Here is a 103,858-nt window from a genome sequence, read left to right on the forward strand (position 1 = left end):
ATAGCTCTGGTCCTCGAGAACTTGAGTACTTCAATTATTTGCTCTGCTATAGTCTATCGTAGTGTGGGAAACTGCAGCACTGACAAATAATAACTAGCCCCAGAAAACTGCCTTTTCCAAACCAGGCAGGATATAAGTCACTATGTAAGCACCTTATTGGTTGGTAGTCTATCTGTTCCTTATGTCGCTTGATTTAGCAATCAACAAATGAACCTTACATTGCGTACACTGTGGGTACATCTACACTGCAACAAAAAGCCCTCGGTGCTGAGTCTCACAGCCCGGATCAAGTGACTCAGGTTTGCAGGGCTAAAAATTGCAGTGTAGACATTTGGGCTTGGGCTGGAGCTGTGAAACCCTGCGAGGTGGAGGGTCCCAGAGCCCAGGTACCAGCCAGAGACCAAATGTCTACTCTGCAATTTTTAGCCTTGCTACCCTGAGCCCTGTGAACTGTGTCAACTGACCCAGGCCAGCCATGGCCATGCCACAGGTCTTTTATTGCAGTGTAGAGATACCCTGTGGGTCCTGAGGATAAGAAGGACACAGACTACAGCAGTATTATCAATCATCTCAGCAAGGTTATTTTCTAAATGGGAATAGCTTTGCTTAGGAACCAACTCATGACTTCTACAGTAACTAAGCCAATACTGCTGATCATTTTAAAGTTCAAAAAAAGAGATGCTACAGCTGCAGAAAGTAATAGCTCTCCACATTTTAAGAAAGTGTTTCCAGGGACAAGACTCTAAATAAGACAGGGGTGTAAGAACCTCCAGCTCTACAGCCACCAGTTTTGTTTCAGGTTATTTTTAATCTCAATAATTAAATTATCCAGGCCTCAAACACTGACACAGCATCAGGCTACTCTTTTAAAGATCAGCACTCTTTAAGTGCCCCCTGTGCTGCATCCTGATTTTGCATTAATACAAAGACACATAGAAGCATATACAAAAGATGCAGCAACAAGATAAAAGTTTACATTCAACCAGTTGTTTGGAGAAGCATTCTTATCCGGACCTGTGGAGATCCCAGCAGGCCCCAGGAACCCCTCACCTATAGTCTCTGTGAGGGAAAAGGCAGCCTGCCATCCATCTCTGGTACAACCGGGGATAGCTAGGAGCACATTCTCCTCTCTTCTACATCTTCAGAGAGTGGAGAGCAGCCCTGCTCCCCGATCCAGCATCTTGGTGGACTATATCACCCCTTCAGTTTCTCCCACCCTCTCTCTCAATCAGTAATTGCATTGTCTTGCGTCTCATATTTTCCTTCCATTCCCCGTCAAGATGTCTCATCCCTTTCGTGCCCCCCAGAGCCACATCTCCTTCCACCCTTCATATTCTTGCCTCCCTAGGGAGGCTGAAACTGCACCTGCTGGGGAGTGTCAGTTGTTAGAAGAGTGGGGAAAGAGGGACGTGTGGGTGAGGCTGGCTACCCCTTTACTTGCTGTGAAGCACTTGGGGTAGGGAGACAAGAAGTCAAGCAGGAGGCGGAATAGAAGACTGAGGAAGAACAGCAAGAGAAGCAACTTCTGACAGTCATGGCAGCTTCTGGAGAGCTGCAAGTAGTGCACAGTAAGGAGAACTGCAGGAAAAGAAAAAAGCTAACTAGTTTTTTCCTCACTCCCAGCTAGCCAGGAGAATGAGCACAAGCTAAGCCTGTCTCCTGTGAATTGCATTGCTGGCAACTAGAGGGGCTGGTTTAGTGTGGGATTTTTTGTTTGTTTGTTTGTTTTTTAGGGCCATATGAAGTTCATAGATCTGCCTGTGAGTCTCCTGCCCCTCTCCACAGCAGGCTTCTGGGGGAACAGAAATGCACCATAATATAATAGCGCTTCTAGGCCATAGCTTTTTACTGCCTCATGCAGATAGATTGAATAGTATGCAGGGCTAAACAGTGACCATCTGCAGCTTTTTGACTGTGTCAGAGTGGGAGCTAGAAGTAGGGATGATGTTACAGCGAAGTCTTCCCAAGGCTAGGGAGTTTTGTCCTTTTCCTACCTGTGTGAATTAAGATTCTTCAGGAAATTCAGTGGGTTCTGCCTGACCTCAGTGCTATGTGGTAAGGTCAGGATGAGGGAGAAATTTTCTCCTAAACCAGGGAAATTTGAAATAATTGGGCTACAGAATGCTGACTTGAACCAAGATAGGCTGTGAGAAGCCAAGAGATCCAGCGGGCAGAGACCATGATTTCAACAGTCTACTCAATAAAGGAGCTGTAAGACTGAAGTGTATAAGTAAATTTGGCCTCCAAAATCACCATTTTATGTTTCAAATGTAATTTGAAATCACTGAAAAAAAACTATAGCATTTTGTCTGCATTCCACACTTCCACATGGAAACAGAGCCAGAACAGTGAACAGAGCTTTCAGAGAGAGAGAGAAGAAAACAATCACAGTTGCATCATTCCTTCTGCAAGATCAAACACTGACATCTTGTGGTTGATGTTTATGCCACACTTTTAAGTTCTATCTACAAAGAACTGCCCACCAAACAATTGCAGTTTGCTAAAATGAACATTGCAATGAAGCTGTCATGCAGAAAAATCTGATGGAGGGGCAGAAAATGGAGGTGATAAACCGCTGAAAAACTATACAAGTTGCTTCAGAAAGGATTAATCTACAGCACTTGTAACAAAATAAAAAGGGACTGGATCAATCAAGGGCTTTCTGCTACTGCCACAAGTTCAAATCCAACTCAGTGTATAGGGGACAGCAGCTGTTCATTTCTGATGGATATTAGGTACCCTGGTTAGAATAAGTGTGGTGGCCTCACCTCAGTTTGTAGTGAACAGCTGATCACAAAACCGCCACAACAGGACTCTTCGAGTCTGCACTGAGACAGCAGAGAAGCCAAGTCAGCAAGCACAGTCTTTTCTAGCCCACTCACTCTAGTCTAGAGGTGATCTCTCTCCCGGTGCAGGGAGGACACGTTGGCAGGGTAACAAGAAAGAACAAGCAATGATAGCACAGGCTATCCCCATGCTGTGGATAGAGGGCTTCTAGTCACCGTTTAACACTTTTCAAGAGCACTAAATGCATTTAAACATTTTAGCAAAACTAAAAACTAAACTAAACTATAGTGCTGTTATACATGCCATATATATAGCATGTATAACAGCACCATTCAGAACATGGTCCATGGGCTGATTACTTCCCCACAGATTGTTTGAGCTCTTCCACCATATCATGCATTTCTCACCCCATACTATGGACCACATTTCTCCTTGCTGTTCTCTCTGCTTTACTTTAGGGAAGTCAATTCCAGCAGAAGGCAGAAACAGGTGTTATTTCCTCTTGTGAAGATAAAAATTGTTCCAGAAAATAGAGACTATTTTTATTTTTATTTAATTTCAATCGGAATGCTTTCCCTCCCCATCTCCCCTTCCTTCCCATCCACCTCTATTACTCCAAGAAGCTATTTGAAACAACTTGTGCTCATATGCACAATCTTGCTTTTAGTCATTCCTCAGTTGTGGCTTAGTAGTTAATTCTATACAACTATGACTGTGGGACACTTTTCCAGGAGATAGAAAAACAGATTCACTGAAGCTTATATCAATATTCTTCCCTGTGGCAGCCCTGGAGAAAAGAGATTTACAGAAAGAATTGTCAAATAAAAAGAAAGGGATAGGAGAACTGCATATCCCACCTTCCTCCTGCCTCCACCCCAGGAACATAGCATAGTACCTAAAGTTCATGTGTCAGGAACTGGATATTGAGGGTTAAGTGAATTCCCACTCCCTGATCTTCCAGCTGGTGCAAGCTTGCTAGTTTTAGACATTTTACATTGTGCCACAAAAACTCTTTTCAAGAGAAATTTCTCATTTTTATATGCTTACTAGAATACCTATTTCAGCAACATTTTCTGAAAGCTATTTTAATGACTGTTTACCTGCAACTAAGCACCTACTTAAATATTTGAAAATGTACCAATAAAAAAGCCTTAGTCATACATGTAAATTTTTATTTACGTACACACACACACACACACACACAGAAAAAGGAGTCTTTCCGTATCACTTTCTTCATGACAAAAATATTATGTTCCACTATCTCAGAACCACTGGCAAAAATGAACATTCCAGTGTTGACAGAGTGGGAAACCCAAACTCACTCCATTTGATTAAAAGCTGGAAGACAAACAGCAGAACGGCCCACTCAGGGTTTCTCCCAAGAGATACTAAGTACCCACAACTCCAATTTAGCTTACTGGAAATTGCAGGTGTTTAGCATCACCCGGTTTAAGGCTAAAAGCAGCAAAGGATCACTGCACCCTTGCTGATGATGCTAAGCTCTTATCCTTTGTCAAGTCATTTGTGAATATTCTTCCCCATTCTATCTATGGTATCTTTAAAGCTCATGATTCTTAAATTTATTTTTTAAATCAGAGCTTGTGCATTTGATAGTTGTTTGCTATTGATGGCTTTGTTTACCATTTACATTTGGAAAATTATGGAAAAAAGTAAAACCTGTGTGTAAGAAACAGCCTGAGGATGAGAACATAGTGAGCAGTTAGAAATATTCCTTAGAAACCTTAACTGAATCCAAATGTGAGAATCATTTTATTCTGGGTTGTTTTGCGTTCACAACAGCAGTGCCAATGTTTGAGAATGAAGCAGCAGTAGAACCTTCCTCTCAGGCCACTTCTGCAGAATCCCACTGCCTCCCAAGATGCCCCCATCACACTTCCATAGATCTGCACTTTTAAGTGACAGTAAATTTGTACAATAGTTGCCAGGGTATTGCCAATTTAACAGCAGAATCCAGGAGATGCCTCCACTAGCTGAGAATAACATGTGAAACACTGAGTAATGAAACTAATGAGTTCAAAAGACTAGCAGAAGCACATTCAGTGTTATCACCCCAATACTCTCCTATACAACATATACTATTCAAGGATAAGCAGGAAAAACACAGTAGGTTTTGAACCCCTACTATACTGAAATGAAAAGTAAATGCCTGAATTACAATACTAACCCCTTTTAAAGGCTTTAGAAAAGGAAATTTAGTTTTTCCTACAGTTAAGGACACTTCCCCACACCCCCTCCACCTTTTTCTACGTGAGACACACTGATTTGTGTTCTTGCAGTCTTCCCCGGGTAAGGCCAGCACCGGTGCTGAGCCTTCTTTACTCCTGTGGCATATTCATTGCAGCACTACTTGGAGAAGCTGATTGGTAAACTTGTACTCCCTCTGCTGGCTACTCCATTAGAGATCAGGCAGAAGGTTGTTTTGTTTTGTAAACCAGACTTTCACGGTGAGAGAATAGGACAACGGAATGGATAAAAACAGATTTTTTATTAAATCAAGTTAGATTTAAATGGAATTATGTAAATTTTCTTAAAAAAACAAAATTAAATCTGAATTTAATACAAAATCTATTATAATCTCTTAAAACATGTAAATAAATATGCTCAGTCCATGAGCTTCTATCAAAAAAACTTTGCATTAAAGGCTGCTCTTCTATGTAAAGAATGAGATGGTTTTCCCCTAACTGTCGAGCTCAAGCTTTATAAATAAAGCACAACACATCATACACTGTATCAAGGGCTTGATCCAGTGGGGGACCCAGAGGCTGTGCTCCTGGGTGCAAGAGACTGGAAAACTCATCACAGGTCTTTGGACCTGGTCTTTGACTCCAGGAGATATCAGCAGGATCATGCACTGAGGCCACCGGGGTGCTCTAATATTAATATTTTATAGTTTCTCCCTGCCTGACCTCTGATTTACTCAGTTCTCAAATTATGACTGACAGTTTATGTTTCCACTCACCATGCAAACTTACTCTCCATTTCATGGAAACACAGTGACCTGCCTAGTAACTTCCAGACCTTGCTTCTGGATGATATGGGCACTTCAAGCAAATGGCCTTGCTCTGTCTCCTTTCATGTGTACACAGAGATTAAGATACAAACAACCAAACTCATTAATTTCTCAACTGCCTCCTTTTTTGTCTCTGAACAAATAAGCTCTATAGTAGAAAAGACGTGGGGTTTTATGAGCAGAAGTCTTGGATTGTTGTTAGTTCATTTTTAAGGGAACAGGGAAATTATGTAACAAGGGAGAAGGATCAGAGTGTACAACCAGAAAGGAGCAACGCTGGTATCAAAGCAACACTATGTGAAGAAGGGACAATATTCTTCAAAGTGCTGCCTCTAGTGTTGATTTCATACCTGGGGATTGGAGGAAAAAATTGCCATGATGGCAGGTTTTAGAAGAGACCCTCTTTGGGAATATTTTCAAGAAATTCTTGTACCTCTGGCTAAAAAGGAACGTGCTATATATAAACAGTGCAACAAAGAAATGTATGGCCAGGTTGTCAGAGTGACACAACTACATTATGAAAAATGCTCCTCAGAAGGTAATGACTGAAGATGATGTAGACATCTTAACAAGCTTGATCAACTGGTACTTATTTTTTGCACCATTCTTATGGACTGCCTACCAATCATGCCTTACTATGCTTGTATGTAACTTAGATTTTCATAAGTGTGTTTTTTGGGTGGACTACTTACATAGGTGCTGGAATTAGGGGTGTTGCTACACCCCCTACCTTGAAGTGGTTTCCATCATGTATAGGGTTTACAGTTTGCTTCCATGGCTCTCAGCACCTCCACTATACAAATTGTTCCAGCACCCCTGATTACTTATGAATTTCAAAGTGTGTATGTTCAAAATATAACTAGTATGTCAGTTTGTTGTGGGGGTGTTTATCAATTATATTTACTTCTACAAATTTTTATTGCTCAATATAATCAAACATCCTAGGTGAAGATTTCCTCTTCAAGAGTAAAGTTTTATTAGGCATTTGTAAGTTAAAAATTTTTAAGGTGGGGTTTTTTCAACTTGTTTGGTATGTTGCTAGACATAGGGATTATTTAACCCCAATGAAGTATTATTTTCCCCTATAAAATTGTATTTAGAATAAAATCATATCATTTAAACAGTGGTATAAACATCTGAAGTAGGAGGAATCTTGCATTTACAATCTCTTTTTCAAGGCAGTGCAATGAGTAATATTCAGAGAGTGAGCTTTTTGTTGTTGTTGTTGTTTAAAACACCATTATGTTTCAGGCTCTAGCTTAGGCTACAGAGTAATGTACATCCATCAGCTGTAAGGTCCACCACTTCAGACTCTTGCTACCACCACCCCCACTGGCAGTGATGTTATTAAACTATGATTGCAGAGGTGTTAACAGGCCACTCTGCTTTGAATGGTCCCTTAGTACGTATTCTAACTATTTATTCTAAACAAGCTGTTACACCTTGCGCTTCAGGTGTGACAAGTACTTTTCCTAGACCTGAAGAAGAGCTCTGTGTAGCTCAAAAGCTTCTCTCTCTCTCTCTCTCTCTCTCTCTCACACCAACAGAAGTTTTTCCAATAAAAGATATTACCTCACCCACCCAGCCTCTCTAAATGATGGTAAGTTACCTGTATCAAAAACAAAAAAAGTTTCATCATCCAGTAAAACCATGGATGAGTTGGTAATTAGGACCAGCCAATTCCAGAACAACTCCATAGATTAAAAAATTATTGAATAAATGAATCAAGCGGTCTCCCTTTCATCTTATTCAAAACAAACATTTCATTGACATGAATCAATCATTATGACCAGGCTACACTCCATACAGCAAAGCAGACATTGTTCCACCCATCAAAACTCAGATTGCAAAAAATTGAGGGAAAATTTGTTAAAGTACTCAATTTCCATTTCATACATGGTATCCAGCAATAAACATAATGATCCAGTAATATGTGCCTGTATGATAATACAAGATGTCTTTTACAGGAATAGGTAGATACATGAAGAAATGCCTATACACCAGAATAGCAGTAAGATCTGTAACAAACTGAGCAAAAATTAAAGCGTCAAGTGCGTACTGTGACAGGGTTGGGCCAGATGGCTATAGGAGAGTAAAAGAAGGCAGATATATTAGCCCCAGGCTAAATAGGTCCCTTTTCCCTGGGTAAGGGAACAGGGAAGGTTCCAGAACAATCAGGAACCTTCTAGAGACAATTAAGACAAGCTGATTAGAACACCTGCAGCCAATCAAGAAGCTGCTAGAATCAATTAAGGAAGGCTAATCAGAGCACCTGGGTTTTAAAAAGGAGCTCACTTCAGTTTGTGGTGTGTGTGTGAGGAGCTGGGAGCAAGAGGCACTAGGAGCTGAGAGACTGAGAACGTGGACTGTTGGAGGACTGAGGTGTACAAGCATTATCAGACACCAGGAGGAAGGTCCTATGGTGAGGATAAAGAAGGGGTTGGGAAGAGGCGCTGGGGAAGTAGCCCAGGGAGTTGTAGCTGTCGCACAGCTGTTCCAGGATGCACTCTAGACAGCTGCATTCCACGGGGCCCTGGGCTGGAACCCGGAGTAGAAGGCGGGCCCGGGTTCCCCCCAAACCTCCCAACTCCTGGTCAGACACAGGAGGAGTCGACCTGGACTATGGGTTCAGAAAAATGGCCAAGCTGAGGGCTGCCGTGAAGCTCCAATGCGAGCAAATCCGCCAATAAGCGCAAGACCCACCAAGATAGAACATGAACTTTGTCACAGTAGCTTTGTCACAGACAATGTTGCAAACACAGCAAAAATGAGAAAAATCTAGAAGATAATGAAGGGAACTTGAAACTTAGAGTGCAGTGCTCATTTGACTCCTCTTTTAACCAAAGACTTGATTCCTGGAGTTGTACTTGTTGAAGGAAAAAGTATTTTGCAATTTAATAGTTACTTTGCTTCAGCTTTACTGAAGACAACAGAAGGATCCAAACTTAATTCTCCCTCAAGATGTACAATGGAATTCACTGGTTGGCTATTTTGAGCTATTTGTTAAGAACTGGCCAATTCTAAGGACAATTTGTGAAGAAAATCATGACAATAGATAGAACTATTACAGCTAAAGGCTATGTCTACACTAGAAACCTTACAATGGCACAGCTGTATCGATGCAACTGCACTGCTGTAAAATCTCCTGTGCGGCCGTTTCATGCTGAGAGGAGAGAACTCACCCCAACATAATTAAACCCATCCCCAACAAGAGGCAGTAACTATGATGGCAGGAATGACACAGTGCTGTCCATACTGGCACATCCGTTGGTGTAACTTATGTTGGATGGGGGGGTGTTTTTTTCATACCCTTGAGCAACATAAGTTTTGCAGATAGTGATAGCATAGACTGACTTAAGAGGAACTATTCAAGCACTACATGTTTGTTGACAGTGTTTTAAAGAAAGTCACACCACCGAACTGGTGGAAGTCACTAGCTGAGCACCTGGAACCAGAATTTGTTGAAGTGCTAAACCAGCTTTTGACAGCAATAGCCTCTTCTGCAGACAAAGAATATTTTCTTTATTTGGACGAATTCATTCAAAGTTGAGAAACTGCTTGGGAGTTGAAAAAAGCAGGAAAACTTGTCTTTCTTTTCCAGTCTAAGAATAAAAATGGAAGAGGAAGAGAATGAGATCTACTAGTTTTAAAAACCTGAAGGACAGCCTACATAACTTAGGAGACTCATTTTCAAGAGACCTAGGCAAGTAGAAACTTAAGCTCCAGTCACTTTCACTTAGGCATATCTGAAAATTGTCCCAGGCTGACCTGAAGTCATCAGTTTAACTCCATGACTAGCTAATTCCTCTATTTAAATACATCATTTAGTTGTGAATGTGAAACATGTTTTGATAAGAGAAGTTTATATACACAAAAACATTTAAGGCTGTTTTAATAAAAAAATATGTTTAATTAAATTCCAGTTACCATTCTAATGCAGCTTGACACAAATCATGAGCAAGTTAATTTACTAAATAAGCAGTTTAATATTGACCATTTTCTAACATATTAAAAATGTATAATTAATAAGAATTTGAAAATAATTAACTATACACATTAAAGCAATGATATAGCTTTAGTTTACCCTCCCAGGTAACAAAAAGTGTACCAAGTCTAGTGTAAAGGTTCTATTTAGTTGTAAATCAACATGTTTTTAATGGTTATAAATAACCAATGAGAATGCATCTTTGTTTAGAAAGTAACTGAAGTTCAAATGGAAAAGTTGATTAAAAGTTATGATTCAAATCAAGGCTTTCCACTTGATTTAAATTGCTGATTTTAAAATCACCTTGATTTAAATCAATCCACCCTGTAGTATAAACATTCATTTGCACTGTTTAGAGGACCATTTTCAGATTAATTAGAAACTTTTATTACATGGCATCAGATGTTTTCAAAAATCAGTTCTTGGAACTATTTTCTAATTTTCCTGCCTCCCCATTAAAGAAAATGCAACACCAGCAGAAATTTAGAACTTTCAAGTAGATAAGTAAGGTTCAATTAAATATACCCAGGAAAGTTAACTGATTCTAACCTTCACATTCAGCAACCCAGAAGACTGGATGATGACACCAGCAGAGGTGGTGTTTTGATCATGGCCTCACTGTAGAGGTCAGTACACTAACACCCACCTTAGGGCCCCCCAGACAAATAAAGTGGCATTTTGAAATCAGTTTCACACAAGTGTAGGATGCATATTTTTATTTACAAAATATTAATTCACTTCAATCTTTACAAAAGTTAGAAAAAACAAACCGTATGAAGCTTTGAAAATTTAAATACAAATAAGTCACTGTAAGGAGAGAGAGAAAAGCATTCTTACACCAAACACTCAACAAACAAAACCAAATATTTGTGCATAATATAAATAAGTTCCAAAATTATGCCCAAAAGTTATAGCTCAAATGCAAATTAAAGTTAGGTTTACATAAACACATTTCCTTGGAAGGGATGAGTACCTACACCAGTGTTTCAACTAAGATTATTTTATTTAGATTTAAGAGGCACATTAGGTGTGCAAAAAAACAAGTTCCATAGGCAATAGGTAGTTTTATTATTACCTCTTGACTTGATCTTATAAAAATACTGTTAAAGTGAAAAATGTTTAATCTCCAGGCATAAAGTTGACTCAAACTAAGCCAATTAAACTGTCAGTAAAGCTACAGTAGCTATTTAGGACACAGCAAGGTTTACACAGCTAAACTTAACTACCAAGTTATCCTGTGTGATATGATCAACATATTAACTTCATTTAAATTGGTTTAGCACTGAAGCATGTTGCCACAATATTAAAGCACTGCATACTGTACACATTAATGCCTATTAAACATGTTTATGCAGTTATAAAGATAAGTTATGACCACATTCTGACTGAAGTTGATGGAAGTTTTGCTATCAACTTAATCACCAACAGGAATTGGCCACCATTGGTTTCCAACAAAATGCAAGAGTGTGTGCAGCTAAACACCATTATTTGCCAGTAAACTGAATGATCAGCACTTGCTGGTTTAATGTTACCATTTTCCAAGGAACAATAATTACAGTGGTACAAGTTAAATCAGGCACAGACTGGCATGAAATTAGAGCTAGTACCATTTCTATTGTCAGATGTGACTGCAATCCCCAAAATAATAATCACCAATTTGCTAACAAACAACAACAACAAGACGACGTTATATTTGCATATGTAGCAGTAACACATTAGATCATTTGGGACACTCGTTGCACACACAGCTCAATTTTTGCACAACAAAACCCCTGACCACATGAATTATATAATATTCACAAAATTAAAGACTACGTCATTTTAACTATACCTTAAAAGTACTTAGATTTGCAACACTGTACTTTAACAGATAAAGGCTTGCATTTCCTCTAAGTATTTTACTGAGCATATTGATTGCTTTTATATATGTATATAAAGTTTTGATTTTATCTACTCTACCAAAGTCTAGCACCTTTGTTCTCTTAGCCACATGACTAATGAGATAGTGCCCTTATCTAATAAGAGGTAGTCTAGATATACACTCCTTTACAGCACTATTTTTATGGTTACAGTTGGACTGACGTAAACAACGAAACCATACAGCTGCTCATTTATAGACACTTACAAAAAACCAAGTGTAGGCATATGGGAAAAGATATCCCACTTAAACAATTCAGAGAGATTAAGGCTAAATAGGAACTAGAGGTTTGGGGAGGGCTCTCAAAATATTTGCTTCAAGACTAGTCTCCTCCTTAGCTTTGCAGCCTACAATTCCTCCTCCACAGCCTTTCTCCTCTTCTTCCAATGAGAGATGTCAGTGAGCCCAATGCCACCTGAGCAGGTAGGGATGGATTAAGACTAAATAAGACTATGAGACACCAAAACTTCAACACCCCCTATAACAGTCCCCTAAACCCGACACACACATACTTTTCCTTCAGCCTCCACCACCAATCCAAGACACAAATCTTCTTCCTTCAGCCACCCTTTCTGCTGTATATATCAAGCACAGAAATGCCACATTTGACTAGCAATACGGAAAAAATGCCAGCTGCCTTAAAGTTAAATTGCCTTTTCTGCTCCAATATGTGCTTAACAAAATACTTTAAGGTATGTTTCTTTTATGGTGCTAGGATCCTGATTCAGAAAAGCATCCCTTATTATGCAAAGCAGTTAAGCATGGGCTTAAAGTTACACATATGCTTAAGTGCTTTCAGGTACTTGGACCCATAAATCAAGACAGTCCAATCTGAGGGAAAAGAACATTTAGATAATATGGAGAGAAAGCTGTTACAGTTGCAACCAGGAATGCAATAATTGTTAGCATAACATCAAAATACATACACTTGATTGTCCCAAATCTGCCTAAGATTAATCATCCATATTAGTATTTTTAACAATTTGTACAGTTTCCTATGTAGCTTTAATGTGGAATCTTATTTAAATGCTCTACAAACCGTTAATAACAGTTTATACTGATGAATAAATGAATTGTTTTTTGGAAAAGCCACATGACACAAATGCTACTAATTTAGACCCAAGACTATCTACTTTACAGTTACTAGGAGGAGAAATATCCTCTGAACTGTAGATATCTTTAACACTCTAACATGCAAGAAAATTAAGAAAAAAAGCCACCCTTTTGTTAAAAATAGAGCACAAGGCAGGGTGGGGAGGGAGGAGGTGAAGTGGAGCTCCACATATTACTAACTCTGCAGCGCACACCCAGGTACTTTCCTGGCAGCAACCACAGTAAAACTGAGGCCTCTGTTCCCAGAACTACAGTATATACATTCCTGAAGGCAGCAATTATGCCAATGCATAACAAAAAAAGTCACAATGTAGACCAGATTTTTAAAAAGGAAAGCTAGTTTCAAGCTTTAAATACGGTATTCTAGAAGGTGGAGTATAAAAGAAAGCTATACAATGTTGATTCTTTTAGTACAACTTAAACATGAATGTTTTTAAATGTAAAAAAAAATATTCACCAAGGAAATAAGGATCTGAATAGTAATCAAGAGCATTTAAAGAGCATTGTACACATGGACATAAGCCGTTCATGTCCCAAAAGCAGGGGGAACAGAAAAAACAAGAACGAAGTTATCTTTGCTGAAATGCCAGTATGGTTGTCAATTCTATTTTTTTTTAAAGAAAAAGTAAATGCAGTATTGTTTCTAACTGCTACATTTAAGTTTCAGATGCACTTATTAATTGCAAATACATAGATGGACAATATCTAAGTTACACTTTCACAGATTGATCTATGAAATATTGTGCACTAAAGCAGCAGTTTCTAATATAAAATGGATTTTTAGTAAGTCAAACAATATTCATAAGAAAATACTCCAATCAAGTACTGTTGGAGTGGTAAAAGTACTCATTAAATTAGAAATATACAATATTCCTAAAAACAAGATTGTAAACGATTTTAAAGTGTGCTAGAGCTATGGATTGTTACACATGTATGTATTCGCACACATGCTGTTTCTATTCAGTTTCACACTTTAAAGTCAGCCAGTCTTGAAAAAAGTATGGTTTGTTTCCTTACAGTAGGCATAAATTATTATTAGCAATTAGTCAATTTCAAGTATCTGATACAATACAGTGTCCATTCCTAGTGTACAGTCCTAAATTTTGACTACTATGCTTTGAGAGGAGGCCACACTATCTTACATGAGGCCTTTGAACAATGGCTCCTTTTTGCTCTTGGTTCTGTTACAAGTACTATCCTTCACTGACAAGTTATAGTAGTTTAGATCAATTTGTATGCTTTTTGTTCATTTCAGAAGTTTTGCCATTGGTGTCAATGGGACCAGGAGTAGGTTCACTGTCTTTCATTCCTGCCTCCACTTACATTTTACTGAACTGCTAGCAGTACGTTTTACTTCAATCAGCACAAAACTGGGAGCCCAGAGAAGTCTTACAAATTAGTTGTTCTAGAAAATTATTTCCAAAAGAGCTCATGGTTACTCAGTATTAAAAAACAGGGGACTTGCAGGCAATAGCATTTGTAACGGCTTGACTATTAGTAGAAGTAAACATTAATGGTCCCCAGTATCAGAGTTGGCCATTCCATGGTACAATATTAATGCAACCCCTATTAATTTTCTTTGTAGTAGCTGTCAATTGTATCTGAATTAAAATATACCACAGTAACAGTGATGTCATCTCTATACATCCTTGCTAGATCTTCAGGTAAAGTCAACATTGCAGCAAGTTTCTCTTGGTCTATCTCTCCATTTTCATTATCTCCAATTGCATGCCTTATTAGGTGAGTGGCTATATTCTGGTCATATGAGCCAACACCCCTGGCTTTTCTATGACGCAGCAGACTTTGCATGTAACCCAACCTGGCTGGTTTCTGAAAAGTCATCCTTGGTTTCTGCACATTAGCTTGTGCTAGGTGTTCTGCAACAAGTTTTATGACATCCTCATTGTTCAGCATGTCCCACAGTCCATCTGAAGCAATAACTAGAAATTTATCTTGACACCTTAGTTTATGGTAGGTGACTTCAGGCTCTGCAATTAAATAGGGAGGTGTATAGTAATTGGGAGGAGCATACTGATAAATATTTAAAGCCTCAACATCACACCCATTCTCCAGAATATTGTGTTGCAGTTCTTTACTCCATTTGAATCTGACATCTCCGAAAGCTCTAGAGGGCATGAGAATCCCTAGTAGCCTGTTGTTTATGATTACAGTTTCCGCCTCAGATTTAGGATGTTCTCCCTTTAACCTTCTGCTTTCTGCTTCATTAAAAGCACTGTGATCTTGAGTAAGTGAGAGTGCAGACCATGTTCCATCATCTTCTTGAACCCCTAAGACTGCCCTGCAATCCCCAGCATTTGCAATGTGTAAGTGAACACTGTCAATGTGAGCCACACAGGCTGTTGCACCAGAGAAAGCCACTTGAAGGGCAGTGTTTTTCATCATTTCATTTTCTAGGGAAGCCTGAGCTTCCAGTGATATATCTGAATCTAACCTTTTGAATGCATATATCAAGGCTTCTTCTACACTGAATCCCAGTTCTATGTCTAGGTTCAATAGTTCCTGCCAAAAAACTCTGAGGTGATCCAAATACAGCGAGGCTACTTCTTGGTACATGTCATTTGGATACTTGTACCACTGCAGAATTGGCAGAACTGGTTTCATGCGTTCCATGGCAAACTCAATCTCTTCCAGCGTTTGTTGAGACATGAGAGAGACAGCTATATAATAGAATAGTCTCTGACTTACCGACTGAGCACATGCATAACCTGCATGACCATCAAAGACCCCAAACATCATGCCTTTGGTCTGCAAGCATGTGGCTGCACTTCTACGATCTTCATTAGGTGTGTTGGCAGCCAGCTGGTTACTCTCAAATTTCAGCACAGAATTTGTGTTTTTACCATCAAATTCATGAATTTTATGAGAGAATTCACCTGCTCTTAGTATATCATTTATCTGTGATGGTGTCAACTGAAGACTGGAGTAGTCTTCTTCAGTTGAAGTATGTCTGAATGCTTTTTTTAAGGTGAAGACATTGTCGATGCTCCAGCTCAGCACAAAAGGGGAAAGAGGCCCTTTGGCAAATCCACACTTCCATTTAATCTTGTTTATGTTTGGGATGTATCTTGAGTACAAACATCCTTTTCCTTGCAAAACAATGATACTGTTTCTTGCAGAACTTAAAATCCTGGAGGATACACTACTGGACATCATAAGATGAACTCTTTGTAGAGTGAGTCCTTCAGCAAAGGAAATTTTTTCAAGACCTAGGAGTTAAAAATAAGGCAGATGTAAAAAATTAGAAGCCACGCACAAATGTTCCACATGTAGTCCCTAGAGCTTGAAAAAACAGCTGAATTTTTAACATGCTATTGAAGGACAAGAGAGTGTTATACAAGCACCGGCTCTTCCATCACTTACTTGTAAGTTCACGGAATATAAGAGTCTAAGTGTGTCTCTTTTATAATTATCTCACTGGAACAGGTAGGGTAAGTTTATCACACTTCAAATAGTCAAAAATTTTTCGCATTAATCACAGCAAGATTAAAGTAAGAAACTGCAGTAGTGGTGAGAAATGCAAGCTTCAATAGCTCATTGTGATAGACTACAGGTGAAAATAAGCAGAACAAGCAGTTAAGCATGTGTCTAACTTTAAGCCCATGCGTCAGTGCGTTCATGTATTGGGACTCATAAATCAAGATAGTGGTATCTGAGCGAAAGGAACATTGAGACAATACAGAGAGAAAGTTATCTGATGGTTGCAGTATGTTAGCTATCCCAGGCAAGAACTAGAAATAATTATCTCCTGCTGGTCACCAGTGCTGACCCTATAAGAAAAACCAAACATCAGAATGATGACTATGCTACTAAGTATACATTATGTATTATTTAGTCCTAGACACCCAATCACCACATAGTAAATGCCCAGAGAAAACAAGTCCTGCCAAACAGTCATTTAGCGTAGCTCCTATAACAGAAAGCTGCTGAGGATAGGCATATCTAGTTCTAAATTGCTTATATCCAGACAGTGAGTTCTGCTCCCTCTTGTCAAATAATTTCACAATGGCATGTCATAATATGTATGCACTCCCACAAAAAACAAAACAAAACAAAAAAAAAACCCCAAACCACCGCACACTGCCTGGGGGTTAGTGAGCTTCTGAATCTTGTCGGTCTCCAGAAACCAATCTAAAAATGCTACAGGCAGAGACCCCAGTCTTAATGCCTGGATGCAAAACCACCGAAGGTTACTCAAACCAATTAGTGTTCATCTGTAAGTGGATCTGTAACCAAGAGGAGAGGAAGCACTGGGCCTGACAGCAGCAGACATCTGGAGGCGTTCATGACAATCTAGATAAGCTGCCACCATCTCACTACAGGTGTTAGATATCTGTAGTTGCAAATGGCGAGAAAACTTTAAGCAGCTCACAGGCTAAATGACCCAGAATCAACCTTTACAGACATGTTAGAAAAGTATGTAAATGGTAATTAGGGCCATTCCATGTTAGGGAGCCTAGAACTAAGTTTGAAATGCAAACTTCTATTGTTAGAGAATTAGAGATAATACAACTTGTATGTGTTTAGTTATATCTTGTTAGATGTTAGCCATGTAAACAAACAGTTCTTGTCTATTACTATAGCTATTGATTCAAAGATCAAAGGGGAATATTAACATTTAGATGAATCTTGGGTGAAATAATGTCATTTGTCTACATGTCTCTTTTCAACTTTGTGGTAAACTGACTGGTGACATTTGGGAAACAGAAGGTTACATCAAAAGCCTATTGTTCCCCCAGGACTATATGGTTAAGAGGCTGCTAGAAAACTGTATAAAAGATTCTTGGGACCTGATCCTTTCATCTCAGATCTGATTGATGCTTTATGCAGAGGAATTTTCCGTCATAAAACTGAGATCTCCAGCCCCATCTAGATCACCCTGAATATGAACATTGATTATAACCTATGGACTAATTCTGAAAGAACTCTTTGCAACTACAAAGCTCACCATTTCACCATCACACTGTAAGAGAGCACTTGTCTGCCATTCAGAAACAGAGGGAAAAATTTAGCCTGAAAGTAGATAAGCATATAGTTGTACACTTCTTACTCCCGGGCTAAGTTTTGTTCTCTACTTACGTGTAGCAGATTGAACACAATGGTAGTTGCACTTGCTTAATCAGAGCTGGGTTTAACCCCTGGGGCATGGAGAACAAAATAATACCATAGCACTATGACAGTGAAGTTGGTCCAATAAAAGATATCACCTCACCCACCTTGTCTCTTTAAATTGAAGGAACATTCAAGCACTTTCAGTTACACTACTGATATTCCCACACAGAGTTGAGAGTATTTTTTAAAACAATGTGTGACACTGATATATGCCACTAAGGCAGATCACCTGCGAGGACCATCCCATCTTCCAAGTAGTCATTAAGAGAGGTTGGGATTTCACAATGTATTGGCTTCTCTGGCAGAGAAGTCAGCAACAGAGATGCAGGATAATCCTGCTAGTAATATCTTTTGATGAATGGCAGCAAATCCCAAACATCAAGAACAGAAGATGAGAAAACAGCAAAGCCCTTTTCTACACTGGTGATATTTACTTAAAGATTCCCACCAAAGCCAACAATGTCTTCCAGCAAGGGGAGCATTAGTTCATTCAAGGCTTCCCCAAACGGATCCATTTTTAAAACAGTGTTTTTACTGGACTTGCTTTCAGCAGGTTTAATTAAAATAGTAGTTAAAAAAAAACTCACATGTCCATCTATCCCAGTTCAACAGCTCCAAGAGTTGATTGACTGTTGTAGATTTCACATAGGCATTTCTACCTCCAGCACTCCAACCAAGACTTGTAACTCAGGCCGTTAGCAGCTTTGTCTATTTTCAGCATTGTGACTCATCGGTGGTGGGTATCGTAGGCAGGGGAAGGCTGTGCCTCCCCAAACAGGCTGGCGTGAAGACTGTGCCTCCCCAAACTACCTGGCGTGGCCTCACCCATGCTCTACTCTCAGGCGCCCTCCTGCCGGCTGTTCCCTTCTGTGGCCGAGAAGCTGGGGCAGGCAGACTGGGGGCTGCAGTGTGCGCAAGACCCCCAGGCTGGGGCCATGATGCACTGAACCACCCATCTTTCCGATGCTGGGACCATGCCACCCACCCAGCGCGGTGGGGCTGGGTTCACGCGGGGGGCTGGCAGCTGTGGAGGGGGGTGTTCCGGGTTCCAATGGGGAAGGGGGGGACAGAAGGGGCGAGGCCTTGGGCAGAGAGGCTAGCCTCCTCCAAGGGCACATTCACCCACTGCCCATGCCTGCATGCCTTAGCATCACACCCCTCCCCATCACACCAATAGACACTTTTACAATTCGTTGTGTGTCTATCCTGTTAGTAAATTTACAATTGAGTAGAGTAAATTAATTAGGCCAATTTGTCTGGAGTTGTCTTACCAAAGAGAAACCTATTTGAATTCAATAATCCTCCTTGCTTTGCAAAGCTATAGTAGGCATTAGAGCAGTTCTTACCTATTTGATGCTTAAGTACTCACACTCAAACGCTATTAAACATTGGGTAGATCCCTGCAACAGTTCGCAAGTTCGGCTGATGGTTTCATATCAAGTTTGCATTCAATAAAAATGTGTTTCTTTACTGTAAGAAGGGCTTTATGGTATATGTGAGATGGAATGCTTATGAAGCATCCCTTCTACTGAATATCTATTGTGTTAGATCAGAGCCTACTGTACTACTCAACCAATACTCATTTTACCTTAGCCAAACTTTTTGCCTCAGGTTCAAAACTGGAGATGGAATGCCCAAACAGTTATAGTGGCATTGTTAATCTGAAAACATCCTGGTTCAGAAAAGAACAGCAAAGTCCTGAGGTTTGCATGGCTATGTGTTGTCATCCACAGATGAATCCATGCTGAAATGGAGGTCTTTGCTCAAGGTGCCATGATGAACAGAACCATGTTCTGAACATCATAATACAGAGATTGTTGGAGCAGCCATCTCTGGATTTGGGATTCTTATCCATTGTCTTCAGTGCCTCACCTTCAGCCCCTTTATCTTCTCCTTGCACTGCTGTCAGTCCATATGATCCTTTGATCAGACTTCAGCTGCTGAGATATACCTTTGTACAGTTCGACATTCCTCTTTGAAGAGCTAAAACAGTGCTTTTTGCTTGCTTTGGCCTACAGCTGCACGCTACTATCTGGGTTTACCAAGTACTCTGATGCTATATCCAATAATCGGAGCCGGGTGAGGCTGGAGAAACTGAACGCAGACAGGCCATGTGGGACTGAGGATGTTTAGCAGAGGCATATAAGCAACTTCCAGTCAGGAGTCAGAGCACAGGTAGATGGCAAGATAGTAACGCAGGAATTGGTTCTGGGGCGGGAGGTGGGTGGTTTGTGGGAAAGGAGTGGAGGACCATCAGGTCTTGATTTTTGTGATTGGCCATGGCTGCACATTTTCACTGTAACTACCTTGGGTTAGTAATATGTAGGATAACCAAACTCCAGTTGTGCCTTATACCTCAGGACATGGTGGTTGCATGAGCACACAGATAGGTGAACACAGAGCACGTTCTAGGGAAAACCGTGGTTGAACCCAAGTCTGCAGTGAAGACAAGTTGCAGTAGTGTAAACCCTGATTTACATCAGCGCATGCATCAATATTACGGGTCTATAGAAGTGTAATTATATTGATTTAGTTACACTGGTGACCCTCCCCCCCCCCCCCCGCTTTTTTTTTTTAAATGTGAACAGGACCAAACATCAACATATATGTTGATTCCTGCTTTGACAACAGCTTGTGTTGCTCAGTGGTAATTTGTCATCCTGTGTCATCTGCCACATCGCTGTTGCCATCACCCTCTCTGTACTTTCCTTGGGGTACAAAATGCAAGCTTCGGCTCTGCTCAGGGCACGGCAGAGTTGTGAAAGTAGGGGAAAGCCATATGCCCAGGCAAATTCCATTTTGCAGCATCCTAGCAAAGGCCTCAGATAGAGCCAACCATTATTTAGGCTCCTGACTGTTAGGCCATTTCTACACTAGAGAGCTTACTTACAGTGGCACAGATGTACTGATGCAGCTGCGGCGCTGTAAGATCTCAAATGTAGCCACTCCATGCCAATGGGAGAGAGCTCTTCCATTGATATAAATAAACCACCCCCAACAAGCAGCAGTATCTATGTCAGCAGGAGAGTGCCTCCCGCCAACATAGCACCATCCACACCAGCACTTCTGTTAGTGTAACTTAGGCTGGTCGGGGTGTATGTTTTTCACACCTCTGAGTGACATAAGTTATCCCAACAACAGTGCTAACACAGACATAGTCTTAGTGTGAACACCTTTTTGTGAATTTCTTTAAAGACCTAGCAAGTCATTTGCTTAAATTTACCACTTAGAGCTGGACGGAGGACAACAATTCCGTTTTGCAACAACTTCTGAGGTTTCAAATTTGTTTTCATTCCACATGAAGTGAAAATAAAACCTTTCAAATATTTTTTGTGAAAGGGATTTGTGTCAAAGTGTCTGTTTTCCAATCAAAACGGTCAGGGTTTCAATTAATCTCTATGTCCGGATTTATCTAGAGTTCACAGTGGACTTCAGAAACCTTCCTGGTGAGAACTTCAATGAATTGAGTCTCTCTCTGGAAAACATTTCAGTTTTAACAACCCAGCATATTTTGACAAAAAGTTATCTAAAGCAGTGGTTCTCAAAGCCGGTCTGCTGCTTGTTCAGGGAAAGCCCCTGGAGCGCCAGACTGGTTTGTTTACTAGCTGTGTCCGCAAGTTCGGCCGATCGCGGCTCCCACTGGCTGCGGTTCACCGCTCCAGGCCAATGGGGGCTGCGGGAAGGGCGGCCAGCACATCCCTTGGCCCACACTTATTCCCGCAGCCCCCATTGGCCTGGAGCAGCAAACTGTGGCGAGTGGGAGCCGTGATCGGCCGAACCTGCGGACGCGGCAGGTAAACAAACCAGTCCGGCCTGCTGGGGGGCTTCCCCTGAACAAGCGGCAGACCAGCTTTGAGAACCACTGATCTAAAGTGTTCCAAACAACTCTAATACTACTCTTCCTACATTAACAGGAGCGGCCTATTGCCATGAAGCAATACGAACCCTATAAATAACTCATATTTTTAATTTAGTGAAGGATGGTTGTTAGATCATTTGAGAGAGACCCCACTTGTTCATTTATCTACTTTTTGCATTCTCTACTGCCCCTACCTGCATGACTCCTCTTAAGGGCACGTGGTGCTATCAGACCTGACACTGAAGCTTTCTACGCAGAACTTGCCTTGAGCACCTCAGTAATTCTAAACACTCCCTTTGAAAAGTAAAGCTACAGTCTGGTTCTGTACCGTATGACTACACAACAGGGTGAGGGCTCTGGCTGATGATATGGGCTCCAGGATCGGGTCAGAAATGATGGGTTCAGGGTATGGGAGGGAACTCCCAGTTGGGAAAGGGGCTTGGGGTGCAGGGTCCGGATGGGAGTTTGGGTGCAAGAGGGGACTGGGGCAGGGGATTGGGGTGCGGGAGGCAAGTTGGGATGCAAGCTCCTCCGGACAGCGCTTACTTCAAACGGCTCAGGGGAACTTGCCACCCATTTGGCTCCCAGGCAGAAGCGCGGCCAGGCGGTTCCCCACGCTGGCGCCGCCCCCCCATAGCTCCCACTGACCACGGTCCCTGGCCAAGGGGAGCTGCGGAGCCGGCGCTCAGGGTAAGGGGCGCGTGCGGAGTCCCCGCGGCTGCCCCTACGCCTAGGAGCCAGAGGGACATGCCGGCTGCTTCCCAGGAGCCGCGCAGAGCCAGGTAGGGAGCCTGCAAGCTCTGCGCCAACCGGACTTTTAAGGGCCCAGCGGTGCTGACCGGAGCCGCCAGGGTCCCTTTTCGGCAGGGCGCTCGGATCGAAAACCGGCCACCCGGCAACCCTATCGGAGGCACCTCCCGTCCCCCCAAGGGGAGAAGCGTAACAGCCGCCCGCCCTCGGCGCTGTGCGCTCGCGGGACCAGCCCACGCCACCCGGGCCGGGGCTCGCCTGGCCCTTCCCTGGAGCCCTCCCCCTGGCGGCGAGCCAGCGGGCGGCCGGCCCAGCGCAGACACACGGGCGCGGCCGAGAGCCGCCCGGCCCCTCCCCAGCGGAGCGTGCCTGGCTCGCACTCGCCGCCTAAGCGGCTGGGGTAGGGCTCAGCGGCGCCGCAGGCGGGAAGGGGCCGCACCAGAGGCCGCGGCTTCGCGCCCTGCAGCGGCTCCGGCCTCAGCATCGCCACAGCGCCGGGGGGAGCCGCTCCGGCTCCGGCTCCGGCCCCCGCCCAGCGATGCGCTTCGGCCCCGCAGGCGCCCTTACCCGGCTGCAGGGACGCCGCTCTCGGGCTGCCGCCGCGCTGGCCCAGACGCTAGTCCGCGGTGCCGGTTGCGAGCCCGGGGCTCCAGGGCGGAGGGGCCCTGACGCGCAGAGCCGGCAGCCAACCGGCTGCTCCGCTTGGGGAGCCTCCCACACGCCCCGCCCGGGGCGGCGGCGGCCGCTTCCTCCCCGTGTGAGGGGAGCGCGGGGCGGGGAGAGGAGCGGCAGAGCGGGGCCGTAGGGGAGACGCTCTAGGGGCTGGGCTCGGGGCTCTAGCGCCAGGGCAGCGGCCCCTCCACGCCGTGGCTCGGACTCCGTGCTCAGGAGCGGTGCTGCAGGCCGCATGTGGGGTCCCCCGAAACCTTTCCACAGCCAGGCCTGGTGGGACGTGCTTCTGGGCCCAGCGTACCCCGTTACCCGCCAGAGCCGGGGAAAGCCCAGCTCAATCTTGGTCCGTGGTGTGTGTTTGAGTCTAGCAGGAGCTATTACTGTAGTTAACAGACAGCCATTCTCTCCGTGCAACAAGACAACGTGCCATCTACCCCTGCAGAGACACTTGCTTGTCACCATGGAAGGTTTTCCTCCTTTCCCCCCCCCTGCTGCTGGTGATGGCTTATCTTAAGTGATCACTCTCCTTACAGTGTGTATGATAAACCCATTGTTTCATGTTCTCTGTGTGTGTGTATCAATCTCCCCTCTCTTTTTTCCACCAAATGCATCCGATGAAGTGAGCTGTAGCTCACGAAAGCTTATGCTCTAATAAATTCGTTAGTCTCTAAGGTGCCACAAGTCCTCCTTTTCTTTTTGCGAATACAGACTAACACGGCTGCTACTCTGAAACCTGTCACTAAGGATAAATGTAATATTATGTAATAAATGTATAAAGCAGGTGCCCTTTGTTCCCTCCTTGTCCACTACCCACTAAGCTATCTACCCTAGACTTATTTTAACTGTCTGACTCCCTAAGCAGCTACAAATAGCAGGCATGATTTTAAAAAAAAGCAAAGTGATGTTTTCTCCTTTTCCAGCCATTATTATCATGGCCGGAGGCACATGGAATTTCAGGCTTACATCCTCAGTAACAGTTTTCCTAGATATAACAGTCTCGTATGCCACACCTGTGCAGAGCTAGATATAGGAGCTCTTTACCTTTTCCAGTAGGACCCAGTACCTGTTTCTAACCCTTTATCTCAACAGAACTGATGGAAATCCATCTGAGATACCTGTAAGGTCAAGGAGCTGGGTGGGAGTGTTAGGGGAGAGCTAGAAGCTGATGTTCTTACAGCATTGCTCCTTGATACCCCAAAGTGAGAGAGCAGAAGGGAAGAGAAGAAAAGTACATTTGGGGACTAATTTTAAAAACGGCGTGCATATGTGCCACAAATATTTGCAGGTCACAAGTACAAATTGTGTGCCATAACACAAGAACTAGGGGGTCACCAAATGAAATTAATAGGCAGCAGGTTTAAAACAAGCAAAAGGGAGTATTTCTTCACACAACGCATGGTCAATCTGTGGAACTCTTTGCCAGAGGATGTTGTGAAGACCAAGACTATAACGGTTCAAAAAAGAACTAGGTAAATTCATGAAAGGTTGATCCTTCAATGGCTATTAGCCAAGATGGGCAGGGATAGAATCCCTAGCTTTTGTTTGCCAGAAGTTGAGAAAGGGTGATGGGATGGATCACTTGATTACCTGTTCTGTTCATTCCCTCTGAAGCACCTGGCATTGGCCACTGTTGGAAGACAGGATACTGGGCTAGATGGACTGTTGGGCTGGCCCACTATGGCCATTCTATATTCTTATGGCAACTATAAATGCCAAATGGGTAACAGCGCACAAATGGCCAGTTATATGAATAGTTGGACTTTGTGAGGAAAACTTTATTTGTATGTACAATCTTGGCAACTACCTTAGCAAGGTAGATGCATCTATGTGTTCATACAATTTTAAACGTCAGTATTTTAAGTCAAGAAGGTACTAACCTGCACTCCTCATTTTTAACAATTTTTACCAACTGGCTAGCTCTGCCTATTTAGAATCTGATTTATGGATAGCTTTACAGAATCAGAAAAATTAGAAACGGAAGTCAGCTATATAGATTATAAGCTCTTTGTGGCAGGGAACATCCTTGTGTTCTCTTTGTATAGTGCCTACCAGGAAAGAGTCGGGCTCTTTGATTCAGGCTCCTAGGTACTACCATAACAATACAAATACAATTGGCCATTCCAAGCCAATTGTTTCTTGGAGAGTTGTTCCTATGGTACATTTTCTTTAGCTTTATTCAACCTTATTTTACACATTCCAAATGGTGGTGGATTTTACAGTTTCGTAAATAATCTTCCCTAATAGTTTAACGTAATTTCAAGTACCTAGATTGCGCTTTCCTGAGATGGTAGTTTAAATGTTTGATTTTAAATCATTGGTTTACTGTATTCCAAGTAATGAACAACAAAAGGTTTCTAATGAGCGCCCATAGGATAAAAGCTCCTTTTCTTTTGCCCCTACTGAGTATACTTGAGGGTTTTTCTTTTGGTTTATTTGTTAAATTTTCGTAATACTGACTCATGATGTCAGGTGGACATATGGATACTCAGCACTTCTGACAAACAAACCAACCCCAAGGACTCTTAAGTTGTTGAGCACCCAGAACTGTGGCAACCAAAAGTTACAGGCCATTTTTGAAAATGGCATGCATTTGAGGCCTGATCTGATACCCTTAAAACCCATGGGAATCTGTTGACTGATTTTAATAGGTTTTCAGCAGGCCCTGAAAGCACAGGCCTGGATTGGTGGGGTGCAGCTGTATCACCTCAGTAGCAGCTTTGAGACACCAGGGAAACTTTGCTAGTTGCTATACCCCTTAAGATAAGTGCAGCACATGCTCATTTCCACAACCAGCTAGCCAGTTATGAAAGAGACTGTGCTCAAGGACTATGCTTGTGATCAGTCTTTGGGGGAAGGGGAGGACAAGGCTATGGTGGCCCTCGTGTAACTCCATGCCCCGCTCCCCCCCCCCCCAGCACCATTACCATGGAGAGGCCAGCCACAGCCAAGCCCTTAAACTGAATCCTGTAATCCTGTGGGTGCAGTGGCCCACGGGTGCAGAGTTCATTGAAAAATCAAGGTCTAAGATTGTAAACTCAAAAGGCAGGGATCTGTCTTCTGTATCTGTAAAGTTCCCAGCTTATGTTGGGGCTGCATAAATAAAACTACTGTCTTACTATATAGCTGCTTATGATGTAAAGTGCATGAATATACAGGCTTTCAGTAGGGCAGGTTAGTTATTTTAGATTCTTCAGTGTTCTGACTAATTTTAATCATGTAACCTTAACATAGAATGCAAAAACTTCCATTAATGCAATCTCGATATAATACTAAAAGTGATTTTCATTAGTCATAATCCAGGCCAGCTCAAGATTATAGCAAAAGATTAAGCTGGCATTATTTTTGGAATGAATTGCTGCCTCTGATTACAGTCTGAGGGGGTAACCAGCTCGGTGTTAGTTACCGTTACACCGGGCTGGAGAGAGAAATGCTGACAAAAACAATGACATTTGTAATAGTTCCGCTTCAGCAATGCATAAATCCTGATGCTGCACTCTGCACAGGCAAGACTCAGTGACTTTATGCAGCCTCTGCATCAGTCATATTTCAGAGGCCTGGTCTGAATTGGATATCCTTTGCAAATGGTGTCAAATATACTGGAAAGTGAGCAATCATTCATACTGGAAGTAATCCTAGGAAAGACCTACAGAACAATCTTGATTATTCAGCAGTAACTAGAATACTTCTGGGACTAGAAGTCTGCAAAGTTTGCGTTTAAAGATCTTAAAACTCTACTTAAGGACTTCAGTGTCTAAAGGACTCTACATAAAAATATATAGTTGCTGAATTCAAGTCTTGGAGACTATTCAACTTGTTGATAAAATAATTTCAGTTAACGGAGTTCAGATAATCAAGATTCCACTGTAACTGGATTCATAGCAACTCTGTTAGACTCATTTTAAAAACTCAATAACTACCTAGCAACAAAGGTGCCAAAAACTTAGGAAGAGACAAAGAGGTCATATATCTTTAGGGAAGAAGTAGTAAGTGTTAGCGAATTAAAATGATTTTGATGTAGCAGTGACATTTCTGGATATTTGAGATTGAGCAATTGAGCTCAATTGAGCAAGACACTTCACCAAATGTAAGTGATTCTAAAGGCAAGAAGCAAGGAATGAGTTCGAGATGGAGCTTCAAGCATGGAAACTACCTTTTCATATTTGCTTACCAAACAACTGTTTAGAATACTTACCTTAAAGGCTTGGAAAATATTTGAATCTAGAGTAGCTTTTTCTATTAAATATTTCTGTTCTTTATGTGATGAAATTCCCTCCTTCTCCTCTCCCCCCCCCCGAGATAATAGTGGAATGGAAAAAATGTTAAACACCAGAAATTGAAGTTAGACATTTTTTAAATCAGCAGCTCCAGATAACTTGCAAAGAGCTTTAAGAGAGCTGGTTGAGAAGCTCACACAACCATTAATGTTGATTTTTCAGTAAGTCTTGGAGCACTGTTGAAATTCCAGAAGACTAGAACCGTGGCAAATGGGAAATGGGGGGTGGTGCCTGCAGGTGAGAGCAGTGAGTGGAGCCTCCTGGCCCCCCCGCCTCGAAGCTGGACCTGCTGGCCACATCCGGGGCGCAGCGTGGTGCCAGGACATACAGGGAGCCTGCCTTAGCCTCGCAGCACCACTGACTGGGAGCCACCCAAGGTAAGCCTGCACCCCAACCCCCTGCCCCAGCCCTGAGCCACCCCAGACCCCTCATCCCCAGCCCAGAGCCCACACCTCCAGCTGGAGCCCTCACCCCCCTCCACACCAACTCCCTGCCCCAGCCCAGAGTTCCCTTCCACACCCTGAACCCCACATTTCTGGCCCCACCCTACAGCCCACACCCCCAGTTAGAACCCTCACCCCCAACACACTGCCCCAGCCCAGTGAAATTGAGTGAGGATGGGGGAGAGTAAGCCACAGAGGGAGGGGGAATGTAGTGAGTGGGGGCGGGGCTTGGGGAAGGGGCAGGGCTAGGGTGTTCAGTTTTGTGTGATTAGGAAGTTGGCAACCCTAAGCAGAGCACACAGACTGAGCTAGGCCTCGCCCACACGCGCAGTGGGCCAGTAGAACTACATAGGTTTTTGAAAGGCAAAATGGCCTTGCCTTATCCCACATGGACTTTTGAACCTCCATGCAGAGGGCATGCACTGAGCCACATGTTTATGGTAGGTATTGTGCGGAGCACACACTTCACTAGGCTACACCATCATCTTCTGAAGTTCCAAAGGTGGGCATGAATAACTAGCATGTTAATAGACACCAGCACGTTAATAGACACAGATCTAATTTTAGAGATGAGACAAATAAAAACAAAGCTGGGACAAACAAGTTTGTTCAAGAACTTCAGTCAGAGCAATAACATTCCTTTAGTTTCTTTAGGGCAAACTCCAAGCTTGGAACACCTGTTAGGTAAATAACCGAAAACAAATACCCCAATTCCAGAAACGCAAACAAACTGAACACACTGCAGCACACAGGATAAGCACAGACATTAGCAAAATGTCATTCCAGTCCCAACCTCATCCAACCCCTGCTGTTACCGCACTGACCAAGGCCTTGTCTACAGACAGAGTTGACCTAGTTTAACTGAAGATGGGATTTTTAAACACTGATTTAGTTAAACTGGTGCAAAAGGCTGGGTGGACACTTATTTTGGTTTGAACACGGCATATTTTGGTTTATCTTATTTGGCAAGTTGATTAGGCATCTGTTTAAGATTAACTGGAAAAAACCCACTAATAAGGTGAAATAAGAGTGCCTACACAGGGATTTGTATCAATTTAACACCTGATTTAAATTAAACTGGCATAACCTCTCAATTTACACCAGGCCTCTGGCTCTAGCTACGTTAAGGAAAATCAGGCTAATGTAAAGATGTTGACGTAGGTTCATCAGTATAAATTCCTAATGCACTGTATTGGTGCAAAACAGAGCTTGCACCAGTGCAACTTAATCCAGCATACGAAAAAAAAGTGCATTAGTGAAAGCCCCACTTCACACCAGTGCAGCACATCAATACTAGGGGTTTATACCAGTGTAACTTCATCAGTGTTATTACACTGGTGTAAAATGTAGATGGATCAGAGTTGTTATAGAATCTAGATCTTATTTACTATAGCATATCCCTACATACGTGTGGGCTGCTCTACTATGTTGTGATCACCAAGGGGGAACCCTCAAGGCAAGCCAGGTCAAATTTAGACCTGGCATACATAGGTGCAGTTTTCACTGAAATTCAGTGCTGTAGATAGCACATTAGAGGTCTGATTCCATTCTGCTTTACATCAGTGTAAATTAAGAGTAATTCTGTTGACATCAGTAAGTGTGAAACTTGTGTAAGTTGTTTTGCAGTATAAACAAACTTCCCAAATAAATCTTCTGTAACAAGAGTAGAATCTACTCTGTAGCGCTGCAGCTATCTCTGCCAACTGTAGAACTGCCAACTGTGCCCAGGATAAAATATTTAAAAAAAACCAAAACAACCCTCACATTTCTTTGTGTTCAGTTTCAGATTGGCAGCCTTCAGCTTCTCAGGGACCACCTGTAAATGTTTCAGTTCTGGTTCAAAAAAGTTTTTAGTATGCACCAGTTCATCATCCAGGCATAACAAACAAGCTGAGAGGCATGTCATGTGATACTCTTACCACTAGCCTTTCATGCGTGGCTGTCATTTTAAATTGCCATAGGCTTTGTTCGGCTGCCAAAAAAAGTTCTCCTTGTCCTTTGGATTCACTTCCATCTGCCAATACCCACTTTTAAGATCCAGTGTGGAAAACTAGATTTAATCTGCTACAGCATCCAGGGAATTGTCTATTCATGACAATTGATAAGAATCCTTTAAAGAGATTTAGTTTTATTTTCTATAGTCCACGCTGAATCTGATGCTGCCATCCATTTTCTTAATCAAAACTATCGGTAAGGCCTAAGGAGCTTAATGGCTACTTTATATATATTATAGATGAAAGGCAGCTGTTACACCCATCTACTTCAGTTAGGTTTGACCCAACCGATAACGTATCTAAATATTTGGGAATTGTTAATATATCTAAATGTATTTAGTAGCCCTTGCAAAGGAAGGCCGGTCTAAGAATGGGCTGAGCTGCCCTCAGCAAACCATACAGACTGAGCTAGGCCTTCCCTGCACACTAGAAGTGCACCAATAGAGTTAAATTAAAAAAAAACACATACACAAGCTAAACACAAAATGATTCTGTCTCACACAACAGACTTTTGGGCCTCCATGTGGAGGGCATCCACTGAACCAGGAGTTTACAGTAGACATTGTTCTGCTTGGATAATGGGACATCACCAGGAACCCTTTACAAGAAGGTTAGATCTGTGTGTTTAATAAAGACACCAATAAATAAGATAAATAGCTGGAGCAAAACAAACATGCTCAAAACTTCAGTCAGAGCAATAACATTCCTTTAGGTTCATTAAGGCAAACTCCAAACTTTGAGCCTATTACATAAATAACCTAACAAATATCCAAATCCCAGAAATGCAAACAAACTGAAAATAGTAAATGCACATGGGATAAGCACAATCAGCCACTAGAAAAATGTCATTCCAGTCTCCCTGACCTCATTCCACACCCACTGGTGCAGCAGAGACCAGTCTGGTTCTATCTACATTAAGAGAAGTTGTGCTGGTGACATAGATGTAGCCTCACGAGTGCAAGTGACTAATGCAAATACATTGTCCTGGTGCAGAATGGGTCATATGCCAATCAATTTAATCCAGTAATATACCAAAGTAAACTGCAGCGCATATATCCTGTCTTAGGCTATCCGTTAATACACATGGGCTACTCTACTATGTTCAAAAAGAAAAGGAGTACTTGTGGCACCTTAGAGACTAATAAATGTATTAGAGCAAAAGCTTTCATGAGTTACAGCTCATTTCATCAGATGCATCACGAAAAAAAGCTCATGAAAGCTTTTGCTCTAATAAATTTGTTAGTCTCTAAGGTGCCACAAGTACTCCTTTTCTTTTTGCGGATACAGACTAACACGGCTGCTACTCTGAAACCTCTACTATGTTCAACAGTGCTGAGACCAAGAGGAAACTCAACACGTACTGGACCAAGTTGAGATCTGGCCTAAGCATAAGCAGGTTTTTTAAAAAAAAAGAAACAAACACTGAAATTAAATGGTGATACAAACAGTGTATTAAGTTTCAGAGTAGCAGCCGTGTTAGTCTGTATCTGCAAAAAGAAAAGGAGGACTTGTGGCACCTTAGAGACTAACAAATTTATTTGAGCATAAGCTTTCGTGAGCTACAGCTCACTTCATTGGATGCTTATGCTCAAATAAATTTGTTAGTCTCTAAGGTGCCATAAGTCCTCCGTTTCTTTTAGTGTGTTAAGTGTCACAGCAGGGGTTTAATTTCCCTTCTGCCTTACACTAGTGAAAGTCAGGAGTAACTCTATTGAAGCCAGAATTTCATAAGTAAAACTGATGTAAATAAGGAAAATCAGGGCCCAACTGTTAACTTGTGAGAAGCCATGTATTAGTGGCAAAATAGTACCATTTGCTGATCTGATATTGGGTGGCTGTGCAGAAGGACCTCACATGCCCAAAGAGTGGGAGGTGCAGTGTAGCATGAAAAGCAACTAATAGGAGATGCAAGATAAGTTACCTTATTTTACATAGACTATCCTTGTTGCTTTTCCTGATATGCTCCCTTTCTGCCTCCTTAGCCTTTGCACACCATTTAATGCCCAGTCAGCACAAGTCACCCTATAGTACTTTGCCATTTATACCCATTTTCTGGTCAATTTACACCTAGAGTGAAGCTTATGTTCATGTCACCACTGAACTAACATCTCCTTGAAAGTACCCAAAAGTTTTTGTCTTTAGAAGATAGAAAAATTCAAAGTCAAATTGGAACTATTACTGACGAAAAGTTAGTAGGGCTATCAATTAATCACAGTTAATTCACGTGACTAATTCAAAAACATTTATTGTGATTAAAAAATCAATTGCAATTGCGATTAAAAAATTAATTGCAAGTAATCGCACTTATAACGATAGAATACCAATTGAAATTTGTTAAATATTTTTGGATGTTTTTCTATATTTTCAATATTGATTTCAATTACAACACAAAAAGAAAAGGAGGACTTGTGGCACCTTAGAGACTAACAAATTTATTTGAGCATAAGCTTTCATGAGCTACAGCTCACTTCTTCGGATGCATTCAGTGGAAAATACAGTGGGGAGATTTCTATACATAGAGAACATGAAACAATAGATGTTACCATATACACTGTAACGAGAAAAGGAGTACTTGTGACACTTTAGAGACTAACAAATTTGTTAGTCTCTAAAGTGTCAGAAGTACTCCTTTTCTTTTTGCGAATAGAGACTAACACGGCTGCTACTGTGAAACTGTAACAAGAGTGATCACTTAAGATGAGCTATTACCAGCAGGAGAGCGGGGGGGGGGAGGTGTGGGGCGACCTTTTGTAGTGATAATCAAGGGGGCCATTTCTAGCAGTTGACAAGAACGTCTGAGGGGCGGGGGGGGGGAATAAACATGGGGAAATAATTTTACTTTGCGTAATGACCCATCCACTCCCAGTCTCTATTCAAGCCTAAGTTAATTGTATCCCATTTGCAAATTAATTTGCAAACGGGATACAATTAACTTAGGCTTGAATAGAGACTGGGAGTGGATGGGTCATTACGCAAAGTAAAACTATTTCCCCATGTTTATCTCCCTCCCCTTCATTCCTCAGACGTTCTTGTCAACTGCTGGAAATGCCCCACCTTGATTATCACTACAAAAGGTTTCCCCCCCCCCCGCTCTCCTGCTGGTAATAGCTCATCTTAAGTGATCACGCTCGTTACAGTGTGTATGGTAATACCCATTGTTTCATGTTCTCTATGTACAGAAATCTCCCCACTGTATTTTCCACTGAATGCATCCAATGAAGTGAGCTGTAGCTCACGAAAGCTTATGTTCATAAATTTGTTAGTCTCTAAGGTGCCACAAGTTCTCCTTTTCTTTTTTGCGAATACAGACTAACATGGCTGCTACTCTGAAACTTGTCAATTACAACACAGAATACGAAGTGCACAGTGCTCACTTTATATTATTATTTTTTATTACAAACTGTAAAAATGAATAACAAAAGATATAGTATTTTTCAGTTCACCTCATACAAGTACTGAAGTGCAATCTCTTTATCGTGAAAGTGTAACTTACAAATGCAGATTTTTTTTTGGTTACATAACTGCACTCAAAAACAAAATAGTGTAAAATTTTAGAGCCTATAAGTCCACTCAGTCCTACTTCTTATTCTGCTAATCACTAAGACAAACAAGTTTGTTTACATTTACGGGCGATACTGCTGCCTGCTTCTTATTTACAATGTCACCTGAAAGTGAGAACAGGCGTTCGCATGGCACTTTTGTAGCTGGCTCTGCAAGGTATTTACATGCCAGATACGCTAAACATTCATGTGCCCCTTCATGCTTTGGCCACCATTCCAGAGGGCATGCTTCCATGCTGATGATGCTCATGAAAAAAATAATGCATCAATTAAATTTGTGACTAAACTCCTTGGTCCTGCATCTTCTGCTCTGTTTTACCTGCATTCTGCAAAAGTTTCATGTTACAGCAGTCTTGGATGATGACCCAGCACATGTTCGTTTTAAGAACACTTTCACAGTAGATTTGACAAAACGCAAAGCAGGTACTGATGTCAGATTTCTAAAAATAGCTACAGCACTCAACCCAAGGTATAAGAATCTGAAATGCCTTCCAAAATCTGAGAGTGATGAGGTGTTGAGCATGCTTTTAGAAGTCTTAAAACAGCAACACTCTGATGCGGAAACTGCAGAACGCAAACCACCAAAAAAGAAAATCAACCTTCTGCTGGTGGCATCTGACTCAGATTATGAAAATGAATATGCGTTAGTCCACACTGCTTTGGATCATTATCAAGCAGAACCCATTGTCAGCATGGAAGCGTGTCCTCTGGAATGGTGGTTGAAACATGAAGGGACATATGAATCTTTAGCACATCTGGCACATAAATATCTTGCAACGCCACCTACAACAGGACCATGTGAACACCTGTTCTCACTTTCAGGTGACATTGTAAACAAGAAGCAGGAAGGATTGTCTCCTGCAAACTTTGTTTGTCTGAGTGATTGGCTGACCAAGAAGTAGGACTGAGTGGACTTGTAGGCTCTAAAATTTTACACTGTTTTGTTTTTGAGTGCAGGTTTTTTGTACAAAATTCTACATTTGTAAGTTCAACTTTCATGATAAGGAGATTGCACTACAGTACTTGTATGAGGTGAATAGAAAAATAATTTTGTTTTGTTTTTTACAGGGCAGATATTTGTAATCAAAAATAAATATAAAGTGAGCACTTGAAAATGTAGTAAACATCCACAAATATTTAAAATAAAATGGTATTCTATTGTTGTTTAACAGCTCAATTAATCACAATTAATTTTATTTAATCGCTTGACAGCCCTAAAAGTTAATTAACAGAACATACGTTTTATTGGTCTGAGGATTCTCCCAGTAGGTGCCAGTGCTAGCCCAATGGGGGTCTTAAGCATGAATATTGTGGGGGGATGCCCACAACACACAATAAAAGCGAACAGGGGGTCCTTTTGAGCTGTGTGGGGCCCCAAGCAATTGCTTAGTCTACTTATGCCTAGCATCAGCTCTGTCTCCAGTCTGTCAGATAAAGGAGAGTGGTAACATGAAGTGATTTCTAAACACACAGACACTGACTCTATGACTATGTCCTTACAGCCAAAACAGGGATTTCTAGCCCTGCTGCCTAGACTATTTTTCCCCCTCCCCTGGCCACTAGCATTTATGACTAGAATAGGCTAAGTTTTCTCAAAGAAAAAGTTTCTTGGGGTATTTCTTGTATCTTAATGATGTGAAAACAGGCCACTAGATGGCATTTTCAGACTACTTATCGTTGAGCCCCTTCTCTTCTTATGAGTGCTGACATTTAAGCATAATACCTTTGCACTTCTATAGAAGCTCTCCCTTGATGATCTCAAAACACTTGATAAAAACTAATTAAGTCTCAATATTCCTCTGGGGCATTATTATCCCCACTTCACAGACAAGGAAACAGAGAATGGTTTAATGATTTGCTCAAGGTCTCATGGCAAATCAGTGACCGTGTTCAAAACAAAACCTAGGAGTTCTGACTGCCAGCCTCCAAGGCTAACTATAATTAGCTAGCTACATCCATTTTACAATACAATTGCTTTTTTTATTATTTAATAAAAGTGACATTCTGGTCAAGCTGAAACTACCTGGTGTTAGCTGATCTGCATATTCTACAGCATAGGAGAACGAGTAGGAGGGGATCATGCTATAATGGTTCTGTTTCTCTAGAAACTTTAGGGTCTCATTTTACTTTCATTTTCTCCTCTCTATGAGAGAGCACAGTGCACATAATTTGAGTTTGGTTTTTAGGGATCAAATTTGTATTTTTGTTGAGCTATCACAAATGATATCTGATGTAAAGGGCATATAATTTAGTACTGGGGAATATTCCATTTCATTGTTCACTGTGGTAAACTATTTTAAGAAAAATCTGTTGTCTTTAAACAAGTCTGAATCTGCTTAAGAGTTCATTCACAAACAAGAATCTTTTCGAACCTTTACATTTGCTGAAGGCTTTCATAGAAACAACAATGGACAGTCCTAGGCAAAACAATAACTAGAGAAGGGCACACAAGGACACCCTGCACTAGTCTGTTAAACAGCCAAACAGAGGACTGTGTGTTTGAAACTCACTGCACTGCATAGCAACACAGAATACATATTCATGGCCCAGTCCAGCTCCGTACTGAAGTCCATTCATGTTGGACTGGACCCATAGTGCCTTTCTAAACCATGGAAATGAGTCTGGTACTCTACCAACAGGGGCAGGTGCAGGAATTTAAATTCCACCGCTTTTGGAGGGGCACGTTCTGTGCCTCCACCGGGGCCAGAGGAGTTTGTGCCCCTGCCAATTATTGGGGGGGTGGACCTGCCCCTACTTGCCCCCCCATTCTGCACACCCGTGTTTACAAAACAGGACTGATAAGTGTTCCTTTTACTAAGAGGCTTGTGAAACTTTAATGTACTTCAGATGTCCATATATATTTTCCATATGGACTAATACATGGCTCAGGGATTTGTAATGGGATATAGAACCTTTCACCGTTAGCCCCTGATTGCAGATTTGACCTAGGTCATCAATGACAGACCATCATTAGTGAATGAAGGCTGTTCAGAAGCCTAAATAAATTGGTGTTCTTCATCAAAAAAGTCCACGTAGCAGGGCTTATTAGGTCTGGATTTGGGACCTGCTGCTGCCTCAGTTTCCCCTCAATTCCCTAGGAAATGAGACTTCATACTGCAAGTGTTTTCTCCTCTTTTGGGAGTCTGATTCATTAACATAAAGCTCAAAACATCAATCTTCTCTCCAGCCTCCCTTGCTGGGCACACCTTTGTGTAGGGTTCTAAGTCTTGCCCCTGCTGAGGCTTCTCCTCCTAGAAGGTCTCCCTCCCAGGTCTTCTGCCTAGACTGTTACTCAGCCTAGGCTTCCTCACTGGCCCTTATCCATTCTTTACAGAAGCACTCACTATCTATAACGGGGCAGAACACATCACCACGGTGCCTCCTGCTGGCCATCCTGGGAATTAGCTCAGTCTTTTCCCAGGGCGCCCTCCTCTGGTGGTGTCTCACCACCATCACTTCTGCTCCGGACCCACATCACCTCAAGGATCGTGGCGTTCTTTTCAGAACACAGCCCTCCGGCCGTGCCCCATTCCTTTTTCCCCCCATTCCGGGGGGAACAGCAGTCTTCTGTCCAGCCATCGCCTCTGTGACCGACTGCAGCCCAAGGTTGTAGCCACTTGCCTCAGTGGCAAACTTCAGCCCTTCACTGATCACTCCCCTCAGTGGCAAGTATGGGTGAGGTGAGAGGAGACCTGGGCCCGCCCACTACTCTGGGTCTCAACCCAGGGACTCTCTAGGCCGCAGCCACACTCTGTGTCTCCTTCATCCCCCTCAGTCCATTTCCCTGGGTCACTTCCCCGTAGCCCTAGCACCTGTATAAGGGCTTTGGTCTTTGGAGCTCCCTCTTGCTCTCCTGACCCAGCCCAACCCAGGGTGCTGGCAGTTCCCTCAGCCCTTCAGGGACCCAGTACCTTATCCCTGGGCTCCCAAGAGGGAACTGACTCCTCTGTCCTGCAGCCCTCTTTATATATGGGCCTGACTGGCTGTACATTGCAGCCCCTCTCTGATTAGCTGTCTGCTGCGCAGCCTCCCCAGGGCTGCTTTTAGCCCTTTCTCCACCAGTGTGGGGCAGACACCCCATCACGCTGCCAGATCTACTCATTCTGGACTTTCTCTCTCTTTGATGTCCTGGAAGGATGGGTAAAGTTCAACTAAAACTCAGAACCTTCCTCAATCAAGGGAGGGGCCACTGAACCAAGGATCAATAGATTACAAGGGACAACAAATGAGAACAGAGGCAGGAGTGAGGTTGTTTGTTCAGAAGTCAGGATCCAAAGAGGGACAGTGAACCTTGGTCCTCACCCACTGCTCCACAAAGGAGTCCAAGGTGTCAGAGGTCACTGCCCCGAGAACTCTTCCTGAATACATGAGGAAAGGAAGGAACAGAATTGGGTCCCAGTCGAAGAGCACAGCGCCCATCGAGCTTCCTCCTCCTGGTCTGTTGAACTGTTACCATGGGCAGTGCCAGAAGGAGATTGAGTAGGAGGTCTCAGTTTTCATGGGGCAGCACTTGAGCACGAGGTTCTGGAGGAGCCAGAAAAATGGCTGTAACCTGGCATACTATAGACAGACATGTGCTAGGGTCTCCCTCTTGCCACAAAAAGAATGAGAATCAGGAGACTCTGAACCACACCAGCCATGGTTTCATGGAGGAACTACCAAATAATATCTCCAGCAGGCTATGGAGCCTGAGTGGAAGATAGGTTGGCCCACCACGGCTTGTCACCCTCTGTTGGTGGTAACGCGTCATGCCATTTAGTGTCCAGGCAGGACTTAAGGGCAAGAAGTGGATGGTATGGAACACAAGTGCACAGAATTGTTCACAATGTGCGTTTCAGACAGACCAGCTGACATCATGCAGCCAACTTGGATCATGCAATGAAGGCAGATGGGGATAGGGAAAGGGAGGAAGGGCTCAGTGATCAGCTCTGGAGGGCCTGGCAGCACCCTCTTGTAGAGCCCACTCAAGATAACCCAGGGAGGCAGAGCAGCCTTCATGTCCTGGAGTACATGGCAGGTGACGCATCAGGGAGGCAGCCCCACCTGCTAGGCAAGCACTAGGGGTCCACCCACTCCTACTGGCCATAATCCAGGAAGGCTCCAACTCTGATGACAGCAGCCAGGACCAGCCTCCAACACACTGAGGGGGCTCTACCACTTGTGCCTGAAGATGAGGGTAGTGCTGCAGGGGCTCAGCAAGGAGGTCTCACAGTGGTCACTACAGACCTGGTCATTGAAATAAGCATCCAGGTCCCTGAAGTCTCTCCCAAATGGCCCTAGGCTACCCTTTATATCTCTCAGCAGGCCTAGGTCTTAGTCACATACTCCCCATCATGTGACCCTTGAACTCATTCTCTCTGCTTGGGGAGGTGGGCTAACGCTGGCACATGTGAAGTTGAGCCCAATCCCCCTTAAAGGGCCAGCTCACTCTATAAGAGTCCACAAAATAACCACCACCATTGTAATCAATACTCCTAATGGCAGTATCAGCAGATAGGTCAAAGATTTAATAGGCAAAGAAACTAATGCCTGTAGGGAACATAAGAAAGCTTAGCCTGTTGCTGCCTATGGAGTACCAGTAAATCTCCTTTGGGCAGAGAGCAAGCTTGGGCTCAGTTCTCCTCTGCTTTTTATCTTGCATAGTCAAAAGCACCTACAGAAAATGGGTGCACAGTGGATGTAAGAGTAAGGCAAATGGATTAGAGAAGTGTAAGGGAGTAGGAGTATGTCCAACCATTTACACAGTTTAAGACACAACTGTGTTTGAGCATAATGAGATTTAACAGTTGTTTGCAAGCTTGAAATACCCTGCCATTGCTGAGCTGTCACAGAAGCACCTACTGCCGGTTGTTCTCCCTGTTATCTAATGTGTTCGTGATGAAAGAATTCAAGCTGAACAGGCTGATGAATATTACAGTGTCAGGGATACATGTTGTTTTGGTCTTGCTGGAATTTTGTACAACTTTTTAATTTTTATCACTCTGTATAATAGATATAAGAAAACAATGCTTATTTTATTACTGCCACAGAAGGAGCTTAAGTTGGAAGTTTGTTCTATGGCCAGTGAAAAACATTTTCAACCTATTACCAGTATGTTGGTGTTAAGGGCTACTGGCCTCAAGGACAGCTCCTTTGGGGGCACATACACTCAGCTCCGGCTCAGGTCCTTTCCAAACTTAGACATTACCACCTTTTTAGGGTCTGATTTATAAAGTCTTTCTAGAAAGACTAATTTACTTTGTTAATGGCACCAGGTCACCCCACTCTGAGTTCTTATAAGAGTCTGATCAGCTCTCAACTGTTCAAGAGATCTCCAATTCCCTTCCTGGAGCTGGGGTTGTACTTCAACTGGTCACTCCCTCAAACATGGAGTTCCCAGCTCTCCTCCTGTAGCTGGGGGTAATTCACTTACTGTCTCTTCTCAAAGCAGGAGCCCCAGCTCTCTTCCTGGAGCTGGGGGTACTTCAGCCCACTGTAGGGCCTTAATCAGCTTCTCCCTCAGCTGGCCCCACTTACTCCTCAGGCTCAGAGGAAGGCTTCTGCTACTAGCATCTTCTCCCTACCAACTCAAGGCTCTGCAAAGCATCTGCCTAACTATGAGGCAGGAGGCAGCATTTTGCTGGTTCCCCTCTCCCAGCCCATTCCCAGTTGGTTAGGGGCAGAGGGGAACCTGGCCCTGTCCTCTCCGCAAGGCTTCTGGCCTTGGGCCCTTAAAGATACGGTGACCAGATTTCCTCCCAAGTACCATTTATTCCCCAGACCACTTACTTTCTCTCCATATCTCCCTTAAGTCCTTAAACTGAACCTTCAAATCCTTAAACGGCCATACCAAGAGGCAGGGTGGGCTGACCCTAGGCACTACTGCCTTTAAAGGGAAGACCACCCTGTCATGGGTGTTTTGTCTTATAAACATTTATTTGGCTTGGTTGCATTTCAGTAAGTTCTACACTTTCAGATATAACTACACTCTAGTTAGTATTTTGTCCATTATAATTCTGAGAGTGTTGATCTCTTGTAAATGCTGCTTCCAGATCACGGCCGACATAGCAAAGACTAGGATAGATGTAAAGATAAATGCATTGACAGACTATAATTAACTATGTCAGTACAACAGATTCAGTGGAGGAATGCCTGTTATCCCAGCAGGAGATGAAGTGATACAATGGTCGTGGCCTCATGTACTGTAATATTTATCATACTCTACTACAAATGCTGAGAACAGAATTGTATTACAGCATTGCAACTAAGGCCTGGTCTACATTACACAGTTAGGTCAATGTAAGCTGCCTGTTACTGGCCTTCAGGAGTCGTCCCTCAATGCCCTGCAATGACAATACAATCGATACAAGTGTTCCTCTCCAACACACACTGCTGACACAAGGAGCCAGGTGTGCGCGCACACACACAAGCGATTTGATAACTGTGGTGACTGTATGGCGAGTAAGTTAGGTCAACATACGTTTGTAATGTAGACATGGCCAAGGATTCATGCAAAATAGAGGGTTCTTTTAAAAGTCAAATATAATTAGTTTAAACACTTTACAGATAAAGGTTATGGGTCTGATCTTAAACAGAATTATGGATCAGTAAGAGTGCTAGAGTTGGATCAAGAGCCTAGCTGTGGAAGTGTCTTCATTTAAATTTGGCTCTCACTGATGTAAGTGACTCTCTATAATGATTTAGTAACACCACCTCCCCGAGCGGTGTAGAGTCAGGGTATGTTTACACTTCAAAATTGTGTCAACCTAAGTTAGGTTGGCATACAGCCGCCACAGTAATTAAATGACTTTTGCGTATCCACCCTATGCTCCTTGTTTTAGGAGTGTGCATCTTCACCAGGAGCACTTGTACTGATTGTACTATCAGTGTGGGGCATTGTGGGATGGCTTTGGAAAAAGCCAGTAACAGTCGATGTAGGCAATGCAGTGTCTACCCTGACACTGCGTCAACCTAACTACGTCGACCTAAGCACTACGCCTCTGGTGGAGATGGAGTGCTCAAGTCAGCTTAGTGGGGCAGTTACATCGGGGGGAGCAGAATTTTAGTGTAGACACTGTGATGTTGCACTCCATATTATTTTATGAAAATATGCTAATGAGTGTGAATATAATGTAGCTGGAATATGCTTCATGCAAAAGGTCTCTTGTAAGGTATTATTACAAAGCTTATAATTTACTGAGTGTGGTTATTCTATTTGTATAAATGTATCATTCTTGTATTTGAAACTAGAAATATGAAATATAACTCCTATTGTAATTATGCAAAGTGTGGGCCATTAATGGTGGTTTGGAATCTTGATGGCTCCCATCAACTAGGACAATTGACTATAGATGGCTCTGTTTACTTGCAAGCCTTCCTGTGAGTCAGGCCAAGAAAAATGAAGGCTTGGGGTCTCACAGGACATGTGACCATGTCATCTGGTACTGGAATCCATCTTAAACCTGGTGCTTTTCCATTTAGAAGGACGGGTGACAGAGAGACAAAAGATTCCCACCTTGTGCCAAAGCTATAAAAGGATGTGAAACAAAACAAAGGAGGTTCCAGTCATGAGAAATCCCCTAACTACTACCTGAACTGGAAAAGGACTGTACCAGGAGAAAGGATTGGGCCCAGACTAGAAAGGAGCCTGGTTTGTGAAAGAAGCTTATTGGAACATCTCTGAGGGTGAGATTTCATCTGTATTCAGTTTCCTACTGTATTAGGCTTAGACTTGTGTGTTTTTGTTTTATTTTGCTTGGTAATTTACTTTGTTCTATCTGTTATTACTTGGAACCACTTAAATCCTACTTTTTATATTTAATAAAATCACTTTTTGCTTATTAATTAACCCAGAGTAAGTAAGTAATTCCTGGGGGAGCAAACAGCTGTGCATATCTCTCTGTCAGTGTTATAGAGGGCGGACAATTTATGAGTTTACCCTGTATAAGCTTTATACAGAGTAAAACAGATTTATCTGGGGTTTGGATCCCATTGGGAACTGGGTTTCTGGGTGCTGGAGACAGGATCACTTTTTAAGCTGTTTTCAGTTAAGCCTGCAGGTTTTGGGGGACGTGGTTCAGATCTGGGTCTGTGTTTGCAGCAGGCTAGCATGTCTGGCTCAACAAGACAGGGTACTGAAGTCCCAAGCTGCCAGGAAAAACAGGCTCAGAGGTAGTTTCAGCACATCAGGTGGCAGTCCCAAGAGGGTTTCTGTGACTCAACCCGTCACAGACATTTAGGTTGATGTAAGCTTCCTTGCATCGACCTAACTCTGAAGTGTAGATCGGGCCTCATGGTCAATGAATTAGGTCAACTCAGTGTAGACACAGCATTGGTTACGTCGACTGTTACTGGCCTTCAGGAGCTGTCCCTCAGTGCCCCCCAGTGCCGATGCAATGCAATCCTGGTGAAGACACGCACTGCTGACACAAGGAGCCAGCTGTGCACACACACACAAGTGATTTAATAACTGCGGTGACTGTATGCTGATTTCAGAGTAGCAGCCGTGTTAGTCTGTATTCGCAAAAAGAAAAGGAGTACTTGTGGCACCTTAGAGACTAACAAATTTATTTGAGCAAAAATGGAATGCATCCGATGAAGTGAGCTGTAGCTCACGAAAGCTTATGCTCAAATAAATTTGTTAGTCTCTAAGGTGCCACAAGTACTCCTTTTCTTTGAATGCTGATGTAAGTTAAGTCGACATACACTTGTAATGTAAACATGACCTAAGATTCATGCAAAATAGAGGGTTCTTTTAAAAGTCAAGTATAATTAGTTTAAACACTTTACAGATAAAGGTTAAGGGTCTGACGTTAAACAGAATTATGGATCAGTAAGTGTACTAGAGTTGAATTAAGAGCAAAGATACATGCTTTGCTGTACTCATGCATTAATTTTGAAATATTCTCCATTTTCAATTCAATCTATTTCAGTGTAGGCACCGTATTTTACAAAAAAAAGTGCTGTTGGTAGCTAAAAAGTAGCAAGATCTCCCTGACCTATTAATATAAATCAGAAATAGTGCAGGGTCCTTCATTATGGGGCCCAGAAGACTCTGCTAGCTTTCAGTGATCTAGACAAGTGAATGTCTTTTTAATAATACGACAGACATTAGGCTTAGCCACAAGGATAAGAGACAGACTTTGTATGTTAACAAATGTCTCTCTCAAATAGTTCCCAGGATCATTAGAAATTCTCTGTACATACCAGATGAAGAACTAGCTCCAAATGCTTCCCTTTACAGAAAATCTGCCATTTAGAAATATCAGATTGTTCTCTGCACTCTGTCCCTGAAGGGGGATAAACTTTTCCCCTCTCTAATTCTGTGATACTATTATCTGCTTTATACTGCTAGCTTTGGGCTTCCTCCCCATTTGCCAAGTAGATTGGGAAGTAGAGCTTAGAAGTGAGACTGGATCTTTCATTTGACTGGATTCTGATGCTGCTCATGAAGCTGAAAAAGAGAGAGGTTTGGGAGAATCTGAATGCTGAGGAACCGCAATGGTTTGCTGTACCAGGAACATGTGATCCTCATTTATCCGGGAAGGAAGTTCCAGGCAGATAATTGAGGCCTGTTATGAATCTACAATATTAAAGCTACAGAGAACTTCTTATGCCTGGATCCTAGAAGAACCCTGCACTCTTGTTTCTGGATAGAAGTTTCAGGAAGAAGCCAAAGATGTCTAAGGAAAAATAAATGGGATGGGGCCTTACTCTCTTGCAATCAACTCTGCTTCATTAAATAAAATTTCCATATCCCTAATCTGAAACCGATACTCACATTCAGTAGTACTTACTCACACAAGTAGCCCTATTTTGTTTATTATTCAACATAGATAAAAGGTACAAAACTGAGCCCTCAGCAATTATCAGATCTGAAGCACAAAACCATTTGATAAAGTTTCACTTAAAGTAGAATCCAATGCTTTCCATGATAACCGATCTCTGTGCAAGGGGTGCCTGGTTTTAGCACTGTATCTCAAGTGATCTGTACTGGCCAATACAAGATTATGTGGCTTCTGATCACAGCTCCTTTTGGAAATAACTAGCACTCTTTCCAAAACCCTTTGTTCTCTCATGCCTGGCTCTATTCTGAAAGAACATGGAATATATTTTAAAACCGTGCCTTTAATATTTCCTGGAAGCTCAGCATGAATTTTCAGTCTTTCAACTCTAGAATGTATTAAACGAAATAATGCTTAAAATAATGACAGAAAATCATGACTACTTGCTTGATAAAGAGAAGACCTATTAGACTAAAAGGGTCTTTCCCAATGTGGGCTGCAAAATGAAAGAAAAAGTTTATCTGGAATAAGAAAAGCTAAACAACTGTAATAAGTAAACTTGACTCTGTATTACAAATATATATATCCTGATATATACATAATATTTTTCCATGTTTGATTGTTTATATTAAACTGTACAATAGCTGTTTGTACATGTGACCTTTGCTTAACTAGCCAGAAGATGGCAGTCTCTAGTAAGGAGAGTATAAGAATGTGTCTATTTAATACCTCAGATCTGCGCCACCTGAAATACAACATTTCATTTTCAGTTACCTGTACTAAAGTTTAGGAAAAACAGTGTTGCTAACTGTTTCCTTTTATCATGAGCCTCACAGTATTTGTTTTTTCCTTAAACCAACTCCAAAAGCCGTGTGATTGCATGAGAATCTCAGCTAGCTTTCTTTTCCTTTTCTTTCTCCCCCCCACTTTTTTTTTTTGAAAGGGAGGTTTCTGGCCTTAGTAGTTCCACAGAAAATTTGAAAATGTGAATTATAAAAAGCTACAAGACTAAAAGGCAAATATCAAGAACAAAAAGGAACTTCTTATTTTAAAAGAGCTCATGAATTTTAAGTCAATCTCATGATTGTGGGGGCCTGAGTCTTGATTTTTTAATACTCAGGGTTCGCAATATTTTAGAATCATACAGACAGAAGGATGGATTAGGTTACCCAGTCCATTCTTCAAGGGTCAGTGCAGGTTTACTCCCTGCAACATATTCTCCAGTGCTTTTTCTAACCAAGCTTTGGTGACCCAACCAGTGTGAACTCCATCATTTTCCTGGGGACACTATTCCAAAATGTAAGAGAGAAAACACTTCTCTTTTGCCTCACAATAAAATTAAAATAGAAGGGAATAGAAAATTTTGAATGTGCAAAGCTGGTCATTCAAATCCCCGATTTCTTACCTGCTCCTCCCCAAAATGGATAGTATTTCCCACTAAAGGACTAACATAGTTATTTGTATAACAATGGTGTAAATACACTAGGTCAGATTTTTAAGGGCACCTTGATCTAGCTCCATTCAAGACAATGGGAGTTTTTCCATTGATTTGAATGGCATCAGGACTAAGCCCCTGCGGATTACGCTAGTTGAAGATCTGATCCATAATATCTTTCATTTTGATATGGTATTTCTCTTCAGGATCCACAGGGCACCAGCATAACACATGCAAGTGTTTGCAGCCATAGATGTGTTTTGACAACTCATCCCTTAGCAGCAGTGATTAGTCATGCCATATTGAAGAAGGTTTTGCATAGGTAATAATAGGAACATTATAACAAAGATGATAGAATTACAAGGCTGGTAGTATGAAAAATATTAACTTTTTTTTGCTTTGTTTTTGTTTTCTCAACACTTTGCACAACATCTGCCATTGATTTCAGTATTATGCAAGAAGAGTACAGTAATGGAATTTGTCAGGGACAGTTATGAATCAACAATGTTGTATGGATCAAAATACAGTAGAACCTCAGAGTTACGAACACAAGAGTTACAAACTGACCAAGGAGTACTTGTGGCACCTTAGAGTGCCACAAGTACTCCTTTTCTTTTTGCGAATACAGACTAACACGGCTGCTACTCTGAAACAAACTGACCAGTCAACCACACACTTCATTTGGAACCAGAAGTATGCAATCAGGCACAGAGACAAGAAAAAGAGCAAATATTGTATAGTACAGTACCGTGTTAAAAATAAACTACTAAAAATGTAGGGAAAGTTCAAAAAAAGATTTGACAAGATAAGGAAACTATTTCTGTGCTTGTTTCATTTAAATTAAGATGGTTAAAAGCAGCATTTTTTTTCTGCATAGAAAAGTTTCAAAACTGTATTAAGTCAATGTTCAGTTGCAGACTTTTGAAAGAACGTTTTGTTCAGAGTTACAAACATTTCAGAGTTACGAACAACCCCCATTACCTAGGGGTTCGTAACTCTGAGGTTCTACTGCATAGAGATATATCAGATTTCTGAGCCGTATCTTTCAAGAATCACACCAGGCTCCTATTTCTTATCCCAGATTTTAGGAGTAATTTCACCAAAACAGGAGGTGAGTGGTTCTGTGTGTTACAGTTCCATTCTAAAGCCAAATCCTGATCCCATTGGTAAAGCTCCCTTGAATTCAGTGGGATCAGCATTTGGCTCATTGTGACAATGTGATTGAGCAGCTGGGCACTGAGATGAAAGCACCCATTAAGGGAAAGAACAGAGAAAAGCAAAGACAGAATTGTTTCTGGAGTGTCATGGGGGTGACATTGTTGATTGGCTTGGATTAAGGTGGACATATTTTTGCTGCAGTTTCCTTTGGAAGCAAATGTTATCTTCATATTTAGCAATATCAGGGCTTGCAGGAGGTTGTGTTAGCTATTTACAAAATATATTCATGTTTATTTCTGCAAGTCCTTAACCATTTGGAAGATGTTCTTTACTGGAACGTAGCATTATACATTATTCATATTTCTGTTTTGCTTAAAGCATTGAATCAAAAAGGAATCAAGTACCTGAACAGAAAAAAATTCGCTTTGATGCAGTATAACAATGGTTTTCAATCTTTATTCATTTGCAGACCCCCCAAAAATTTTGAATGGAGGTGGACCTCAGGTGGACCTTGAAAACCACTGTACTATGATAACAACAACTTTTTTACAGACCCCCTTAGACATAGGCTGCAGACCCTCAGGGTCCACGGAGCATAGGTTGAAAACCACTGCAGTATAAAACCAATAGATAAATAGATATGCAGGAATTTGTTTGTTTACTATTTTGCTTAGTCACTGAGACTGTGTATCACATTAGGATTTCTACAAACAGAATATGCTATCTAAAGCAGTCCTTGGTTATTGTAATCCCTCTGATTATTATACCGCATTTCCTGGCTGAAAGCTGGTGTACACCCAGTTTTGGACCAATATAGTTAAATTGCTGTAACCCATTAGCACTTTTAAAAAGATATAAGTGTGTCCACACTAAGGGTTTGCACCAATTTAACTAAATTTGTGCAAAAATTGTGTGTTGACAAGCCCTAAATTCATGCCATACTTCAGCTTCCATCAGCCTGGCACTGAATTCCAGCAAGTCACTGATTTCCAATGTATATAGTGCTGACAAAGACAGTTGTGAAACCAACCAGATGCCTGGGTTGGATACTGGGGCCCAGATTTTTTTCCTGTGCATGTGCAGTAAAGGACATATAATTTGTACAGTTGTCATAATTACACAAATGATCACTTAGTTGGCCAATGAGCTGTTGATCTGTACAATCCAATATGCAAAGTAATGCCCATAGTAGGACTTTATGGAATATTTCATTGGCAGGATCTGTATTATTTTCCACGGGGAAATACCCACAGATTTGGGGATGGGATAATATCACAGAGAATGACCATCATTCTTCCCCCTCTGTACTCAAGTATAGTCACTCAACCATGGAGCTCCAGAAATATGGACTTGAGATGGAGGGGGCTTCTGTGGGATCATGTGGCAAGGGAGAGCCTGGGTTTTGCTCCCCTCTACTGATCTTAGGACATGGGATAATATAGGCTCAATTCTGAGATGCCAGACCTGAATGTTAGGATATGCTTTTAAAAACCTTAGCCATTCAGCTTGATCATTTTGAAGGTTAGAGGATCAGCGTCTATGTTAGGAACAGTTAAGATTAGACAGTCTGAATGAATGTGTGCTCTTATTTCCAAGGGGACAGTCATTAGCAGAACTGTGCTAAGTGAAAACAGAATCATCTACTCAATCAGGCTCTCCATGTTATGTCTTCTGAAGAACTGGTTAGATTGCTGCTTTGTGGTTTGTTAGTAATGAGTTTAATTTCTGATATGTTCTTTAGCTATATGCTACATTTTTGGGGCGGGAGGTGGATTGCATATTAGAGATCTTTTCTCTAATGGTTCCATTCCTTTTTAAATATTCCACCTCCTTCTATCAAGGTATCAGCATTATAACATTCATTCTTCAATTGATGCCAGTAGCTAATGGTTGCTGTAGGTTCATGACATTTCAACTGCACCTGTATGAGTTTGAGTAGCAAACAATGTAAACAAAATTTTGCTCTCATATTACAATGGATACTACAAAAATGCTTCTCTAATAATGATTTTTAAAATGGAAAGATGCAGTTACTGTTAATGGTAAGATTTCTTAGAATGTATTTTCCAATTACTCTGTGCTTATGGTTTACACAATTTATGTTTAATTGTCACTCTATTGTGAAAAGTAACATTTCTTATAAATTTCTGATATTGTCTTAAAGCTCTGTAGGTGAAAAACTCATTGTGATGGTCAATACTATTCTGTTCGCCACTTTTACAAGACTAGGATAAATGTACAAAGTATGCCTTGTGAGGTATCATTTGAAAACTCATCATGTGCTGAACATTATTGTCTTTGTAAAATAAGTGTTTCAATATTGTAAGTGAAGTTCTAAAGATTCTGCTGTAAAGCATTGTTATAATATGCTCCAAGATTAAGAAAAGCAGGCCCAAACCAATTTGTCAGAGACAAAGACACACTGACATCCCATCCAGGTGTTAAAAGGCTATCACCTGCTTAAGCAGCCATTCTCCAGCAACAAGAAGGTGTAAATAAGAAATGTACATTCCATCACAGGGATTGGTCAGACCTCACAAGAGACTATTTGTCGCCTGCACCCCAGCTGGGGATAATCCTCAAAGAGAGCAGGGTGGTATAAGAATGAGAGACAGTGGCCTTCAATTTACCTCCCTCCTCTGTCATCTCTGCTCACGACATTGACGTCTCTCAAAGAACAGAACTAAGGGGAAAGGGTCCCAGGCTGAAAGGAGACTCAGCCTGTGAAATTTATTGCAGTGTATTGTGAGACAAAATCTTTTTCTTTTAAATTAATTTAGTTTGTTAAGTTAGGTATTAGCTTGTGTTTTACTCTTTTATTTCTTTTGTAACCAATCCTGACTTTTATGCATCATCACTTGTAATCACTTAAAATCGATCTTTCTATAGTTATTTTATCTTAACCAGTGTGTTTGGATTAGAGTGTATAGGAAACTCCATTTGAGATAATAACGCTGGTGCATTATAATTTTCCTTTGATGAAATGATGGACTTCTTATAAGCCTCTACTGTTCAGAAGGGTACTGAGCAGTGCAAGATGCACATTTCTGGGGGTGGAGGGGATTAAGAATTTTCAGGTGTTGTCCTGTATGCAATTCATGAGTGACTGGTCAGAGAGCTCATGTATTTTGCTGGGAGTGAATTTGCATGCTGAATGCTCTATGAGCAGGCCAGGAGTGGATGTTCTCACAGCAAAACAGTGTAAAAGGCACCCCAGGCCAGAGAATTAAGAGGACACAGCTGATCAAGGTCCAGATTGTCCCCTGGGTAATGTCACATTCACCTCTTTACAAATACAAAATAATTACAAAGGGTTAGGGTTAGGATGTGTACAGCATATAACTATAACCTATATTGTACACTTACGCTTTTCTACTAGAAATTCCAATGCTTATGCATTTTGACTCCATCAAGAGAAAATATGAAATTCATAGGTTTCCATTAACAGGTTACGTTTAATCACAGTAAGAATGGTTCACGATTTCTAATCTCAAAGCAAAACAACTCCTAAATATGGGCTTGTTTACATAGGGGGTTATTCCTGATTAACTGTTCCCTATTAACCCCACTCTTATTCTGGAATAGTGCAGACACTCTACAGAAAGATAGTTGAGGGTACTAAGCACCACTCAGAAGTACTGAGCAACTTGTGGGATTGGGCCCCTAAAACTTTTTACAAACAATATTTAAGGGCTTGTCTATATGAACACTTAGTTGTTGGCAAGCTGGGTTGTAAATCTACTATGTATTAGTCTGCTGCACACTAAGTGTCCATGTGGACCCTACTGCTTAGTGAACTTTGATCTACGCCCTTACCCCCTTTGAAATGGGAAAAGATTACAGCACACCATGGAACTTTTAGTGCATGGCAGCAGGTCCACATGGACACTTAGTGCACAATATGCTAGCATGGGGCAAATTTACACTACAGCTTTCCGTGAAATAAGTGTTCATGTAGATAAGGCCCAAGTCTCACAATAACTCAAGAAGTAAATATTATCCCTGTCTCACAGATGAATAAATGGAGGCAGAGACAGATTAAGTGACATGCTCCGGGTCACAGAATGCCTGTGGCAGAATCAGGAACAGAACACAGGCAACCTTGGTTTAATTAGACTATATTGCCTTCCTCGAGAGTCTCCGTTCATAAGGGAAGTAAAGGATCCCTTAAATTCTTCAATCATATAAATGTGCAGAATGAGAGAATATGTTGAAAATCTTAAATGGTAACCTGGCATGTAAATGGCTTTATTGCTGATAATTGGAAAGAAGTGATGTTCCATGATGGTAGTTTTATTTTATCAATAAGCTATTTGTGCTCAATACAATATTTTCATTATTGCCTAAGATGTGACCCGGATAATATTTTTATTAACCTCAGGACTATCAATTCTATGTTTTATTTTTAAATGCACATCTTAAATTTTAAAATGAGGGTTTGTTTGGTAGATTTTAGCTAAATAAGAACATAAGAGCTGCCATACTGGTTCAGACCAATGGTCCATCTAGCCCAGTATCCTGTCTCCAGCAGTGGCTAGCAGCAGATCTTCAGGAGGGAGTACACAAAACAGGAGAGTTCCGACAGTCTGAGGTATAGGGTTGCCTAGAGCCAGCCATTGATAGACTTAACCTCCATGAACATATCTAATTCTTTTTAAACAGACACATATAGCACTCATGACATCCCTGTTCATCTCTGGTGCAAGGCAAGAAAAGATGTAGCCAAGACTAGAGCTGAATACATCAGATACAGAAAGATGGTGGCCAAGAGGTGCTTTAATTTAGATTACTTCATTTAACAACAGTGGACCCACTGAGCCACAGAAGACGGGTAGATGCTTTTGTGAAATAAATATGGCATATGTTAGAAATGCTTCTTAGATTACAGGTTTCAGAGAAGTGGCCTGCCCAGGTAAACTGATTTTTTTAAATCAAATGCCTGAGAGGAGATAAATCATATCTGTATTTGTGCTGTTCTCTATGCACATTTCAGGGTCCCTTTGAGACTGGGGAAAACTTGAGTCATTAAGTAGTTTGGAGCCTCCCTTGATCCCAGGCAAATCTGGTACAGATTTATACAAAACAGTTCTGAAGAAAAAGAATGCACAGCATTTCTCAGTTATGGTGAGGGGGAAAGCCCTAGAAAAAGTGAGTTACAGCAGGGTGCGGGGGAGTGATCTTCTAATGCAACACAAGAATTAGACCTGTTCAAAAGAGACCTAGAGCAAGACCCCACACACATTTATTAAAAAAAATATTTGATTTGTTAAAGAATTCCTGCCTTCAGCAATAGCAGCCTGCACTACAGGCTGTACAGATCACATTCTAATGGTCAATCCATTGCACTTCATAATGATTTTCCATTTTGGTAGCGCCTTCCAGCCAAGGATCTCAAAGCACTTTCTAAACATTGCTGAATTAACCCTCACAACACCCCTGTGAGGTAGGTAAGTATTACTATCCCCATTTCACAGATAAGAAAAGTGAGGGGTGGAGAGTTTTAGTTTAATGCACAAGCTGCACAGGAAGCACCATGTCTAGAACCCTGCGCTCCTCACTCCCAGTATTGTCTCTGGATTTCCGATAACTAATTGGAATGTAGTGATGTCAGTTACAACTAACATCAATGTCAGGTTGATTAGCTGGTACAAAAGAAGTCTGTGGAGAATTTTGCCACCAAAGTGGCAGAAATTCTGATAATACTTTGCCCAGCTGGGTGGGGGGCTCGTTTCCTCTGAGCAGGTGAAGGCACCCAGAGTTGAAGCCTCACAACTACAAGGAAGGCTCAACTTACCCCTGAAACCTAGGGAACGATTCACACATCAGCTACACCAGTGTAAGTCAGGAATAATGCTAGTGAAGTCAGTTAAGTTAAGTTATAACTAAGTCAGTTAAGTTATAACTATTTCAGGCCCCCTAAAGAGGAACACAGCATCTGCTTAACTATGCACAGCAACATCATAAAGTTTAGGGCAAGAAATGAAGGAAATCAGGCTGCAGAGGAATGTACTGACTTGAGGTAGAATTTGAAGGGTTAACATCCATGCCATAACAACAATCACTACAAGTGTACCCAACATCAGTTTTACACCTAACTTACTAAAAGACAGCACATCCAGAAGCATGGTACCTTGTCCATTATTTCACAATTTGGCACTCCCACGGAACAGCACCAGCTACTGGATCCCCAGCACCATTTCATGCAGCAGATAGGTAGATGTTCTTTAGAAATCCTCCCATCCCAATACTGACAGGGCTAACCCTGCTTAGTTTGGTAAGATCAAACAAACTCACAACACAAGGCAGCTGTAGGACTTTTAAGTGGGTGTCCATGGGGTATTCCAAAGCTGTGTACTAATTCTGCAGTGGCAGGGGTTTTTGTTTTCTCTGGGATTTGTCCTTATTCCTATTTTAGTCATTGGGAACACAAGAAAGAGTTAAAATATTTACATTGGATATATTGTGATACACTGACTTCAGTGGGTCTGCTTGTGGGGTAAGGTAGTACTCTTTATGAGTGGAAGTATCACAATCTGGCCCTAGCTTATTCAAAAGTCAACTGCCCTCACTGCTTCTGGGTTGTTTGCTAGCAAACTCTCACAATCCCACCCGAGGGGAATAACATTAAGCGCTAGTAAATACTGCATTTACTCTGGTTATTTTAAGGACAGTAACAGCTGTCTTAGTCATCTGAATGTAGCCTTATTCCTAGGGAACATCCTTTCAACTGAATTAAACATTAAGGCCCGATAATTATGCATGACCTACTGGCTTTGGGTGAATGTTTGTACAATGTACAATAATGTACAGAGAGATGGGTTATTTGTGAAGCACTGAGTGCATTTATAACACTATGCGAGTTATTTTTAATAATTATTATTATTTTTAAAATGTTAACACTAAAATTGTCTGAATTAGGCTTCAAAGTCAACCCCATTTGAGGTGACTGGAAGAAATCTCATATTTTTTAGTATGTGCTACTGCTTCAGGCTCTGGTTGCATGTAAGAAGGCAACTGCAATTAATTAGAATATAGTCAAAGTATCTTCTAAACCAGAGGAGTTGGTCAAACTGAATAGAATCCACAGGAAATCTGAAGGAAGATCTAAGCCTTTGATCTTCCAATGTCAGAGCTTATTAATATTATCCCACTCTTTATTAGATTATGAACAATAGCTCTAATCATTAGAAGTTGTGCCCATCACTATTATTAGATCATTGCACAAGCAATTTCCCATTCTAAAATATTAAGATCAAAACTTAAAATTATCGTTAATAATTTGGAATATCACCACACTATTCTACTGGAGTACCCTGGATTACAAAATTATTCCTGATTTTTAAAAATGTTCTCTCTTTTAGAGAACAAGATCCCATTATAATTATTTTAAAAGAAGGGATCTGGTCTATTCAAAGCGTAAAACCAAGAGGTATTGACTTTTTTGCTGCACCACAACACAGAGTGTTCGTGGAAATGGCTGTTTTGCTTTCTCAATGAGATAATCATCTGAAGATCAGTGATCTTGTGAGGCCCTTCAGACATGGAAGCACTTGGAAGTTTGAAGCTCATTATTAATTTTCTTCTTTAGGCCTTGAAGGAAGCACGAATTATTCTTCCCTTAAGAGGTTGAGGGGGGCGAAAATTATTCACCATCTGGATCCTTTCAACTCCCTCGCTGGTGAAGAGAAGAGTTCGGAATTTCTCCAGCTGCAAATTCATATGAAATAACTTTACTACTTGCAAAGGCAATTGGTGTTAATGTAATTGAAAAAAGGTAAGACGAAAGCATTCAATACTTTTCAATCTGATAATAGTACATTTTCAAGAGCCTAAAAAGACTATTAATGGCAGATGAAGGCCCCCAACGGTTACTGAATATTAGACACCTCTAAACGTAATTTGTTTGAAATGCATGATTGGCTCACTTCAATATGTTCACTGTTTTCTATCTTTAATATGAAAGGTGCAAGTTCCCACTTCTGAAGCTTCAGTTTCAGTTAGAGATGAAAGAGACTTGTTCGGTCATCTAGACAATACCCCCACCATTATCAGACTATTTCCTATGGTGTTTTGCTCAGTCTAGTTTTAATGCACCAAGAGATTGTGTTTCTATCACTTCCTGTTGGGGAGAATATTTCAAATGTAATATGTTTCACTGCCAGGAAATTCTCGTGATAGTGAGCCTAAAGTTTCCCTTTCTTTGGGCCAGATCATACCCTCTACTGTGAGTGGATGATTCAGGAATGCAGAAGATCCTAGAAAACATTCTCAGTTTGTAGTGCAGTGCGGATGGAAAAATAATAAACAGGGATCTAGAAATATTAGAAAAAATCAAAAGGAGATTCAGCTTGGAAATCTGCAAACTAATATATTTATCAAAACTTCTCTGAAGCACAGATATACAATGGGAGGAAGAAATCTGGAAAACAGTAGTGCTAAGTGACCTGGGGGTAGAGGTTATCAAATTAATAATGAGTTATGTTGTTTGGCAAGGGGTAGGCTTGTGGTATCTACAAAACCACCACCACCACCAAATAAAGACAATTGGCAACCCTGTAGAGACACTCTCAGGAGAGAGGCCAAAATTTAAGTGGGCTAAGGGGACTAAACAATCCTCTCACCCTCCAAGGTGAAGCACATTGGCGGGGCAGTGAGGGAAACTTGCACTGCTGCTGCCTGTGCTCTACCTGTTTTGTAGATGAAGAACTCAGTCTCCAGGGCTGACAATCAGGGACTTTTCACACACACTAGAAATTCACACAAAAGAACAAAAAAAATCTAGTCAATAAAATCAACAGGAGATTTACATGAAGAGAGATTCTGATGGAGGTGTTAAAGTTAGGAAGAAAAGAATTAGAGACCTAAAATATAAAATGTTTGGAAACACAATGAACATGCAGATGTGACTTCTCTCTTGCAAGACGGTTGGATTGGGAGGAAGCCTGTTCTTGTGGCTAACACAAAGGAGTGGAAAGTCAGGAGATCTGGATTTTATTCCTGGCTCTGCTACAGACATCCTATGTAATCTTGGGCAAGTCACTTTATCTCTCTGTCTCAGTTTCCCTATCTATAAAATGAGTGATGCTTGTACAGCAGTTTTGAAAATACATAAAAAAGTTAATACCAAATATTTTTCTTTCTATGCCAAAGATCATTTAAGCAACAATATTAAACAAGATTGTTTGGAATGAGTGGGCACTGAAGATGGCAAATCTGGGCTTGGAGTGAGATATTATATTATGCATAATGATATATTATTCACTCGATAGTACCAAGTGTGCAAAAATCATCATTGGTAAATTCAGAAAAAAATAAATCCCATCTTATAAGTCTGTGCTTTAAAATGTCTACAGATAGGTTCAGTCTCAAATCTCCCCTGCAATCTCATGTGGCATCTGCTTCCCGTGATATCAGTTACTATTTGGGAAGGGGTTATATGAACATTTCTTTTACATTTGTTCAGACAAATATTAAAGGCTAAATCATGCTGAGTTATACCAGTATTTGTTAAAACAGAATTTGGCCTATGGGCCAGATTTGTAAAGGTATTTAATGATGCAGATAGGTATCTAATAGGATTTTCAAAAGTACCTTGGTGCCTAATTCCCATTGAAATCAACAGGAGTTGGGCACCTAAGTACATTTGTAAAGCCCACTAGACACCCATCTGGATATTTAGGTACCTAAATACCTTCGAAAATCTGAACTTAAGTTTTTAAGTCATTTTTTAATTCCTGGCAAATGCAGGAAGAGTTAAATAGATAAGAGAATGTTAATTTGACAAAAAGCAAAGAAATTCCAGGCAGGTCCTTGCATTCAGCTAAGACATGGTTGCATGGGTGTAAATGAGGGCAGAATTTGGTCCATTATATCTTTGTGGAGACATAACAAACAAAATGTTGGGTTTCTATTTTATCCACAAAATCTGTAATTCAGTACTTCAAGAGTAGACATCTCAGGCGATTTGCCACTTCTTAAATCAGTCCCATTGTACAAAGAAAACAATCACTGCCCACAGATCCCATTTTGAACCCTAAAAAAATGAAGTCAAGAGTATCAAAACTTGGGGACAAGCTGACTGCAAGTTTACCTGTTTCTCAGAAATCCTGACAGGCTCTTTCAGCACTATCCACGTTACACTCTCATATAGAGGAGGTGTTGTTAGAGAACCAGGATATGTCCAGTAATTTAGACTTGAGGGCAGGAGGCATTTTGGGTTGAAGGTTCTGAACTGAGCTTTTGTCCCCTGGAAGGAACAGATACATTATATTTCTTTTTTTTTAAATGTGTTTAAAGAGATAGATATTTATTGAGAAACAAACACCAGCTGATAGCTTAAAATTGCAAGAATAATGGGATGATAATTTGGCTCCATCTAAGCACAACAACATCATGAGAATAGCACTTATCTAGTACCCAAATGCTGGCTTAGGGAATGTATGTCCCTGCTGCCTGTATTAGCACTGAGCTAGTAAAACAAAAGGTCCACTTGCAATTAGTGCGCCTTCCCCCATGGGGAAATTAGGCAGAAAATCTCTACTCTGTATAATGCCCAGCACGAGCTGCTAACTGTGCACACTTCATCACCAGCATTTGCTTCTACGGAATTGTGGAATTCCTGTGCTAATTACCTGCCACTTTTTGTGCCTTACAACTCTGCTTGGTGTCTGGAGCAACCAGGCAATCCAGGCAAAGATTGCCTCTACAATCTAACACCCAAATCTAGAAAAAGATTAGGTCTATCCTGAAGCTGCAGGTGTAATTTCCAGCTCAGGTAGGCATATGGCAGAGGGGTGCTGAGCTGGGCACTGAGTGCAATGCCAGGAGAGATTACTTGACTACCTTCAGGGTTACAGTGGTCTAGAACAGGACTCCTGGATCCATGCATTTTTACTGAGCTGATCAGGAGGAGGGGGCAACTGCTCACTCACACTCCACAGCCAAGCAACCAAAAAGCGCCAAGGTGTCTGCAAAAATTCTGCTCACCCCAGAACCCAGCAGGAGTGAGGACAAGGGCATCTCATCCTGAAGGGCAGTACTGCCATTTTTAAAAGGTATTACAAGAAATGCCTGAAGGGGCAATACTTCCTTTTCAAAGCAGGGAAGCAAGTCATTGTCATGCCCATATCAAGTTATGGCCAACCACATATCCACAACATCAGAATTCAATAGTCCCTTCTCAAAACACACAGAGACACAAACAACATGTTCATTCATTCTGAACTCTTGTTAGCATAAATTTCAGAGTAGCAGCCGTGTTAGTCTGTATTCGCAAAAAGAAAAGGAGTACTTGTGGCACCTTAGAGACTAACAAATTTAAAATTTAAAATTTGTTAGTCTCTAAGGTGCCACAAGTACTCCTTTTCTTTTTGTTAGCATAAGGGGATTATATTGAAGTTTTGTGAATTAGAGCCTATAATTCTAGCATATAAGGCAACCATGAGTGGTGAGAGACAATACATTAGAATGAAGTGTGTTTAAACTATCACATTTACCTGCCCTTGTATTACGTTACGTACTAATGATGGGTGAATTTCACAGGGAGGGGATGGAATTTGCTGCTTTACTTTGTTGTTATTTCACTCAAGCTCATGTACTAGTTAAAACTGTTTAAAAGTCATCCACATGAGGGGAAGAAAAAAGATATAAGAGCAAACAAAAAACTTACTTTAAATTTTACCATGTACAAGGCATCAGTTAGTCTGTTCATATTGGCATGTTCTTCTCCAGTCTAAAAGTGTAATGGATACAGGTGCATGAGAATATAGATATGATATAGTTAATAATTATGCTTTGAATATATAACAGGCCATTTTTTGTCTTAGGCATGTTCCCACTGAAGTAGGTTTAATTGCAGTCTGCCTTGAGTCACTGCTTCCAGTAAAGTCATTTATTTTCCCCAAACAGTTCTTCTCAACTGTGTGTCTTAGTTCTTAAACAGTTGACAGTTTGATGCTCCTCTGCACATAAAACAAACACCATTATTTTCATGACTCTTACCTCCAAGAAAATACCAACTACCGCCAAGCCATCTGGAGCTGCTGCTGCTTCTCCAAATGTTGCATATTTCCTGGCATTCCAATGAACCAAGTGGAGCTGTGAAGGGGAATTATAAAACAGACGTATGAACAAGCTAAATGATAAAGGCCCTCACACACGCTGTATTACGCTTAGTAAGCAATAACATCAGTCAATTTATCACATAATAAAGCTTTGTTTGAAGGGCAGATTTTCCAGAAATTCTGAGACAAACCAACTCAACTAGGAATTTACCAAGTTCCAAAACAGCAGTCCTTTGAGTGGATTAGACAATGAATCCCCCCGCAAAAAAAAAAAAAAACATTCTCAGGGTCAGCTAGAACTACGTCCCTTCTTCCTTATCTGCAAATTACTATTGGCTGACAGAGCTATGGCCTCACCCCCAAAATCATGTTTATTAGGGTAGTGCCAAAGGGCCAACCAAGAATGGGGCCCCCTCATGCTACATACTGTATGAACACAGTAATAGACAGCTAGAGCATAGGCAAATATAAGCAAGAGATACTGGTTATTTATTTAAAGTGTGTGGTGCAGAGCTGTTGCTTCTACACCCCATTGTGGATAGAGAGAAATGGCCAACTAGAAACTGCATGTAGACAGCATTTCAACTGATGAATATAGATAGCAATATATTGCTTGGTTAAATGGATGGATGGGCCAAGTTGCAAAATTCAGATCTGGGTGCAAATTGTTCCAAATTTTGTTTCAGGTTTGCATCCTGGTTGTAGTAAAGTGGTTGTGAAAAAGTTCTTACCTCAGAAGGAAAAGATTTGTTGTCAACTGTATGCTCTGATCCCTGGCTGTGCTTCATTCCCCAATGAAAATGAAACTGCTTTAGCCTATAGGGACCTTCAAGGGGGCCCCCATTGATCACTGTAAATGGAAGTGCATAAAGAGAATGTAAAAGAGTAAGTATTTGGGTTTTTTTACTGCCTGATTGTAGAAACTAGTTGGATCAATAGTGGAGAAACAGCATCTCTCAAGAGCAGGAGGAGGAAAAAAAGATATTTTTGATATATAATATACAGAAGAGAAGCCAAAGCCACAATTAACAAAATACAAAGAAAGTCCTTTATCTTGACTCTCAAATTCTTAGAATTAATAACACAGAGCAAATTTATTCCTGATTGAAGTCAATGAAGTTACATTAGGGATGTATCTGACCCATAATCCAGTGCCACCAAATCGGTTGGAAACTCACAATATCATCTGTGTAAGTAAATATCTCAGGTCAGCTCCCCCTATCCAAGTTTAGGAGAAGGTGGGTGAGGGTAAAGAGTTTTTCCTCCTGGCTGATATCAGAGATAGCAGAAAGATTTATACTAGACAAAGAAACAAATTTTTACAATTACTTATATACAAATTTACCATATTCCTATTTAGCCTTTGGAAATGTAAATTTGAGGTAAGAGGACTGAGTAGCTATCCACCAAGCAAGCAAGCTATGGGGTGCTTCTTACTGCAATTCAGAAAGCTGAACTGGTTTAGTATTTAAAAAAACAATTGGAATTAGAAACAGTTTTTGATGCATTTTTAAATAATTTTTTAGAATTGTAAAGATACTTGGGACTTTGTGGAAGACAGGGAGTGGATCTGTTGAGTTAGAAGGTGCAGTTTTACACCCATAGATCATTTTGCTATGTATTTCCTCTTTAGGGTTATCTTTTTCCCTCCAGCAGAAGTTCTCTATATTCTGTTTTCTGTTAATACCTGATCCTGGTAGAGGAAGTTAATGAAATACTTTGTGTTTAACATAGCACCTTTCCAAAGAGGATCTCAAGTCATTTTACAAAGGTGGGGAAGACGGATACGGAGAGATTTTGGAATTTGATCAAGGAAAATACAAACTTTTAACATTTTAAATTTTAAAATAATACTTTTAATAAATGCAGCCCATTAATACCTAGGCAATGTGGCCTACATTTATAGAAAGAAAATAACATTTCAGAAGAGTTCAGTAATTCCCTTGTGCTTTAAAGAGACAGGACACCAAGCAGTTTATCTTCTGTCAAATAGAACTGAAAACTGGTAATTTAAATTATAAATTAAAAAAGTATTGTAAAGTATGCACGCATTGTAAAGTATTTTTTAACAACATAGTCCTTATCATTTTATTTGCTTCCAAATTTTTCATGTTATGGAATTATTTCCCTGCTTGTCACATGGAACATTAACTTGTGAAGTCCATAACCCCACCACACTTTGTGTAGGAAACTAGCTTTTATACCACCAAAGCATATAAGCACATGCTTACGTTCCACTGAAGTTAACTGTACTAAAGTGCATCCCTTTAAAGTTAAGCACATTCTTATATGTTTCCCTAAATTGGGGCCTAAATGGGGGCTTATAGGGTAGATGAAATGCATCCCCCTCATCCAACCCCGCCTCCCCCCATCAAGTCTGGATCAGTGAACCAAGCTCCTCCAAACCCTCTATACAAGTCACTGGATCTATCCAATTGCAGCTCTAGTAGCTTCTCTCCAGGTTTACTCTCCTCCAATAGCCCCCTTCATGCCAGTCTAGAAGATGCACCAGGGGCAGAGAGTCCCTTTCATGGATGCTGCAGTGGTGCCCTCCCCTTGAGGAGCAATGCAGGACACTGTAGTGCAAACCCTCTAAACCTGGGTGAATTTCGCTATTAAATGGACAGATTTCTATTATTTATAACTAAATTAAAATTGTCCATGAAGATCATTTTTCCGGATACATTTTACAAAGTCACTTTCTAAGGCAACATGCTTAAAAGAATCTTTAAAGAAGCTAATTTTAGGCAAGCTCAGATCCATTGTCTTTACTTAAAACACAGACATTACACTTGCAAATTGATCATTCACTGAGCTGTGTGCTTGTCCTCGGGGGTTTTTTCTTTTAAAAGACCCAGTAGCTGTAACTTAAGCCCACACCTGATAATGCTCTGACAACCTTATGGGATTACTTCAAAGGCAATAGAGAGTACCCCAGGCCATTGCAGGACATTCATTTCTCAGCAACCATAACATTTGGTTTGAATATCAAATTAAACTGGCATCACAAAAGCACCAAACTGGATGAATGACCATTAGTTGCTGACATAAGTTAAAATAAAACAAACTAGCCCATCAGCCACCATTTATATAAAAGCTCCTCTCTACTTACCAGTTACTAATAGATTTCTGATATTCTGTGCTTCACAATCAGTGTGTAAGTGAATCAGAGCAAAATTTTCGATAGAGGTAAAAGGAGAACAATCTAATGCAAGGGTGGCCAAACTGCGTTGTGAGCCACATGCGGCTCTTTTACAGTTAAAGTGTAGCTCATGGAGTCCCTCAGGTCCCATCCCCCCACATTCTCCACCTACCAGACTGTGGGGGAAGCTCGGGACCTCTACCTTACAGCAGGGTGGTGGGGTAGGGGCTTTTGCCCAGAGGGAAGGAGGGTCTCGGGGCTTTAGCAGGAGCGGAGCTGAAGCCCCAAGCACTGTCAGGCGCCTTCCACGGGGCTGAAGCCCTGAGCCCCGGCAGGTGTGCCCCGGCTCTCAAACTTCTGAAGATTGTCGTATGCGACTCAAAGGGTTTGTAAGTTTGGCCATCCTAATCAAGTGTTTAACAGCACCAAAACTCACGCTATCTAGAGCTGAAGATGAAGGATAAAAGGTAGCTGCAGCTTGTGTAACATGCACAGTCTGACTCCTCAGCAGAACTAGCCAGAGAGTTCATATCATTTCTGAAGAAGCCATTCTGCTATGGGAAAGAGGAATCAATGCAGAGGGACCATGTTTCTGTGCTGATAGGTCTAGAGCACTGGATATGCACGTGGTCTGTATTTGGCAGAACTGACAACCTTTCTGTCTCAGGACAATTCAGAGGAATCACCACAAATAGAAATGCAGAGTTTCCTGTCCCCAGATTGAGTTCTTCCTTACCATGTAGGGATGTGGCTCTGCTAAGTGACACTTTGCACAGAGACTGAGCGCCCAGTCTCTCCACTTTTTAAGCCTCTGCCAGATTGTGGTATTAAAAAAAAAAAAAAAGGCAGGCCCAAGAAAATGGTAAAACAAAAGTGGCTCTAATCACATACCTCAGCCAAGTAATGCCACTGATCTCATGTCAGAAGATTTAAATAGCTGCAAAATTGTACACTAGTCTTTAATTTTACTTCAGATAATATATTTTATCATCTCTCTAGCTAAGAAGGTGAAGAAATATAAGCTACGAGATCTTAATTCTAAGACAGTATCAGGCTCACCTGTCTTGTCATCAGCATCTTCAAAGTCCACTGTGACTGAGTGGCCATTGTTGGAGATATCAAAAGATGTACACGATTCATATGAGATAATAAGAGGCTTCAGACTAGGATCATAAACGGCTTGCGTGGAGACTATATCAACAGGTGACTGACGATGCCCCTGGGCAATGGGATATGATTTGTACCACTCAGAAGGCCCTTTGAAACAAAGGAAAGGAAGACACTGTGACTTCACTTTTGCCACAGATAGAAAAGAATCATTAGAGGTTTTTATGAGCTTCGGATTGAATGCCATGTTCATTGGAAATCACGTAAATTTGTCACCATAGGAGTTATCTGAAACACTGTGCATTGTATTGTGTGTGTTTACAGATACTAGCAATGCAGCCTGCATCCTGGTGGGCGATTTAGCTGTTTTATGAATAGCATAATGATGGGAACATAATACAGCCACAGGCACACCCAGACATTTCTGCTTATCCCCCAGCTTCCTATAGAAATTAAATGCAATTACAAATAGATTATTCCAGAATAGACTTGGTTGAGGAATCTCTCTCTCTCTCTCTGTTGATATTTTAAACACAAACACTGTGTATTTTAGCTTTCCTGGGTAGGACAGTGGTAAATGCTTGAAATTCAAATTAGATGCAGATGACTCAGAATGTCTCAGCTACTATATGTTTATTTTTAAACCCATTTTATGACTGCAGTAAATCTTTGAGAGACAGGCATCATTATTCCATAATGCCCACTATACTATTTCGCAAGTGAGCAGTAGAGGATGATTATCAACACCTTTGGACTTCCTAACCCCAAAGGAGTGGGATTAAATACCCATATAATCACACAGCTTTCTGCTCTAGGAGCTGGAGTGCTCTTACACTGTTTAAGATAACAAGATCATATCTACATCAAACAATGATTTATTGATACCTTTTACTTTTGTTTCACTTGTGTATTTTATTACAACACACAGCAATGTAATTCTTCTAGTCCCTGTTTTGGGAAAAGTTATCCTGTTTACTTTTTAATACCTTAAAAATAACCCAAAGCACTTTAATTGTAGCATTCTCATTTTTGTTGAAGAGTGGAAAAAATGTTAGTCACAAGTATAAACTACCGCACTTGCCTCAACCTATGTTGGTTAAAAAAAAAATTAATGTAACATACTATGTCGGTCTTTGGCAGGCATTGAAGCACTAGCTTATAAACTATATATTTTCCTTTTCTCAATCTGGGGGCTGTTTTTAAAAGAGATCTGGTATTGAAATTCTATTTAAGCCTATACAGTATAACTGAGCCTCCTCATAAGCTTTTTATCAATAAAATAGATACAAATACACACACACTTACAAATAATATCTGCTGGAGCTATACATCTTTCACTCGGTGTTCTAGCTTTCATTCAATCATGTATAAACTTGTTTTACTGGAGTAACATCAGTCATTCATCCATCCATTCTCGTCAAATGATATAGATATTGTAAAAATTTTCAGGAGTCTGCATAAGTCTCCACATAAGTTTTCTTTACTTTTTTGAGGAGCGGGAGGTGCAGAAAGGGAATAACTCTAAATTAAAGGGGCTGTTAAACACCAGAAAGAACAGTATAGCTTGTGTAATAAAAAATGCCTCCAATGTTAAAATACTGATCTATATAATTTCTTGGAATTCAAGGAACCTGTATAGCATGAATATCACATTTTAGTCGTCTTAGTGGGATCAGACTGTCCATACCACTCCACTAAAGCTCCTTCATTCAAATGATTGTTTTGGAGGGAGAAATAAAACCCCAGTTTACTATCATCATTTTGGGGAGGAGATGGCTAAAATATCTGCAGGGAAGACTCTCAATGTCCTCCATCCCCATTTAAGAAAGATGCAGGTTTTTTACATACAGATTATGGCAGTGCTGCTGATTATGACAGGACAACAGCCGGTGAAGTTTGTCATCTCCAGGTTCCCTTCTTTGGGTGTTGTTTAATATTGATAAACTAGTTAATTGCCTGCTGCACATTTGATGCCTGCAGATGATGAAATGCAGGCATCTCTGCAAGAATTAGACAAGGATATTGAGGAGCTGATGAGCGGGAGAGAGAGAAAGAGAGAGTGATTAGGTTAGGAAAGGATGGATGTAACATACCATCATCCTGTCCATATCCCCAGCAGTGGTGTCCGGTCATTATGCAGGCTGCTGTGCTCTGCTTTGCTCTCAGCTCTTTGATCCAATTGCTGCTGCTTACCTGCCTTTATAATGACTCATTTGCAGGATAGTGTCTGCCTCTTAAAGACCCAGAGCAGCTAAAGCAATTCCTGCAGGAAGAGGGAAAGATCTTGGTTCCTGATGGTCCCAGCTATACAGATTCCACTCTGATTTCTGCTGCTGCTGCTCACCCCATTTCCAGTGCCTACTCTGCACTGGTACAAAGGGAACCTCTAAAATTTCAGTGTCCCATTCCCAATATCATAGATGCATTCAGTTGGCCAGAAGACAATACACTCTCAGGTGGCTAGTGGCATGTATCCTATATCCAGGGTCAAATCTGGGACAAAGTAGTAGTATTCTCTCAAGCTCCATCCACAAACTGAGCTCTCCCCACTTAACCTGCCAAGGATAGACATCACTCACAATAAACTGTGCAGATCTTCTTAATAGCATTTTCCTTCTTCTTTCTTGGGTGCTCCGCATGGAGTGACATCATCTGACTGTCATATTTCTTCTTTTTTAAATATTTTGTTCAACAGTGAAATAGTTAATAACATTTACATTGAAATTATCACTGAGCTTCAGAATCAACATACACATGAGATGAATTAAAGGATTTTTCCCTTCTCAGAGCTATTGACTCATGCTGTCTGCAGACTCAGACAGACACTACTATATCGGTTTATCCTCAATTCACAATTTGTACCTTTTCTTTGTAATCAGGTCGTCTTTGTAAGGAGACTTACATTTTGTAAAAAAAAAGCCAACATCATAGCTTAGTTTCTGGAACACAAGATGGCAGACTTGAAAGAAAAGTACCAGTTTGCCAAGTCTCCATAACCTGGTCCAGATCAATGCCTGCCTGTGTCCTACTACACCACAAAAGGGTCAGAGGCAGCCAGATAGCATATTCAATCTGTTGCTTCAAAAGTTCACAAACCCTGAGGAATCTTTGTGACAAGAGGGACCACTCCTCATCATGCTATGACAAAGAAATGCAACAATCTGGTTGTGGCATGGCTTAAAGGTATCAGCTCAGATATCTCTACTATGCCAAAGAGACTGTACCAAAAGAGACGCATAAATAAAACATTAATTTATCCTTAGCTGGATACATTTTTGACCAATAGTAACATATACTGTAGTTACCAATTAAGATCAATGGATCTGCACCTAATTACATCTGCTCTGAATTTGTCTTGGTGGCTCACACTAACTCAGAGCAATTATTAATAAAAAGAGGTTTCAAAGTAGCAGCCGTGTTAGTCTGTATTCGCAAAAAGAAAAGGAGTACTTGTGGCACGTTAGAGACTAACAATTTATTTGAGCATAAGCTTTGGTGAGCTACAGCATCTGATGACGTGAGCTGTAGCTCACGAAAGCTTATGCTCAAATAAATTTGTTAGTCTCTAAGGTGCCATGAGTACTCCTTTTCTTATTGGTAAAAAGCATATTTTGGGGATGCATGGAGGCATTCAGACTGATCATGCTTCCAAATCCATAATTTTTGCTAGATTTGAGGATGTCATTTTGTCAAGACTGCATTATACAAATGCATCTGTGGCTTTAATTACGGCGATAGCACATGATGATATGAACGCTCTTACTATGGAACCAAGAAAAGGAAAGAGACAAGAAGAAATAAAGAAAAATCAAGATTCCTCAGGGTTTGTGAACTTTTGCAGCAACAGATTGGATATGCCATCTGGCTGCCTCTGACCCTTTTATGGTGTAGCAGGACATGGGCAGGCATTGAAATTATTGGTATGCAGTACTCACTTTCTTGGAGTTATTTAACATGATTTTGTTTCCTTTTTCTGAATCTCTCAATTTAAATAACGAGCATGATATGAAACATTTGTGATTGACTGATGCAATGTAATCCACTTTAAACCAGCTGTAGACTGATTCAAGTGTGTCTACACATGACTTTTGCACTGGTTTAATCAAATGAGTTTTTATGCTGATTTTAGCTGAACTGGCTCAGTATCTATATTTAGATCACTCAATAGACCTAGGAGACCAGATGGCATTTGGGAGATGGGATTTGAAGAGAATCATAGAATCATTTAGCTGCAAATAGGCAGGAAATCTGTTCTACATGATCAGGACAAAAACAGGAAAAGGATTGTCTACTCACTCTGGAGTAGCTGGGAAAGGGAAGGAGTCTGGCATTCAAGGGCTATAGGGAAGAGGTCATAAAATTGTAAAAACTGAAGTCAGAGAGGTGGATCAGGAACAATTATATAGAAAACTTGAAAATTCTCCTCTTATATACAGCACAATGCCACTGAAATCCATTTGACATTATATGTAATGATTAATGTATATTTTCTCCATTCAAAACTATCAAGCTTTCATCTCCTATGTATGTGTTTACATGTTGATAAAAATGCGGCCCTAACAGGAGGGCACAGGAAAATTTCTGAGAAAAGAGGAAACATGTTCCTTTCAGATGTGGGAGAGGAGATAAGCGCTTGCATTTTGAACAGAATTTAAGTTTGGATAGTTAGGATTCAAGGAAAGTGAAAATGCAAGAATGACAGTAGTTGAAAGAAAGCAATAGACATCGTGAATAAATGTTCCAACACAGTGCTAGAGAGAGTGTCTAATGCAGAGAATACATGATGTAAAACATCCCCAAAAGCCAATCAGATTTGTCTCTTTTAGAGGCAGTGTCTATTCTGATGTCAAGAAATTCCCTTCTAAATGGGGGAAAGGGTGTGTATCTAATTTCCATATTAGAATATATCAAGTAGATTATTGTATAATTCTGATGGTTCCATTTGCCCTGGATTTCCATTGATTCTGTCCCTGAAACACTTTTTAAAAATGTTAAGATGAGGGCAGGAGACAGATTCTGATCTCATTTATTTTATAAACGTATAAATCAGGAATAATTCCATTGATGTCAATGAAGTTACACTGGTTTAAGTGAGGAAAATCAAGTAGTAAATGTTCAACTTCTGAGATGTGTGTCTACAGTTTTAAGCTGAAAGAGCAACTGCACTTTCTCAGCCCATCTGAGACTTTTCATGTTTTCCATAGGCATATGGCTACATCCTAAGATCATTTTCTTGTTGAATGGTAAACTGCAATAAAATATGAGAATTCCATCTACTTCACCAAAACATGACAGGTTAAAAGGGCATTCAACACAATGATACTTAACAAATAACTTTTTAAATATGTCAGGCCCTCCTAAGCTTCATTCTATTGACTCCTATTTCTCCTTGATGATAAAAAGAAAAGGAGTACTTGTGGCACCTTAGAGACTAACAAATTTATTAGAGCATAAGCTTTCGTGAGCTACAGCTCACTTCATCGGATGCATTTGGTGGAAAAAACAGAGGAGAGATTTATATACACACACACAGAGAACATGAAACAATGGGTTTATCATACACACTGTAAGGAGAGTGATCACTTAAGATGAGCCATCACCTACCTTGCTTGTCACCATGAAAGGTTTTTCTCCTCTCCCCCCACCCCCCTGTTGCTGGTGATGGCTCATCTTAAGTGATCACTCTCCTTACAGTGTGTATGATAAAACCCATTGTTTCATGTTCTCCCCACTGTATTTTCCACCAAATGCATCCGATGAAGTGAGCTGTAGCTCACGAAAGCTTATGCTCTAATAAATTTGTTAGTCTCTAAGGTGCCACAAGTACTCCTTTTCTTTTTGCGAATACAGACTAACACAGCTGCTACTCTGAATCCTTGATGATAAGAAATCATAGTAGTGTAGTCCAATGAATAGACCTCCAGCCTGATCATCATGAGACTTGGGTTCTATTCCCCACTCTGTCACTGCTGTGTAATGTTGGACAAGTCATACCTACCTCAGTTTCTCCAACTGTAAAAGGAGAACAACTTGCTTTGTAAATTAATTTGAGATCTACAGATGAAAACTGCTGTATAAATACTTAGTATTATTGCTATATAACTCCAAAGGAGACTGGAACTGGTTCCATAGGGGCTGAATAATTCATGTTTTTCAGATTTTAAAAAAATATACATACCTGAATTTTTATGAACAGACTCCAGACAGACTTTGTGTCAGCTGTGACAACAAGCTGGTGCATGCTAATGAGCACAACTTCAGGGACTTAAAAGAAAAAAATAGTTATTTGGTGGTGATGTAGTGAATGGCTAAGAGGTGCTTTGAGTACATATTGATGAAGTAGATCTTTTGTGATTTTCTTTGTAGCCTAACTTTAACAATGGAAATGGTATATCTGAATCGGCTGTGTGACACCCTGTCATGTAATTAGGCTTTGTTTTGTACAAAATATGCCTTGTAAGGTACCATTCTAAAAGGCTTGATCTGCCAGACAGTAACATCTTGTTGGAGTGTATGTGCTATCATCATATGTGAAGTTATGAAGTTTGACTACGTATGTGTTAGTGAAACATGTTGTGAGGTTGAAAACACCCTTGAGAAGCCTTTCAGGTACAACAGAAAAAAGGCCAAACAATGTTAATGGCTCATTGAGGAAATGCACACACGCACTAGGATTACCCCAGGAACTGTGTACAGTAGAAACCTCTCCGAGATAGCATTACACAATGGGAACTGTTTGACCCAGGTCACAGCAAAAGAGCTTTCCAGCAAGTGGGAAGAAGGCTGGGAGGCTGGTGGTTAGAGAGCCAGAATGTGACTGCAGCTGGGTGTATCCCTACCTGTGTGAATGCTGGTGCAAGTGCAAGCTTGGAGGGCTTTGCAACTTGTCACAGCAGCACAGTATGAGCAAGAGGCCAGACTGGTGGGTCAGAGGTACCCCAGTTCCAGGTGGCACCCTGGAGGGAACCCATCACATGGTGTCAACTGCCTTTTCTGTTTAATGCATCTATAGATGTGGTTGACACTTCATTGCATATTAACAAAATATTGCAGAAGTACTATCAGTGTGGATATAGGCTGTTCACTCTTTGAACCTTTGAATACATTAGATCAGAGCAGATTAAATGTTGAAATGCTCACCATTTGAGAACCAGCAAGCACCTCAAGTTCCTGAAACAGTATCTAGTTTATCTGGTAGTGTATTCTCCCCTTACACTGCAATTATTGATCCTGTCAGTTCCTAGAGGATAGTTATATTAAGGTTATATTTGAATTTTATGTGTAAATTTAAAAAATTCTAACTAGTTGGCAGATTTATTATTATAGTACAAGAACTGCACACAAAACTTTAAATATGTAATAAATTCTAAAGAGAAAATAGTATAGCCAACCTCAACCTCATTCAAAAATTAAGTCATATCACCCAAAAAGCATGAGGTTAGTTTAAAATTCATGAAATTTTAAAAATGAATACATTTGGAGTCTTTTCATTTATCTTCTGATGTCTGAGGCCTAGGGTTCATATTGTCAAGTTTTTATCCGCAACCATGAAAGTTAGATACTAATACTAGTTGAGATTCTTATGCAATCATATGATTTCAGGAGCTGGGGTTAGCTAACCTTTCCATCTCATCATCCACCGCCAAATATCACAAATTGACACTTTCCCTCTCTCCCAATCCCAAATATCATAAGTTGGCAACATTGTTAAACTGACAAAACCAAACCAAACCAGATCCCTGCCCCTAAAAGCTGATAAATCTAAAGTGATATATTGGCACAGTACAACTAAAAATAAGTCATGGGCACAAATTAGTGCTGGTAGGCCTCACTGAAGATTTCGGAGGTTTCAGAAGAGATTTCAAGGAGGGGAAGGGGCTTGACATATATTAACTAGGCAGCCATTCTAATAGGTGGGCTAGAAGGAAAAGACATAGGAGTCTGTGAAGGAGAGAAAGGAAGGAAAAAGTAGCATAGGAAGAAATGGAAGCCAAGGTATGAAGGTTCTATTGCATTCATGGGATGGTTTACATAAAGCAAGCAACATCTGGTCATGATAGCAGTACTCTTCTGACTGAGAGCTATAGTTAAATTGTGTGTGCGTGTGTTGAAACGATGTATGAAAAAAGAAAACGAGTACTTGTGGCACCTTAGAGACTAACAAATTTATTTGAGCATAAGCTTTCATGAGCTACAGCTCACTTCATCGGATGCACTCAGTGGAAAATACAGTGGGGAGATGATTTATATATACAGAGAACATGAAACAATGGGTGTTATCATACACACTGTAAGGAGAGTGATCACTTAAGATGACCTATTACCAGCGGGGTCGGGGGGTAGGAAGAAAACCTTTCGTAGTGATAATCAAGGTGGGTCATTTCCAGCAGTTGACAAGAAGGTCTGAGGAACAGTGGGGAGTTGGGGGGGGGAATAACATGGGGAAATAGTTTTACTTTGTGTAATGACCCATCCACTCCCAGTCTCTATTCAAGCCTAAATTAATTGTATCCAGTTTGCAAATTAATTCCAATTCAGCAGTCTCTCGTTGGAGTCAGTTTTTGAAGTTTTTTTGTTGAAGAATAGCCACTCTTAGGTCTGTAATTGAGTGACCAGAGAGATTGAAGTGTTCTCCGACTGGTTCCCCCCCCACCCCCACCCTCCAGTGTTCCTCAGACCTTCTTGTCAACTGCTGGAAATGGCCCATCTTGATTATCACTACAAAAGGTTTTCTTCCTACCCCTCCCCCCGACTCCTGCTGGTAATAGCTCATTTTAGGTGATCACTCTCCTTACATTGTGTATGATAACACCCATTGTTTCATGTTCTCTGTGTATATAAATCATCTCCCCACTGTATTTTCCACTGAATGCATCCGATGAAGTGAGCTGTAGCTCACAAAAGCTTATGCTCAAATAAATTTGTTAGTCTCTAAGGTGCCACAAGTACTCCTTTTCTTTTTGCGAATACAGACTAACACGGCTGCTACTCTGAAACCTGTCATGATGTATGAAAAAGTAACTCTTCTGGATTATAATTTGTAATTAGTTTGATCACTGAGGATGACAAGGGAACTGTACAAAGACACTAGATAACAAGATGAAATAAGTCAATATTTGATTTCTGTAAACAGCATATACATGCCAAATATTTTAATAGACACTGAAGTTTCAACAGAAGGGAAAATTTACAATGACATGGCAAACATAAAGCCTGAGAAAAATGAAACTAGCAAAGGATATTAAGTAAAAAAGGGGAAGCACTATATTTTCTTGCAATAGATCATCAATCCAATATACAACTCTAAATCATAATTGCACTGTTGTATATTTTAATTCAGTGGATATTTAACAGCTGCCTCGTACATCGAATCCTTGAATTAGACTAAATCTACTTTTATGGGACAACAAATCAGCTAGAATGAACAGGTTTTATGTCGCATCTTCGTTTGGTACTTTTCGCAAAAAGCATGGTTCATACCAGTGTACGATGGGATAGTTTGGTCTGTCAACTACGATTTGTATTGGTTCCACAGAGAGATTTTTATGATATGAGAACATGGTTACATTAAAGGCTAATGATGGTGTTATGAGTGATTTTAGATTCTATAACTTCAGTGTTATAATAATTAAGGCATTTTTAGTACGCCCTTGATACTGCATGTATTGTACAATACCTCTACTTGTATAACCTAACTACAGTTTCCAAAATGTGGGTATCACAAAAAGGACCTTTATCTCATTCATACTGGTGTTTAATGTTTTAGAAATTTGATACAGAAAACTGGAGTGAGAGCTGTGAATAAACATGAATAACGTAAATGTCAGAGTCCAGAAATGAGTTTGCAAAATTAGGATTACAACCTTCAAGAGCTCAGTCTCACAAGGCTCTGTGCACAGAACTCCCATCAACTTCAGTTGTAGTGTGAGGTCAGCAGGAGGGGTCTCTGGGCAGGGTTGTGCTGGGCATAGCGGGTCCGGGGGCATTGGGCATAGGGATCTGAGGGGGAGGTCTCTGGGTGAGGGGGCAGTGGGCATAAGGGCAGGGCAGTGGGCAGGAGGGGCAGTGTGAAAGGAGCACGCTGGCAGCACAGAGCTGGGCGGGCCAGTGTGCATTTAACAGTTATGGGTCTGTAAATGGTGCCCTTGTCCTGGGCTGAATGGGGCCACTCCTGCTGCACCTCATTGCCCCCAACCGGCTCCTTGCTCTATGGACCACCTTCCATCACATGCCCTATTTCCCCAATGGGGGCCCACAGATATGTTTGGCGCTGGGCCCACAAAAAGTTAATCTGGCCCTGCACACAAATACTCCAAGTGGTTCAGTGCAATTTAATATAACCCATCAGCTGTAAAGCAGGAAATTTAAAAAATAAAATTATCCTTCTGTTCCAATAATTGCTTTCAGTGGGGTCTGTGTGGATCCTGGGGTCCACCCATATGAAGCCCCTAGCAGAATCGAGACACTTGGATGTGACTATAATATTCAACAAAAAGAGATCCTGGTGTCAGCAAATAATTTATTACATGACAAATAACACAGACAGTGAAGTCAACTGCACTTTTCTCATGGTAATTATCTGGGAAAATATGACACCATAAAAGACAGTGCATGTGTAAACCCAAAATACAGTACATTCCCATCATTCCCACTGTTCAATTTCAGCAGGTTCACTTGGGGTTTACCATATATAGATGTTTTATAAAGGGAATGAATGGAAGAATAGAAAAATGTTCTGAAAGGAATATGAGACAAAACTTTCCACAGTATTACTGCGTCCCAATCAAAATGAGTTCTAACATTATTATTTGGGTGTAGGGTCCAGTTCAAGTATCAAGTACATATCTCTCACTCAGTGTAGAAGAGAAGAATAGGGAATTGGAAAATACTATGGAAGAAAGGGCAGAAGTACAGACAACTTGGCAAGACTAGTTAATTTTACAGATAGAGCCCTGGAAATCTGCGGATATCCGCTTTATATCCGCAGCAGACATGGATATCTGCAGACCATATTTGCAGATTGTGGATGGATGTGGATCCAAATTTTATATCTAGATCCTGCAAATCTTCGGATATCCACTTTATATTTGCGGACATGGATATCTGCGGACCATGTTTGCAGATTGGATGCAAATATAAATGTTGTATCCGCGCAGGGCCCTACTTATGGAATTTTCTGAAAAGCATCTACTTAAGTGGGAGGAGCTTGGTAGAGATGTGGGGTGTGCAGGGAACAAGTATTTCCAACTCAGCATATCCAGCTACCTCTTAACTCTTCCTCACTGCTCTTCCCATCTACCTGCAGACATTAAGGTTGCTCTGGAAACCATAAAGCTAGCATTTCCAAACCCTTGAGTGCTTGACTTTGCAGACCTAAATAATGTTTTTTTAACATAGTTTTTGTATGTAATTTCCTAGGTGTTTTAAGGACACAAGTAATAACCAATTCTATTATGTGTCTGTAACAGCCCACTCCTAATTATGCACCACCTACCGGGTATGTCCCCATAGCCTTTACTATTGCTGCTTAGACTGCTTTCACTTGAGCTACAGGAATAACTACCTAAGGTGGCAGCAGCAGAAGGCTGTTACCCAGAGTAGGGTGAGGTCAGAGGGTGGGCATGGGGATACTGACCAGTCCAGGTGTGTGTGTGGGGGGGCTTGTGCTTCATGTGATGCCCTGGGGGACGGGGGCTGTTAGTACCATATGCTGGGACTGGAGAGAGCTACAAGGGGAACCAGGCTCAGCTCCTTCTTCCCCATTCCTGGAGCTGGGTAAGCTGGTGTCACCAGGGAGGAAGATGGGAAGCTGTGCCATATGCTAAGTCCGGGGGCATTCCAGGAGCAACTCAGCTTGGCTCTCTTTTGCTGCCACTTCCACTCTCCGAAGATGAGGAAACTACTGCCTTACGAGGGCCCCCAGGGGTCCCGTTTGCCAGGTTGGGAGAGCAGGGAAAGGGCAGAGAGGGGAAGACCAACTCTCTTCTCCCCCTTCCCGCTACAGCTGCTTTGGAAGCTCACAGGTGTTCTCAGTGCAGTATCAGCTGCTGTTTGATGGTAGCATGAGTCTGTCATTGGAAGCTTCAGTGATTTTGGCAGGCTGCCAAAATCTTTCTGAGGCATGGAAGGGAGAGGAGAAATGGTGACTTTTAATACTATATCTCTCCAATAAATCTGAATGGAATTTCACAGGACAAAGGAAGGGCACTTCGCTATATTGACGGGACTTCCCCATCAAGTATCAAAGGTCTGCTGGAAACAATGGAGGTGTAAGACCGCCTTAAGGAAAAGATCACAATAAAGTGTTAGGCAATCTTAATAAAGGTATTGCTACCAGCTCCCCCAGTACTAATCAGTAAGCAAGTTATTACTCTCAGCTGTGCATGAAAAATTTATTAATATCAAATTATTACCACAAGCCTGATCCTTATCTAGGTTATTCCATGGTGGCTATGTTTGTAGTAGGGTTGCCAGGTGTCCGGTTTTTGACCGGAATGCCCGGTGGAAAAGGGACCCTGGCGGCTCTGACTGGGCTGTTAAAAGTCCAGTTGGTGGCGCAGCAGGGACTTGGGGCTAAGGCAGGCTTCCTGCCTGTCCTATCTCCTCGGGGCTCCCAGAAGTGGCCACCAGGTCCTTGTGGCCCCTAGATGCATGGGCGGCCAGGGAGGCTCCGCGCACTGCCCCTGCCCCGAGTGCGGGCCCCTCAGCTCCCATTGGAGCTCTCACCACCCCCACCCCTGCACCCCAACCCCCTGCCCCACCCCAAGCCCTCTCCTGCATCCCAAACCCCTCATCTCTGCCCCACCCCAGAGACTGCACCCCCAGATCCTTGCGGCCCCTAGATGCATAGGTGGCCGGGGAGGCTCCGTGCGCTGCCCCTGCCCTGAGTGCCGGCCCCTCAGCTCCCATTGGAGCTCTCACTACCCCCACCCCTGCACCCCAACCCCCTGCCCCACCCCGAGCCCTCTCCTGCATCCCAAACCCCTCATCTCTGCCCCACCCCAGAGACTGCACCCCCAGGTCCTTGCGGCCCCTAGATGCATAGGCGGCCGGGGAGGCTCCGTGCACTGCCCCTGCCCTGAGTGCTGGCCCCTCAGCTCCCATTGGAGCTCTCACCCCCCTCCCACACCCTAACCCCCTACCCCAGCGCAGTGAAAGTGAGAAAGGGTGAGGGAAAATGAACGATGGAGGGAAGGGGGATGGAGCGAGCAGGGGCAGGGCCTTAGAGAAGGAGTGGGGCAGGGACGGGGCCTCAGGTAAGGGGCGGGGTAGGGAGCAGGGCAGGGTGTTCGGTTTTGTACCATTAAAAAGTTTGCAATCCTAGTCTGTATATACATATCCCAATTTTTTTTGTTTCTCACCATCATCCCATCTTCATTGTCATTCTGGAAGTCAATATAGCTGCAATATATTCAGTAGTTCTCCAAACAGAATACAAAATCAATATGATTTAATTAAATGATTTTTATGAGGAAAGCTATGAAAACAGAACTTATTCATGGATGTCACTTATTTCAAAAACAAAATTAACAATTTTTTTCATTTTTGGTTGTCTTAATCTGGTCCTTGTATGCTGGTAATTATACCTGTTTCCTATTATTTTTCAATGCTCTTTCAATGTGAAACATTTTTTCAGTTTATACAAACTAAGCCTATTATTCATGCAATAAACCAAACATTTAGTGTATAACATCAAACCTGTGATGTATACTACTGTACGTATACATGACATTTTGCCAGTCATCTTGTTTACCTTCCCATCTATGCTAGTCATCTAGTCACCTTCCCATCTGCACTAGTCTAGTCATCCTGTTTACCTTCCCATCTATGCTAGCTTCATTAAAAATATCTAACAAAGTTCTTACCTGATTTATTAAGTGAATTACTCTTTTTCTTTTTATACAAATTCAGGGTCCTTTGCGTGGTGTCCCCTTTGTACATATTTTTATCTTCCAAATACCCTTCTGCAAACTAATTATTTATTCGAAAATTCATCATAGTTATATATTAAAAATAATCAAAGTTTGACTACTTTTAGGATGAGCCCGAAGTTATGCCCATCCTGTTGTTAGTGTCACACGTTTGTAGTCATACTACATGCTACTGTCATAGCCTAGGTTCAGCAAAGCATTTAATCAGAGTCAATTCTTAGAAATTCAGTAGTCCTTGCGAAGCTATCACTGAGTATTAACATGCTTGTACACAAATATGCTGTTTTTATTTATTTTGGTTTATTTTTGCATCAGGAGCATATTGTCTTACAGTTTTGTTAAATCCAATTTATCAAAAATTTCACACTAAACTTCATGTAAAGTATAAAAATAAGTATTAAGTAAACTGCCCCCAATTCCTCAGGAAGCTTTTGCTATGTATTTCCTTAGTGGTCAAAGAGTCAATTATTAACTTTACCTTTGAATCCATTAATATCTATAAAAGATAAATAAGAACATAAGAATGGCCATACTGGGTCAGACCAAAGGTCCATCCAGCCCAGCATCCTGTCTACCGACAGTGGCCAATGCCAGGTGTCCCAGAGGGAGTGAACCTAACAGGTAATGATCAAGTGATCTCTCTCCTGCCATCCATCTCCACCCTCTGACAAACAGAGGCTAGGGACACCATTCCTTACGCATCCTGGCTAATAGCCATTAATGGACTTAACCTCCATGAATTTATCCAATTCTCTTTTAAACCCTGTTATAGTCCTAGCCTTCACAACCACCTCAGGCAAGGAGTTCCACAGATTGAATGCGCACTGTGTAACAAAGAACTTCCTTTTATTTGTTTTAAACCTGCTGCCCATTAATTTAATTTGATGGCCCCTAGTTCTTATATTATGGGAACAAGTAAATAACTTTTCCTTATTCGCTTTCTACACACCACTCATGACTTTATATACCTCTAGCATATCCCCCCTTAGTCTCCTCTTTTCCAAGATGAAAAGTCCTAGCCTCTTTAATCTCTCCTCATATGAGACCCGTTCCAAACCCCTAATCATTTTAGTTGCCCTTTTCTGAACCTTTTCTAATGCCAGTATATCTTTTTTGAGATGAGGGGACCACATCTCTACGCAGTATTCAAGATGTGGGCGTACCATGGATTGATATAAGGGCAATAAGATATTCTCTATCCCTTTTTTAATGATTCCTAACATCCCGTTTGCTTTTTCGACTGCCGCTGCATACTGCGTGGACGTCTTCAGAAAACTATCTATGATGACTCCCAAGATCTTACTCCTGATTAGTTGTAGCTAAATTAGCCCCCATCATATTGTATGTATAGTTGGGGTTATTTTTTCCAATGTGGATTACTTTACATTTATCTACATTAAATTTCATTTGCCATTTTGTTGCCCAGTCACTTAGTTTTGTGAGATCTTTTTGAAGTTCTTCACAGTCTGCTTTGGTCTTAACTATCTTGAGCAGTTTAGTATAATCTGCAAACTTTGCCACCTCACTGTTTACCCCTTTCTCTAGATCATTTATGAATAAGTTGAATAGGATTGGTCCTAGGACTGACCCTTGGGGAACACCACTAGTTACCCCTCTCCATTCTGAAAAATTACCATTTATTCCTACCCTTGTTCCTTGTCTTTTAACCAGTTCTCACTCCATAAAAGGATCTTCCCTCTTATCCCATGACAATTTAATTTTCATAAGAGCTTTTGGTGAGGGACCTTGTCAAAGGCTTTCTGGAAATCTAAGTACACTATGTCCACTGGATCCCCCTTGTCCACATGTTTGCTGACCTCTTCAAATAATTCTAATAGATTAGTGAGACATGATATCCCTTTACAGAAACCATGTTGACTTTTGCCCAACAATTTATGTTCTTCAAAATATATAGACATTTATAAGTTATATGCTTATAAGCTATAATTCTGTTATTTTGCCTCTCTCGCCAAAAGGGAAGTCATGTGACCAGCAGACAAATGTGTGAACTGCTGTGAGGTTATATGCAGACACATTATACCTTAGTAAATTGACAAAGACTTATTTTAAGCACGAAAAACCCGTATGATCATTATGAAACATTTCAGGGGAGGGGGAGGAAGGAAGGCTGCTGAGTACAGTATTTCAGATGGAGAAGAGCTGCCTTATGTAGACACTGGGCTACATTGTCCCCTTTAACACCCATCCCTTCCAGGGATGGAGGACTGAAAGTGATCATCTACCGAGGAACACAAGCCCTGTGTCACCCACACCTTATTTTTGCAAAGGAACTGTTCATAAATTACATAAGACATGTTTTAGTGATTTTCAAGACCCACCCACAGCTTTTAATACTTTGTAACAGGGAAACAAACACGCAAAATAAAGGGCTCACCCATACCCTAATGCCTTAGGTAACATATGTACAGCCCAAACACTGGTTTCAGAGTAGCAGCTGTGTTAGTCTGTATTTGCAAAAAGAAAAGGAGTACTTGTGGCACCTTAGAGACTAACAAATTTATTTGAGCATAAGCTTTCGTGAGCTACAGTTTACTTCATCGGATGCATTCGGTGAAAAATACAGTGGGGAGATTTATATACACACACAGAGAACATGAAACAATGGGTTTTATCATACACACTGTAAGGAGAGTGATCACTTAAGATGAGCCATCACCTACCTTGCTTGTCACCATGAAAGGTTTTTCTCCTCTCCCCCCACCCCCCCCGTTGCTGGTGATGGCTCATCTTAAGTGATCACTCTCCTTACAGCGTGTATGATAAAACCCATTGTTTCATGTTCTCTGTGTGTGTATATAAATCTCCCCACTGTATTTTCCACTGAATGCATCCAATGAAGTGAGCTGTAGCTCACGAAAGCTTATGCTCAAATAAATTTGTTAGTCTCTAAGGTGCCACAAGTGCCCAAACACTGTAGATTGTGCCCTTCTGTTTGTTACTTTTTATCCCCTCAGACCCTCCCTATCATGGGGTTACCCCAGCTACTTGCTTAGCAGGGCATCTCCTCTCCCTATCCTACCTCCCGGACTTTCCCCTTAATTGTGTCTGTCTGCTCCCTCCTTCCTCCGGCCCCACAGGGTCTATCGTCCTGTGGACGCACGTGTTGCCCTCTGCACAGACCCCGCCCATCCATCCTCTGCATCCTGATGGCAAAGAGAAGGGCAAAGGGAGAGCCGTGCCTTCAGCAGGTGCCATTGAGCATGTCCAGATCGATCGCGCATGCTCAGTGACAGCAGAGCGGCCAATCCGGACGGTGCCCAGGACGGTTGTTTTACCGGGAGGGCCCGGCGCCATGGCGCAGCAGGGCGGGCTCAGCATGAAGGAGCAGAAATACGACCGGCAGCTCAGGTAGCGGGGGCTGCCTCGGGCCGGCTCTCAGGTGGCTGGGTCGGCCCGAGGCCTGGACCCGCTGGGGGCGCAGCGCTCCTCCCCCTTCTCCTGGGGGGCCGCCCGGCAGGCTGCCGGGCAACCGGCTCAGCCGCCTGCCGGGCCCGCGGTACCAGGCTGTGGGGCCCTGCGCGCTGCCTTCCCCGGGCCAAGGTGCGCCTCACGGCTTGGCTCGTGACCGTCCCCGCGGGGTCTGCCCCCCGCTGCCGGGGGTACGTGGTGTCTGGCCCCAGGCGGCTTCCCTGTGTCCCGGACCGGTCCTAAGCGCCCCCCGAGGGGGGGGCGTGGTGTGTGGGCAGCTCGGCTCCTCAGTGCCTGTGGGGGGCTGGCCACACGCGAACACCGGCCTCGGGGAGCATTGGGGGTTTGAGGATGTTAATGTTTGTGAAAAACGATTTTGTTGGGCAAAACATGCCCTTGACGACTGAAATGTCTTGGTTTTGACAAAACTCAATGGTTTTGTTGGAAACTCAGCATTTTCTAATTGGGGGCATAGCGGAGGCAGTTTTTTATCTGCTCTGATCATAATGATCTGGATGATGGGATTAATTGCAATGTCAGCAAGTTTGCAGATGACACTAAACTGGGGGGAGAGGTAGATACCCTGGAGGGTAGGGATAGGGTCCAGAGTGACCTAGAGAAATTGGAGGATTGGGCTAAAAGAAATCTGATGAGGTTCAACAAGGACAAATGCAGAGTCCTGCATTTAGGATGGAAGAATCCCAGGCACTGCTACAGGCTGGGGACTGACTGGCTAAGCAGTAGTACTGTAGAAAAGGACCTGGGGATTACAGTAGACAAGAAGCTGGATAAGAGTAAGCGGTGTGCCCTTGTTATCAAGAAGGTCAACAGCATATTGGGCTGTATTAGTAGGAGCATTGCCAGCAGATAGAGGGAAATGATTATTTCACAGGCCACACCTGGAGTATTGCATCCAGTTTTGGTACCCCCCCTACGGAGAGGTGGACAAATTGGAGAGAGTCCAGCGGAAGGCAATGAAAATGATTAGGGGCCTGGGACACATGATTTACTAGGAGAGGCTGAGGAAATTAAGGTTATTTAGTCTGCAGAAGAGAAGAGTGAGGGGGGATTTGATAGCAGCCTCAACTACCTGAAGGGGGGTTCAAAGAGGATGGAGCTCGGCTGTTCTCAGTGGTGGCAGATGATAGAACAAGAAGCAATAGTCTCAAGTTGCAATGGGGGCGGTCTAGGTTGGCTATTAGGAAACACTGTTTCACGAGGAGGGTGGTGAAGCACTGGAATGGGTTACCTAGGGAGGTGGTGGAATCTCCATCCTTATAGGTTTTTAAGGCCCGGTTTGACAAAGCCTTGGCTGGGATGATGTAGTTGGTGTTGGTCCTGCTTTGAGCAGGGGATTGGACTAGATGACCTCCTGAGGTCTCCTCCAACCCTAATATTCTATGATAAGTGTCAATACTGCCTTGTTTATTTCTATAATCCAAAATGTGTTCATTAGTGAACTCTTGGAGAGGATGTCCATATGTCATGCTTTTATAACTGGATTCTTTTAAAAATCCATTTTATGTCAGCCATTAAATCGGTATTATAAAGTGTGTGGGAATTCAACAGTTGTCAATATTCCAAAAGCTTTTGTTCAAAAAAAACACTGTTAAGACTGCAGATTGGGAAGGGAGTATTTACCTGTCACATCACTTAAAAAAACTAAGCTACTTTACTTCTCCCCTAGTTTCATTTTTGAGTCTGACTCTCCAGTCAGTAGCTCCAGTGTCTGCTTATCCTCAGAGTTTTTAATAAACTTGTACTGGGGTGAAAATGACTTGATTCTTGAGAAAGTCATTGCTCCTTAGTAGCAGTGAAAATTAATGACACTGCTCCATATCTTTCTTACTCTGAATAGCAGCAGAGGTGCTAGAGCTGTAAGTCTGCAGGAAAACAGTATGATTTCATTTTTGGTTCATGTTTGGAAATTATCTCTGCAACCATATAGGCTAGAATTACACCTGCTCTGGGTCAAAAAGCTAATTGGGTGTTTGGTCAAATAATTCTTTGGAAACTGCTTAAAAAAAATCTATACTGGGTCACCATACAGACTGTGTTGCATCTTGAAGACAAAAATCTTCAGCAGTGAGAGAGGAGCATGTCTGCGAACCACTGTCTGAAAACACTTGCAGTAGTTCATGAGTTTATTTTTAAGTCTCACAGAACAACATGAATGGTTTAAGTGTTGCTTGACAGTTTGGAATCTTTTGTCCTGTCTTCTCCATAGTCATTTTTTCCCCCACATCTGAAGGGACTAAGGGTAAAATCCTGGCCTTGCTGAAGTCGGTGACAAAACTCCCAGTGTAAATCATGTTTTGAGATATACTACTTAATAGTGTACAGAGAAATGGTATGCTAAACCACATGGACTGTGACATCAGATTCCCACTGCCATTCAGACTGTATTTGCTACCACAAGTTACTTTTTCCTCTGAATGCTTCTGTGTTTCTTGTTTTGTAGGTTGTGGGGTGATCATGGACAAGAAGCTTTAGAAGCTGCTCATGTTTGTGTGATAAATGCAACAGCCACAGGAACTGAAATCCTCAAAAATTTAGTACTACCAGGTAAATAAATTTCAATTGTAAATTTTAGTAAGAATTTCAGTTTAAATAACTGAGTGCATATTTCTTACTGTATTATTTTCAAGGTATTGGCTCATTTACAATTGTCGATGGGGATCAAGTCACTGGAGAAGATGTCGGAAATAAGTAGGTTTACCATTAGTTTTCTACACAAGTTCAGCAGTGATAAGGTTTCAGAAGCTTTACAATGTGCTGTTTAAAAATAATGGTTAACTTTCTATAACTGTAGAAGTTATGCTCAAAACAAATGGGTTGTTTTGTTTTGGTCGTGGATGTTTGAGTAGTTGTGAAATGTACTTTCTGTTAATTGGGAATTTCTTATTAATTGCCTATTTTTAAGTGCATTAGTTGGAAAGAGCATATTCTTAAAAAAAAATACACCAAGGAAGTGTAGTGAATATCTTAGTCTCCTACTGTGACTTAAGTTTCCCTGAACTTTATCTAAATATAGTTTCATGGCTTTTAAACTGTTTTGTCATCAAAACTTATTATTTTTATTTAGAGAGACAAGGTAGGTGAGGTAATATCTTTTATTAGACCAGCTTCTGTTGGTGGAAGGTAGAAGATTTGAAGCTACACAGAGTTCTTCAGGTCTAGAGAAGGAAGAAGCATGCTGTTCCTTCAGATGCTTCCATAACTCCTGAAAAATGCATGCACTTAGGGAAAGAATAGAAACCCTTACATAAATAAAACAACATATGTAAATTTACATAAAAATGCAACTTCCGTGGACTCTGTGTAGATATTTAATGGTAATAATTTAGGCCCTGGTCCTGTAAGGTGCAGGCAAACTGTTGTGCCCACATGAAGCTCTGTTGATTTTTAGAAGGGCTCTGTGAGTGGAGGGTTCCCTCTGCATGGAGAATTTAGCAGAATTGTGGCCTTAATTATTTAGCAGGATGAAAATTCACCTGCAATGAGTTCCTCACTGAGAAGAGTGAAATTCTGCATGTGTTACAGAGTTTGCAGATTGTGGGGCCTTAGGGACTGGGATAATGCTTCTTTAAAAATCTGACTTTCCAAGATTCAAAAAGACTGTTTTCAAAGAAGTCATGTGAAAGATGTGATAAAATTAATAACTGAAGGAAATAGATATTAAAGGACTTCTTTTGTTCTGCATGAAGCTATATAATATGTTCTTCACTGTAAGGAAGCTTAAAAGCTTTAGTTTTGTGAAAGATATTATTAATGTCGCTTTCTACTGTCTTTCTTTTCTCAGTTTCTTTCTACAAAGAAGCAATATTGGCCAGGTAAAGCAATATTAAACATGGTTTGTAAGTATATTGAGAGAGTGATTGTCTAACTTTCATTTTATACACATATACACAGATAAAAAATTCCTTTCTTCTATAGTAGTGAGTAAGGAGAACAGAGCTCCAGGATATGTTTGGGAACAAAGGCCCAGTTTTGGCCATGTTGAGTGTAAATTGGTGGCTGAATGCTCACAAGGAGATGTTGAAAAGCCTGGTTGTGACTTAAACTTGATGGAGGAAGACAAGTCCAGGGTGGACAGGTAGATTTGTCATCAGTTTAAAAAAAAAAAAATGATATCCAATACAGAAGGGAGGCAAGGATAAAGCCCTGGGAGACCTGCACCAAAACCTGAAGTGGGCGCATGGGCACCAGGTTTGTATAATTTTTGGTGGTGCCCAGAATGGGTCCAAGCAGAGCCATCCCGTTCTGCACTTCGGGGGATGCGGGGTCCAGGGCGGGGGGAAGGGGCAGAAGCTGGAAAGATTCAGGGTGGGAGCAGGAGCTTGGGGGAAGCAGTGGAGTGGGGACAGGGCAGGGCGGAGCAGGGGTGGGAAAAGGCAGGGCGGGCTGGGGCTGGATTGCTCGCTGCTGCTGGCATGAGGGCTCCCGCTAACTCCCCAGGCCGTCCTGGATCCCTGAAGCGTGGGGCCCGGGGTGGTTGCCCTGGTCCGTCCTATGGACAGGACGGCTCTTAAAATATAAGCCCAAACATTGGTGGCGCCAGGCCTAAGTTCCTGAATATTGGTGGAGCACGGGCACCACAGGTCCATATAACTCACTGCCTATGAGTGGGTGGGGTGGGGGAAATGATGGCCCACTGAAAGAACAATAAGAGGTAGTAAGACAACTAGGAGAGGATAAGATTCCAAGAGTAGGATATGGTTGACTGTGTCAGAGGGACTCAGGATGTGTATGGGAAAGGAGCACTAGGCCTGTGTTATGTCTAGCAAGATATTAGAAACCTTGGTTAGAGAAGCTTCAGTGGAATAATGAGGGTGGAAGCCAGACTAATAGGGTGTGGAATGGAACTTAAGGAAAGAAACTCAAGATGATGGTTGTAGACAATTGTTTGAGATGGGAGAAGAGAATGTGTATGATAATCTGAAGGGGATTCAGGGCCCATGGTGAATTTTTAAGGTGAGGAAGACAGAGGCTGAATTGGGAGGGGAATAAACCTCTTGAAAATGAGAGGTTGAGGGGACTAGGAAGGTTAGGAGATGGAATGGGTCACTGGGCACAAGGAAGAGCTGGAGAATAGGGAAGATGTTTCAATGTCAGTGAGAGTGGAGGAGGAAAGTGCGCACTAGAGCGAGGAGAGGGATGGAGAAGGTCATATGGGGTCTTACCTCCTTTTTTTTTTCTTTTTTTTTTTCTTTTTTTAACTTTGAGAAATCAATAAGATTCTGAGTAGAGAGGGAGTAGGGGGTAGTTTTATTAACTTAAAAAAACCCTTAAGTTGTATTCTGTCTCTGTTCATCACTATTGTTTCTAGTCTATCAGTAGAAAAGATTTTGTAAAACCATTATTTACAAAAAAGATTTAAAATGGTGGGGGGACTTACATTATCTAAAAGAACATTGACTTGCATTATCTAGCTTTAATTGGGTTTGTGCCATCTACCTAAAGTTAATTAACATATATGGTAAGTGAGATAAGCTCCAATCTTGGATATTGGTGAATTATAGCGGTTATAAGAATTTTTAAGACTAAAGAATGGGTCTTATTAAAGGATTGTCCCCACCATTCTGCTAGTAGGTGCTGTTGCTTACCTTTCCTTGCGTCACCCTTCACTCCCCCCACCCCATCCTATGGCCTTCTCTTCTGCTGTTTCCTTCCTACATGGTAAGTATCTTCAGTAGCTCTTTCTCACTTCAATATCTTCTTGCTGTCACTGCTCAGAGTTTCATTAGAGCTTGCTTAACTTTTAACTTAACAGTGCTTAAGAAAGCTGCATCAGGAGCTTATAGTGCTTCCAATACAGTGATTTTTAAAATTCGATATAAGCCAGTTATTACATTTTTCCATTTTTAGACTGTTATTTTTTTTTTAAAGTAAAGTATGGCTCAAACAAAATCCTTGCTATTGCTGCTAAATGCTAAATGATTTTAAGGTGAACGTGAATTTTGAAATAGTTGAACTATATCTATATTCCATAATGTTGGTAAGGTATGTAAAACATAAAATCAACTTGTAAATTATAGGCATGTTTAAACAGGTATATTTTTTTAATTGTTTTAAAACAGAACCGAGCCCAAAGTGCCACAGAGCTCTTACAAGAATTAAATAATGATGTTTCAGGAAATTTTGTGGAGGAGGTTTGTATCCTTGAATTCCTTGCTATGTTTTGGTGTTTAAGTGCATGGCAAAGTATGACAATATAAAATCATTAGTTACAAATTTATCTGTATCTGTAATTGCAATGTAAGAATTTATGGTAATACAGATCTGGAAATAAGATCGCAAATTATGTGGGTCAAGTTCATTTAAGTATATACTTAAATAACGTTTGTAGTTCATGATGATAAAGATTCAGAAGCCACATCTAGCATTTTGAATCCAAGTCCGGTGTTGAACACACATGTTCACTTTCTAAGATAAAGCAAAATTTATGTTCCAATGTATGTGAATTTTTTTGTACTTTTATTTAGAGTCCAGACAAACTTCTAGACAATGATCCTTCATTTTTCTGTCGGTTTAATTTAGTCATTGCAACCCAGTTACCAGAAAGGTAGAGTCCTGTTCATATTTTTCAATCTTCTTACAGCTACAGTTTTGTTTGCAGCTTTATTGTGGGAAGATATAATTTATGTGACGCAACATTGCTTTTTGCTGTCATATGCAACATTTATAGACAGGAAAGCTTTATGGTGATGATTTTCATGATACCTTTTGTATGTTAATACACAAATTTTTAAAGTTTTTGTATTGACTCATTATAAGGCACAGTCTCCAAATTCATTTAAATGTTGAGTACTTCTCTCTAGTGAGGGAGTTCTTCCTAATCCACCATAGCTATGTCAGTTTAGTCATTTAATTTGAGGCCTCGCATGTAATGGGATCTGCGACATCTTCAGGTCTTTGTGGAGGTCTCTTTATCACCATCCAACTCCCTCTTTTCTTACTGTATACGTAATTGTATTGCCACACATTAGTAAGAAGAATTCCATATGGCTCTATCAGAAGCTTTGTCAGGACTGTCTGTTAGGAGTTCCACTTTACAATTTATGGATCCAACTGATCTCTTTCTTTCCAATTTTTATTTTATTTGCCTACATTCGTGTGTTTGGTTTTTTTTTAACTGACCATTTAAAAGTTTGGGACCATAGAAATCAATGCAATATTAATGAGCCAATGGCTATAAATTATCTGGTAATGTCTTTTTGGTGTAGTGTTTAAAATCTCTTCTGATCTTATTGGATATACATTTATGGCATCCTTTTGATCATGTTCTATTTTTAGCTTTGAATTCCTTTCTCATGGGAAACTTTTTTAAATTATTGTTGCACACCTGATTATCTTTTGTACGTTCTAAGAGTCATTTTATTTTTATTTTCAGTATATTGGTACGTTTAGCTGAAATTCTCTGGAATTCTAACATCCCTCTGTTAGTCTGTAGGACTTATGGACTAGTTGGCTATATGAGAATTATTATTAAGGAACATCCAGGTAAGAGATTTCTTCAGAAAGTGGACTTAGATGGATTTAAAAGTGGAATTGAAAGCTCTTTTCTAGAAGTTTTATATATAAATTTATATATTTAAAGAACTATTTCATTTTTATCTTGTGAAGTATTTAGTGTTAGCTAATATCCTTGGCATTTGCAGTTGGAATTTCCCACCATAAAAATCATTCTAGCCATGGACATGACTTACTGAAAAGTGCATGCAACAAGTAATTAACCTGATAATGCAGCAAAATGGGAGACTTTTGTCCAATGCTATACTGCATTATATTATGGAATACATTTACAATGAGGCACTACTTCCATTAATGTGTAATTATGCTAGTGGGACTCACATAGGTAAACACCCAAGCACTGAATATTTGCTGCTGTGTTTTGTAACCTACAATCTGTCTTGTTTATCTTTCAAATTAAATGATCTTGTGTATCTCTGGCAGTTGTGGAATCTCATCCAGACAATGCTTTAGAAGATCTGAGACTCGACAACCCATTCCCAGAGCTGAGGGAACATATTCAGTCTTATGACTTGGATCATATGGAAAAAAAGGTTGGCATGAGACTTGCATTCTGTGCTCTAAAATGCATTCAAAATAGGCCCCATTCTTGCAAGTAATTCCATGTGGATGGGTCTCTCCTCCTGCAGAGGGTCCTATTTTTTATTTATTTTTTTAAAGAATTTAACTATTGACACCTTTAGTGAATTTGGCTATCACAAAAGCTAATCATGAGCTAAAATACCAAACTTTGTATGCTACTGTAAACATCACTTCACATAGTAAGCATTCTGAAGCCACATTTTTGGGAAGCATTCTTCCTTATGTTAGGTGGGATTAGTGTGATCTGGCCATAAAAGTATGGTAAGTGGTAGTACAGAGCCAACATAAAGTCTCTTGCATCATTTGCTCCCTTTATGGCTGGAGGAGGAAAGAGGGTGTGGCTGGTATGTCCTGTGCTATGCTAATCCTTGGCTGTGTCTTTTGACCCCTGTTGTCATTGCAACCCAGTACAAATTAGAGCAGCCTAAGGGCAGATAGAATGACCTTTACAGGGCAGCACCAAGATTATGAGAGTGCAGAGGTAAAATTTAAACCACCATTTCACTCCGGCCTCTATTTGATCTCTGTGCAGCATGGCCATCCCCAGTTAAGGAGGAAAGCAAAAAGGGTTTTTGACAATGATTGTCTTGAACCCTCAGTTTAAACAGCTAATCCCAAATTTACAAATTAAAAAATAAAAACTTTGGATAGGATTACTGTATGAGTAGTGCCTGAGCAGTTAGGAAAGCAAATAGATAATCCGTATGGAAAATGTTTTTTCCAGTCAGATAATGGAAACTGACTGATATTGTGAAGAGACAAGATGGGTGAGCTATAATATCTTTTATTGGACCAACTGTTAGTGAAAGAGACAAGCTTTTGAGCTTATACAGAGCTCTAATTTGCACATTCTTCAGCAATACTTGAGGCAAGGTTTTGTCCTTCCTGAGTGTAAGTGGCCAGGTACTCGTTTACTTGGAAGTTTCTACCCTGACTCTGATGGTGCATAAGGCATGCCAGAACTCTGAAAAATTGCTTTCAGGAAATTGGACAGATACTTGTTGCATCATTCAGTTTGGTGCAGAAGCCAGATCTCTAAATGTTTCTGCTCATTAAATATTTATTTTTTTTAATCACTTGATATATCAAGAATATATGGAGTCTGATTTGAGATCAGTGTGAAGATCCTCCTGGTAGGCCAATTTTTTTTTTTAAAAAAAAAAAAGCCTGCTTTCTTCTGGCATAATTTCAAAATTCATTATATTAGTGCAAAAAATACAGCAAGAATAAAAACTGTATGGTAAGTGGTAGTACAGTATTTGATATTTATAGTATATGTGAGTACTCACAGAATCTAGGGGTATGAATTGGTCTTCATTTTAAGATGTAAATTGGGAAGGAAGATTCTAAACAGTGACTTGTGGCCTAAATCTTTCACTTGTGGAAATACAAGTTTCATGCTCCTGTAACAGGTTTAGCAGCAGGTCTTACTTTCCAAAGAGAATACAGGGGGAGTTTCAATATTAAAAAGAAAGACCTTTAGTTTTCCTGTAGTAGGTTAGGGCAGGAAAAAGGAGATTAGAAATATAGACCAGCCCTATCAAAATTGCGACATGTGGTCGCTATCCTAATGATGATAAAACTAGACCTTTGGATCTAAGAGGGCTTAAACTTAATTAAAATGATTAAATCCACATGCGGGACAGTTATAAATAATTGTGCAATTTGCAGTTCTCAGACTTAGATTTTAAACTATATAATGCATTTTTGACCATCAAATTATTTCCTGGGTTATTTGTAAAAGTTCAAAATTGAGCACATCGTAACTTTTATAGACAATTATTATTTATTTGCTCCCCCTTTTTAAGATTTGAGATATGACAAACATAAGAATGTCCATAGTTGGTCAGACCAATGGTCCATCTAGCCCAGTATCCTGTCTTCTGACAGTGGCCGATGCCAGGTGCTTCAGAGGGAATGAACAGAACAGGTAATCATCAAGTGATCCATCCCCTGTTGCCCATTCCTAGCTTCTGGCAAAGAGGCTAGGGACACCATCCCATACCTGACAAACTTATCTGAAATTTCATTTAATTTAAGAATCTGTTTACATAACATTACAGGCATTGCTGTCAAAAACTAGGAAACTTTATTGAATCAGCAATGTGGTTCTTAACTCTCCTATTGTGCCTCAATATTTCAGAATTTTCACACTGTGGTGATCTAACATACAGTGCTGTTAGCTTTAAAGAAATAATCTCTTTCTAACTACTTGCAGATATTTTTTTTCTGTTTGTTGATTGCAGGACCATAGCCACACTCCATGGATTGTGATTGTAGCAAAGTATTTAGCAAAATGGTACAGTGAGGTATGTTGATGATGTCTTATGAATCAAACATATAGCATCCAGTATTTCTAATGTAGGCTTTTAATGAAAGTATATCTGACTCCAAACTAGATCACTTGGGAGGAAAAAAGAATTGGACAGGTGATAAAAGTACTGCATTGAACAGTGTCCAAAGATTTATTTTTGGGCACTGAGTGAAGCCTGTAACTACTGAAAAGTGCCTGGTTTGATTTTTTGCCCTATGTTTCCTTTATCACTTTCTGAAACACAAATAGATGTGTATTAACTTTGACACAAACTATCTAGAAGGTAGTCATGTGACAGAAGAATTGTTATATATTTATCTGTTTTATTTATACTTTCAATTTAGAAAAGTGAGCTGATGCCTAGGAATTACAAAGAAAAGGAAGCCTTCAGAGAGCTGATTAGACAAGGTAATATATGTTATGGACGTTTCCGCCACTATGAAAAGACATTATACAAGACACAACTTGTCACTGTGGCTTGAAATTGAACTTTTATGTCAATGCAGATTCATGATTTCTTGAATAGGTGAGTCTTAGAATCCTGAGTCTGCTTATGAAGCCAGCTGGTAATACTTGTTTTTTTTTCTAAGCAAGGGCAAGGACCTTCATTCTATTGCAGTTCTTTAAAGAAAAGACAAATGCTAAGTTTGGAAAACATACCTAATTTTTCCTAACATTAAAATTTTGCTAAAGTAGGGGACTGGATTTTCCTTATTAGTGGAATTAAGAGGCTACGTCATTAGTATAAAACCAGCCTAAAAATATCTGTTGGCTGATTGGCCAGTGTGAAATAAGTTTGTACCTATTTCATTTTCAAACGGTTGTGTCCATATCTCTCATGCATGTTGCTTATGCACACATACAGATCAGTTTCAAAGTTAGTTCTTTTCTAACAGCATCAGCAGAAAGGTCAAGGATTAAGATAAGCATGGAGGTTGAATTACTTTCTCAACCCAAGAGGTGGTGATTCTGTGGAGAGACCCATTAGTGGGTAGCAAGGAGAAATTTATATGTCTAGTAACTATATTGTAATTAGTCTTTGGATGGACGACTTCGCTGTTAAGGGCAATCTAGCACCCTTCCCAAGCATTAAAATGTACAGAGTATTTTTAAAAGAAATGTAAATAAATAATTTTAAATTGCTATAGAAACAAGGCCATGTTCTTTCCAGTTATAAACGGACTTAGTTACTGGTAGTAACAAATGGATTTGTTTTTCTCTTGATATCTAAATCCTATTTACATCACTGTAAGTTATACAAGAAATTATTTATTTGCATTGAAATAAAGATTGGCTCCCTACTAGAACTGAAGTGCAGCATTTTATGCTAATTGAATTTTGCTGCATCCTAGAGTAAGTATTAAAGTGAAACAGTAGAAATTTTAACAATATTTAGTCAGTAACATTTCTTTATCTCCTCTTACTTATTATTCAACTATATTTTTGTTTTGTGTCAAGTAAAGAGAGAGCTTCAGTGTTTCATAACCTGCAAGTCACTTTACAGACATCAGAGATATTTTGATATGTATAAGATAAAGAAACAGTTGTACGTGAGAGAAAGAATGGTCTTGTATATCTATACCTCTATTGATTAAAGCACCAGACAGAAATTCAGGACCTCTGGATTCTGTTACAGACTTGGATTTGAACTTCTATATAACCATGAGCAAATCACATGCTCCATCTGTGCCTTACTTTCCCTATCTGTAAAACTGGTGATAGCATTTTCCCTGCATCTTGTACATTATGACATTTAATTCATTAATGTTCATAACATAAACTTTGAGATCTTACGATGGAAGGTGTTATGAGTGCAAAGTATTTTTAATACCATATCAAAGTATTTGTACACATGGGTGAGGGAGAGGGTAGCCATTTTTGTCTCTTAATGTGGTGAGATGTATATGTTTTGTGATGACAGAACTAGAACAGGGATATGTCACAGATTCTCCCAGAGAAAAACTGATGTGTTGCAAGGACATAAATGTAATGTGGGAAGTGAAGTTTGTATTTTTGCTTGTGTTACTTGTTTCTTTTCAAACAGGAATTTTAAAGAATGAAAATGGGATCCCAGAAGATGAAGAGAACTTTGAAGAAGCTATAAAAAATGTAAACACAGCACTAAATGTTACTAAGGTAAAAGTAGTTGATTAAGTTTTAAATGATGAACATAATGCATTTGAAGAGCTAAGGGGACCACGTATCTTTGATAGTATCATTGTTTTTCAGAACAAAAATTACCCAGCAAATCTAGTCAAAGTTAGTTTGATGACTTCCTCCTAATCTCTTTCTCTATAAACCAACCAAACATTCTGGAACAACTTGACGGGAGTAGCAGTATGTGCTCAAGAGGGTAGTTCCAGTTGGGCTGTAATACAATGGCAGTGTTGTATTGGGAAACGTACAAAGCACCTGCCCCCACACTGCCTAATTGGAGCCACTTGCTAAACTATTCTTTCTTCACTTTCATAAACACTGCATTAACTAATTTTTTTTTTAAATGGTCCTGATGTACTAAGAAGAGTAAGACTTACTTTTGGATATCATCACATGACTCTCTTTTTTTTTTTTTTAATGGAAATTGGGTGTTTGTATCAGAGAAAGATATGTTCCTTCTTCTAAGCTCTGCTGCTTAACTAATGTTAAAGGCCTTGTGTTCCTTGCTGAGGAGTTAAATTAATTAGAAGCCTACACTTTTAGCAATTGACACTTTTCTAAATATGATGGTAAAGAAGTAATTTCTCCCAAAGTACTTGTAGCCAGTGGGACAGATTCTTTCATAGAGGTTCAGAAAAGATGACTTTTGCCTAGAAAGTCTAACTTCATTTAGATATTGAATTGTCCATATAATTACTTTGGGGACAATTCTTGAATAAGAAACTTGGGTAAATACGTGTGTATGTGTGTGTGTATGTGTATGTGTATATAATATATATGTGTGTGTGTATATATTTTTTTCTTACAGATTCCAAGCTGTATTGAAGACATTTTTAATGATGATCGTTGCATCAATCTCACACAGCAGGTAACAAGTAACTAAGGATCAGATGTTTGTTTAGGAATATTGATACAGATAATACTTTTGTGTACAAGAAAAATAAATTACTGCTTTTTGTACTCTTGCAGACGCCTTCCTTTTGGATTTTAGCTCGAGCTGTAAAGGAATTTGTAGCAAAAGAGGGGCAAGGAAATTTACCTGTTCGGGGCACTATTCCTGATATGATAGCAGATTCGGGTAAATTTATCAAACTGCAAAATGTGTAAGTATTTGTCTTTGAAGAAGAAACTCAATCAGCATTACAGTAATGGAGGGCATTGATTTGGATTTCACAGCATGGGCCAAATTCTCAGAGGTCACTTTAAAAAAAAAAAAAAAAAAAAAAAAAAAAAAAACTAGACTCTAGATGGTGCTACAACCTGGTCCCACCCTCGTATCTGGATGGACACCAGTCTGTTTTGATTGGATTCAACTGCTGAAGCCCACATGCCTCTTAGCGCCCTGGTTCTGGGAAGTGATCACTGTTCCTACCTCTGGGTCTCTTAAGCATGCTCTGAAGTGTAAACGTCTCATGTCTGACACTCTTTTTGGGCAGTAGGACTGCTCAATCTGGCTGCCTAGACCCTAGAACTCAGCCCTCCCAGGTCCCATAGTTGCTTAAGACGCATTTTCCAGTAGATCACCCGGCTCTGGGAGCTCTGGCTTTCTAGTTAACCTTTTCAGAGACAATATGGCAGTAAAACAAGAAAATATAAGTTTTAGCAAAGAAAGTTCTTAACCATAAACACTTACTCTTTAAGCAGCATTAGAGTTACAGCTCTTGAGAAAACTGTGAACAGTCCTGAACGCGTTGCCCCTCACTGTAACTTCATGACCCTTATGAGTCCTCGGTGTAGTCTGAGTCTTGGCAAATTTTTAGGCTCCAAATCCAGTAGGAAAAATGTTGTTCACTGTTGATTGCTCCATCACAGCTTCCTGGACATAGCTTCAGCTACAAAATGGATGTACTAATCTACAAGAACAGTTGCAATCATAAATGGTATTCATAAAACAAAATAGAATTAATAGTTCAATACAGACATGTCCCCGAAACCGTCACGGACTGCATATATAATGTAGATTAGATTAGATTTTAATATATTTGTGGGGAGTTCTGTAAAAAATGTTTCCTCTTGGGAGGAGGAGGGAGAGAGAGCGTTCCCCAGAGAGAGTTCTTCCATGTAAGGGGAGAAAAAATGAACCCATTGCCTCATCCTGCAAAAATGAAATTATAGCAAAGTATTAAGTGAATTATTGGATTTGCATAGGTATGAAAGACATTTTTAGTTCTCTAAATTCTTGAAGGCCTATATTGTTTTACAGACCTATTTTGTAAAATTAGAAATAATTCCTTGATACACTTCAGTGTATATTTAAAAGGAATATTAGCATAATGTTTCATTCATTCCAGAAAAATTTTTTGAAAATAACTATTTAAGATATGAGAGAGACAAGGTAGGTGAGGAAATATCTCTTATTAGATCAACTTCTGTAGGTGAAGAGACAATCTTCTGAGCTTTCCAGAGCTCTTCCTCTGGTTTGGAGAAAGTAACCAGTGTGTTTGAGCTAAATACAAGATGACAAATTGTTAAGCATAAGGGTTTCTATGCATGCTGTCGGAGACCATTTAAAATGAAGTGGGCAATTTAAGGATTAGAAGGCAGTGGGGTGTGTTACAAATTGTTGTAATGACCCATAAAACCAGTGTCTCTGTTTAGTACATGGTTTTTAGTGTTCAGCAGAGTTACGAGTTTCAGTTCCTAGGCTCGTTTTTTGAAAGTGTGGTGCAGGTTTCCTTTGAGGTCGAGGATTGAGAAGCCAGATATGGAGTGATCATTTTGTGAAAAGTGTTTTGTCCATGGGTTTTATCATTTTGGGGTCCTTTATCATTTTGCTTTGTGAGTTCATTTGAGAGAGTAGTGATTCTGGTTTCACCCACATAGCTGTTGGGGTATTTAATGCACTGGATGAGGTACACCACATGTGATAAGAACATGTGAGACCCATGGACCTTGAAAGGTGTGTTGGGGGGAGGTATTGGTCATGGATTCTGGCAGGGTCTGGTGCCACTTTGAGTTGGTGTCACCTGGTCTGTGGGGAGCTTGCTTTTGATGATGAGCGGGAGGGAGGGAGGGGGTTGTTTGAATGCCACAAGAAGGCATTTGGGAAAGATTTCTTTCAGGATGTGGTTCCCGTCAAGTATGGGTTGTTTGATAAAAGCATCAATTGTTTGATATCCCATATGTGTTCTAGAGTGGGATAGCAGGTAACAACTAGGGTTGTGTGGTCAGTGGGTTTTGGTTTTGGTTTTTTTCTGTATTGAAGCAGGTTCCTTCAGGGGTATTTGGTGGGATGTCCTTGTTTAGTGAAGGCAGTTTTAAGTGTGTTTAGATATATTCTGGGATACATATCTTTTGAGCAAATTCTGTGGTATCTGAGTGCCTGGCTTTAGACAACAGGCTTCTTGGTGTGTCTGGGATGGTTGCTGGTTCCATGGAAGTATGTGTATTGATCGATGGGATTTTTATGTATAGTCAGTTCTAGGGATCCATTGTTGAATCTGATCTTGGTGTCCAGGAAGTTGATGCTGGTGTGGCAGTGGTTTTCTAGAAGGAGTTTGTTGGTTGAAGCTGTGGTGGAAATCTCTGAAGGAGTTTAGGTTGTCTCTTCAGAGGATGAAAATATCAACATATCTCAGGTATATCATTGGTTTCATGGTGTATTTGCCCAGAAATTCTTCTTGAGGTGGCCCATGAAAAGGTTGGTATATTAGGGAGCCATCCTAGTACCCACAGCTGTCCCCATTGTTTGGACAGAGTATTTGTTGTTAAATGTAAACTTGTGGGTGAAGATGAAATGGATCAGTCTGATGTGTTTGGGTTGGATTTTTGAGCATTGTTCATTATCTTGTAAGGTGTTTGAAGCAGGCAGCAATGCCATCATGGTGCGGAATGTTGGTGTATAGGGAAGTGACATCCATGGTGGCAATGATGGTTTTCTGGGAGAGGTTGCCGTTGTTTTTGAGTTTCTTGAGGAAGTCAGTTGTGTCTTGGAAGAAGCTGGTCCTTTGGTGGCGTATGGTTTGAGGATGGTTTCTATGAGTCCTGATATTCCTTCAGTAAATGTGCTGTGGCCAGAGATGATGAGTCTTCCTGGGTTCCCTTGTTATTTAAGGTGTAGCACTTTGAGCTTCATAGTGTGCCCTGCTGCTGAGGTACATAGGTTGCTGCCCAAAGAATTAATACAATACTACAATATAGTTAAAACATCATAAAATACAATATAAAAATTGGTCAGTTGTATTTGTATAGTGTATTTGGTTCAAAGTTTTCTTTAGTGCTGGTCCTCTCATTGTTGAAAAGAATTAGTATTTTTTGCCCTGTAACCTTCCACAGTAATATTCCTTTTAATGCTTACTAATGGCAAAGACATTCCAGTGCACTGAGTTATGAAGCTGCTTCTACAAGTAGCTTAGAGCTACAGCAAAACAGTCATGTGGTTGGTACCTACCATTGGCTCTTCTGCTGCTGAGGTAGCTGATCTTCTGACTTCATTCATGTTTACAACAGATAGGGTAAGAAGGGTTATAAAAGTGTTGTTCAATTTTGGGCTCTTAAAATAAAACTGTAGCTTTAAACTACAGTTTAAACTATTAAAACTATTTCTGACCCTTTACAGATACCGTGAAAAAGCAAAGAAAGATGCTGCTGCTGTGGGTAACCATGCTGCTAAATTGTTACAGTCAGTAGGCAAGGTAGTTATGTTATAACCTCATTTAATTTCTCCCAAAAGGACAATAATTTTCCATGTAATCTATAAAGAATGGGGAAAGGAGCAAAATAGAGACAGTAAAGAGCTGACTTAACTACCACATTCTCTTGGAGAGTCTTACTAAAGTTCTAATATGAAGTTCTAAGTCTTACTAAAGTTCTAAGTTTCACTATACGTACAGTGTGTGTATTTTTGCATTGTGTGTACTTTCCTGTGACTATTTAGAATGTTAAGTGAAAGGGACATATGAACACATAAGAAGTCTTCCTTGGATAACATTTGATCTAACATCCATTTCAGTATAATTTTGAAAATGTAAATCTAACCGTTCATTGCCTTGTGCAGGAACAAACATATTCTTGTTCCTTTGCAGGCACCAGAGTCAATCTCACAGAAAGAGTTAAAATTGCTTTGTAAGTATCTTTGGATTTTGCATTACATCATTCTTGTTTTATGCACACACAAATTTTCAGGAAGTCTTAAAATTATTCACAATGTAGCTATATTAATCTCTAGCTCAGTATTTGAATCTCTTTTGTATTATAAATGTTGTACCTCTTCCTGAGAAGTAATGGACGCAAGTTTCTCCCACTGACTTCAATGGAAGTTGCAAGTGCTTAGCACCTGTCAGAATAAGGTGTATGGAAAGCTATAGGCAGATGCCTGAATGGTATATGCCCACAAAAATAAAATAAATAAAATAAATTACTCATGATTCTGGATAGAACTACTGTTCATTTGGGCAAAGTTTGTTTTACCCTTGTATATTAAATACTAGGGCATATGCCAAGAAAAACAGCAGCCATCTGAAACATTAAGTATTTGTTGTACTTGAAGTGCTGTAGTTGTGGCATGTATTTAGAGTTTTTGGTTTGTTTGCGGTGTTTTTTTTCCCCCTTCCCTATGTTCATCCATATTTGTCTAGTTTTTTCTTCCCCTTTCTGCCATTTTACCACTGCCACAGCTTCACTCTTGCCCATCCAAAACCACTGATTTTTTAGAATGCTGCTCTCTCTAGATTGCCTGTTGCTAGAGAGAGAGTAGGCAGCGCTGCAGGAAGCAGCACTATTTAGTGCAACTTAGAAAAGAGAACAGCTTTTTGGAGGATAGAGGAAGAACATGTGGGGCTGATGCCTGTGGTCCAACAGATGACCATAAAAGAGGAGGAGGGTGGGGCATCATCCTGTCTGGAGTCTGGTACCACATGTATTGACAATCCTTATCATGTGCAATAGGCAACGTGACTGGAATTTTGAAGTACACAAATATTGCACATTTTAATAAAGTTGTTTACCTTCATAAACCTATAAAGAAAAATTACTTATCTAAAAGATTTTATTACATTGCACTACTGAAGAAATACAATAAAAACTAAAATGACATCAGTTGCTGATAGATTTACTCTACATTGTTTAACAGTAAGTAAATTCTGAAATGCCTGAAGAAAATATTGCACCCTTGCACCACTGCTCCAGTATTTCTTTTCTGTGTTCTTTGTTTAGGCAGCAACTCAGCATTTCTTCGAGTAGTGCGGTGTAGATCCCTGTCTGAAGAGTATGGTTTAAATACCTTTAACAAGGATGAAATTAGTAAGGATTTTTTTTTTTATTTATTCATAGTTTTTCTTTAAACCTTTTTTATCATGAAACCATGCTTGAATAGAAAATACATCTTGTATATATTTCAAAGCATTATTTTAAAAATATTTTTTTTTGACAATTATGTTTTAAAAGCTCAAAGATGAGCCACTAAATTAATGTGTGTGGTAGTTTTCCCTGGCAGATATTTTCTCTTCAGCAGCCATGTAAGTAAAATATTCATCCTCATCAAGGTGTTATAGTCCTTTAAATATATTCTCTCCTGTCTGACTTTAGTTATTTGTAACAGGAACTAGAAGGGTTCTTCCTTGGGAGCAAAAGATTAATTTTCTTTTTAAGCCACTGACAGTTGTTGTATTTTGTGAATAAATTGTGTGGCAAAGTATCATTAAATAAAAATTAGGCATATAACTGCTACAGACTTTTCAAACATATATAACTCCAAATTCCTAGGTAAACTAAAAGAGAAACAGCACTTGTTTAGAAAACAGCAGTCGTTTAGTGTGTGTCATAATATTTTGGCCAAAAGAATTTTGTCGCATTCACAAAGTACATAAGTAAAATTTCCTTGAACTGGTGCATATTAAGTTGGGTACAATAATTCAGGAATTTTTTAATTTTACATTTAAAAAGTTCAATATATATTGTCCCTACATCACTTTTTATGCCTATCATAAGACGACTTCCATTTATTGTATAATTATTGCCCTTAGCTTTTCTTCTGTAAATATACATTATAAATAGTCTTGGAAAGATTAGATTTGTATTGGTAAACACTGATTTCATGAATGAAAATGAACAAAAAAAATAGTTCCATTTGATTTAAAAATCAAAATGTACGGATAAGCAGATAAGAAAAATCTTCTTGAAGTAAGAGTTTGACTTAAGGATATGTACTTCATGTATTTTGATGTGATGTTGACAATTTGTGTTTTAATGGTTATAAAGTTTAACTTTTTGACTCTGTGTCTACTGTCATTAAAATAATTGTCTGACCTCCCCTCCCATAATTTCCTACAACTATGTATATTTAAATCAACAAACATATTTAAAAATGCTTAAAAACAGACTATATCCATCACAATTATAAAAAAAATCAAGTTTGCCAAGTGTAATTATGAAACTCAAATTATGACTCGAGGTAAACGTCACAACCAAGCAATTGTTGACATTGGTGGAGTTTAAGTAGGAACATGTGGACAGCTCCAAACTGAGATTATATAAAAATATATAGGTACATAACATTTAGTATAATTAGTCATTTATCACTGGCATTTGAAATTTTACATATCTAAACAATCCTTTACCAAGCTTGAAGGGGAGACTTCTCAGTTGTCTCCCACGGGGGGTTGGTACAAAACTGTAAAAAATGCGTTTTACGTTCAAGCAAATGTGAATTTTTTTTTTTCATTCCATCTGTCTCCAAGTCTATTTTAAAACAAATTTAAAATCTGTATTTTGCGGGGGGGGTTGTTTTGTTTTTTTTTTTTTATCATTTTCAGTTTCCAGCATGGATAATCCAGACAGTGAGATAGTGCTATACTTAATGCTACGAGCTGTGGATAGATTTTATAAACAGCATGGTAGATACCCAGGTAAGTAATTACAATGGTTTTAGATATATATCAGTCACTCTAGGAAATATAACAATCTAATTTATGAGACAGTAGTACATATAAACTATAAAACATGATTAAGCAAATGTTTGAACTGAACTAGAGTACATTTATTGTGCAGGTATTACAAAGTGACCAGATTCTTAAGATTAACACATTAATGCAGATTGATGATGATGGTTTTAATTGCTTTAAAAAATTATAGTTAAATTACATGATGATTTATTATTCTGCTGAATGAACATCAGTGGTATCTGATTGTTTGATATTATTAGAGCTATAATTAAATACAAATGTGTTACTTGAATAAAAATATTAATGACTGCAGTAACAAAGAAGGTAATCCCAGCACAATTTAAAAAATTATTGGACCTGTTAAAACTCTGGCATATTAAAGTCCAATGAGGAGAAATGTCTTGTACTTTGTGTCCTAGGTGTGTATAACTACCAAGTGGAAGATGATATTGGAAAATTGAAATCTTGCCTCAATGGTTTTCTTCAGGAATATGGGCTGTCTGTAACAGTGAAGGATGATTATGTCCATGAATTGTAAGTATTGTATGATAAGATGTCACTTTCATTATGTAAACTGCCCTAAAATAATAATTATTTTATTTTTTGCTATGTAGTTGTCGCTATGGAGCTGCTGAGCCACATACTATCGCTGCATTCTTGGGAGGTAAGAATACCACTTTATTTTCACAGGTCAATTTAGAACTGTCAATTGAGCTATTTTTGAGCCCAATTTTTATTATTTTAATGGAATTCCTCTTCAGTATAATTGGAGAAAAGGTAATAACTACGGGCTGCAGACAATGGCTGCATTACTACTGCAACATTTTAAAGTCGGTGTGTCATATGCTATATGGAAAAAGTTGGCTGAAAAAGTGATCAGATCGGAATAAAAGAAATAATGGAAAATTGCAAAATGACCTTATTAAGCCTGTTGTACTACTTGTGCTTTTATTACTCTAGTTGAAAATAAAATTTATAACAGGTATATATGACCAGTGCAAGTATCATTGACAGAAACAATAACACAATATGACTAATTTTAATTTAGTTCTAATTTCAGTGTAGACAGTGCTAACTCTGCAAACTTTCTGCAAACTTTGTAAATCTGTACCTAACCAACATTGCCTTATTTCAGGTTGCAATAAATATTTTATAACCAATATGTAAATCATTTAAAAATGTATATAATAGAAGTATTATTGCAATCTTAACTGTTTTTGTTCACTTGTCTTCTTACAGTACCAGTTAAAGTGTTAATGTTATGTACACAACTTGGATTTTTTTTTTTAAAGGTTAAATAAAATTATATTGCCATGTGTATACATAGTACTTTAGAAAAACGTCTGAAGACAAGATCTGGGTTCTTAAGCGTTTATAATTGCAAAGAAAATGTGAACACAGTATTTTTATAGAGGTATTAAAAGGGGTATAGAAATAAAATAAAATGTAAGAGCTTGTTCAACGGTTAAAAAGAAATCAAAGATTGTAGAGAAGCTAATTACTAGCTAATTTTTCTATCACCTGAATTTTCCAGTACTCAGACTCTGGACTGCATAATCTCTTTTAAAAGGAAAGGGGATTTTTGAATGGGATAGGAGGAAGTGTTTTAGAAAAATGGCTGATTAGGAAAAAAAAATCGGTTATGGGGATGTAGACACTTCTCTTGCATTAATTCAGAAAGATCAGTTTTTCTTTTTCACCAGTTCACATGATAAAAATATTTATGTAACCTTATATGTATATGCATTTTTAAAAAATCGAATTGAAAAACAAATATGAAATCACTTTTTGCCACGATTCAGGAAAGCATTTAAACTCAATCTGTCAAACTGTTTCATCTTTATATTGAAATCTGGACCAGATACTGTTACTCTTGGGGTGTGTTTTTTTTTTTTTAAATATAATTACCCACTAAAGACCTTCTTTTTTCCCCTTCCCTTTAATAGGTGCTGCTGCTCAAGAGGTTGTCAAAGTAATTACAGGACAATTTGTAATTTTTAATAACACCTATATTTACAGTGGAATGTCACAGACTTCAGCAACTTTCCAGTTGTAGAACAATTACAGTATACATGTTGGAAATTGTAATTGATGTCAGGTTTGCTCCATTCTATAAATTATCACTAGTGTGGTGTTTATCATTAACTAAACCTTTCTGTATTTTCCTCAATATTAAAATCTTATTGCAAATAAAGGGTACTCTTATTTTATTCTGAGGACAAGACAAGTAAATCATCCCATAAAATGGAAGATGTTTGTTTTTCATGTAACATGTAGAATTTTCTGATCATTATTTCTTCAAGTGCCTTCAAACAATGCAATGTCTATTCTGTGGTATCAGAAGTTAAATTTAGTCACTTACACTTTGCTGACTTATGTCAAAGCAGAGACTTGTTAAACCAATCTGCTTGTTCCATGATTACCTCCTTATCAAAGAAAAGGAGTACTTGTGGCACCTTGGAGCCTAACAAATTTATTTGAGCATAAGCTTTCCTGAGCTACAGCTCACTTAAGTAATGCATCGGATGGCGTGAGCTGTAGCTCAGGAAAGCTTATGCTCAAATAAATGTTAGTCTCTAAGGTGCCCGAAGTACTCCTCTTCTTCTTTTTTGCTACTGCAGACTAACATGGCTGCCATTCTGAAACCTGTCTTTTATAAAAGCTAAGCCAAATAATAAACTCCTGTAGCTGAAACCTGTTAATGTAAGGAAGTACTAGAACAGTATTTTAATGGGGAGTATAATCAGCTTTGGGAAAACCTTCTCAAACCTGGGTCCCATGGCACAAGAGGGAGGATGGGCATCATTGTGACACAACTATGCAGTTTTGTGCAGTAATCAAAATATGAC

At 40.3% G+C, this 103,858-nt stretch overlaps 3 protein-coding genes and 1 long non-coding RNA gene across 4 annotated transcripts; 2 read left to right on the forward strand and 2 right to left on the reverse strand.

Annotated features, from left to right (window-relative positions):
- Nucleotides 1-10,504: 10,504 nt before the first annotated feature.
- Nucleotides 10,505-23,335, reverse strand: PDP2 (pyruvate dehyrogenase phosphatase catalytic subunit 2). The gene is made up of 2 exons (XM_038368724.2): nt 23,141-23,335; nt 10,505-16,061 (listed from the first exon to the last, which is right to left on the reverse strand). Exon 2 carries the CDS (start codon nt 16,006-16,008, stop codon nt 14,404-14,406), a length of 1,605 nt encoding a protein of 534 aa, XP_038224652.1. The 5' UTR covers nt 16,009-16,061; nt 23,141-23,335; the 3' UTR covers nt 10,505-14,403.
- Nucleotides 23,336-26,936: 3,601 nt separating this feature from the next.
- Nucleotides 26,937-64,195, forward strand: LOC122456355. Its single transcript, XR_006275229.1, has 3 exons — nt 26,937-27,896; nt 54,461-54,646; nt 59,621-64,195. It is a non-coding gene; the product is annotated as an uncharacterized LOC122456355 (long non-coding RNA).
- Nucleotides 54,457-65,412, reverse strand: CA7 (carbonic anhydrase 7). Its single transcript, XM_038368726.2, has 7 exons — nt 65,277-65,412; nt 63,136-63,333; nt 59,666-59,784; nt 58,873-58,968; nt 58,541-58,603; nt 56,963-57,118; nt 54,457-54,579 (listed from the first exon to the last, which is right to left on the reverse strand). Exons 1-7 carry the CDS (start codon nt 65,314-65,316, stop codon nt 54,457-54,459), a joined length of 795 nt encoding a protein of 264 aa, XP_038224654.1. The 5' UTR covers nt 65,317-65,412.
- Nucleotides 65,413-80,255: 14,843 nt separating this feature from the next.
- On the forward strand, nt 80,256-103,203 carry NAE1 (NEDD8 activating enzyme E1 subunit 1). Its single transcript, XM_038368218.2, has 20 exons — nt 80,256-80,483; nt 83,005-83,108; nt 83,192-83,252; nt 84,346-84,376; nt 86,624-86,695; nt 87,029-87,108; nt 87,937-88,046; nt 88,500-88,609; nt 90,905-90,967; nt 91,317-91,380; nt 93,017-93,108; nt 93,938-93,997; nt 94,099-94,232; nt 97,688-97,763; nt 98,154-98,193; nt 99,283-99,369; nt 100,881-100,973; nt 101,429-101,543; nt 101,624-101,673; nt 102,956-103,203. The coding sequence occupies exons 1-20, from the start codon at nt 80,428-80,430 to the stop codon at nt 103,063-103,065; spliced, it is 1,608 nt and encodes a 535-aa protein (XP_038224146.1). The 5' UTR covers nt 80,256-80,427; the 3' UTR covers nt 103,066-103,203.
- The last annotated feature ends 655 nt before the right edge of the window (nt 103,204-103,858 follow it).

This window comes from Dermochelys coriacea, chromosome 12 (assembly GCF_009764565.3).
Source record: "Dermochelys coriacea isolate rDerCor1 chromosome 12, rDerCor1.pri.v4, whole genome shotgun sequence".
NCBI classification, from domain to species: Eukaryota; Metazoa; Chordata; order Testudines; family Dermochelyidae; genus Dermochelys; species Dermochelys coriacea.

Coding starts and splice junctions, on each gene's coding strand:
- PDP2 (XM_038368724.2), bottom strand. CDS start 16,008: ATGATGTCCAGTAGTGTATCCTCCAGGATTTTAAGTTCTGCAAGAAAC.
- CA7 (XM_038368726.2), bottom strand. CDS start 65,316: ATGACCGGACACCACTGCTGGGGATATGGACAGGATGATG. Junction 58,969..59,665: donor ACAAATCTTTTCCTTCTGAG/GTAAGAACTTTT, acceptor TCCCCTTCACAG/CTCCACTTGGTTCATTGGAA. Junction 58,604..58,872: donor TAGTTGGTATTTTCTTGGAG/GTAAGAGTCATG, acceptor TTACACTTTTAG/ACTGGAGAAGAACATGCCAA.
- NAE1 (XM_038368218.2), top strand. CDS start 80,428: ATGGCGCAGCAGGGCGGGCTCAGCATGAAGGAGCAGAAATACGACCGG. Junction 84,377..86,623: donor AAAGAAGCAATATTGGCCAG/GTAAAGCAATAT, acceptor GTTTTAAAACAG/AACCGAGCCCAAAGTGCCAC. Junction 90,968..91,316: donor TAGCAAAATGGTACAGTGAG/GTATGTTGATGA, acceptor CTTTCAATTTAG/AAAAGTGAGCTGATGCCTAG.